The sequence below is a fragment of the Musca autumnalis genome, unplaced genomic scaffold (genome assembly GCF_047663935.1).
Source record: "Musca autumnalis isolate F117 unplaced genomic scaffold, ASM4766393v1 scaffold_4, whole genome shotgun sequence".
In the NCBI taxonomy this organism is placed as follows: domain Eukaryota; kingdom Metazoa; phylum Arthropoda; class Insecta; order Diptera; family Muscidae; genus Musca; species Musca autumnalis.
Genome location: NW_027411977.1, coordinates 183,422,990 through 183,544,885, shown reverse-complemented (window position 1 = coordinate 183,544,885; position 121,896 = coordinate 183,422,990). Strand labels below are relative to the sequence as shown.

At 36.0% G+C, this 121,896-nt stretch overlaps 9 protein-coding genes across 9 annotated transcripts in view; 4 read left to right on the top strand and 5 right to left on the bottom strand.

Annotated features, from left to right (window-relative positions):
* Positions 1–1,448: 1,448 nt before the first annotated feature.
* Positions 1,449–16,366, bottom strand: Glg1 (Golgi apparatus protein 1). The gene is made up of 6 exons (XM_073986298.1): positions 14,283–16,366; positions 4,151–4,666; positions 3,644–4,012; positions 3,207–3,576; positions 2,397–2,503; positions 1,449–2,315 (listed from the first exon to the last, which is right to left on the bottom strand). Exons 1-6 carry the CDS (start codon positions 16,116–16,118, stop codon positions 2,145–2,147), a joined length of 3,369 nt encoding a protein of 1,122 aa, XP_073842399.1. The 5' UTR covers positions 16,119–16,366; the 3' UTR covers positions 1,449–2,144.
* A 9,925-nt stretch (positions 16,367–26,291) lies between these two features.
* On the bottom strand, positions 26,292–29,266 carry Est-Q (Esterase Q). The gene is made up of 8 exons (XM_073981506.1): positions 28,993–29,266; positions 28,658–28,928; positions 28,088–28,240; positions 27,492–28,007; positions 27,287–27,422; positions 26,912–27,102; positions 26,527–26,848; positions 26,292–26,458 (listed from the first exon to the last, which is right to left on the bottom strand). Exons 2-8 carry the CDS (start codon positions 28,913–28,915, stop codon positions 26,331–26,333), a joined length of 1,704 nt encoding a protein of 567 aa, XP_073837607.1. The 5' UTR covers positions 28,916–28,928; positions 28,993–29,266; the 3' UTR covers positions 26,292–26,330.
* Positions 29,267–36,456: 7,190 nt separating this feature from the next.
* Positions 36,457–40,441, bottom strand: LOC141401935 (uncharacterized). The gene is made up of 3 exons (XM_073982505.1): positions 40,168–40,441; positions 39,897–40,108; positions 36,457–36,568 (listed from the first exon to the last, which is right to left on the bottom strand). The coding sequence occupies exons 1-3, from the start codon at positions 40,206–40,208 to the stop codon at positions 36,501–36,503; spliced, it is 321 nt and encodes a 106-aa protein (XP_073838606.1). The 5' UTR covers positions 40,209–40,441; the 3' UTR covers positions 36,457–36,500.
* A 9,222-nt stretch (positions 40,442–49,663) lies between these two features.
* On the bottom strand, positions 49,664–51,269 carry CSN4 (COP9 signalosome subunit 4). Its single transcript, XM_073987305.1, has 2 exons — positions 50,547–51,269; positions 49,664–50,484 (listed from the first exon to the last, which is right to left on the bottom strand). The coding sequence occupies exons 1-2, from the start codon at positions 51,105–51,107 to the stop codon at positions 49,819–49,821; spliced, it is 1,227 nt and encodes a 408-aa protein (XP_073843406.1). The 5' UTR covers positions 51,108–51,269; the 3' UTR covers positions 49,664–49,818.
* Positions 51,270–53,854: 2,585 nt separating this feature from the next.
* On the top strand, positions 53,855–59,272 carry elgi (E3 ubiquitin-protein ligase NRDP1 elgi). Its single transcript, XM_073980470.1, has 5 exons — positions 53,855–54,311; positions 55,985–56,127; positions 56,217–56,661; positions 56,761–56,926; positions 58,232–59,272. Exons 1-5 carry the CDS (start codon positions 54,222–54,224, stop codon positions 58,333–58,335), a joined length of 948 nt encoding a protein of 315 aa, XP_073836571.1. The 5' UTR covers positions 53,855–54,221; the 3' UTR covers positions 58,336–59,272.
* A 23,112-nt stretch (positions 59,273–82,384) lies between these two features.
* On the top strand, positions 82,385–83,264 carry LOC141401429 (uncharacterized). Its single transcript, XM_073981669.1, has 2 exons — positions 82,385–82,615; positions 82,673–83,264. Exons 1-2 carry the CDS (start codon positions 82,507–82,509, stop codon positions 83,161–83,163), a joined length of 600 nt encoding a protein of 199 aa, XP_073837770.1. The 5' UTR covers positions 82,385–82,506; the 3' UTR covers positions 83,164–83,264.
* A 14,133-nt stretch (positions 83,265–97,397) lies between these two features.
* Positions 97,398–104,818, bottom strand: Brr2 (U5 small nuclear ribonucleoprotein l(3)72Ab). The gene is made up of 8 exons (XM_073982504.1): positions 104,562–104,818; positions 103,984–104,441; positions 103,688–103,922; positions 98,874–103,620; positions 98,634–98,808; positions 98,116–98,398; positions 97,816–98,058; positions 97,398–97,747 (listed from the first exon to the last, which is right to left on the bottom strand). The coding sequence occupies exons 1-8, from the start codon at positions 104,604–104,606 to the stop codon at positions 97,505–97,507; spliced, it is 6,429 nt and encodes a 2,142-aa protein (XP_073838605.1). The 5' UTR covers positions 104,607–104,818; the 3' UTR covers positions 97,398–97,504.
* Positions 104,819–108,518: 3,700 nt separating this feature from the next.
* LOC141402421 (uncharacterized) lies at positions 108,519–110,208 on the top strand. The gene is made up of 4 exons (XM_073983644.1): positions 108,519–109,083; positions 109,260–109,340; positions 109,437–109,516; positions 109,608–110,208. The coding sequence occupies exons 1-3, from the start codon at positions 108,658–108,660 to the stop codon at positions 109,476–109,478; spliced, it is 549 nt and encodes a 182-aa protein (XP_073839745.1). The 5' UTR covers positions 108,519–108,657; the 3' UTR covers positions 109,479–109,516; positions 109,608–110,208.
* A 7,099-nt stretch (positions 110,209–117,307) lies between these two features.
* The window catches only part of Mpcp2 (Mitochondrial phosphate carrier protein 2), a 4,919-nt gene continuing 330 nt past the window's right edge, over positions 117,308–121,896 (top strand). Inside the window, exons 1-4 of the mRNA XM_073982503.1 lie at positions 117,308–117,450; positions 117,834–118,247; positions 120,765–121,105; positions 121,173–121,896. The exon at positions 121,173–121,896 is cut by the window's right edge and continues 330 nt beyond it. Coding sequence (XP_073838604.1) covers positions 117,870–118,247; positions 120,765–121,105; positions 121,173–121,524 — 1,071 coding nt within the window. The 5' untranslated portion in view covers positions 117,308–117,450; positions 117,834–117,869 and the 3' untranslated portion in view covers positions 121,525–121,896. The remainder of the gene's footprint in view (positions 117,451–117,833; positions 118,248–120,764; positions 121,106–121,172) is intronic.

Genomic DNA, 121,896 nt, shown 5'->3' with positions numbered 1-121,896 from the left:
AAACAACATTTTGTTGTGATCTCTGCTTTCTGCAAACAACACTACTTATGCTTGTCTTCTTTGCGATGCAAAGACAGCATAAAAACAGTAGTGGGTATATGATTTTGATTATTCTGACTCAATTGTGCGGTAAACAGATTTAGGAGGATACAGAAAATTTCTCGTTCTGTTTAATTTTCTGGTCACTCTTATTGACCTGTTTATTGATACAGAGTCAGCGGTTAAGAGAACTGATGAGGAAGTTTGGCTGCTTCCGAAACTATAGTATTCTCTGCCTCCGCTCGTAGTAATCAATTTCAAAACCCACTGTTAAACATTTTGTTTCTTCAAATTTTGAAGCAACAAAGTATGGACTTTAGCTGAAATAAATACACAACAAGTATTATTTTGCAGTCCAACAATACAAAGCCAACAACGAAAAATTAAATATTAATATATTAATTCTCCCTTAAATTTTCTCTTTTCCTATTTTGCTCACCATTGATCTAGAGTTTATCGCTCATACCTCTCTCTCTCTACATATCTTAAAGATCTCTCCTGACGTAGGAAGCCTTCCCATAGATAGTGGCAGGGACACTCACGGCGGTTACACCCAAGTAGGTAATGCATCGACATCTTATTGTGTTGATGTACCGATAAAATCTTCGTATCCTCATAAATATGGTCCAGTGGTGTCAGAGGGCACATTGTTGTAGTATCCAGGGCGACAGGTTTGATAATTTTTACAATACGTAACGCTAACTTTTTTGTATCACACTGAGTCGAAAAGATCGGACCCTTCCTTTGAATGGGTTCAAATGCTGATGAAAAGATTCGATCTTTCACGACTGCCCTTGCATTGGTTCAAATGCTAATGAAAAGATCGGATCTTTCACGATTTTGTTCGAACCAATACAAAAGATGCCATGAAATCACGTCATTGCCTAAAACCCAGCCAGTATCTTGGGGTAGCTAGTGGTCGGAATCCGGGCGCCATCGACCAATATGATCAAGCGGATTTAGTGGCGGATTAAAGAACTGCACTAAGTCAGCTATATATACATTTAACCTATCACATATATCATCGACGATAGGACCAAGACCGTACAATCATCCGCATACGTTACGATCTCAATGCCATCTGGTGGGGGCGGAATACAGTGACCTGGACATTTTATCCACACATATAATCGATTACCCAACGTTTCAAACTTGACCGGACTAAGATGAAATCGGCCTGTACGATTCAACTTAGCTTGCATCCTTACCTCTTCGGATCAGTCAGCGAAACTTCGCTAAACGTGACTGAGGTTCTATCTTCCTATCTGGGCGCCGTGGGATTGGTTGATTTTGAATTTGTTTGAGATGACAGTACTTTCTTGAATAGCAGAAATCTTTCCTGGCATACCTTTTATTTTTCCAAAGAAATAATATTTACCCCGATTGCAAATGAAATGACAACTTATATCTGTGTTACACTTTAAGCCTTAGAAACATTTTCATTTTTATTTCACTAAATATATTTTATATCTTATAAAAAATAGTTTTTTTTTTGTTTGTTTTTAGTTTACATACAAAAAGTGTATTCTTCATAGCAAGTTGATTATTTTACACAACTAAGAAAATATAATTCGGGTTGGGTGGTATTATTCTGTGTGCGGGATTCATTGTTGTTAAACAATAAAATTTATAAAACTATGACATTGCCATTGAAGAGTTTTTTTTTATATAAAGTGGTTTTGCTGCCTAGAAAGTCTACCTATGTATGTGTTTTTGGAATAAAATTTACGATTTTTACTTAATTCTAAATATTTTTGTTTATTTATGAAATCGTAATAACAATTCCCCCACTATAATTGATTTTCCTAATATTATTCTAAGAAATTTAATGCACGTATATTTATTTAATAAAAAAAAAATAGAAACAAGCAAACAAACAGATTCGAAATCCGGGTATAAAAACAAAATGGAATAAAATCATTAAAACTTAAAAATGGAATTTAACCATGTTACTAAAAGGTCGAAAATACTTTTTGTTCTTAAATTAGGTATGTTAGTTTTTGTTTTTGTATGGAATCACTAGATACTGATATTATAAAAAAAATATATATGTGTTTTGGTAGAACGTTTTAAGTCACTGAAAATTTAGATTTACTTAATAAATATTATTTATTTTTGGTGTTCATTGCACGTTTGGTGACTCGGCCAAAGAAAATACCCATCATAAAGACCATACCCACAGCAGTCATTAGTATAACAATAAAGAATTTCTTTGCTGGTGAAGTAACAACTTGATTAACTAATTGCTCCATATTTTCTGGTGGTTGAACTAATACCTATGGGGGTTAGTTGTAAACAAATATGAAAGAAGGTTATGTTATTTTTAATATACTTAACATGTTTTTCAAAATGCATACCGTATCAGCATTGCGGAACATTTCAATCCGTCTTTGCAATTTTAAACGACAGTCTTCTTCCATTGCCTTTGAATGATCTTGCAAAATTGTTTGCAAACATTTTAGTTCTGAAAGAAATATTAGGCTGTGGTTATAGAGTATATAGGGGCGATTTAGGTTGTAACTATTTTATGTTTTATCTTCAGTCGTGCCCACATCTGAATGCTCGTTTCGTGTCTCCAGTCATTAGAGGCACTATCTACCCTTGAAAATATCCCTACATTGTTTTGGATGTAATTTTTTTGGTTTGTTCCAGAACTGCAAGAATCTACTAATTTTTACTATTTTTTCGACATCGTAAAGGAAAAATTGTTATCATCCCAGCAAAATAAATTGGAAGCAGTGCAATGTAGAGTACTTCTATCACGGCATGTTTTGATGCAGTTCAAACGGATTCATGAAAAAGGCACTCCATTCCTTACATTTTAACCGCTTTTGGATGCAATCCAAAGAATCACATCCATTTGCAGTTAAAATGCAGTGCCAAGGGTCAGTTAAAATGCAGTGCCAAAGGGTTAGTTAAAATGCAGTGCTTTGGAGTGCATCTTTCAGTAGTCACGCTCTTGTAAAAATCATGAGTGAAAATGCATAATTGGATGCACTTCCAGATTACTTGTACATATAATTTAACTGCATCTTTGGAGGCAAACATTTTGCTGGGATAGCAAAAATTTGTAGACTCTTGCAGGTTCTGGAACACGCATTTTATGTAAGAGATACTGTAGTTCCGAACACACACACAGATCCATGAAAAAGGTAACTAATACTTACTTCTTCCATTTCCTTTCTTCACATTGGAACAATAACGCAATAAATCATCTGTGCACGCTTCTTCTAAAATAGGATCCACATGTATATCAGCTTTGGCTTCTGCAATTAGAGTGGCCACTTCTAGGCGACAATCGCGATTAACAATTTTTTGATTAAGAAAGGCAGTTTTCAGGCACTCCTCAACCATGCCATGTTCTTTGACATAATTTTCAGGATTGCAAAGGACGGCGATTTCGTGTTTACAAAATGTTTGCAACAATGGGTTTAGTTTATAATTAAGAGCCTGCTCTTGTAAAATTTTCACCATTTCCTGAGAACATTCTTCATCTAATAGAGATCGGCGAAATTTGTCTTTGAGACATTGAACAACCTGGAAACAAATAAAATAAAAGGTGATAAAAAAATCACTTAAATTTCGACATTATCTAATTATTTACCTTTCCATTTAATTCTTCATTGGGCTGGGCATTGGCAACTATGTCAGAACAATAACGATCTATATTTTTACCACAGTGCTGTTGTAACGAAGGATTAAATCGAAAATCTGTGTTCTGTTCAATCATGCGATTTACAACCACCAAATGACAACGGGGATCAAATGAGGGATCATCTTTGTAGACTTTCAAACAGTCGAGTAAATGCATTGGATCTTCTTTGGAACAATATTTATAGGTCATTTCTTTGCAAGTATTTACCAAGGTGAAGTCGGTCTCACTGTCACCAAGTTCTGACTTTTTGACCAGGAAAATGGCATGATGACAATCGCTACCCAATCTGGGAGTATTTATTGTCAAACATTCCAAAGCCTGTGAAAGATAAATACAGATAAGAAAATAAATGTTAAACAGTTTGTTAAAACCTCCTTAGGAAAATAATGATATGATTTGTGAAAGGACGTTGTGAATGGTCATGAATTAACATTAACTTGGATTCTTATTATTCACCTGTCCCGGGCCCTTTTTGTCCGAACAAAATTGTTCCATTTCTTTTTTGCAAGCTTTCGCCAATTTTGGATCTAATTCCAGAGATTCTCGTTGCTGATATAGTTGGGCTTTGACTTGTTGACGACATTCTTTGGGTATGCGTGGTCGTTGACCACGTATCGTATCGTTACGCATCACCTCACTTAAGCAGGCGACAACATCATTTTTGGTGGTACTTCCTGAACAAAAACGAACAACGTGGGGACGGCATGCTTCTTTAAATTTATATGTAAAATGATAATTTTTCAGCGAAATAATTTGAAAATGTTCTATAGCTGCACGACATTTGAGATCTTGCCTAAGATCGGCATCATTTTTGTGCGAAATTAAGCAGTCCATCATGTCACCACGATCTTTTTTGCCACTTTTTAATATATGATCACAATGCGTTTTCATAGCCTCTGTGCATACAGACATAATTACGGGATTTAGCTCAACGTGGGCTGCTTCCTCCACGGTATATGATGTAACAGCATCCTGGAAAAAGAGAAAAAAAAAACGCTTATTGAAACGGTACTCAGTTTTGGTTTCTAAAATCTGATATGTAGAATTTTCTCGGATCGGTTTGAATGCAGAAATTATGCACGAATATATTTGTGTTGTTACAACAACAACATTTGAAGTTATGAATAATTCGGCAATCCCACGGCCGCGGGTACTTTCGTAGCGGATTGACCCGAAACCATAGTGTTTCGACTGTCAATCCAGTTTCTATACCGCCGCTACAATAACATGAATAATTCGACAGTTTTAAGGGGTTACCTCTACTTGTCACTTTCAAAAATTCGAAAAAATATTATTGGCTTATTTTGAAGTACAGGTAGTTTAGAGTATGCCGCAAAAAAATTTCAACACGATCGGAGCAAAATTGCCTGAGATATGAGCATTGGAAGGGAACAATTTATTGTGGTTTGTATGTAGCGTGGAAACTTGAAACGTGTGTTTCTCGAATGGCATTTTTGATGTCGGTGCCAACGATAGTTCGAAAACGAATCAACCGATCTTCATATAGTTTCGTGAGCTTATTATATACATAATTAAAAATTTTTTGCCCGAATTTTGGACAAAAATCTGTCAACTTTTTGGTTAAAATTAGAAATGTTGACTTTGGCAGCTCACAATTTTTTTTAAATCGATTTTTTAAAGTTCTGTTTCGCTTAAGATTATTAGGTTCTTAAATCGTCCACAAAAATATACGAAGATCGGTCCATTCGTTTTCGAGCTATCGTTGGCACCGCAAAACGCTTTTATAAAAAAGGGTTTCGCAGGTCGCCATTTCCCACAAGACTAAGCAATGTTTTTCAACAACAAAAATTCCAGAAATAGTTCAAGATGTGCTCTTCCAGGTACAAAAAATATCTACATAAAAATATTGATAGTTTCTTTGAAAAAATTCATGAAAAAAGATTTTTTTCCTGCCCAGCTAGGGGTAACCCCTTAATATATTAAAATTCAAAAGTATTTAAAAAATCTATTAAACCTATTAAAATGAATATGTTATGTTCTTACGGAGGTGGTCGATTGAATGAAAGACGATGTTTAAACATAACAATCAATTCATTTATTGAATAAAACTTTAGGTTGTTTTATGAGTTGAAATAAAGTATTAATTATGAAGAACAATGAAATATGACAAAATATGTACAGATGAGATGTCTATTAATTGGTGGTTGCGAAGTAACTAACTGACTGTGTACTGACAATGAGTGGAGAGAGATAATAAATTAAAACTACTGATGCATGCAACACTGCTATGATGCTGCCAGATTGTTGCATTTTATGTGGTAGTACTAGGGTTACCCTAATATCTCCCCTTTTAAGTTTGAACCGGGCTTCTGGATATTACTTCAACTGGCTGTCTTCTCTGTGTGATCCTTCTTGGTTGATAGTTGATGATGGGTGAACTTGGTGGAGTAATGAAATCTTCACTTGACTGTTGTGATGCTGTATAATCCGTAGGAGGCAATTGAATGTTGAAGTCTTGAAGTAATATATCAAGAGGTAATGCGTTGTCTGATGATGGAGGAACCTCATCTGCTAATCTTGTTCGAAGTTGATCTGCATGAGCCTTGATTAACTTTTTGCGACTTCCGACCCATATTGCTGTGTCGTAAGTGACTGTACCTGTTCTGTTGATTATTTCTCCAGGAACCCATTCTGATTTGTTGTGACGGAACTCTTTTGCATATACTAAATCTCCTGGCTTGAACGATTTAGGCTTAGTTCCGTGTTTGGCATTATACTGATTTTCCATTTTCTCGTTTCTTTCCAGAGCTGATGTTGAAGGCTTTCTAAGAGCGTCGAATATGGTTCTCATTTTGCGTCCTAGAAATGCTTCTGCAGGTGATGAACCATTTGGTGAATTTACATTTGGCATAGATCTGTATACTTCTTGAAACTTGCAAAGTATTTCCGGTATCGTTCCTTCCCCTTCCATTTTTTTGAGTGATCTTTTGAAAGTGTCAACAAACCTTTCGGCTTGTCCGTTTGAGCTGGGATGAAAACGAACTGTGCGTGTATGTTGAATGGCTCTTTCCTTGCACCATTGCTCAAAATTGTTAGAACAGAACTGTGTTCCGTTGTCTGACACGAGCTGCTCCGGGTTTCCGAATTGTGAAACGTATTCGTTCATTAATTTGATTGTAGACGTAGCTGTGATTGACGATGTTTGATAAATGACTGGATACTTTGAGTATGCATCCACTATTAAGAGATAGTAAAATCCTTTAATTGGACCAGCGTAGTCGATGTGAACTCGTTCTAGCGGTCTTGTTGTTAATGGCCATGATGATAAGTCTGTCTTGACTGGATTTTTACATACTAATTGACAATTTTGACATCTTTTGACGTAGTCTTCAATATCTTTGTCTATGTTGGGCCAATAGACATAACTCCTTGCGAGCGTTTTGCATTTTTCAATTGCGAAATGTCCACGATGAAGTTGTGTTAAAATTTTCTTCCTGAATTTTTGTGGAATGATTATTCTTGAATTTAAAAGTAGACATCCGTCAACCTGTGATAATTCATCCTTATGTTTGAAATAAGGTGCTACTTGTTGGTCCACTTGATTTTGTTTTTCAGGCCATCCTTTTTCCATGTATGATAAAATTTTCTGAAAAATTGTATCAGATTTTGTTTCTTCTGCAATCATAGCATTTGTTACTGGAAATTTTGATATTGATTCATTTAAATCTTTTTGTATGTCCTGCTCAAAGTTGATTGATGCTATTATGAAATCATCTGAAGGCTTCTCATGAGATTTTATAAGCCTTGAGAGAACATCGGCATGTCCGAAGTCTTGAGTGTTCGTATACTTGATGTCAAAATCATAACCAAGTAGAATTAGCGCCCATCTTTGAAGTCTATTCGCTGTATAAACAGGTATGCCTTTTTTAGACCCAAATATGGCTAATAATGGTTTATGGTCTGTATGAAGTGTGAATTTTCGACCAAGTATCATACGGTGAAATTTTTGTACTGCAAAAATTAAAGCGAGACCTTCCTTTTCAATTTGACTATAATTTCTCTCTGCAGGAGTCAATGACCTTGAAATATGATGAATTGCTTTCATACTTCCATTTGGAAATGTATGATATATAACAGCACCAATACCATGACTTGATGCGTCAGCTGCTATATGGACTGGTAAGTTTGGATCATAGTGTGTGAGCAAGAGATCTGATGAAAGAATACTTTTGAATTTATCTAGTGCTGCCTGGCACTCGGTTGTCCATTTGAAATGAGCTTCCTTCTTTAAAAGATCATCAAGAGGCTTTCTCAGATATCTCATATTAGGAACATATTTTCCATAATGATTAATTGAACCTAATAAAGATCTTACCTCGGATATATTTTCAGGCACTTTGAGCTGTTGAACTGCTTTGATTTTTTCTGGATCTGGACGTATTCCTGTTTTATCAATTATTTGTCCCAAATAAATAATTGAGCTTTGAAAGAACGCACATTTTTCAAATTTTAGACGAAATCCGAATTCTTGAATACGTTGCAGTAATGTTTGTAAGGATTGCTTATGCTGTTCAATGTCTGGACTGGCAATCATAATATCATCGATATATGCCTTAACGCCATCTATACCTGTGCATAGTTGATCCATTATTCGTTGAAATGCACCTGGTGCACATTTCACTCCTGGGGGTAATCTGTTGAATTTGAACAATCCCTTGTGGGTGTTGACTGTTAACAACTCCTTACTGTCGTCATCTACTTCTGTTTGTAGGTAGGCGTCTGATAGATCCAAATGGGTAAAAACTGTGCAGTTGTGACATTCTGCAAAAATCTCTTCTGGTGTAGGCAACGGATATTGATTAGGTTCTATGGCATTGTTTAGACCTGTTGAATAGTCTCCGCAAATTCTTACTTTTCCATTGCGTTTACTTACGACTATAGGTGCTGCCCACTTTGATGTGTCCACTGGAGTTATTATACCTAAATTTTCAAGACGTTGCAGTTCGGTTTCTATTTCACTGCGTGCTGCGTATGGAACTGGTCTTTTTGGTATAAAAACTTCTTTTGAGTTTGGAAGTACCTTGATGTTTACTTTTGTTTTGGTACATAAACCCATTGAACTGTTGTCAAAAACTTCTTTGAATGATGATTTTATTTTTGATATTTCATCGTTGAAATTTATTTGATGACACCATGCTGTAATTGGAATGTTCCAAAGATTAAATTTCTCAATCCAATCTATGCCCATTACATTTAGTGATTCCACGTCTGAAATATAGCATTCCACTATTTCACATTTATCTCCTATTGAGACTTCTGTTGAACATTTAGCTAGAAATTTCATCTCCTCAGCATTTGCAGCATTGGCGGTCTCTGTTGTTGGGGTTGTTTCAGGTTTTCCTATGCGTTTCCAAGTTGACTCAGAAATTATGCTTATGTCGGAGGCTGTATCCACTTGTAATTTCACTTGTTTTGAATTAATACTCACTGTGACATATTTTCTTAATTCCTTGAAGTGTACTTGCTTTGTTGACAATATAGTTTTTGTATTGAATTTTGATTTATTCTTGTTGAAATTCTGATGAGTCACACTGTTCTTCTTAGAATTTTGGTCGTGATTGGTTTTGCTCTGTTGAGGTTTGTTGTTGTTGTGTTTTGATTTTCTCTGCCTGTGCATGCTGTTGCAAAAACCATCTTTGTGACCAATCTGTTGACACTTGGTACACTTGTGCTTGGAGTAGGGGCAATGTTTTGCATAATGCATATCTCCACAATACCAACATGCTGTTTTTGGTATCTTTTGTTTTTGTTGAGGCTTACCAATTTTGTTGCACTGTTTTTGGCTTCCCTCAATTAGTGCTGTGTCACTTTTCAAATCCAAAATGCTTTGTGTTTCATCAACTAGCTTTTCTAGGTTGACTACTTCCTTACTTTCATTAAGATGCCTTAATAAACGGATTCTGATGTCACTGTCTTGTGATGATTTAAGACCAAGTATGAAAATTAAACACTTGAACTGGTCTGTAGTTAAGTCATCCAGTTTAAAAAGTTCACACTGAAGATTGACACGACTGGCGTATTCTTTAAAATCTTCATTTTCCATCTTTGTGATTTGGAGACACTTGTATCGTAGACTTACTTGTGTTTCTGTTCTGCCAAATAGTCTTGTAAGATGTTTGATTGTGTCTGCCAATGAAAGTTCTTGAGGTTGTTTTGGTAACACGAAATTCTTGAATCGTTCATGAATGTGATTGGACATTTTTCTCCACAAAAGTCCTACTTTGTCTGCATCGTCCAGTGCACTTGCTTCCCTTTCGAAGATGTGTTTGAAACGATTGTACCACGATTCAAATAATAAACCACTGTCAGGCTCATAGTGAAAATCCGTCATGGAATTAGCTAAAGATTCCATGAGGTGGGCTTTTGCCACTGATGATTCACCTGGAATTGATGATGAAACTGTGTTTGCACCTTGTTGTCCAGCGATGATTTGTGTGAGTTTGTTGAGCAAATCCTGTTGATTCGCAAGTATTTGTAAAATATTCGCTTGTTCCGACATGTCTAGATTGTTCTAGTGTCTGTGTGTTATCAGCCGTTACAATTTTGTTAGAGACGCTGCCGTTGTATGTCTGTATGTGTGCGCTGCAAAAATGATGAAATTCCCAACGTTGTAGTGGTGTGTGTGTTGAGCTGAAAAAATTTCTGTATATGTGAGACTGCAAACTGTTGTTTGTGTGAGCGTTGATCGCTGAAGATTTCTTGAAAATTCTTGTTAGAATATTCCTGATGAACTTGCGCCTGTGCGTTTTTATGTTTTCCTTGAAAATCTTCCTGCCACAACTTTTATTGTGTGCGATGTCTTGATCTTATTACGCAGCCTTGTTGAAACTTATATTTGTTCCAAAATCCTCGTCGCCAAATTGTTAGCGAGAATGATACATCTTTGTTCCAAAATCCTCGTCGCCAAATTGTTATGTTCTTACGGAGGTGGTCGATTGAATGAAAGACGATGTTTAAACATAACAATCAATTCATTTATTGAATAAAACTTTAGGTTGTTTTATGAGTTGAAATAAAGTATTAATTATGAAGAACAATGAAATATGACAAAATATGTACAGATGAGATGTCTATTAATTGGTGGTTGCGAAGTAACTAACTGACTGTGTACTGACAATGAGTGGAGAGAGATAATAAATTAAAACTACTGATGCATGCAACACTGCTATGATGCTGCCAGATTGTTGCATTTTATGTGGTAGTACTAGGGTTACCCTAATAGAATATTATGCACATCCATACACATTTCCATACTACATATACACTCATACCTCGATTTGCGTTAATAATTGGTTCCGACAAACTTCAACGCAATGCGAAACAACGCAAATCGAAACATATGGTTCCACGTGTTTGTGTGAAGAATTTGTTAATTGGTTTCAAAATTGTTTTTAGAAGAGTAAATTTTGCACTAAAAATTCAAGCGAATGTACTTGACCAAAAATCATGAAATTAAAAAATGTCGTGTAGCGTTACATAAAGCTATTTTAAAGGGTTTTTAGTTTATTTTATATGAAATATTGACACAAATTATATAATTTCAATAGAGAGAGTTTACAATATTATAGATATAAATTTGAAATTTGAAACAGAGTAAAATGCAGCATAATGCATTATAATACGTTTAGTATAGTCCCCATACAAAAGTTCCGCCTGAAAGTTTTTAACCAAATTCTCCAACAGAATTGACGCAATAACTAAAAAATCTTTCAAATAAATATTACACATGTAGGTTTACGTTTTGGTGTATCCCAGAATTTTTAACCACAGTAGCTCTTAATTGGCATTTTCGCTTCTATTTCAAAGATTTACAATATTTCTTATTCTTCAAAGTACATAGTCCCTTTAAAAAAGTTTTGTGTTATTTTTGCCTTATTAAACTATCAATTGGACACATTTTACCTTGAGGACTGATGCTGATAAGAAGATCTATCTAAAAAAGCTATTAATGTTATTTATATACCATTAATTAATTGGAATAAATAACTCGGATCCCCGAGTGCAGATTAGATTTTGTAGCGAACATTTCCAATCAAACGTTGCCAGAAAATAATATTCTTTTATGTCATAAAAACACGAAAACTTTACTATTTTACCAGAAGATATAGTAGTAAAGAGTAGTAAAAATTTGTAGATTATTGAAGGTTCTGGAATAGGCATTTAGAACAGAAAACATTTTTATCAGGAGTCGTGCGATACCAACTACGATTCATATGCTCCGGATTCTGTACGCAGTACTGTTTGAGACTACGAAACCCACATTCAGGCTCGGCAAAATTTTGGCTAAGTTCTGACAAATTAGGTTAAGTCGGAAAAACTCCATCTGATATCCCAATGGTTGTTCCGCCTTATTTCTACCTTAATTATACGATTAGATGTTTATGAACTCGATGACATTTAAAACATTCCAAGGACTATGATCAAAGACTATGCACTTCAAGTAAAAAAGAATCAGTCTTAAAAGTATAGACTTTAATCTATAGACAGATCGAATACGGGCTTCATAACCAATATCTCTGTCCTAAAAATTGTGTAGTCAGGGAGTTTCAGAATTTCGTTGTCTTTTTAGGACGTATACACTTTCCGACAAAAATATCGAAACATTTGGGTATAAAACTTCACGATTGTGAGCGTTGCGAATAAATGTTTATGTTGTGATCATAAATTTGACTTCGATAAGAGCGCAAAAGTTTTGCACTTTTGTGGAGAAGATACCTGCAAGAATGGTCCATTTTGGAAGTGGACCTAACTTTTGTCAATCCGTCATTTTAGTTGGTCATGGTAAGGTTTAGAGCTTTTGAACCGTTATCGACTAACCCACGAAAAATAGAATATCGCTGTAAACAAGACCGCAAGGAGTAGCATTGGCAAACATGTACAATGTATTCTCAAACTGCCCTTAATTGCACTTATTTTGAAATTTTGTGAAGGAAGTATCCGAAGATGTTGTCCCATATAGACTCTCTTGGTACTTGATATACATATGTACGTCCTGAAGTAATTTTAGGATGTTCAAAGTTTCGGTGAAATCGGATATTGAAATTTTGTATGGGAGGTAACGGAAGGAGTGAAGCGATATAATCCATATTCGAACTTAATCTATGTCTCGAAGAAATCGATTTGGACCTTCGACAAAGGTAGACTTGTGAGAAAAAAGGAGTGGACCGATATGACTTAAAGTTTGGTTGATCCGTTCGAGAGTTATCATGCGCTTGAGCCAGACAGACGGAAGAATTGGGCTAAATCGACACCAAATTATTTGAAGCGGATTTTGTCGAAACATATGAGAATTCAAAGGCCATTATTTCGATGAGGTACATTTTTATCGTTAGCCTAAAGCCCGAAATTACAGCAGATTTTAATACCATTTAACCAATGATTGAGCATTAATTTTGTTTGCGGTTGTTTTCAGCTACAACTTTGTTAATGATAGGAAAAATGCAGGTGGGTATGCTACTTAAGCAGACATTAGCACTTTATGACGCACAACAATACATTTTTCTCCATAAAATAAATAATAAAAAATTAAGGCAGTAAAACAATTTTGTTATTGGTTTTAGAGATATGCTCCACGGAAAACATTTGATATATCATACATTTCGTCCAGTAAACATGTCATTTCATGCACTTTCAATCCGCACAATACTAAACACGTATTTTTTTTAATACAGAATGGGTTTAAAGCCTCAAGACCTTTATATTTATTATAGAATTCCTCGACCCTTTATTATTTGATAATGAAATTACATGAGAAAAAGAAGTAATACAGATTTCACTGGAAGTTTTCTCAAAAAGAGTATTCAAACAAAAATTTTTATATATTTCTTAGACAACTTGTTCATAAAGTAAATTTTTAGTACATGGCATGCAGAACAATCTAAGTTTTCATTTGAAAATTCCAAAATTAAAAAATTATTTTAGTGAAAAAAAGTAATAATTTCTTAAAGTTGCTCAAAAAATTTTAGTCGACCAAAACATTTCGGGGGGGGGGGGGGGGCCCGGGCCCCCAGTGCCCTCCCCCCCCCCTGCGTACGTCCCTGGACGCTAGTGATTGTCCCTCTAATGCGTGTTCCGAGGCAATGTAAAATAAAAAAATATTTTCTAATTGTTTTATCGTGTGACGTTAAGAACCCATGAATGTCCTCTTCACGATAGTCAAAGCCAAATATATTATTTGTTATATAACGCAAATCGAATCTGTAACGCAAATCGAAACAAAATCTGTAATTTGTTTGTTAACGCAAATCGAAACAACGCAAATCGAGGCAACGCAAATCGAGGTATTAGTGTAAAACGAGAAATTAATAAAGCATACCAAAGTACATAGTATATATGTATGTATGTGCATGTGTGCAAACAAGTATTTTAGTCGTCTGTGGTCCAATATAAAACCTTTGAAACAATTTTAGCATAGTTGGCAATAAAATTGATGATAAGAATTATTTTAAAGGCAAAAATCTGATCTACTCAATCAACCTTCTAAACGTTTGTAATTTCTTCTTTATCACATGTAAACAATCCCCTTTCTGTATAACAAGATCGCTTGTAAAAAAAATCAACAACTTACCTTACAGGATTTTTGTAATTTTTCCAAATTATTTTGTAAGCAATCCATTTCTGCACCCTTTTCCGTATGATCAAAACAATAGTACGATAGATCATCAATACAGGCGTCCTCTACCTCCGGTATTAAATCGACCGAAACGGCGCGTTGTCGCATAACACGTTTAACTTCTTTAAAACAAGCCGGACGCAACGCATTCTCTTCATCGTCACTGTATGCCATACGATGCAGACAGGGTAATATTAGTGGTCCTCGCTCGGGATCCATTTGTATATCTGTCACATCATCCCATTGTTTTTTGGCATGACAATATTTTATGGCATCATCGTGGCAATGTTTATACAATTGTGGATCCAATTTGAAATCTCTAGCTACAAAATATTGTATTAGCAACAAAGAATGTTCACAATCTGGTGTCATAGCCGGTGTTCCCAGTTGTTCCATTAGGCATGACATAACCCGGGCATTACCGCCATCAGTGTCGCGACAAGCCACATCTACCACGGGTTTGCAATTACGTCGCAGCACAGGATCCACACGCCAATCTTCACCCACATCTGAAATCTTGATTAGTGTCTCCAGGGATCTTTGACACTGTGATGTGATGCGTCTATCTTTCCGCCGTTTACGAGCATGTTCCATTAGACAGTGAATAATTTCACCTCCCGTTCCTTGACCCATTCCAATGTTTGACAATTTATCTACATTTGCACAGAATTTTGGTATATCATCTGCACAATCACTTAAAATTTCTGGCGACAACTGACCATCGGACATCAACATGCGCCTATGATCATCAATTTCAAGGCGACATTCAGGTGAAATTTTTGTACCATTCTTCTCCACCGTTTCTAGACAAAGCAAAATTTGAGCCAAACGCACTTGCTTGTCTTCGGAGACACCACGCCGGCAATGATGCTGCTTAATATCATCTTTACATGCCTTAGCCAAACCATGCGAAACTCGATAGTCCTTAGCAATTTCACGATCTCTTTGGCTAATTTGATCGGCACATCGTGTAGTCATGCCTGGATTACTTTTATTTTTAACCAAACATTTAAATGCTCCAGGTGTCCGAGGGACTTCATCGGGACACAAATGCTTGAGGTCTTCCGAGCAAATGTCAAAGAATCTCAAATCCTCGTTTTGTTGTTCAATGCGGGCAACCGCCGCCTTACATGGTTGACCCAGAACATCAGCACCTGTCTGTAGCAGGCACTCGGCAGTCTCAAGTTGTGATATGGCTCTATGTTCAATATTCAAACGACCACATTCCAACTGTTGCAGTTCCATGGAACAACTATTGAAGAAATCTCCCAAATTTTCATAATCCGGAAATAACATGGCACTAACCCTCTTTATGAACGAACGACATTTATTGCCATGTTCCATTAGCTGGGCCCGATCCTTAATACAGGACCACATATCAACAGCATTAATACATGATTCCACCTTATCCCTTTCCTTCATGCACATCTTCTGCAGCAGATTATCTTCTATCCATTTGTTGTTAAGCAATTCTTTAGTTTCATGCCATACAGCATCTTGACACTTATCGGATAGGCCCTCCAGTTGACTAGATGTAAATGTGGCTACGCATTCTAAGATCGAAAGGTTATCAGTCGATTTAATGTGCGTGCACAACGTTTTCAGATCTTCACAGTCACGATTGTCAATAAGGGTGTGATCCCTTATAGCTGAGTTGGCATTTTCCAAAACAGCTCTTATTTGTCGTTGGGAATGCCGTCTCTCTTCCTTTAGATGGTGTTGCTGTTGTACTGTTGCTTCACATATTATTATGCCGGTAAATAATAGCGTTAATATCGCTTTATATAACATGTTTTCCAAATTAAAATGAAACAATAAACATTTGTTGCTTTTGTTGTCTAGTCAAGAACTGTGATTTATTATCAAAATTCGATATAAATTTGAAATACTTTGTATTTTATTATTCTATTTCTGACGTGCTGTGGGTGATTTTCGATGCAAGAACTAAACTGCAACTGACAGGCAGGGATGTCAACTGTTCCGAGGTAAAAATCGCTACAGAAAAGTTGTGTTAAAAACCACCACAAATCGCTACTGACCATGGTACAAATACACAGGTAGCCGCATCGGCATTTGTTGGCAACATAAGATGTCAAAATTTGACATCAATTCAATGCAGTTGACACATTATGTTACCATCAGCTGGCATGATAATGCTACCTGTATTATTGTACCATGCTACTGACTAACCCCTGTTTACACATGCACATGGTACAATAATACAGGTAGCATTATCATGCCAGCTGATGGTAACATAATGTGTCAACTGCATTGAATTGATGTCAAATTTTGACATCTTATGTTGCCAACAATTGCCGATGCGGCTACCTGTGTGTTTGTACCATGCACATGCAACTGACCATGGTACAATTACTTAGGTAGATGCATCAGCGAATTACTACAAAAAAGCAACTTTTTTGTCCACACTATAGTGATTTCACTGAAGAAATTTCATGAAATTACGCGTCTCTAGATCGACTTCCATAGTAGAGTAAAATCATAAAATTGCTGTAGTGGGGAATTCGATTTAAGAACGCCTAATTTCATGAAATTTGTTAATGAAATTCACGCTAGTGTGGACCGGGACTACATCGATTTGCGTTGTTTCGATTTGCGTTTAGAAAAAATATAATAGATTTCTTCGATTTGCGCTACTGATTCGATTTGCGTTATTAATAACTAATATTTTTGTGAAAAAGTTATTCAAGTTATTATGTAGAAACATGTGTTGCGACTTGCGTTGTTTCGCTTTGTGTCGGAACCAATTATTAACGCAAATCGAGGTATGAGAGTATTGTCAGTTGCTTTGTATTCGTGCATGAAACTAGGGATTCTTAAATCGATTTCCCCACTACTGCAATTTCATAAAATTACTCTAGTATGGAACTCGATTTAAGAACCCCTAGTTTCATGCACGAATACAAAGCAACTGACAATACGGAAGTCGGCCAACCGTGGTAACGTGGTTTTATTGTCGGCTGGGGTAAGTTCAGTCGCGTCCAGGGTCTCCATAAGGACCCACTAAACTTTACGAAATGAGAAGACTAGTATTCTCCCTTTCCTGGGGGCTAAATCGGGGATTTATTGAATAAATACTAATTTACAATCTACTTGTGTTTAAATGCGATAAGAGTGAATTCAATGGGTATATATTTAGATTAATAGTTGGCGTAAGATTATGCAGACTCGCTGGGATTTGTCAGCTGAGGAGCTCGTGTTGAGTTACCGGCTTCTTCTACGAGGGAAACGGGGTTGTTTGTGTTCGGGTCAGAATGCTCGGGAATACGATGTATTCTGTGTTCGGCTGTAGATGATCGGGAAGACGATGAATTCGGTATTCGGCTGCAGATGATCGGGAAGACAATGAATTCGGTATTCGGCTCAGATGATCGGGAAGACAATGAATTCGGTGTTCGGCTGCAGATGATCGGGAAGACGATGAATTCGGTGTTCGGCTGCAGATGATCGGGAAAACAATGAATTCGGTGTTCGCCTGCAGATGATCGGGAAAACAATGAATTCGGTGTTCGGCTACAGATGTTCGGGAAGACGATTTCTACCATACGCTACTGGTTTCTAACCACGGAACAGTTGACCGGAAGGCCCAGTGGAACAGCTGACCCGAAGGCCCTGTGGAACTGCTGACCCGAAGGCCCAGTGGATCAGCTGACCCGAAGGCCCTGTGGAACTACTGACCACAGCCACCACAACTTAATGGGTAGCCCTCAAAAAGTATTCCCAACACTTTAGCACCGAAGTGTAAGTTGGCGGATTTAGAACAGTCTTTTGTTCCAACCCGTGTAGCTAACCCCCTGCAGTAGTAAGCTCGCCCTTCTCAAGCAATTCTGGAATACTTTAGTATGCTGGAGTACAGAGTGAATGATAATTATTCGCAGTGTGCGTCGGCGAAATTACACTGGAATTGAATTCTCCGTTGCGTTACATGTTAATACCCAACAGGTAGACAAATGTAACGTAGTGGCGCTGCCTATTGAATGGCTGTTCAGTATGTCTGCAGTGTATTGGGTGGTAGCCGGTATTGTGTTGTTGCACTACGTATGTACGTCACGTTAAGGTAGAATTAGACGTGACATAGCCATAACGCCATAAGGCCATATCGATCAGCTGATTGAACCAAAGCTATGGAAATCAATGTATTCAATTAGTAGTAACTTAACATAATGCCATAGCCATAACCACAAGAAACCAATTGGGTTTTGGTTTTCTATGGTTATGGCGTTATGGCTATGTCACGTCTAATTCTACCTTTACACTGACAATACGGAAGTCGGCTGTTCTATGCGATTCTCTCCACCTTCGTATTTACACACTCGCAGCAAATACGGGCACTTTTATCTCCGTTTTGATGTTTATTCGTAAATTATAGTACGTTTACATTTAAACGGATTTAATAAAACCGCATTTAATAATAAAACACTGGCTTTCAAATGTTATGCTTGGTTTATATTTACGAAATCCACTCGATTTCAACTGTCAAATCCAAAGGTTAAACGTCAAATGAAATCCAGATGAGATTTCATTTGACGTTTGAGCTATGGAATTGACAGTTGAAATCGAGTGGATTTCGTAAATGTAAACTTAGCATTAATTCAATTGCGTATACGCCATATAAATCTTCATAAAAATGTTAACACACGGCAAAAAGCTTAAACATGGTACGATAACGTATAAGGTAGGCCACAGCTAACAGCTGATTACATTTTTTTCTTGTTATAGCCTATTCTGTCATTTTTTACTGTTGTTGACATTATACAATTATAAAGGTAGATGTATTGGTGAATTGTTCCAACAAAAAACTGCTTTACACTTCCGTTACACAAGCCAGTGAATTGGTGCCAATTGAGTACATGTATTATTGGTTGGTTGGTTTACGTGGTGGCTACACTTTATAGCCTCAATTAGTATGTAAGGAATACCGTTTTGAAAACCACACCACTCGTTCAAGGATTGTTATTTCGTAGTATTAAATTTATAGTTAAATCCAGCCTGATGAGTTGAGAAATCGTAGAAGGTCTCCCGGACCTACTTCGGCTATCTCGGCGATATTATGAAGGAACGGCTGTCCTATAGCTTTAAGTCGTCGTTGCATTAGTGCAGGGCAGGAACAGAGGAGGTGCTCAACAGTTTCCTCCTCTTCTTCATCTCCGCAGCTGCGACAGTGGTCGTTGTGTGGTATATTTAAGCGCATTGCGTGGTTACCGATAGCCCAGTGACCGGTTAACACTGCAATAAGTCTTGCCAAGTTCCGTCGATTTTGGCTGATTAGGAACTTTGTGCGTTTGGCGTTGTATTGAGGCCATGTAGATTTTGATATTCGGCATGTTTACGTTTTGTCCCATCTACTCTCAGCCAATGATAGATAGTATTTGAAGATATCCCCTTTAACTACTCCCATTGGTGTTGCGACTGACGCCTTTGGGAGTTCGTTAGAGGCGGATCCTGCTCTGGCTAGTTCGTCCGCTTTTTCGTTCCCATCCAGTCCCTTATGGCCTGGGATCCAGGTGAGAGTTACTTTTGACAGACGCCCTAGTTTAGCAAGTTCTTCTTTACAATCTTTCACTAGCTTCGATGTGGCAGAGTTTAATTTTATTGCAAGGAGTGCCGCTTGACTGTCGACAAAAATTCCTATCGAGTTTGGTGTGTGGAGTTGTAAGAGAATAAAACAAGCTTCCTTTATGGCCAGTATCTCCGCCTGAAAAACACTGCAGTCGTCAGGTAGCTTTATGGATGTAGATATATTTGCATCATATGAGAAGACACCAGAACCGACTCCACATTTCATCTTGGAACCATCTGTGTATACATTGATGTCATGACCTGTCATTGGTGATCCATTATTCCATTCTTTCGTGCTTGGAAATTTGACTTCAAAAGGCTGATCAAAAGTCATTGTAGGAGCGCAGTAATCAGCAGTAGTTGCTATTTCTTTTGGTAGTTTGTGAAGTACGCACGCATGTCCGTAGGCTCTATCGCTCCAAATTCCTAGAGCCCGCAGCCTTGCCGCATTACATGTTGCAGTTGCTTTGATGTGTATGTCTATTGGCAGAATGTGCATCATAACATTGAGGGCTTCAGCCGGACAAGTCCGAATTGCCCCCGTCACCCCGATGCATGCTGATCTTTGTATGCTATATAGTTTTTTCTGCGTAGTTTTCTTTTCCACTGCTGGCCACCATACTAGTGCTCCATATGTGAGAATTGGTCTTATTATACTGGTGTACATCCATAACACCATTTTAGGTTTAAGGCCCCAACGGCTCCCAAACATTTTGCGACACGTGTAGTATGCATCGGTTGCTTTGTGAGCACGATGTTCCATGTTACGTTTCCATGATAGCTTTGAGTCTAGGATGACGCCTAGGTACTTGGCGTGATCTGATAGGGGTATTTCTTGACCTCTTAGTCGTGGTAGATTAGGTGTTGAATATTTGGTCTTTGTGGTGAATAGTACCATCTCAGTTTTCCCTGGATTCACACCCAGTCCACAGCTTGTGGCCCAAGTATCTAGTGATTTCAGGGCCCCGTTCATGATGTCACTTATCACGGATGGGAACAAACCAGAGACGAGTATTACCACATCGTCCGCATAAGCAACCATCTTAATCCCCATATGGTCAAGTTTGATAAGGATTTCGTTAATGACAAGGAGCCAAAGCAGTGGGGATATAACTCCTCCCTGTGGAGTTCCTCTGTTTACGTGCTTTGACAGCGTACTGTTTCCTAGTGAGGCGGTAATAACTCTACTTTGCAGCATGGTGGTTATCCAGCTACTGATGAATGATTCCACGCCAAAGTTATCTAGAGCTTGTTTTATTGCTGTTGTACTGACATTATTGAAGGCACCTTCTATATCAAGAAAAGCAGCCAAGGTGTATTGTTTATGTTCTAAGGATTTTTCGATAGTCCTAACGACTTCGTGTAGGGCTGTATCTGTCGAGCGTCCCTTTATGTAGGCGTGTTGACTGGAAGATATGTTGTTTGAGTTATCCATCTTTTCTCGAATATGCACGTCGATGAGTCTTTCGAGCGTCTTAAGTAGAAATGATGAAAGGCTTATGGGTCTGAAGTCTTTAGCATTTTCATGACTACGTTCTCCTGCTTTGGGTATGAATACAACTTTGACCTGTCTCCAACTCGCAGCAACGTAGTTAAGGGATATACATCTACTATAAATGTACACTAGCCAAGGGTTTATTATGGTCTCCGTACTTTGCAGCATTTTTGGTATGATACCATCTGGCCCCGGAGATTTGTAGGGAGAGAAGCTGTTAATAGCCCATGTAACTTTACTCGGACTTATTATCTTATTGACTTCAGTATCGTTTATGTCTGTATTAGTATTGGATTGCACTTCGCTGGTTCTATCAGAGCAGCCAGGGAAATGCGTCGTAAGCAGAATTTCAAGAGATTCGGCTGAGTTATCAGACCATGTGCCGTTGTTTCTCTTTATATATGTGGGATTCGAGTGTCCTTTTGCCATAACTTTGCTTAGTCTGGCTGTATCTTTGGTGCTGTCTAGTGCTCCGCAAAATTCAATCCATGATTGCTTTTTCGCTCTGGCTATGGCCTTTTTGTACTCCTTTAGCTTATCCTTGTATGGCTGCCAGGATCCGCTTTGGTAGCTGTCGTTGAAAGCTTTCCGTGACTGTTTACGCAGTTTAGAGAGCTCGGATGTCCACCATGGTGGATAGTGCTTTTTCGAGCGCGTCCTAGGACATGATACTTTAAAAGCTGTATCTAGAGATTTCTCCAAAATAGATACAGCTTTATCTATACCCGCCGTAGTATCGCTTTTGTGTGGCATGCTGGGTAATATGTCCCGCAAAACCCTATAGAACTTCTCCCAGTTCGTTCTTTTCGGGTTGCGAAAGCATTTAATTGATGTTGCTTTTTCTGATATATTGAAAAGTATCCAATTGTGATCTGAGAACGATTTTTTATCGGATACTATCCAGTTAGCTATTTCTAGATGACGTTTATCGGATACCAGTGTGAGGTCAATGACCTCCTGCCACCCACTAAAGTTATCCGAGCTTGGAAATACAAAAGTTGGGTTAGTACCTCTATTACATATGGTAAGATTGTTAGTATTAATGAAGTCTAGAACTGACTCACCTCTGTCGTTCGTTTCTGTGCTGCCCCATAGGGAATGCCTTGCGTTTGCATCGCAGCCAATGATAATGGTGTTGAGTGGATGTATGGCCTCAATGGCGCTCCAGACCTCGCTTGGTGGGGCTTCTCTTGAGTGGGCCATGTAGCATGAGGCAATAAAGAACTGCTTGCCATTGTCCAGTTCCACTTTTGCAACGGTGAAGTCCGCTGTACTATACTCTGGACATAAAAATGCGTTTATTTTATTTTTAACAATTAGACATGATCTAGGCTTACCGTTATCCTTCATGTATAATGTTTTATATCCTCTGCTATTAAGACCCTTTACTTCGTTTTCGTAAACGTAGGGTTCTTGGATGATGCCTATGTCAAGATCCTCCTCTACTAGAAGGATCCGCAGGTTATCTGAAGCGACTCTATAGTGCTTCAGATTGATCTGCACGACCTTGATCATCATCTTATTGTGGGGATGATGTTGATGGACCCTCTAGCTGCATATTATCTAGCAGCTTTCCGGCATCGTCGATGTCATCTGCATCGTCTTCTCCGTTCGGGCCATGCGATCTTAGTATCTTTACTTTGGCTTCCCTCACGCCAAAGAACAGTTTGTTGCCGAGTCTCTCTAGTGCCTCCACTCCGGCCTCTGTTATAGAGAGAACCAAACTCATGCTGTTATTATTCGGGGGTTCAGTGGCGATTACGGACCAGTCGTCCATTGGAGCATCCTTGTTCATCCTCGCCAGACCTTGTAGTAGTTTCGGGCCGTCACAATCTATCTTGGGTAGCCAAACTCTGGCACGAGGTCTTATTGGGATTTCTTGGGCTGGGATCAACCGCAGGCTGATGTCTTCCCATGCACCGCTGATCTTAGCCATGCATTTTTCCAAGAATCCCTTTGAGAACTCGTCCATGCATTTGATTACCCTGTAGCCACGATGAACCTCGCTTGAGTCGAAATGAGGCACGGGAGAATCTTCGTTTGTGAAAACATGTTCCATAACTTGTTCTGACAATTTAGTTTCTACCATGCCCCATTCCGCAGTGGTGATAGGGGACAGCTTTCCCTTCTTGTCGTTAGCCACGGCAACCATCAGGTCATCCTTAACGACTTCATTGAAGGGACGTTTTGTTGTTGAAGAGGCAGTAGCGTTGTGTTTTTTTCCTCTTGGCGGGCTTATTGTCCTCAGTCCGGGAGCGCTCACGTTTGGAGGAAGTTGGGCGATCGTCGTTTCTAGAGGTTTTGGCTTCCTCGTATTCCTCGACGATTTTAGTGTATTTTATTTTGTCCAGCTCATCCCGTTCGTGGACCGTACCATTTGCAGCATTCTTGGCGATCTTGCCGAGAATGAATTTTGCCTTCTGGTATAGTTCCTTTCGAACGTCGGCTGGACTTTTCTTATTGGTTTGTGTAGTTTTACCATCCTCAGAGACGGTCAGAGTTGCTGTTTTTGTGGTTGTCTGATGAAGTGTGTCAGAACCGACAACACTTAGTTGGCTAGCTACCAGCTCCTGGCTGGATGCTAAAAGGTCATCCTCGGAAGAGTTGCCAGACTGCAACCGAGGAGTTTTGTTTTTATTTTCTAATGTATTTTTCTCCATATGTTGTTCCCACGAGTGTGCCGTAAGGGGATGGACCATCGTACGCAGTGACGGCTTGCGCAGACTAGGCTACTAATAAGTACAACTCGACCCGTGCCCTGGCGCCGGGGGGAAATTGCTAGCGACCAGACTTCTTTAGACACTTGTCGGCCATTCAGATCCTCAGCACAACTCCCACTACCTTGATCTTAAAAGTGTATATATATGTCACTCGTCCCAAAGGTGATCTGTGGAGCAAAATCAGTTCACCTCCTGGGCTCGTGACAATTCCCTCCTCCTTTTGCAACCGGGCTTGGGACCGTCTTTTGCGGAGTTTATTATACTCGAAAATGCCGAAAAAGTGTTCGACTGGCATGCAGTTTTCTTGTGTGTTTACACATGCCAGTGCAAGTTCAATTTCAAAATTATTTTAAGCCGCATTAACACGCAAAATTGCATTATATTTTAGATTTAAAACACAATTCACAACATATTTTATTACCTTTTATTTTATTTCGTTTTAAAATGATTGTTTTCAATCATAAACATAATGAATCTGGTATTGCCGCCTTTTCAATATTGTATAATCCCAGAGGGGAAATTATATATCAACCTATATTTGAATGAAAAACATCAAAATTGTGTCTTTACAAACCACTAATATATTGCAGCTACCAAGACGTATTATTTGTGTTTCCTAATCTTTTTGAAAATATGCATTAAATCTTTGCATTCTTAAAAGAAACAAAAATGTACATGGATTAAAGAATAGTCTCGGCAACTCTTTTTTCATTTTCGACATATCACTGGCAGCCAGATCAAAATTTTGCTGGCATGAAAAATCTAGTGCCATTGGAGTCGACAATTCAAAAAATGTAATTGTGGTAGTAAAAAATTGTGTATGTATTGAATTTTTCGAACTGTCACTGGCAGGTGTAAAGGTTGGGTTAACAGTATATCCATGGTACATGAGTATATCTTAAAACTGAAAACAAGGACAAGAAATTTTATTCCCGTAGCTAAATAAAATTTTTAATTTTTTTAATATTCAGTATTTGCTGTCTTCTCTTTCATTGCAGTGGCATCTCTTGTCCATCGTTTCAAATTCGCCTACAAATTTAGAAACAAAAATCAAAATGCCTACCAGAAAGTCTGTATATCAAAAAGTTATTTTGGCAGGTCTCTCTCGTTAATTTTGAAAATAGAAAAATTAAAAAATTTACTGAATACACCAAAATTATGAGATGAAATGGAGAACATGAATGAAAATAATATCATTTAATATTAAATATATATCTGAAAGAAGAACAAACATTTTTTTAAGTTCATATCAATTAATTTTACTCGTCTTTTGGCTGCAACTTCCTTTAAAATCAGTAAGTATGAAAATATGAATCATGTTGCTATGAATTTTGTACCATGTCGTATGAACGGGTTAATTGGTGTACGTAATTATGAGAGCGAACAACGTGATTCACATGGTGGTATGAACATGGCATTAGTTGTTGTAATTCATGCATATACCTTAGTCTGTGTTTAGACACACAAATTTCTCGGGAAAGTAAATTGAGTTTTTGGGAGAGAGCGGAGAAGAAAGAGCTCCTCAATACTCTTTGCTACCGCCTATTGCCTAAAAACTGAATTTACTTTCCCGATAAATTAGTGTGTCTAAACACGGACTTATATAAATTTGCCTGTATTATACCATGGCTATAAAGCAAGCGACATTTTTTACGTCAAATAACCCAGCTCTAACGGCATTTTACACTTGCTTTGGGAGTTTACGTTATTTATTTGACAGATATTGTATGAAACTGACAACTTAAATCATGGATGTTTTATAAAACACGTTAAATGTAAAATTCGTTTTATGCTTAGTTTACATTTACGAAATCCACTCGAATTCAACTGTCAAATCCATAGGTTAAACGTCAAATGAAATCCAGATGAGATTTGAAATCGAGTGGATTTCGTAAATGTAAACTTAGCATTAGACTGATGTTGTCCATTTTGATTCTGTTTTTAATCATATTTCATATTAACAGATTAACAGCCTGTTTCTGTATGTCGGAAGAAGAATGTGGGCGAAAGAAACACTTGCAAACTCTTGTGTTTTTCTCAAACTTGTTTTTTGTTTTGAAGCAAAAGCAAAGGTAAAATTATTTCGAAAAATAAAGTTCGGGCGTGTTTCATTCGCACACATTATTCTTTCGACATACAGAAACTGGCTGTAAATGCATAGAAATAACAAAATTACAATTATAAGCAACACAATGCTGTAATATTACTTTATTAAAATTCAATATTAGGCCTATTTAATTTGTAATTTTCTGGATCATCTATTGTAGATGTCAACTCTTTCAGGACATCATTATCAGTGGTTACACCATTATTTATGTGGAAGTAAGGACCATCCTCAGCTAAAATAAAGAATAATACAATAATACTTATAGCCAAAATATCTTATGACGTAATTAGGTAAACTTACTTGACATTGGTAGAATTTCCACGCTATCATCTCTAAGACTTGGCTTACCACTTATGGCAAACGATGTCCAAAGTTGGACCATATTTTTAGCAACTTCAGTATCAGCTTCATTTAGTTTGTGTGTTGAAAACAAGTAAATATTATCGTTGGAGTGGTGAACACCACCCTCAAAGGGATAATGATCATTACCGAACTCATAGCCAAAGCGTGTATTTTCACCATCATAATCGAAACTATACAAGTAAACCGGAGCAAGACCCTTTTCAAACATGCGACTTGCTAAAGTTATAACTGGAGATTTCATGGAAACAATATTTGTCAACTGAAATGTTTAAACGGGATTAGTACGGTTTTCAATATTGCTCAGATAAATTGGTATGCTTACATCAAAATACGCGGGTAAAGCTTTTTTGTGGTCTGTACTGTAAAGCAGATCATTGGAGAATAACATTTTATATAATAAATTATTCGCGAGGCCAGTATTATCCTTTGCCATATTCATAATTGTATTGGCAAATTGTCGCACGGTAATATAACTGAAATTACCTATGGCTGCCTTAACGCCATCATAGACAGCTGTAATATGATTATAATATGGATTATGTTAGTGAGCTATATTCATGTAGTAAAAGTATTAAATAAGTTGGTAATAATAGAATTTGTTACTGGAGGGTCATATAACCTTAGACTACGTTTGCATTAGCTCTAATTATTATCACAATCCATCTCCATAAATGAAAATGGTGTTTTTTATACTTACAAGCCAGTACAAAGGATCCATCGTGTTTGGTAAAACCTGTCATTAATGGTATTGATCTATTTAATTCAGCAATCAGTTCTACAGGTTCACGAGGCAAGATACCATAAAAATCGCCAATGATTGGAGCAAACGACTCCTAATTTTAAAAAGATACGAAATATTAAATTGGCTGGCATAAAACTCAACATAGAACATACATACATACCTCTTCGGTAACTTCTAAAATCTTCGGTACTGCTACATTACGCAAACACACATACAATAGATCCATATTATCACATGTCTTACATCCAACTGCCCGGCAAATACGTTCAGCTTGTTCCAAGGGATTGCGTGTAATGGCCCATGAAGAAAATATCGAACCCGATTGTTGTATTGATCGTTGAAAATATGCCGATGGAGTACGGGGACTAAATAATAGCGATCCAGACATAGTGGTGCCAGCACTTTGACCAAATATTGTTACCTGTTTGGGATCGCCACCAAACAAATGTACGTAATCTTGTACCCATTGTAGAGCAACATACAAATCACTAATGGGAGCATTTCCCGGCATATTTTCACTTCGTGTCGTTAGCCAACCTAAAGCTCCAACACGGTAATTGGGTACAACTAAAACAATATCTTTTTCGAGCAGATAATTCGGAGGATGATCAATATTTGAACCGTTATAAAAACCACCACCGTAAATGTAAAACATGACAGGTTTTTGGGCTGTCATCTGAGGAAGAAAAAGCGAGAAGGTGTGTTTAAGTTTAAATACATAAATAATTTAAACATAGCGTTAACGTTAATTATTACATTTTTCGTATAAACATTGAGGTTTAGACAATCCTCCAAATCCTGACTAAGTTCAGTTTCACTTAGTTCTCGAATTGTTGTTATAACTGGGCATCGACGTCCATGAGTTGTGGCATCCAGAATGTGTCTCCAGGGGAGTTTTTTAACAGCATGCTGAAATTAGGACAAAGATTCAAAAACTAAATAGTGATGATTACTTCCTCAACGTAGTATCTTAAAAAATCAAATTTTTGGAGAAGAGATAAAAACGGCATTTTTTTGATTCATCGGTGTTCGGGTACTAGTTTAAATGCAATTATTAGGGAATTATATTTACTCAATTTTCTAATAATTGCATTTAAACTTTTACCCGAACTCCGATGTATCAAAATATGAATCGTTGTTTATCTCTCCTGATTTTTTTTAAGATACAATGTTGAGGAAGTAATACATCAATATTTATGGGAATTTAACAGTAAACGTTTTGAAAACGGTTTAAAACTACTTGCAGCATTTGTGGGTCATGTTTAGAGGAAAATTATTTATTGGGAACATAGGTTCAGCTACTTAAATAAAATTTAAATATTTTACCTTAAATCTTAAATCTCTGCTGGGCGACTCAGCATATGGTATACCCAAAAATCGCATAAATGTCTGATTTGTCCATGACGTTGTTCCATAATCACCCAAAATTGTACCTTGACCCGGCAAATCTACAGTTATAGATTTCTGTGTCGATGGCGACGATGACGAGCCATGAAAAGTGGATACTGCCACTACCGCAACTAAGCAAAACACCACAATTCTCATAGCGAGCCGACCAACTATTTTCAATAAACTGAAAACCATTGATCTCTTTATTCTTAAATGCGGAAAAATAAACAATAATTTTATTGAAAATGAACAATGATGTGCGAAATATTTACGCCTGCTACTCTCTTCAAATGCTAAGAGTTTGCTCTTTGATAAGACCCAAAACAGTATACCCAACATTTAAATCAAATAAAGAGGTTTGGCAAGTGTTTGACTATTAGCAACAATTTGTTGTGGCAACAGATAAGCAGTCAGTCAGTCATAACAAGCAATCTTTATGGCGGAGAAATAATGTTTTTATTTGATTATAACGAATTGGATCTTACAGAATCAAATATTAAATTAAATTTATGATGATAAAATGGAATCTGTTCAATAACAGTCTCTACCCTTTGCCTTGAGAAGTTTTCATTGGAATAGTGACTTTGTTCTTCCCTCATATACTAGCAGGCTAAAACTGATTCGATTACCCACATTAAAAAGCAGACGCATAATAATTAACACTATTTTTGTATTAAAGATTTTAAATGGTGATATACCTTCAGACTTCAAATTAAATGTTCCTATTAGATCTAGTAGAAGACTATCAACTCTTATATACTGACTTTCATCTGTAGCTGGTATTCAATGATTACTTAGCATCCACCATTATCCGAATCATGGTGCGTACACAATCCCTACGTTCAAAGGGAGGTCGCCCTCTCGGTCGGTCGGTAGGGGTGGGAATGAGTGGCGTTGGGAACGTTCGAAAAAAAAGAAAAAAATTTGGAATATTTATTCATAAAATTATGTAATTCTCTCTATATAAAGAATTTGAGCCGATGCGCAGTGGATCCACCCATTGGCCAAAAATAAAAAAAAAAAATGATTGTCAAAATTTTGGTACAACATCTGGCAATTCTGACAGCTATGACATGGACCTTTTCAAAAATATATTAGTTTTTGTTTCACTCTAACGCGATCTTTTTAAGAATAGCTTCAATAATAGGAACATAACATTTGACTAATATTTTTTGTTGTGAGTACAACCTATATTTTAAGTGCAAGTAAATATATTCAAAATGTCGCGAAACTAATACGTATAGCAAAATATTGTAGATTGTGAAGGAGGTAATAGCTTAATTTTCATTAAAAAATAATGCTTTATCGTGTTGTGGAATTCTAGTTAGCTGCATATTTTCTTAGTGTATTTTGTAATGCCAATTCGATCATATACTTAAATTTTACCTAAGGTTTTAGTCATGATGCCCACTAGTGCCCACCTCGGGAATAATTTTGAAAAGTAGGTCATGGGTTTAAGATTATTCAGTATTAAAATCATCTGCTATCTAGTGCCAGACTATAAATGGGGGGTCGTTGACTAAAGCTGCCCTATAGAATATGGTTTCTATGGATATATTAGCGTATAACTCTGTTACCTGACCACGTACATTAACATAATTGGCATCAGTGGCAAGACGAAAAAATCTTCTTCCAAATTTGTCTTACGTTGGCGGTACGTGCCTTCAGGAAGAACGCTAAATACAATTCTTCACCATTCCGAGAAAATTTGGCCAATTGTAATGAAATAAAGCTTATTTGCTTATTCCCTTGAACCTTTTTATCGAAAGTTTAACACTCTGCATTCAAGATTCAAGGTACTTCATATACAAAGACAAAGTTTATGAACAGCAAAAGGGAATGCCTATGGGGTCGCCGATTTCACCAATTGTAGCGGACATTGTAATGGAAGAACTTCTCAATGAAACAATGGAAACATTAAAGGAAAATCCAAGATTATTAACGAAATACCTTGATGATATTTTCTGTATTATTAAGAAAGAACAGGTGGAAAATACATTAGCAGCTTTAAATAACTTCAACAAGCAAATCAAATTCACAATAGTATGTGAAGCCAACAAACAGTTGCCATACCTAGACGCAGTAGTACAGAGACATGGAAAACGTCTTCTTGTAGATTGGTATCAAAAACCTACGTCCTCGGGAAGAATCATTAATTTTAACTCAAAACATCCTAGAAGAATAAGGATAAATACGGCGACAAACTTTATAAACAGAGTTTTCAATATTAGTGATCATGAATTTCATGCCAATAATGAGAAAAAGATTCGGAAAATTCTACAAATGAATGACTAATAAAACAATCAACTAATAAAACTGTAGGTGCATACTTTACAATGTTTGTACTTGTAAACTTACATCACCTTTTCTTTGAATTTTAAATTGACAGAATAATACTTTTTTCATTTTGAAATTATAATTTTCAGTTCTTGTACTTCATTCGAACCAAATATACGTTTTGTTACTTTTTATAAATGTGCCTTTGTTTCAATTAAAAAATACATAAACCTCGCACATTAATTGGTGACCTCGCGTTTTAAATCGTTGAATACAAAAACCAAATACAAAACTAGTGTAACAATGCCCTCGGAAAATTCGGATCAATTAGCAGATGGTCGGAATGAAAATTCTCAAGCCCGTAATGTTGCTGCTTCCAGTGTCCACAAGCTGCCTCCATTCTGGAAAGAAAATCCAAAACTATGGTTTATGCAGGTTGAAGCTATTTTTGCAATTTCTGGTATCACTCGCGATGAGACCAAATTCCAATATGTTGTAGCAAATATCGATTCAAATTTTCTTCCTCACATTTGTGATATTTTGGAATCCCCTCCTGCTGATGGTAGATTTGTTGCCGTTAAAAATCGCCTTATGGAAACATTTTCCAAATCTCAGGAATCAAAACTCCGCAGACTGCTGAAAAATCAAGAATTAGGAGACCAAAAGCCATCGCATTTGCTGCAAATTATGAAAAATCTTGCTTCTGGTCAATTAAATGACGCTGTTCTCAAGACACTCTTTTTGGAACAACTTCCAGAAGATGTTCGGTCTATTTTAACAATAAGTCAAGTAAGTGATTTGCCTTCGTTAGCTCTGCAAGCAGATAAGATCATGAGTCTACGTTCGCCACAACTTTATGAAGTATCTGCTGCAGCTGGCAATATTGATCTGACCAAAATATCCCGTCAAATTGAAGCTTTAGAAAAGAAGTTCAACAACTTTTCTAGAAACCGCTCTCAGGCTCGTTCAGACACAGGTAATAACAGCAAGTCGCGTAACAGAAGTAAGTCACGACGCAGAGACTGGTGTTGGTACCATAATCGGTTTGCTGAAAAGGCAACAAAATGCGTGTCTCCATGCTCTTTCTCAAAAAACTAGAGGACCACTCGGAAGTTGCGACAATTCCAGATTACAGTGGTATCTCGTGTCGCCTTTTTGTTAAAGATAAGCTTTCCGACAGAGATTTTTTAATTGACACCGGAGCCGATGTGTCTGTAATTCCTCCCAGCTTCAAGACTTCAAAAACGTCAGACTGTGGTATTAAAATTTTTGCTGCAAATGGTTCTTCAATTCGTACTTTCGGTCAGAAAATTATGCATTTAGATTTCGGATTACGCAGAAATTTTTCTTGGACCTTTATTATAGCAGATGTTACAAAACCCATTATTGGTTCTGATTTTTTAAAACATTTTCATCTTCTTCCTGATCTTAAGCGTAAAGCATTGATTGATGGCAAAACTGATCTGCAAGTTTCAGCGAAAATTTCTAAATCTCCGTCACTAGGCATAACAACTTTGGTGAAAAATGAATCTGTTTACAACAAATTGTTAATGAAGTATCCAGATGTCTATCAAGCCTCCACTCTTCCTGGAATTAAAACTGAACATGGAATATATCATCATATTGAAACGACTGGACCACCCGTACATGCAAAACCACGGCGCTTAGATCAAAATCGTTTCAAAATTGCCAAAAAAGATTTTGAGTATATGCTCGAACATGGGATTATTAGATCATCAAGTAGTAATTGGTCGAACCCTCTTCATATGGTTTCCAAGAAAAATGGTGAGTGGAGATGTGTTGGAGATTACCGATTTTTAAATAAAATTACGGTACCTGATCGTTATCCAATACCTTTTATCACTGATGCCAACATTAACTTAGCCGGTAGCTGCATATTTTCAAAGTTGGATTTGGCGCGCGCGTTCTATCAAATACCTGTATTTCCTGACGACGTACCAAAAACTGCTATAGCTACTCCATTTGGTTTATACGAATTTGTCAAAATGCCGTTTGGATTGCGAAATGCCGCCCAAAGTTTCCAACGTTTAATGGATGAAGTACTACGTGGTTTACCTTTTGTATTTGTCTACATTGATGATGTCCTTATATTTTCAAAATCGCCTGCTGAACATTTGGAGCATCTGAAGATTGTTTTTGAGAGGTTTCAGAAATATGGCATTGTCGTCAATCAAGGTAAATGTTCTTTCGGTAATAGTGAAATCGATTTCCTTGGTTTCCGAATATCATCAACTGGAATGCAACCCATTCGAAGCAAAGTTGATGAAATTTTAAGTATCCCTAAGCCTTCGACTATAAAGGACTTACGACGCTTTCTCGGAATGGTAAACTTTTATAGGAGATTTTTACCTAATGCAGCGACAGAACAAGCCCCACTAAACCAACTTCTCAAGAATGTAGTGAAAAATGATAAACGACCTGTTATTTGGACTAAAGAAGCGGAAAAATCATTTTTGCAATGTAAGTCAAGCTTATCAAATGCAGTGTTGTTATTTCATCCCGTTAGTGATGCAGAATTATCTATTAAAGTAGATGCATCAGATTTTGCTTTAGGTGCTGTTTTGGAACAACGAATAAATGGTGAGTTACAACCATTATCTTTCTTTACCAAGAAGCTAAGCAAAACTCAGCAACGCTATAGTACTTACGACCGAGAACTATTAGCGATTTATGAAGCTGTTAAGTATTTTCGGGACTACGTAGAAGGCCGTTCGTTTTCAATCTATACTGATCACAAGCCACTAATTTACGCTTTTTCTCAAAAGCCAGAAAAAGCAAGCCCTCGTCAACTACGACAATTAAACTTTATTGGCCAATTTTCAACGGATTTGAGGTACATTAAGGGTAATGAAAACATCGTTGCAGATACACTCTCCCGTGTAGAATCATTATCATTATTGGATTTTGAAGAACTTTCAAAACTTCAACAAAGCGATCAAGAACTTCAAGATTTGTTAAAATCCGAAACATCAATGAATTTACAACTCATTACAATTCCTGCCTCAAATACGAAGATATTTTGTGACGTCTCTCAAGCTAATAATCCAAGACCATATGTTCCAGTTCAATTGCGAAAATCAATATTCTATGGTTTACACAATTTATCTCATCCTGGTTCAAGATCTTCCGTAAAACTTGTCACTGAGCGTTATTGCTGGCCTTTCATGAAAAGAGATTGTGTACAGTGGACGAAATCTTGTCAGTATTGTCAACGATCAAAAATAACTCGCCATACAAAATGTCCTATCGGGACATTTCCGTTATCATCGCGACGTTTTGCTGATGTGCACTTAGATATAGTTGGCCCATTTCCACTATCAGATGGTCATCGCTATATTCTTACCTGCATTGATCGATTTACCCGATGGATGGAAGCAATACCAATGCCGAATATTACAGCGGAAACTGTGTCCCAAAGTTTCTTAAATGGCTGGGTATCTCGTTTTGGTCCACCAGATATTGTTCACACAGAGAGAGGACGTCAGTTCACATCGAATACTTTTCGGAATCTATTAAAGTTGTTAGGAACTCGATTAAAACATTCGACTTCTTATCATCCACAATCGAACGGATTAGTTGAACGTCTTCACAGAACTCTTAAATCCGCATTGATATGCCACAACAAAACGCAATGGACAAGGTCTTTGCCTTTAGTATTGCTAGGGTTAAGAACTTCGGTAAAAGATGCAATTAATTGCTCTCCAGCTGAAATGGTATATGGCGAAACACTTCATGTTCCTGGTCAAATATTCACCGAAAGTAATGCCGTTTTAGATTCAGATGATTTTCTGTTACATCTTCAAACATTAATGTCTGGAATTAAACCCATAACAACTTCAAATAAGAGCAGTTCAAATATATTTATCAACAAGGAATTGAATGTATGTTCCCATGTGTGGATAAGAAGTGATCATGTACTTAAACCTCTTGAGCAAAAATTTCATGGACCTTACAAAGTGATCAAAAGATTTCCAAAATATTTTACCCTTCAAATCGGAAGCAAGACAGATAACATCACAATTGATCGACTTAAACCAGCATTTACAGAAATTGAACATTTAGAAATTGATTTAAGTCAACAGATGACCCCTATTAAATCGAAAGAGAAATCTGTATCGTTTTCACTAGGAAGGGGGTAATGTAGGTGCATACTTTACAATGTTTGTACTTGTAAACTTACATCACCTTTTCTTTGAATTTTAAATTGACAGAATAATACTTTTTTCATTTTGAAATTATAATTTTCAGTTCTTGTACTTCATTCGAACCAAATATACGTTTTGTTACTTTTTATAAATGTGCCTTTGTTTCAATTAAAAAATACATAAACCTCGCACAAAACAATCAAAAACAAAAAAGGCTGACAAAATAGAAAGAGAGGCAAAAACATACAAAAGAGCCACATATTTACATGGATTTTCAGAACGGTTTTCCAGGTCCAATTTGTACAACAAAGAACAGTACCAAATAGCTTTAAAAAGTACTAACACAAACAATAAGTTTTTCAGCAACACAAATCAAAAATATCAAACGATGAAAAACAACCAACAAAATCAACAACAACAAAATCTAAATTAAAAACCAGACTCAGTGGCCACAAGTCTGATCAAAAGGCCAAAAACAAACCACTTGAACAAAAAACTGCTTTGGCAGCACATTGTTCCAAAACAGGGCACACTCCAAATTTTAAGGAGGTCAAAATCTTGACTCAGGAGGACAATTATAAACGTCGATATATATTGGAAATGCTCCATATAATAAATACTCCCACAGAAAAAAGAATAAACTATAAGTCAGACACAGAACACTGTGCACAAATTTATCGAAACGTCATCCAAAAACATCAGAAAAATGAGAAAAACTTCAGTTCAACACCGCCAGTGACATAGGATGAAAGTTGTTGTTAGTTGAATAAAAACCAAAAATGTAAATATTAGCTTCGTTCCAGTACTTTTTCAGTGGCAAAAATAGCAGAAGAGAGAACTGCCGAATTTGCTCTCAGAACACATACTTTTTCAAAAAGTACAGGAACGGAAAATATAGTAATGTTCATAAGTATGTCAAGAACGAAAAATGGCAAACGTCACATGAAAAATAAAAAAATGTATGTTTGTATGTTTGCAATGAATAGTAATTTCAAATCAAATGATGCAAGTCATTTGCTGGTCATTTTCAATAAATTTTCCAAATTTTGAAACGCCCTTGGGACAACAAAAGTCATAAGAAATTATATTTTTACAAAAGCATCAAACACAACATCATCCCCTTCGACCAATTTGGCTTAGGCTAATCAATATACATATGTACATATCTACATATTATGTGGAAAATAAAAAACATGATAATAATTCCTTAAAAGATTTATTGTTCGGGTACTTATTTAATCACTTCATTATGTTTTTGGTCCACAATAATATCGACTGACCTATGTATGTATGTAGGTTAGGTTTGGGGATGTGTAGTCAATATATATGTATATTGACTACGCCACTCGGAGACCTTTCGGTCCATTGTGATCATCCATAAAGAAAAAAGGAGGTTCAGAATTACCTGAAAAGAGAAGAGAAAAGAGAGAAGAATAAAGAAAAAAGGGGGGTGTGGTTTGGAGAGTAGTAATAAATGAATTATTAATAAGAAAGAATGAAGATATAATAAAGACAGAGAGGGTGGTTTATTTGGCGATGGTGGAAAAAACTGTCAGAGAAGTAGTTACGCTTATGGGTCGCGCCGTCCCAGCCACTTCAGATTTTTGATGATGTTGTTTATGATTGTTGGTTCCATGTTTGAGTAGAAGGTTAAGCTTGGAGGAAAGCGTATTCCTGTTAATCTATACCGCTTTCGAGTTAACATCGGGCAACGACATAAAATATGCTCGATCGTCTCCGTTTCCTCCTCATCTTCACAGAGCCTACAATAGTCCACGCCATCATCCTGCCATTTGCCGATAAAAGCTCGGATGTTGCAATGGCCGGTAATGACTCCCGTCAATACCCTGATTTCTGACTTACTCAAACTTAAAAGCGAAGTTGTTCTCTTTGTTGAAAGATTCGGCCAAATGGCCCTTGACACGTTGCACCTTGGTTCATTATGCCATAGTTCCTTGGCTTGTTCTTCAAAGAACGTCTCCACCTTCCGAAAAACGTGACATATGGGTGGTTTAATAGAAACAGTGATAGCTTGACTTGTTGATTGAGATCCGTGTCTTGCCAGTTCATCTGCCTTCTCGTTTCCCACAATGTCACAGTGTCCCGGTACCCAGCAGAGTCGGACAGCGTTAGTTAGGTTCGCCAAGGCAGTTCTACACTCAAGAACGGCCTCAGACTTGATATTGGGGGATTTGATGGCTTTAAGAGCCGGCTGACTATCAACGAAGATAGTCACCGGTTCAAAGATTTCAGCATCCAGACTTTTTATCAACTCTGCGGCCATTTTGATCGCGAAGATTTCTGCTTGGAAAACGCTACAGTCGCTGTTCAACCTATATGAGTATTCGAGGCAAAGCTTTTCGCAGTAGACGCCAGCTCCGGTACCTTCTTCCATCTTGGAACCGTCTGTATAGAAAGCCAGACCGTCCAGAGGAGGGTTACTACGGATCCAGTCATCTCTACTAGGGATAACGACCTCAAAATCATCAAATCTATGGATTGGTGATAAGTAGTCGCTGAATTTCCCCTGCTGATTTAAGCTAAGGTTTGGCCCTAGCTCTCGAAGAATGCATGCATGACCATAGGTGCTGTCACGCCAACGATTCAATTCATGTAGCCTTAGGGCACTACGTGCTGCTTGACCTTTGATGCTAAGTCTCGTGGGCAAGAGGTTTAGCATCGCGTTCAGAGCTGCTTGTGGTGTACTTCTAAAAGCTCCAGTTATCAGGATCGAGGCTGCCATTTGCACCTTGTCTATGCTGCCCGAGTTCGATTTATGTCGAAGCGCATGCCACCAGACAAGACATCCATAGGATAGGATGGGTCTCACCACAGTATTATACAACCAGTGTATAATAGCTGGATTTAAACCCCAACTTTTCCCAATCGAATTCTTACATGAATAGAGTGCGATCATACCTCTCTTCGTCCGTTCCTCGACGTTCCTTTTCCATCTCAGTTGAGAATCCAGGATTGTACCTAGGTATTTGGCCTCAGGAGATAGATGCAACTGCACTCCATCCAATGTTGGTGGTATGCAGTCGCCAAGCTTACGCTTTCTGGTGAACAATACCAGTTCTGTTTTCGTTGGATTTACACCAAGGCCATTTGTGGTGGCCCAACGAGACAGCTTTGATAAGGCTCCTTGCATAAGCTCCGAAATTGTGGACAAGAATTTGCCAGTTATTAGTAAAACTACATCATCCGCCTATGCGACAACCTTGATGCCCTGATTGTCGAATTCCGCCAAAATATTGTTTATCACAAGTAGCCACAGCAGCGGTGAGAGTACACCTCCCTGGGGAGTACCTCTAGTTACTGTCTTCCTTGTTGTCAACTCCCCAATGCTGGAATTTATGATCCTGCTCTCCAGCATTCTCTTTATCCAGCAGATCAGGGTTTCCGGGGTGTTGACCGATCTAAGCGAGAGATGAATGGATTCAAGTTTTACGTTGTTAAAGGCTCCTTCTATATCCAGGAAAGCGCCAAGGTAAAGTTTGAATTCTCCATATTTCTCTCAATGAAACCCACGACCTCATGAAGAGCAGTTTCGACAGATTTACCTTTCATGTAGGCATGCTGCGAGTTGCTCAGCGAGGCAGTGTCTACAAAGCTCCTGATCTCCAGATCGATCAGTCGTTCGAGTGCCCTGAGGAGAAAGGAGGATAGACTAATAGGTCTGTAGTCTTTCGGTGCAGAGTGACTGGCTTTCCCCGCTTTGGGGATGTAAGTTACCTTTACCTCTTTCCACAGATCTGGTACGCAGGAAAGAAACAAACAGGCCCTAAAGATCTCCTCCAGAATTTGGTATATCTGCGGTGCAGCAAAATGAAGCATCGCAGGAATTACTCCATCTGGACCAGGTGACTTATAGGGTTTGAATGTACTTACTGCCCACTTTATTTTGTTTCTGCTTACAACCTTATCAATGAGGCTCTCGTCCACTGACTCTTGGACTTGGAAGTTGTCACATTCAATGTGAAGGTTACTGGCATCCGTGCAGTCAGGGAAGTGGGTCTCAGCTAGAAGGTTTAGAGTCTCAAGACCTGAGTCTGTCCACGTGCCGTCCGGTTTTTTGACACTACCGATGGATTTGGGGTCCTTCGAGAGTATCTTACGAAATCTGGTAGCGTCGTTTACCCCTTCTACAGACTCACAGAAACAAACCCGTGACTTCTTTTTGGCGCGCTTGATTTCACTCTTGTATTTGGTGAAACTCGCTTTATACGATTCCCAGTCACTGTCAAGTTTCGTCGAGTGCACCTTGTTGTACAACTTTTTGGTGTTTTTCCGCAGTTCGCCAAGATCCTTGTTCCACCACACCGGTTGGGATTTCTTCCCGGGATAAGTTAATGGACAGGCATCCTTATGGCAGCGAAGAAGGATTTCTGTTAGGTTGGACACCTTACTGTTAAGCTCAGCAACTGTTTCTATCCTTCCGGGGAGTGTCAGTTGATGGTTCGTCAGATCAGTGAACCTTCCCCAGTCCGTCCTTCTCGGGTTCCTATAAGGATTTTGGCGGACTCCGTCGAAAGAGATTTCAAAGTATATCCTCATATGATCCGAAAAGGAGCATTTGTTGGATACCCTCCAGTTCTTGACGACAGAATCATCTAAATTAGACAGGGTTAGATCAATGACCTCCTCCCTGTCTCTAATTTTAAAGGTGGGATCGTTTCCTATATTACATATTCTTAGATTGTAAGATAATATAAAATTGAAAATCGACTCACCTCTAGTGTTTGTGTCTTTGCTGCCCCAGTGAAAATGGTGGGCGTTGGCGTCACATCCAAGGATAACGTTACAAACGCCCAGGTTCTCCTTCAGCAGCCTGTGTACCCCCTGATTTGGTGGATCAGGGTCCTCATACGGCATGTAGATTGAGGACAGGAGAGTGGCCTTCTCCCTGCCGTTCTCCAGTCGCACCGTGCACATGTCTCCATTACTGTAATTAGATAGAATGATTAGATTGAGGTTCTTCCTACCTACCACACAGGTCCTCACCTTGTCCCCTTCGGACGATGCAAAGACCTCGAAGTTGGCATTGTTCAGTCCAGAGACCTTATTTTTATATATATAAGGTTCCTGGACTAGAACAATGTCTACCTCTGAGTTCGTGAGGGACAGGAGTAGTTCGGCGGCAGCTGCTTTACAATGATGCAGATTAATCTGCAAAATGCGTAGCACCTGCCGCCTGCCTACTCCTACTGATTTCCGCGAGGTGGACTCAGTCGGAACCGAACCCATCCTGAACCGAAGTTCAGTTTTCCCTCACGAATCTTAAGGTACTCCTCTCCTGAGGAGTCTACCGCCATATTGATGTCCATCCCTCCATTCTCCTTACAAGGGGTGAGACTCATTACAGTCCAGTCCTTAGTAAGGAGACCTGGGTTCTGGAGCTCCAGCGTCCTCAGCAAAAGTTCCTTATCCACGGTAGGTGGGGGAACCCATGCTGGGAATACCTTCCTGGACGGAATCTCCGTTATAGACACCGCAGCAATTTTTGCCCCCTCCCAAAGTTCATCAAAGCCATTAACTGTCTTCTTAAAGTACTCTTGCGAGCTCCTGTTGAGACATTTAATGACTTTAACTCCCTTGTGAAGGAAGGCGCCACCAAACTGACGGTCACCCTGGTTCGCCTCAGTGGACACAATGGCTAAACGAAGCCGAGTCTCGAAGAGCAACCAGTGACTTTCGCTGATTTTCCCGAAGGGGTCAGCTCGGTCGATGATTGCAACTAGGAGCTCGTCATCGTTTGCCACCGTGGCCGTTTTGGCGTAGGGTTTCCTACGTCCTCGCTCACGTGCCTTGGTAACAGCTTTTCCTGAGGAGGTGGACGCCTTCTCAGTACTGGTGCTGCTTCCCTTGGCTTTGTGAGCAAGGACACCAGCATAGGAGTTCGCCGTGTTGACCGTCTGAGAGATCATCGTCTTCTTTGGCGAAGGCTGTGGGCCTTCTGAAGAGCGAACTCGCTTCACAGTCTTTGACTGCGAGGACTTGTTCGTCTTCTCCGAAGTCGATGGTGTCCCAGTCGATCCACCCGTCGTTACCCCCGAGTGGCTTGCGCAGGTCTTAGACACCTTCTGTTCGTCCGCTTTACCCTCATTAGTTGGGGTAGGATCCGGATTTGGGACAGTCACCTTCTCCAGTTGACTACTCTTACGAGAATCATTTGGAGTCGGATTATGCCCCTTATCCTTTTCCAGTCCCTTCTGTCTCGGGTTCGGCTTCGGAACAGCTTTAGGTTCCACCTTGCTGTCAGAAGCAGCAGGCTTCACCTCCACCTTTTTGCTTGTCGCCGCAGTCTCTACTGAGTCTTTGGCTGAAGCTGAAGCAGGGTTCGGGAGAAAGATTTTGTCCACCAGGAGCTCGCATCTGGGTGCATTTGGATAGATTCTTTCGAATTTCCGCATGTACTTGAGCTTGCTCTTGATGAACATGATCTCTCTCCTAGTATGCGAGCTCGCGTCCCTTCCCACGAACTTGCGCAGATACGAAGCTGCACGCTTGTAGTGCCTCGTATCTGAAGCCTCTTTGGCGGAAATTGCGACTGCGTCGGTGTCCGTCGATGAGGTTTCCTTGGATTCCCCAACCCAGGCCGGAGACTCAGAGTCAGTGGCAATTGTTGGAGCTTCCGTTGATTCCCCCTCGATGGTCATCGACCTAGAGTCAGTGGCTGTTGATGGATCATCTCTAGATTCTCCATCAACATCCATTGACTTCGTGGCAATCTGCCTTCGAAGCTTAGTATCGGCTGGTGCCGATACAGGACCAGACTGGTTGCGACTTGTCTGTGGTTGCGAACCCAGGTTCACAACCTCTTCGACCACATCACCGTCAGTGGACATGTCGTCATCAGACCTTCTTGTTGACTCAGCTGGGATCACCGTAATGTCCAGTTCGTCGTCAGTGAGGGTGAGATTGTTGAGCATGTCCTCTGGTGATATGGTCGGAACAAGTCTCTCCAGTTGGTCAAGGAGTTCCCTACTCTGTCTCTCCAGACTGTCCCCAATCACTTTGAGATGTAGGTCGTCCCCGCCCAAAACTTCGGTCCTGTCAGCCGTGGACTGATTAACACCAGTTTTGGCTAAAGCATTATCCTTTTGAAAAACCGGTCCGTCAACAATATTTCGGGTTGTATATACTGCACTTGTAGCAGTTACGGCTGTAGGTGCCAAGGCATCCACACCTGAGACAGCCGGATCACAATCGCTTGATCTCGACGGTACGTGGCTTGTGATCTCACCAACGCTTACCGCCGGTACTGGGTTATTAACTCCCTGCACCGTAACTTTACTCCTTTTACGTCTTTTACCCATCTTAGTTGATTTATTTAAGGGAACTACCCCGATCCAATTTTGGTCCACGGGGGGTTTGAAAGAGAAACAAACCCCCAGGGTTTCTGAGATATGTGGAGACAGTAAACACCTTCAGTTTCCCTCGGGCGCTGCCGACCCCGCATATCTCAGAAACCCCCTTCCCATCCGCCACCCGGGAAGACGCGCCCAGTAGAAGATTGGCAAACTCCCGTGGGTATGTATGTATGTATATCAAGCAAATAAAATAGAATCAGCTAGTCTTATCCTTTCCATTCTGTGGTGTTGAGGGAAGGTAACATATGGCTTTTGGGGAAAACAAATTTTGGGATTTCGTATGCCTAGCATTTGTTCCACCGAGGATATTCTTCGGTGGAACAAATGCTGAATATCCTCGGTGGAACAAATGCTAGGCATACGAAATCCCAAAATTTGTTTTCCCCAAAAGCCATATGTTACCTTCCCTCAACACCACAGAATGGAAAGGATAAGACCTGTACAGAAGATGATTCCATCTGCGAAATTTGATAACTCCCTGTACCAACTTGCGATGCCATTCATGCATTGGCCATTGCAGTAGTCGATCTGTAAGATTGAAATTGTTAAATATTCCTTTGACAAATTTCCAATTTATACACAACCAAATTTGTGTAGTAGAAAATAGTAGAAGAGAAAGCCATTTGGAGCTATTTTTGTTTAAAGAGAACAGCAAATTTTGCCAGTTTTTGTAGTACAGGAACTCATTTTTATCAAAAAATTGTAAAACTAGTACTAAATAGTACTATTTTGCAGGTTTTGGAACACAGCTAATGTTTTGTAATTTTGTTATTAATTTATATAATTAATATTCTTGTTTTATGTTAATCAAAAAAGATCCCTGATGATGGTCGTCGAAGACGTCCGAAATATTGGAAATAAACAAAGTAAATAAAAGCAAATAGAATTTTTTTTTTATTGAAAAGTGGACCTAAAGCCGAACAAAAAGTACAAAAATAATAGAAATTTTGTTTACTTTCCGATGACATAAAGAAATGTTGAATTATTTCTTTTAAAACTAGTGAAATTTGCGAATTTTTTAGAAGAGTGCTTTTTTGCTAGTATTCTGCACCATTTTCCAATAGTCGGCATCACATGTTCCAATAGTCGGCTTCTTGTATTTTAGTATATAAATGTTCGTTTTTAGGCATATGATAACTCTTTCTTCATTTTGGCTGGGGAGCGTTATTTTTTTGTAGTTGTTTTGCGCACACACATATGTATATTTAATTAAATACTTATTATTATTATTATTATTATTTTTATTATTATTGTTATTATTATTATTATTATTATTATTATTATTATTATTATTATTATTATTATTATTATTATTATTATTATTATTATTATTATTATTATTATTATTATTATTATTATTATTATTATTATTATTATTATTATTATTATTATTATTATTATTATTATTATTATTATTATTATTATTATAAGATTTGAATTGTAATATTTTAAGATACATTTCCTGATTCGAAGAAGACATTTGTAGTTTTTTGCATGTTGTGACATTAATAGGCCAAATGGCTTCTTTGCAACATATTAGCAAAAATAAATAAATAAAAGCATACTTTTACACAAATATTACATATTTTAACCGATACTGCTTTTAAAAAGTAAATAAAATAACGATTTTGTAAGCATTTGGAATTCATTTAAAGTTTTTCGTTTTAGAATTGTTTTTAAGTTAAACTAAATTATTTGAAAGGTCAATAGTATCTACAGTATTACTTCATATTCCAAATAATTGTGCATCATAAAAGTAGGAAATTGTAAATATATTGCTTAAATAAATTAGTTGGTGTTATAGTCGGCAACTGTTACCCAATTGCTGACATGCTGGCATGCTACAAATGTACGCACTTCAAACCTTGCCTTTAAAGTATTTATGCCTTTAAAGTATATATTTAACTTTTTTCTGCAATTTTGAGCTAAAAATAATGGACAAATCGCGTCTTTTTCACCCCATGTCGACTTCTGGCAAACTTTTCATTTTGTTGTCCCTAAAGGCCTGCGTACATAAGCTGCCTCGCCTGCTTACCTTGCTTGCTTCTGATAAAAGAATAAAAAAAGAAAAGGGCAACCCAGTTGCTCGGCCTTCTTTATTCTTTTATTTTTATTGTGTCAGAAATGAAGTAGGAAAGCAAGGCAACCAGGCGAGGCAGCTTATGTACGCAGGCCTTAAGGCCATGTTTATATTAGGCCATGTTTATATTATAGCCTTTTGCAGGGTTAATCTTCTTTATAAGGATTTATTTGAAATATAAGCAATGGAATTGACATTTGAAACCCAGTGGGTTTGTTAAATCCGGGTATATATAATCGTACTATTAAGTCGGCATCGGCAAAAATGCCAGAGTTAAAATATTTTTTAATAATTTAATAATAATCTCAAGATTATCAGCTGAAATCATAAGTAAAGACATCAGATATATGAAAAATAAGAATATCGTTCCAGCATTTACGTTTTTCCGCATGAAAGACTTCAACAAACCGTTCTAAAAGCCCTCATACATATGTCAAAAATTACGCTGTAACTATATATGAGAGATTTACCAAAAATATGGACCAAAATTGGTAAACTATTAACTAGTCACATTTCAAAAAGGTAATTTTATTCATAGTTAGTTAAAATTTATTGTTTTTAAGTCTGGAGTGTTAAAATTTGTTAAAATACTGCGTTTTCGCGTCCAATTGGATGATTTTAGTTTCTGTAATTTTTTCCCACATATTGGGTAAATACCTGGGTATTTACCCATTTGTACCCAATTTACCCATTTTAATGGGTATTTACCATTTGGGTATTTACCCATTTCCCATCTCTAGTTGAGAATTCTAGTGAAATTCCGATATAATAAATAATTGACCTGTTCCCGTACTTTATAAAGTGGTAAAAGTCGTAAAAGTTGTAAAAGTCGTAAACGATTATCATATATATTTGAAAATGTTTGCCTTTTTAGGCGAAGATCATTTTTTTTTTTTTTAAGATTAATTTTTTAATTTTTTTTTAATCGAGCTTTATGATCTATTATGCAAGTGAAAAAGGAAAGCCGACGATTCGAACCCACACACCCACCACTATGTGACATGCATGTTTCGTCTTCGGTAAAGACTCTTCAGACATATCGGATGTGGAGCGGCTTCGATGTCCTCGAACTTTTCTTCTTTCAAATGCATTTTTGTTTTGTATTTTACAACAACAATGAGGATTTTCCCATTTAGTTGTGCTTTCATGACAAACGCTTAGCGCTGCCTTTGAAAGTTATGAGTTTTAGTTCTGAACGCTAACAGGCCGTGACAACACTTTTTTCCTGTGTTTTTCAAGGACGTGGGTTCAAACCCCAGCCGGGCTCAGCTGATTTTATTTATTTGAAAATGTTTGCCTTTTTAGGCGAAGATCATTTTTTTTTTTTTTTTTTTTTTTTTTTAAGATTAATTTTTTAATTTTTTTTTTTTTAATCGAGCTTTATGATCTATTATGCAAGTGAAAAAGGAAAGCCGACGATTCGAACCCACACACCCACCACTATGTGACATGCATGTTTCGTCTTCGGTAAAGACTCTTCAGACATATCGGATGTGGAGCGGCTTCGATGTCCTCGAACTTTTCTTCTTTCAAATGCATTTTTGTTTTGTATTTTACAACAACAATGAGGATTTTCCCATTTAGTTGTGCTTTCATGACAAACGCTTAGCGCTGCCTTTGAAAGTTATGAGTTTTAGTTCTGAACGCTAACACGCCGTGACAACACTTTTCTTCCTGTGTTTTTCAAGGACGTGGGTTCAAACCCCAGCCGGGCTCAGCTGATTTTATTTATTTGAAAATGTTTGCCTTTTTAGGCGAAGATCATTTTTTTTTTTTTAAGATTAATTTTTTAATTTTTTTTTTTTAATCGAGCTTTATGATCTATTATGCAAGTGAAAAAGGAAAGCCGACGATTCGAACCCACACACCCACCACTATGTGACATGCATGTTTCGTCTTCGGTAAAGACTCTTCAGACATATCGGATGTGGAGCGGCTTCGATGTCCTCGAACTTTTCTTCTTTCAAATGCATTTTTGTTTTGTATTTTACAACAACAATGAGGATTTTCCCATTTAGTTGTGCTTTCATGACAAACGCTTAGCGCTGCCTTTGAAAGTTATGAGTTTTAGTTCTGAACGCTAACACGCCGTGACAACACTTTTTTCCTGTGTTTTTCAAGGACGTGGGTTCAAACCCCAGCCGGGCTCAGCTGATTTTATTTATTTGAAAATGTTTGCCTTTTTAGGCGAAGATCATTTTTTTTTTTTTTTTTTTTAAGATTAATTTTTTAATTTTTTTTTTTTAATCGAGCTTTATGATCTATTATGCAAGTGAAAAAGGAAAGCCGACGATTCGAACCCACACACCCACCACTATGTGACATGCATGTTTCGTCTTCGGTAAAGACTCTTCAGACATATCGGATGTGGAGCGGCTTCGATGTCCTCGAACTTTTCTTCTTTCAAATGCATTTTTGTTTTGTATTTTACAACAACAATGAGGATTTTCCCATTTAGTTGTGCTTTCATGACAAACGCTTAGCGCTGCCTTTGAAAGTTATGAGTTTTAGTTCTGAACGCTAACACGCCGTGACAACACTTTTTTCCTGTGTTTTTCAAGGACGTGGGTTCAAACCCCAGCCGGGCTCAGCTGATTTTATTTATTTGAAAATGTTTGCCTTTTTAGGCGAAGATCATTTTTTTTTTTTAAGATTAATTTTTTAATTTTTTTTTTAATCGAGCTTTATGATCTATTATGCAAGTGAAAAAGGAAAGCCGACGATTCGAACCCACACACCCACCACTATGTGACATGCATGTTTCGTCTTCGGTAAAGACTCTTCAGACATTTTTGTTTTGTATTTTACAACAACAATGAGGATTTTCCCATTTAGTTGTGCTTTCATGACAAACGCTTAGCGCTGCCTTTGAAAGTTATGAGTTTTAGTTCTGAACGCTAACACGCCGTGACAACACTTTTTTCCTGTGTTTTTCAAGGACGTGGGTTCAAACCCCAGCCGGGCTCAGCTGATTTTATTTATTTGAAAATGTTTGCCTTTTTAGGCGAAGATCATTTTTTTTTTTTATTTTTTTTTAAGATTAATTTTTTAATTTTTTTTTAATCGAGCTTTATGATCTATTATGCAAGTGAAAAAGGAAAGCCGACGATTCGAACCCACACACCCACCACTATGTGACATGCATGTTTCGTCTTCGGTAAAGACTCTTCAGACATATCGGATGTGGAGCGGCTTCGATGTCCTCGAACTTTTCTTCTTTCAAATGCATTTTTGTTTTGTATTTTACAACAACAATGAGGATTTTCCCATTTAGTTGTGCTTTCATGACAAACGCTTAGCGCTGCCTTTGAAAGTTATGAGTTTTAGTTCTGAACGCTAACACGCCGTGACAACACTTTTTTCCTGTGTTTTTCAAGGACGTGGGTTCAAATAGATCATAAAGCTCGATTAAAAAAAAAAATTAAAAAATTAATCTTAAAAAAAATAAAAAAAAAAAATGATCTTTTAGGCGAAGGCAAACATTTTCAAATAAATAAAATCAGCTGAGCCCGGCTGGGGTTTGAACCCACGTCCTTGAAAAACACAGGAAAAAAGTGTTGTCACGGCGTGTTAGCGTTCAGAACTAAAACTCATAACTTTCAAAGGCAGCGCTAAGCGTTTGTCATGAAAGCACAACTAAATGGGAAAATCCTCATTGTTGTTGTAAAATACAAAACAAAAATGCATTTGAAAGAAGAAAAGTTCGAGGACATCGAAGCCGCTCCACATCCGATATGTCTGAAGAGTCTTTACCGAAGACGAAACATGCATGTCACATAGTGGTGGGTGTGTGGGTTCGAATCGTCGGCTTTCCTTTTTCACTTGCATAATAGATCATAAAGCTCGATTAAAAAAAAATTAAAAAAAAAAAAAAAAAAAATTAAAAGATTATCATATAAATTTTGTGTACGGGAACGCAAAATGTGTAAAAGTGGTAAAAATTGTAAAAACTTTTTAGTTCTGGAAAGGAACCAACGGTATTTTCGTGCCATTTATCGATATTTTCCGAAAAATGTATACTGTACCAAGGTCAAAACTACCTGAAGAAGCGTTTAAATACTTTTGCAATGTACTAGAGATTTCTTAATTATTGTTTTGGGTACAATTTTTATCTTAGTGTTGGAAGGAAAATTTCAATGGTTTGAAACTTCAAGTCTAAATAGGGAGGCTCGATTTTCACCTTAGACATATGCTGTAGTAGACTTTTTATCTCAGTGCAATCAGAATCAGAAACGCGATGCCCCCTTTAAGGTTTTTTTCCTTCCATACAAATCGTCCAATATATATATATATATATATGTAGATAAGATGAAGTAGACGACCGGTCTTCGGCAGGGATTTGGCTAGACGTTCTTCCTCAAACAGGAAGAGGAAGTTGAGAGTACCAGCGACCTTCAGAAATGTCCAAACAAAGAGAACTATGCCGTAGTTCATAAAAGGACCATAACAAATTTCAACAGAACCTTATATTTGCGAAGAGCCTGGCAATACCATCGGAAAAGTTTTTTCATATGAAAAGTTTCGACGAAACCACGCACTCCATGGTGATTCCGCTGAGCCCTCGACATCTCATCTTCCTAAATTTTTCAAAATAATAAGATTGCAAAAGGTCTTTGTCCGTACCCCAGTCAACCAAACCTTCTTACTGTCATTGCTTCGTCAATGGGGTTTATTCTGAACGAAAATTCCCCTCGAGTTTTCTCATTGGAAAGACAAAACCCACGGGGATTTTTCGTTCATAATATCACCAAATATCTGTTTGGGTTTCGTAAGCTCCGGTATGATCAGGTATAAACGGGATATATATACTCAGTCCGTAGGACTTGGCAGAAACCATGTCATTCTGTGACGACTAGCGATAATAGTGCGAAGACTGCCACTTGACGGAATGAAGCCTCAGCAATGAAGGTCAGTCTAACCCAAAGCGATATTTAATGCTGATCTGAGGAGAGTAGTGATTATTGAGAAGGTATCAGTAACTGAAATTTGTTGCTGTTGATTGTAAAAGAAATTAATTTAAATATGTTTATTAAAAATTATTAAATACTTTAGAATATTTGAAATTTATTAAAGAAATTAAAGTAGATATAACAAATGTTAGAAAAAAATAATTTAAATAATAAAGAGCATTTATTTTCTTCTCTCTTTTATGTTAGGTTTTGTAGCCAGCTTACATTCACATAATGTGTTAATGTATATATTTTATGAATTAACCTCATCTAGAGTGTGTGCCATCCAATCCGGTTCCGCTGCAGCAATTTTCTCAATGATTGAATTGACTTGATAGCACAACGATTGGATTTGACGATCCCATAATGGTAGGACTTCGCGTTTTTCGAAATGAACAATACCACTGATTTGATCAATGTGACCATTCATACGACCCTCTGTTATCATTTGTGAGGCAATATTTTCAGCCTTTGATGCGGGAATTTCAAGGAGAGCTCCCAACTCAACGAATGTTATGTTATTATATAGTTTACTTGCTGACAATAGATTATGTTCGAAGACGGCTCGATCTAAAATCGATGAGCCATCAACAGTGGCAGCTTTTTGATGTGGTTGTAATAATGCTTCAAATTCTTGGAGTTCCGAACGACGTATAATACGATCTAAATACATTTTTTCCAAAATAGAATAGGCAGGTAATTGTTGACAACGTTCATCTTTAAAGAGAGTGGCTAGCATGCGAGAACGCTGCTGTCCTGCCGAAGCCAATACTGTACAAATGAGAGCCTTTTTCAAGGCAGTCATACGTTCGCCTTCGTCAACAATGGCACGGTAGGACAGTTCGTTGTAACGTTGGGCAGCTTCAATAAACTTGCGACGATAATCAAGAACACGGGCATAACACACCTTGTACATGACCTGCAGAAGACATTAACTTAGTTATTCAATATCAAAGTTTTATCTACTACAAAGAATTTTACCTGCAACTCTTCGCTATGAGTCTCGGCCTGATACAAAGAAGCTCGGTTAATGAAAAACTCCGCCTGTGCTGAATCATTTTCTTCCAGAAAGAGACGTGCAATTTTCAAATAAGTTTCCAATTTATAGTCAACTGTATACTGTTTCTGACCCGTCTCCAATGGTATACCAACCAAAACATTGGCAGCATCACGCCATTGATGGTTACGTTCATAAATATCAGCTAAATGCTGACGAATACCAGCAACTTGTTCTTCAAAGGAGATTACGCGAGGTTGTACCTTATCCAAGGTAAAGTGGGACACAACTTTTGAAACATCATCGGGTAGTTTACTTAACTGTATACCAACATCGTTGAGTATCTGGCGTGATATGACCAGGCTCACATGTTCATTAACAATTGCTTCCACAAATAGCTTCAGGGTATCAATCAAATCATTGCCGGTATTGGTCAGAACCATTTCGAGCAATTGACGGTACCGGTCAGTCTGCTCTTTGTGGGTACCTGAAAAATTGACCAACAACATCAGTTGGCTGCGTAAATTGCTGGCGCTTATAACCATGATGAATTCTAGAAGTTTATTCGACACTGAATTGAAATATATGCAAAATTGGCAAAAAATTCAAAAATTAATATTTTTATATTTCCTTGCTGCAGGGATTTCCAGATCGATTTCGCAATCAAGTAAACAATGCAGCAGGGACTTCCAGATTGATTTCGTCTAATAAATACAGTGTTGATAACTTGCGAAATGAAAAATCTCCAGAATGGAAAGTTGGTAAAGAGGTTTTCATAGTACATTTATGCCCCGGTTACACTTAACCGGATTGACCCAGTGGGTTTGAATTTCAGTTGTCAATTCCACATCCCCCTGCCACACGATAAAATAAATTTCATGAAAATATGCGTCCTTAGATCGAGATCCATGCAAGAGTCATGTTATGAAATTGCTGTAGTAAGGGAACTCGATCTAAGGGCTTATCTTTCCTTTAGGGTGCACCTGGAGGATAAATTTGGCATTTTCACCACAGGTAGCGGTCCTGATTCCAACTTTTGTCCCGAAAGTGTATACTTCCCGAGATATAGGCCTCGAAAGTTCGGCAAAAACCCCAACTAGGCCAACTAGAACTTAAGTTAAACGCATTTACTAAACTCAAATCTTGTTATTACAGGTAACTCAATTCTTGTTATTACAGTAGTGCGATTCTCTAACCCATTTTTGAGTTACCGACAATCGTCGGTAAAATTAAAATGCTTCTACCGATTTTTGTCGGTAACTCAAAAAATGTGTTAGAGAATCGCACTACAGGTAAGTACTACCCCCCGAGCACACCGGCTTCTTAGAAAAAATTTACAATTTAAAAGAAATTATGATCCCACTCCAGAGATTTGCACCTGTCAATAGGAAAAAAGTCTTAAATCCCCGGCCGAATGCCCGCTACTTAAAGCAACAATTTAAAAATACCTATGTATTTCTCGGGAAGTGTGGAGTTTCCCCACACATATTGTATACTGGTGTGTTCAGGGGAACAAGACTTACCTGTAATAACAAAATTCTTAATGATTCGAGTTTAGTATATATGTATGTTTAACTTAAGGCGAAGTAAAGGTCTGTGTACATAAGCTACCTTGCCTGCTTATGGGTACTTTACACGATATGTTTTTTACATATGAGCTGTCACTTTGCGTATACATTTTGTATATAAAAAGTGACAACCCATATGTAAAATACATATCGTGTAAAGTACCCATTACCTTGCTTGCTTCTGATAAAAGAATAAAAGAGAAAAGGGCAACCCAGTTCGAAATTTACTCGGCCTTTATTCTTTTATTTTTATTATGTCAGAAATGAAGCAGGAAAGCAAGGCAATCAGGCAAGGCAGCTTATGTACGCAGGCCTTAAGGGTTTTTGTGGAACCTTCGAGGCCTATATCTCGGGAAGTTATGCAACGTTGGAATCAGTGCCGAAAGAACTACCAGTGGTGAAAATGAAGAATTTTGCACCCTAAAGGAAAGGAGTTCCGATCAAAGAACGCCTATAAAATGGGAAAGTTTTTTGTGCAAGTTTCACAGTGTGGCATAAGACATAGCGCAAACGTCCTCATGAAGTGGGTTAAATCCTCATGAAGTGGGTTAACCCGACAAAAAACTCTAGTGTAACCGTACTATTAGATCATGTTGAAATCTGAATTGGTGATGGGAAGGCAATCGAAAAAGGCTTCTTGGTTGATTGTACTAAATGAAAAGCGGAGGAAGTTAACTCAGTTGTGGTCGCATTTAACACACATAAGGCAATGTTTATATTATAGCCTTTTGCAGGGTTAACCTTCTTAATTAGGATTTACTTGACGTATACGTAAAGGAATTGACATTTGAAACCCAGTGGGTTTGTTAACTCCGCTTATATATAAAAGTACTATAAAGCCACTGGCCTTTTAAACGCCACCAAAATAGATATAGGTAAGTCGAACTTCGGTTAATAGAATAATCGACTTTCTGAAATCAAAGTCCTATGAAAATTTTCATTAACATGAAAATGAGTTTATAGGTAAGAGGTGTGAAGGGGGTGAAACTCAGTACACAAGGTTCTGACTCTGGGTCTATTTCCAGTTCCAGAAAAATGGCTGCTTCGATGAAATATAGACACAGATCCACTGGAGTTAGTTGAAAAGGTTCTGTAATCTGAAATTATTCTTTGTATTTAATTTCGTAACTCTCAAACCAATGGAATGCAAGGAATATGTCAAAATTTTCATTTGATTTCATATACGTGTGTGGATGTCAATGACATTTCAGAAGAAGAAAATGACAAAGAGTTTTCAATGAAAATTTTCATAGTCTTGCATAAGACAAAAGTCTAAAAATCGTAGTCGATTTTTGTCTGGAGTTCCCTCCAGGAACACAGCTAAACTTCTTAATATTCTTGTTTAAGGCAAAAGCCTAAAAATTTGCATGTGCGTTCAAAAAAACAAAATACATGTAATTTGTTTTTGTGTTTTTAAACGCACACGCAAAGTTATAGGTTTTGGCCTTACACAAATAGTAAATATATTTTATTTATTCTGGGATATTTTAGCCCGCCTCTTGTAAAACTTGGTTTAGACAATACGATGATTATGATCATTATCTCGATTTAGTTGACAGATATTGTATGAACATGGCAACTTAAATTCACTGAATTTGCTAAACCTTTGTACGTTTGTTCGGAATAAAGTTGAAAATGCGGCCAAGGTTTGAGGATTTGACGTAATATGTAAACGTACTATAAGCCTATTCATCTACCTTTATTATTGTGCCATGTTTTCGTACAACAATAAAAAGTCGATTGGTTCGAAAATCGTCTTAAGTGTCCCTATCTTGAAGAAGAAAATTTGTATTTGTCCGCAAACATTTCGTGAAAAAAGGAAAATTACAAACAAAATAAAACCGATGAAGTGTCTTGTGTGAATAGAAAATTATTATAGAATTACAAAGAAAAAGTAAAATTAATTGTGAAAATTGAAAGCCTTTGCCGGCCAACGGGGCCTTAATCTTTGTTTTGCGGACGACGATTATTTGTATCTATTGTTGTTGGTGGTGCCTTTGAACACAGCAACAACATTCTTCTTCTCTACTCATTACCTTACCATAACATAATTAACGAACTAGCAGATACAACAAGAAAATAAAGAAAGCAATGGGTTATGACCTACATCGTTTCCAGGGCGAGGTCGATGAGGAATTAACATGTCCAATATGTTCTGGTGTGTTGGAGGAACCATTACAGGTTCGTATTAACATGTATTTTTGGCTTAAATGTCGTTTAGGGGCACCTCTCGGATCGGGCTGAAGTTTTTACAGTAGATAGCCCTTGGCATCCTGAATACAACGATATATAATTTTCCGGGGGGAAGTCCATACTTCCCGAGATATGGGTCTTGACATTTCGGAAATTTCGTACTCTCACACCTTTAGGTTGTTTAGGGGCACCTCTCGGATCGGGCTGAAATTTTTACAGTAGATAGCCCTTGGCATCCTGAATACAACGATACATAATTTTCCGGGGGGAAGTCCATACTTCCCGAGATATGGGTCTTGACATTTCGGAAATTTCGTACTTTCACACCTTAAGGTTGTTTAGGGGCACCTCTCGGATCGGGCTGAAATTTTTACAGTAGATAGCCCTAGGCATCCTAATTACAACGATATATAATTTTCCGGGGGGAAGTCCATACTTCCCGAGATATGGGTCTTGACATTTTACAATTCTAACGTGGGCAATATGGGCATCGTTTTAAAGCTTATGGAGAGTACTTTTATGCACGCGTTTTGATCGCGTAGCCCACTTTTGACCCTGTCCATAGGAGAAAGTCTTAAATCCCCGGCCGAAGGCCGGCTACTTAAGAACACTTTCAATTTAAAAGAGAGTTTTGACCGCGTAGCCCACTTTTGACCCTGTCCATAGGAGAAAGTCTTAAATCCCCGGCCGAAGGCCGGCTACTTAAGAACACTTTCAATTTATAAGAGAGTTTTGATCGCGTAGCCCACTTTTGACCCTGTCCATAGGAGAAAGTCTTAAATCCCCGGCCGAAGGCCGGCTACTTAAGAACACTTTCAATTTAAAAGAGAGTTTTGATCGCGTAGCCCACTTTTGACCCTGTCCATAGGAGAAAGTCTTAAATCCCCGGCCGAAGGCCGGCTACTTAAGAACACTTTCAATTTAAAAGAGAGTTTTGATCGCGTAGCCCACTTTTGACCCTGTCCATAGGAGAAAGTCTTAAATCCCCGGCCGAAGGCCGGCTACTTAAGAACACTTTCAATTTAAAAGAGAGTTTTGATCGCGTAGCCCACTTTTGGCCCGGTCCATAGGAGAAAGAAAAGGCGGCATTGGAAAGTACTCTTCGTGAGCTTTAAAACGAGTCCCATATTGCATAGGTTTTAAAAATAATGGTGATAAAAGTAAAAAAGTCAAGACCCATATCTCGGGAAGTATGGACTTCCCCCCGGAAAATTATATATCGTTGTATTCATGATGCCTAGGGCTATCTACTGTAAAAATTTCAGCCCGATCCGAGAGGTGCCCCTAAACAACCTAAAGGTGTGAAAGTACGAAATTTCCGAAATGTCAAGACCCATATCTCGGGAAGTATGGACTTCCCCCCGGAAAATTATATATCGTTGTATTCAGGATGCCAAGGGCTATCTACTGTAAAAATTTCAGCCCGATCCGATAGGTGCCCCTAAACAACCTAAAGGTGTGAAAGTACGAAATTTCCGAAATGTCAAGACCCATATCTCGGGAAGTATGGACTTCCCCCCGGAAAATTATATATCGTTGGAATCAGGGTCCCAAGGGCTACCTATGGTAAAAATTTCGGACCGATCCCAGAGGTGCCCCTAAACGACACTTGTTCCGTATTTTTAACCATATAATATAATATAATATTTTACTACTTATAGGCGGCAATGTGTGAACATGCATTTTGTCGTGGATGCATAAATGAATGGCTCTCCCGACAGCCAACATGTCCTGTTGATCGCAATTCTTTGACCACGGCTAATCTAAGAGCGGTTCCAAGAATATTAAGAAATCTTCTAGCAAGGTAAGTTAATTGCCCAAAGTTTTCAGGCTAAGATTTATTACTGGATAAACATATTTCTTCCTTTCATATCATATCCCCTCATCTTTCAGACTATCTATAACCTGTGATAATGCTGCACACGGTTGCACATTGGTACTCAAACTTGATGCTCTGAATGCTCATTTGGAAGAATGTGAACATAATCCCAAAAAACCATTACCATGTGAAAAAGGATGTGGGATTGTTATTCCAAAAGACGAGCTCAAGGATCACAATTGTGTACGTGAACTGCGTGCCATGATATTGACACAACAACAAAAAATGGTAGAGTTTAAGGCAGAAATATCAGATCAAAACTTAACCATTAATGAGCTGAAGCGTGAAGTACAACTATTTAAAGATTTTATGCGTGCTATGCGTGTTTCCAATCCAGCTGTACGTGCTATAGCCGATCAGATGGAACGTGATGAAGTTATTCGTTGGAGTAGTACATTGGCACGGGCACGAGTAACACGTTGGGGTGGTATGATTTCAACACCAGATGATGCTCTACAGGTAAGAAAACAAACCCAAAATATGAAAAATCTTTAATAAGAATTAAATGTGAATTGGAAATACTAACAATTGGTGTTATTCTCTGTAATCTTGTTTCAGATGATGATTAAACGGGCTTTGTCAGAATCTGGCTGCCCTCCACACATATTAGATAATTTGATGGAAAATTGCCATGAACGACGTTGGCCTCGTGGTTTGAGTTCTCTAGAGACTAGACAAAATAACCGCCGTATATATGATAATTATATTTGTCGACGGGTACCAGGTAAATACAAAATTATTTTATTTAATAACACTTTGGGAGAACGTCAGATCTTGTACTCGAATTTCTCCGTTACTATTATGTGGTAAAACTTTCAAGTCGATCGGAATAAAATTGACTGAGATATGAGTTTTGGAAGGGAAGTGATTTGTATGTAACATGAAAATTAATAACGTGTTTTTCTCGAAATGACATTTTGAAAACGGTGCCAACTCTATCTTAAAAACTAATAAACCGATTGTCATACAATTTTGTGGGCTTATCAAGGACATCAAAAACTAGTCCTCCATCGACCGATTTTATTTTTAAAAATTATTTTGCAAAATTGAAATTTTGACTTTTTGGTTCCACCGTTTCCCTAAAACCTAATAATTTTTAAAAAATCGATCGATGAAGGACTAGATATTTATGTTCTTAATAAGCATACAAAAATATATGACGTTCGGTTTATTAGTTTTTGAGCTAGAGTTGGCACCGCAAAACGCTTCAATAAAAACATGGTTTGGTAGATGGTCAATTGCCACAAAACTACGTAATATTTTTCAACAAGAAAAATTCAGAAAGAAGATTAAAATGTCCTCTTTCAAGTGAAAAAAAACATCTACTAAAAATTTGTCATATTTTTCTTGGAAAAAAATCATGAATAAAAAATAATTCAAAAAAATTATGTTACAACGTTTTTTTGTATAAATGCACTAAAAACTAGAAAATAATTTTTCGCTTAGTCTCAATCATGATACAATAAGAAGGTAGCATTATCAGCCCAGCTGATGGTAACAAAATGTGTCAATTGCATTGAATTTATGTTACCAAAAACGGCAGTTGCTGCTACCTTCTTATTGTATCATGGTTTCAATATGTATATTCTTCTTCATGATGGAGTCTCTCAAATAAAACGCTTGCCATTTAACTTGTCACCATTTTTAACTTTTAACTTAGCCTAATTACGACATTCGATTCGATCGAGTATTTACTCGTGAATGAAAAAATCGAACTATGAAAACCGATGTGTTCTTCAAAAGAACATTATGAGGGGAGATAATAAAAAATGTGTTTATTTTAAAACAAAAACTAAAAAACAAAATTGTGCTAGTAAACTGTACAAAATGGTTTTAGTGGTACAAAATGGTAAAACTTTTTGACATTGTTGTAACAATTGTTAATGCATCTACCTTAGTAAATGTACGGTTGGTGACGCGAATAGGATTTTTCCATTCACGAGCAAAAACTCGATCGAATCGAATGTCGTAATTAGGCCCCAGTATTTTGTTTTAAAATAAAATGTTTTTAATTTTTTTTTAATTTTAGGTAAACAAGCTGTTTTAGTTCTAAGTTGTGATAATGCCCACATGTCCGAAGATGTTATGGTCGAGCCTGGCCTTGTTATGATATTTGCTCACGGTGTAGAATAAACACTAATTTAAAGAATTAATTTTATGAATTTGTGAAACGAAATGTTATACATCGTCGTTGATACGCTTCTGATTAACTACTACCTTACTATAATTACTATAAAATTTCCATTACTACTGGATATGATGATCTTAGTGAAATCGTAATACAAATATTACAATAATTAATGTTAATAATATTTCGAATTATAGAAACGTTCATTCGCTGCAAACAATCTTCATTCATTTGTTCACGATTCTCACGTATCCATGACTATTTGCTTTCATTACTATATTTTAGTACATATACCATTTTATTTGGAATTTGGCCTTAAATAAAATTTAATGTGTGATTTTTGCTTGTTTTATAGTTTATATTGTTATTGTCGTCTATAATTTCTATTTCTCATTAGTGTTAATTAAAGTTCTCTCGCCTAAGACAAAATTAGTTCAGTTTTAAATATTTTAAGTTTATTACTTTTTCGTTTAACTTGTATAATGATTCCAGCACCATAAAAGTGGGGTGCTTTTTGTGCGAATTTTTTTGCATTATAAATAATTTGTTACATATACTACTATATAAATTTATGTTTAAGATTCTCAATTGTAACTGCGTTGTTTTTTGTTTATTCGTATATTCGTATAACTAGCGAATTAGTTATTCTAATCACAATTTTCATTTCACTTCTTTTTTTTTTGTTTCATTCATCAACATCATGTGCATACTACTTTTACTATTACTTTTAGTTGGCAGTTTTTCCTATTAGTATTAGTATGCTATTCGTCAGTCATCAATCATGCGTATTGCGTAAAATAAAAAAAAGCAAAATTTGTATAATTTAATTTTCAAAATGTGTATGTGTATTCAAGTTTGTTAAAAACTAAACTTAAAATAATAATGATTGTCCTTGATGAAAAAAAAGAAAATTAAATAAATAAGAGAAAATATGATAATAAATATGTTAGTGGTTAATTTTTTTGGTTAATTAGTCCCTAGTTCATCACTTTTGGAAGCCATAATTTGTGATGTCATCTTCAACTTGGTCTTTCGTGGTGGTTCGTATTCGTATGAAACATGTGCAGCAGTATAACTTTTTTAATCAACAAAACAGATAGATAACAAGAATCCAGCACCAGACCTACAACCTCATATAAACAAATTCAACAAAATCTTGCAATTTACCCAAAAAAATTCGGGCATGTTCTGGCATTCACCTCTGCACCTCACGTGTATCGAACACACCTAAAGCTGTTCTGCAACACACTTTACACCTAGTTGGGGTGTATTCCTCACACTGTAATTTTGATGGCGAGAGCTGAGTGAATCCTTATTTTTTAAAGAAACTAATTGCAATTTTCTACAAAAAACTGCATAGGACTAAAATTTAATGTGTTTTCTATTAGCATTTAAAGAAATATTTAATTTTCTTAACAAAATATGATTTAAAAATGTATTTTTTTCTTAAAGTACCAAATTCAACATGTACGAGCTCTTGTAGAAGTTCGTTTCTTTGTTTACGTATGTTTCGTTGTCATAAAGAAATATAAAAAAATCAATTTTCGTCTTTTATTTCACAGTTTTTAATTTAGTTTTGTCAGCGTTCGACTTTTTCTTCTGTTTTTCATCCATTTTTTTCTTCATTGTGAAATAATCGTCAAACAAAAGTCGAAAAATCAGTACTACCATTTTTTACCTGCACAAATTTTGCTGGTATCCTGTGGTAGAAGAGGAAGGCGGTCGGTGTCATGCTTAGGTGTTCCATACGCCATTTGCCTGATTCGAGAAAAACTCAAGTTAATGTTTAAGGCCATACAGGATAAAAATGGTGCAATAATCCAATACTTTAAGAGCTCAGTTCTACTTAACTAAACTCATAGAATATATCAGTGGTTTATTTTAGTTAGATATCTGTGATATTTTGGAAGTTATGGCCAATTTTTATAATTGCAAAAAGTTGCTGAATTGTTCCATGGAATCTTTTTTTCGTGTTTTTGGTAGTTTGTGTCACATGAAACACGTTTTGTCACATTTCAACCAAAACACTTTTTATCAATCGTGTTCCACCTCCCTTATATGAAGTGCTACGGCGGAGTTGAAAAATCAGGACTTTAAATCAAACATTTATTTTTCTCATATAAATATAATAGGACCATTCTTATAGGTTTTCTTAACATTAATTTAAGATATTGCCTCCACTTATCACTATTTTTTTGTGGTAAAAATTTCGATCGGACAAAACGGATTGATTTTTTGCATTTCTAAGGTAACATAAAACATTTAAACACGTCTTTCTTATAATACCATTATTGTAGTCGGTGTCCACACAAGCTTCAAGTCGAATGAATGTTTTTGCGTATATTTTTGTGGAATTACATAAAAATTTCGTCTTTAAACTAGGGATGTTTTGTTTAAACGATTGATAAATTTTCGTTTTCATATAACAATATACAGCCCTATTCTGAACGCATGGGAAATGGGAATTTTTTCCCATTCCCACATTTTCGTATTCTGAATAAAATTTTGTGGGAGTTTTTTTTCCCATTTCCCATCTCCCCTCATTCTGAATGAAGTTCGAATTTTGTGTCTTTTTGTGGGAAAAATCTCCCCAGCAAACAGTGTGGGAGTTTGAAAAAAATTTCATATTTTTATGAAATTTCATATTTTAAAACATCTACACGACAAAATTATTGCAAATATTTATAATCGCCACGTGTTTGCTTAATAAAAGCATACAAAATGTACTGTAAAATATGCCATTAGTAGTTTTCATATTCTTATATGATACAAAAACCTGCAAGAATCTAACATGTTTTACACCGATAAAAAATTGTCCTTTATGTTATCGAACAAAACAAAAAAAAAAGTAGTAAAAATTAGTAGATTTTTGCAGTCCTGGAACAGACCATATGGATTGAAATACGAGAAAAAGAGTCATGGTTGATTCTGTTAACGCAGCATAGCAAGTAAAAACAAATCAATTTTAAAAGAATTTTTGGCAATAATTATTAAAATATATTGGGAAATAACCATAATACATACAATCTGTACAACTTGTATTCATTTTCGTAATATAATCTTCCGGTTTTTTAAATCAGACGACTAACGTTCTATTGAAAACGTGTTAGTCTCCTCAACGACACGACAACTATCACACAAACGTACATACATACATGCTAAATTATTGCAATGCTATTCCATTTTCCGAAATGCCTTTTCTTGAATAGGATCGTTATTTTTGAACGTAGAAGCTTGAAATTTTGCAAGGGCATGTGCTTTAGTTTTAGGTTCAATCAAAAACGTATTTTATTTATTTATTTTTTTGAGATACGTTTTCTGAAATATGTAATAATCGAGAAAAATATCCGAATTTTTCTTTTTGATTTTTTTTAAAAATATGCAAAATACGAGTTCTAGCGATCATTAGGAATAAGTAAAACTAGCGATATACGCGTTAAACCCCTAACTAAAATTATTCCGAATCAACATACAATTTTTAAATTAGTTGCAAACTTAAAAAGTTCCTATTACTTTATACACAAAACTTATGTTTGCCTACTAATTAAAAAAATGCTTACACCAATTCGCAAATTCTGAAGAAAATGTGCTTATTAGAACAACACCACACATCATTGACTCCATTCACTTAAAAAATCCATAAATCAATGCACGGTTGTTGAATTAAGTGAGTTGTGCTTTGCTAATCTAATTCAAAAACCGCGAATTCAATGCAAATAGCCATTTTGTATTACAAAACAAAATTACATCCCCCCAAAATTATGCTATAATAATTTGGTGTAACTGATTTCGAATTTCGAAATTCCAGCTCCCATCATTTGCTGTTCCCACGTCGTTGAGAATATGGAAAACGTGGGAATGGGAAATTTCGCTCCCATGGGAAACAGTTCCCATGGGAATGTTCAGAATAGGGCTGATAATAAGTGTGTCTGCGTACTCGATAATTTGTAATAATTATTACAAATTATTACAGAATGTTGTCTTTTTACACAAATGTTCAGTAAAAGAGAATGAATTGAGAAACTTGTTTTGAAACTTTTATTACTGAGAACTTATAATTTTTACTGAAGGAATTTTGTTCAGTAACATTTTGTAGCTTTAGGCAGTTGTCAAAAGTTTAAAATATTCAAATATCATAATCGTAAATATTAATCAAATAGAAAATTTTTACTGAATGTTGTCTTTTTACTTTTTTAATTTTTTCCTTCGAAAGAGTATAAAATGCTTTACTCTCTAAAAAGAAGTTACTGAGTAATATTTACTGAAAAAGTACAAGGACAAACCTAATATTCAAAAATATTTGGATTTAGAAACTATTATTCTTCAGTTTTTAAACCAAGTCCTTTAAAACATTATTCGTAACTTGGCAAAAATGGACAATTTTTTGTTCCAAACGCCATCATTTTTGGTGCGGAACAATTCGTTTTTGTCTCTTTTTGTTCCATACGCCAAACGACATGGACATGGAACTAAAAAGTTCAAAGTTGTTTTGTTCCATACGCCAGGCTTTATGGATATGGAACAAAACGACACGATTTTTTGGGTCACAAAGCGGATATGGAACATACTGGCATCTGAATATCTCAGAAACTATAAGAGATAGAGAAAAACCGACCAAAAAATCAGAAAGAGCGTGGTTCAAAACCTTGTAAGGTACCTTTATCTCAAAATGTCAAAAATGGCTTATGGAACAATTAAGCATGACACCGACGATATGTGCTCTCTCTCCTCTCTCTCACTCTCTTAAAGATTGCTGCCAGTTTTACCACTTTTTGGGGTTAAGGAACGCTTTGCAGGTTAAAAATGGTAACCTCAGGTAAGTAAAGGAACACAGCTAAAGTTTGAAAGCTGTAATAAAGCTTTCCAAAGTTCTTTCGTGAAATATGAAAGATCTTTTCACGTGAAATACAGAACATCAATTGCTTTCACAGGTGAAGTGCATGTGTAATGTGAAATGGATACACGGTGAATTCTAGAACATGTCCGATTGTGCAATTGAGTGAAAATGCCGCGCAGTTTCCGTAAGGGCGACACCTAGAAAAAACAAGCACATTAAAATTTCTCTGTCTATACATTTATTCGCATGGTGCAAGAAAGAAGGTGATAGAATGGTGGTACAGTGGCATTGTAATATTGTAGATCTACAACTGTTTACAATACCAAAACAACAAAATACATGAAAGTTTAATTTTCCACAGGTTTCTTAATTTACTCGACCTAAAAGTATTGTTAACATACTATGTACTTTTACAAGGGTGTAGAACAGCTGATGGTTTTGTTGTCCTTTTGTTGTGAGTTTTATTTTATATCGGAGTTTTGTTTTGTGGTAGAAAAATGGGAAAAAGAAAAAGAATGAAGGCAAAGAAAAAACAAATTTTTATGAAAAAATACTCACAAAAAAGACGTTCACATATAGTACATTAACCACAATGAGTGAATACCGCTAATAATACCAACTGATGTCTTCATTTGCTGTCAAAACATATTTTCAATCAAAAATAACAAATATTTCTTTTCTATAAAGAATATCTGTGTACAACATCTTTATTTAAGCTTCGAGAAGAATATTTTACCGTTTTCATCTATCTTTTGTGGATATTTCGCGCAAAAAATTTTTGTCAGCAAATGAAGACTACGACTTGAATTCACCGGAATTCGCCTTTCGGATCACCTTATTAAATTAGCCTTGAACAGTTCTGTGTTGTATATGAACGAGTGAGAATACCACAGATACTATAGGTGTAACAGGCTTGTGTGAATTACTTCTAAGGAAAATTTCATAAAAAATAAAAATGTTCATAAAAAATAAAAAAATCTATAGTTTATAAATTAATTTATAAAATATTTGTAAATAAATAAATAAAAATGTTCCCCAATTTTTTCATTTAGGGGATGTATATATTTCAATGGCATGAACAGTTACCACTGAACGCAGCAATTTGAATGTTATTCTGGTTTCAGTGAGTGGAATATACGAGGGCTACTAGAAAAGTTTCCGGCATAATGAAAATGCTAATATTTATCATCAAAAATAGTTTTATTATATTCCAAAGTATTCTACCGTAGGGATACGTTAAACCGATTTCGGTTAATCGGTTATTAGCCGTAAAATCTCTAAAAATCGTAGTCGACTATTAGTTGTGTCTTTTTACTTTTTCAGTAATAATTATTTAGTAACTTCTTTTCAGAGAGTAAGGGAGATTTTGCTCTTTGATACGAAAAGAGAAAAAAAGTAAAAAGACAGCATTTAGTAAACTTAAGCAAGATAACAGTTGATAACCAAAACAATAACATTGGCGCCAATGCATGAAAGAAAAACTAACTCCAAAGCAATGAAAAAGTTCTTCAATTTTAAGCAAAATAAATAAAAAATAATCAATATATTAATAAAACAGTCAATAAATATAGCTGAATCGTAATATTTATAGTATTTTTCCACAAAAATCAGGTAAACATTGAGCAGCTGACCATTAGCAGATGATTAAAAAACAGCTGATCGAACTTGCTAAATGTTGCTGGGAAAAATTCTTTCAGCAACTTTTAGCAATTTCTCAGCAAACAACTGTCAAAATTGTTCTCTCACTTCGCTCTCTTTTACTGAACATTTGTGTAAAAAGACAGCATTTAGTAACATTTCGTAATAATTATTACAAATTATCACGTAAAAAGACACACCTATTGACTGTGCGAAAACCGTATAACCGATTACTATTATTCGTAGTCGACCATTAGTCGTAGTCTATTATTATTCGTAGTCGACTATTAATCGTGGATGACTATTAGGCTATGTTTATATTGTAGCCTTTTGCAGGTTAACCTTCTTAATGAGGATTTATTTGACGTATACGGAAAGGAATTGACATTTGAAATCCAGTGGGTTTGTTAAATCCGGTTATACATATATAAACGTACTATTAGTCGTAGTTGACAATTGGGTGTGCTAAAACCGCGTAATGGACGGTACTTTTTTGTACATACATATGTACATCACAGATTGCATCAACGAAAATGGTCGATTATATTCGATTATGATCGGTTTTCCGCTGTTAACGAATAATCGAAACTCGACTTTTAGTACACTCGCAAATAATCGACTAACGGAAAATCGAGTTTTAACTTTTTACGAAAACCGTATAATCGAAAAGCAGATTATTGCATTTTACTGCGTATCCATATTCTCCAGCTTGATTTACACACTTTTTCGCGCGCTCAAACCAATTGTTGAAGCGCTTTTTGTGGTTATTTTAACCCATATATGACCAATGTCCTGGCACGCTGATCAAGAATATATGTATACATTTTATATGATTTTAAATTACTATTTTTTATTTGTTACATTCGCTCTTGTGCGGCACTCTGGTGGAGAGTCCATCTAACTCAGGGGAGCTGCTCTCAAGGCGGTTCCAACCCTGAAACGATCAGCCTAAGGGAATGCACAATAAAACGGGGAGAACACAAAGACATACACAAAACAATTAACACAATTTGTTTATTCGTATCGGGTAAGTGACCAATAGTCGGCACTTTAAGGGTTTGCCTAACTTAAGTCCTTCGCCATTCCGAGCAAATTTGGCCAATTGCAATGAAATAAAGCTTATTTGCTTCGAAATTTAGTTTACTTTCGGATGACATAAAGAAATGTTGAATTATTTCTTTTAAAACTTGTGAAATTTGAAAAAGTAAATAAAATAAAGATTTTGTTAACATTTGGAATTCATTTAAAATTGTTCGTTTTAGATTTGTTTTTAACATAAACTAAATTATTTGAAAGGTCAATAGTATCTACAGTATTAGTTCATAGGTATTCCAAATAATTGTGCATCATAAAAGTAGAAAATTGTAAATATATTTCTTAAATAAATTAGTTGGTGATATTGTCGGCAATTATTACCCAATTGCCGGCATGCCACAAATGTACGCACTTCAAACCATGCCTAATATTGCCTATAATCACTAAAAACTCATTATTTTAATCAATTTATTTTTATTAATTACACTTTGTTGTATTTATTTAAAATTTTTGTACTATTTTGAGATAAAATAATGGACAAATCGTTTGTTTTTGACCCCATGCCGACTTCTGGCAAACTTTATATTTTGTTGTCCCTAAAGTCGGCATCGGAAAAAATGCCAGAATTAAAATAATTTATTTTTCTAAAGTGTTATTTTGACTATTCTCTACCAACACAACCAAAACTTTTGTTAAATTTTGTTTAATTTTAATATAAATACAGACATTATTATGTTGACGTCTGAAGTCATTTTTTCTTAAGAGACATGCATTTTCGGTTGTGGTGAAAAACACTCACTACCGAAAAGTTAAATTCCGATATAATAAATGGCATTTTACACAGAGTTAGCTGACAATATTGTTGAAACATTTCTAAGATCATTTTCATATTTTGTTATAGTAATTATGAGTTATTTGAATTCAAATACGAAAGGTGCCGACTACTTGTACATGCACCGACTACTGGAGCACTTACCCTAACTAGCGAATTAGTTATTCTAATCGCAATTTTCATTTCACTTATTTTTTTTTCATTCATCAACATCATTTGCATACTACTTTTAGTTGACAGTTTTATGTATGTATGCTATTCGTCAGACATCAATCATGCTTATTGCATAAACTAAAAAAAGCAAGTTAAATAAAACACTGTAAAAACAAAATTTGTATGTGTATTCAAGTTTGTTAAAAACTAAACTTAAAATAATGATTGTCCTTGATGAAAAAAGTAATTAAATAAGAGAAAATATGATAATAAATATGTTAGTGGTTTATTTGTATACCCTATACTACCCATGTGGGGAGGGTGTTATCAGGCATATCCGATTGGGCAAACAAATTATGTATGTGGGATAAAAGACAATGTTTTATTCTAATGTGAATATCTCCGATTCTATTACGAGTATTCCAAAAGCAAAGCCTGGTAATGAAAGTGGTAAACTGGTTGGCGCAGGTGGACAAACAACGGAGATATCGCAAAAGTCGCTAAAACAACCCAAGTTTTCATTTTTGGGATTTCAATTGTAATAACGAATATCATAGCTTTGATTGGGGGACCTTCCAAAAGCAAAGCATGCCTATGGAAGTAGAAAATATCACCTTTACAACGATGCAAAGTAGGTTAACGTAGGTGGTCACACGAGGGAGATATCGCAATAGTCGGTAATACATCGCAATTTTTTCGTAATCGCGCTACAGGTTATAATTTTCACCGGATCGTCAAACCCCTTGTTGAGTATACATATTAAGAATTGACATTTACCCTGTGTTAGCTCAGAAAAAACTATGTTTTGTGTTTTTGGATTCTGTATATTTGAACAACTAATAAATAACGAATATACAAAAAACAAAATATAGTAAATGCACAAAAGGACCATAAAAACGAGGGGTTCTTAAAATAAGGGACAAAAAGGACACTGAAGGAAGCGAGTTAGAAGTTTGAAATGTTCTACGAAAATAATTCGATTTGCCTGAAGACATGCCATCTCAAAAAATAAACTAATACAATAGTTAACAAAGATATAACGCTAATTTCAGATGCCTTGCAGGGTCTTCAGCAGGCAGAAACTTCATCACGCCATAACTCGGAAGCAGAGATGGTCTGTTTAACAATTTTTTGGGTTTTCTACGGTCGTAAAGTTGTAAACGTCACATATCTGTATGAAACGTATAAAAACTCGTTTTCGTCATAATTTAAATTATTGTTACGCATTTATTACCTCTACTATATGGGTTATTTGGTGTTATATTTGCACATTTTAATTATATTTTACACTTTTTATACCCTCATAATGGTTTTAGACCCCAAGTATGTTTGGACGAAATCCGTTTTAGACAATTTGGAGTTGATCCGTCACTCTGTATGTCTGTCTGTCTGGCTGAAGTGTACGATAACTCTTGAACGGATCAACCGATTCGGTCCAAAATTTGGCTTCTTCCTGCACCTCCCCCACAAAATTTCGAAAATATTCGGAAAATTTGTGCGCACGATAACTCTTGAAGGGAGTAACAGATTTGGTTCATGCTTTGCACATCATGAAATTTCTACCAGTCTTATATGAGGTTCCAATATAGAATCAATTCCTAAGATCTACTTCCAAAATGGAGTATGTCGATCCATTCCTTCAGATACCTCCTCCACATTATTAGCGAGCTTTAGTTCGTACGCCCAAAAGGGCCACAATATGTCAATTATTGGGGAAAAGGATTTTAGTTGATGAAGGTTTAAACTCGCACAGGTTGAGTGTATATCTCTGTCGGCAAAGCCGACTGATACTTTTTTCACTTGGTAGTAAATATTTTGTTGTCAGTTGTTTTTGTCAGTTGCAATTTATTGTAGTGGTTGTACAAAAAATTTAATATGAAATTAAATTTGTAAAATAATTCCCACCCGTTGTTATAAATGTATTGTGTCCTATACATGTGAATATTCAAATTAGCAAATATATAATTGAATATATATTACAAGAATATTCAAAAAGTTTGAAATTTAACGATTCCATTTTCGTTCAACGCCTTAAACGATACAGCCCAATTCAAACTCCATCTGTCATATCATGTGAACTTTACATTACAGAAATATGAAATGTTAATATTTCAAGGAATAAAATACACTTTCAATGGAAGCAAAATCAATTAAATTAATATCCTTTAAATTTGCTGCTTTTTTGTTGAAATAAAATAAGATCTCAAGAAAATCTAAAATGTTATTGAATTGGATTAAAAACAAATATTGTTGAAATTATAACCCCCATTATTAAAAGTCTTCTTTTGTTAGAGTTTGGATTTACCGAACAGATTTATAGCGTTCCAGTTAACTTAAAGCTAAAATTGATGATTGAATTCCAAGGGGGAGCTTCCTGGCATTAACTTTCAATGTAAAAATTATATTTTTAATGCCTCCAAATTGGTTTAATTTGCGTTTTCAAATTCATCAGATAGTAAAAGAACACATCGTCACCATAAATGCCCGAAGACGTAACCGACATGAAAATCGAAATTCGTTTTTTGACGTAATCTGATACATAAAGCTAAAATACATGCTATGGCTAAATTTCAAGCTTCTACGTTCAAAAACAACGGCCCTATTCAAGAAATGGCATTTAGGAAAATGGGATAAAATTGCAGATTTTGTTGTGATGGAGGATCTCAAAACTAAGCAACTCAGCGGTTTTGGTTTCACTACTTATTCCCCTTCGTATATGATCGATAATGTCCCATATACTCGCCTTCATAAGATTAATATTCCATAAAACAGTTTTAATTTTATAACGTTTTTTGCTTCTCCTATAAAGTTTTGGTTTTGTGGGTTACGTCTTCGGGCATTTATGGTGACGACATATAATAATGGCCCTAAATGTTTTAATTCTGTCGTAAACCTATGGTTTTTGGTAGGTTTACGACGTTTCTGACGTATGTATTATACATCGGAAATGTATGTTATATACGTCACAGTTTCCGACAGGCCATCTCTGCTCGGCTCGAATCACGGCGGATCTGTCCTTCGGAATTCTTAATATACTCCCCAAGGGCTTTCATCCCCAAAAGGAATTATCTATGCCTCAAAATTTCGGTTCACAGTGTAATTAGTCAAGGAGAATTGGTTTGACCGCATACCTATAGATTTTCTTGAATATCTGCCCTATATGATTTATTGGTACTTTCAAGATTTTGGCGCAACGTAGTTTAATAGGTTTGCTATTGCTATTTCACCCTTAAGGTAGAAACACAATGAAATACGCCGCTTTTTCACGCTCAGTTTTATGTAAAAGACTAAAGGCCAAGTACTACCTAATTGAAATGAATTATGCAGCATTTGAATTAGGTAGTACTTGCCCTTTAATCTTTTACATGAAGCTGAGAGTGAAAAAGCGGCGTATTTCATTCTGTTCACACTTTTAATACACTCCACATCAGTAGAATAGAACACCTAAATTTCTGTTAATGTTGGCTTATTTATCCCGAAGCGAATGAATCTACGTTTTTAATTTTGTAGGGATTTAAAGTGGATAATGTTCCATATCTAACACAGGAAAATTTATTGGTTTGTTCCAGTACTACACATTTCTACACATTTTTACTCCGATAACCGATTTTTCCTTTATGTTATCGAAAAAAATAGTAAAAATGTGTAGAAATGTGCAGTACTGGAACAGACCATATGTTTCTAGTTCTTCGCGAAATGATTTTCTGATCATTTTTCCGATAGTACTATGAAAAATAGGCATTTATTTTTGGTCATCAGGATAGAACAGTCACTTTATTTTCGCGAATTTTTGAGATATTAACACCGAATTTTCTTTCAGTTTATAAAGCAAGGCTTTCTAATCATTTTTCACCAAAGAAAACCTATAAATTCTTCCGCGAACACTGAAATAACAGCGTTAAAGGGTTTAAATTGACAGATATTGGAAACATCTCGGAATGTCAATAAGAGTCGCGCAGTTATGTCATATTTCTTCACAATAAGATAGTATATGACACAGACAACCTTGATGGATACAGTCGAGTGCTTCGGATGCTGATAAGATGGAATATTTACAAAATAATTATGAAAAACGTCAAAATTTCTTATAAAAACCTTGATGTTTTGTTCAATAAAATGGGTTTTCCGCGAACATGTCTGCCATTTAATGGTTTGGAAAAATGCTCCAGATTTAGAGGAAAATAATCTGATATGAAAATAAGCGCTATTTTAATACACTGAGGGAAATTTTAGCACATTTTCAAATTGAACACACCCTTTGGATTTTGAATTTTATACGTGTTCTTATTTCGGTGTCCGCGACTGTTCTGAACAGTGTTATGCTCCAATATAAACGGACCAGGTTATGCTCTCCATACCGGATTTTACGAATTAGTATTTTTTATATGAACTCGCATATGTAAAAGGCCCGTTTTCGCGGGAAAACACAGTCATGCAAATTGAGGTTTTAGGTTTCACATGTTGCTCTTAAAAAGTACTAAAGTTTTCCTCAGTGTATTAAAATAGCTGTTGTTTTCATATCAGATTATCTTCCTCCAAATCTGGAGCATATATCCAAACCTTTGAACGGCAGACTTTTCGCGAAAAAAGCATGTTATTGAATAAAACATCAAGGTTTTTATAAGAAATTTTGACGTTTTTCATAATTATTTTGAAAAAATTCCATCTTATCAGCATCCGAAGCACTCGATTGTATCCATCGAGGTTGTGTCATATACTATCTTATTTTGAAGAAATATGACATAACTGCGCTACCCTATTGACATTCCGAGATGTTTCCAATATCTGTCAATTTAAACCCTTTAACGCTGTTATTTCAGTGTCCACGGAATAATTTATAGGTTTTCTTTGGTGAAAAATGATTAGAAAGCCTTGCTTTATCAACTGAAAGAAAATTCAGTGTTAATATCTCAAAAATTCGCGAAAATAAAGTGACTGTTCTATCCTGATGACCAAAAATAAATGCCTATTTTTCATAGTACTATCGGAAAATAGATCAGAAAATCATTTCGCGAGGAGCTAAAAACATATTTTTTATGTGTTTGATACGGAACATCATAGACTTTACATCCCCACAAGATTGAAAACGCAGATTCATTCGTTTTGGGATAAATAAGTTAACATTAACAAAAATATAGGTGTTCTATTCTACTGACGTGGAGTGTATTGTTCCAAAAAGATAACTAATGATTCAAATATAAATATAAGGAATAGGTATTTTATTTCTGTTTGTTCTATGTTACGTCTATACGCCATGAATTTGATTTTCCATAGTCCCGGGTTCCCGGGAATGAGAAATTTGCATTCCCTATTTCCCGGGAATGAAAAAAGTCGATAATTCCCAAACTCTATCGGTAATACATTAATTTTTTTTTATTTTTTAATTACACTACAGGTTGCAATTTTGATTGGATCGTCACGAAATTTTATGGTTAGCGAGGGTCGTAGAGAGGAAGAAGCCTATTGAGTTTGGCGATGGCAGATAATATTCAGGGTCGGAATGGCAAATAACTTATATGGATAAAAATTCAAAGTTTTATTCTTATACCAAGATAGTCTAATATATCACATTTCCAATCTTTGATTTTAATTGTAATGCCGAAAATCTCAGCTTTGCACCCACGTAGCCAGGGGGCATCTCTGACTTTTTTATTATTTTGATTTAGTTAGTCCTAAGTCGTTTGGTATAAAAGTCGGGTTGGCTGATAACTTTAGTATTGCCCTAAAAATGTTTGACAGTGAAAAGCTTATGCACAGGGTAGTGGTGTAGGGTATTACATAGGCAGGCCCTTCCCGACTATAGCCTTTTCTCACTTGTTCGTTTTGGAGAATTAATCTTCAGACTTCTCCAATGTTGGATGCCATGATTTGTGGATGTCATTTTCAACTTGGTCTTCTCATCAGATCCTTTTTTAGAAAATTTAAAAAGATAGTATTGTGTACATAGACAATTTTGTATTTTGTTCATTAGTCCGTTCAAATAAATCCACAGACAACGTTCTTAACTATCAACGTTTTTTAACTTATACACCTTCCAATTACCATCATAGAAATGTTTCATGTTTCATTCAACATTTATGTTTTTCGTCGGAATTATTAAAAATAATCTATATTAATAAAAGAGTAGAGTGACTGATTCACTGACTGACTGATTGATTCATCAACGCCCAGACGAAACGGCTGAAGCTAGAATCTTGAAATTTTGGGTGTGGATCACTCTTGGTCCGAAGGGGTCAGATAAGGCTGGGTTTTTGGAAATTCGAACTGGAAGGGTACGAAAAGTACTAAAATGTACTGAATATGGTACCGTTTGTATTTGGCGAACCGCTAGAGCTAGAACTTTGAAATTTGGAATGAAGGTCACTGATGGAGTGTAGGAAAGATGTGCTAAAGGGTTTTTAGAAATTCGAACTATTAGTGTACGAAAAGTACTAAAGTGTACTAAATTTGGTGCCAATTCGTATTTTGTGAACGGATAAAGGTTAAAGGTTGAAATTTGGTGTGAGAATCAAGGTTAAAAGGTACGGTTGACATAAGGAGGTGGTTTAGGGAAAGTGCACCCATGTGTACGAAAAGTACTAAATGGTACTAAATTTGGTACAATTATGATTTGGGCAAACGGATAGAGCTGCAACCCTGAAATTTTGAATTAAGGCTACTGTTGGAGAGTGGAATGGACTAAGGCTATTGTTGGAGAGTAAAATGGATGTAGTTTTACAAATTCGTACCTATGGGTACAAAAAGTACAAAATGGTACTAAATTTGGTACAATTTGGATTTAGGTTGAACAGATAGACCTGGAATCCTGAAATTTTGAATTAAGGCTGCTGTTAGAGAGTAGAATGGAAGTAGTTTTGAAAATTCGTACTTATGGGTACGACAAGTACTAAACGGTACTAAATTTGGTACAATTTGGATTCAGGTTGAACGGATAGAGCTGGAATCCTGAAATTTTGAATTGAGGCTACAGTTGGAGGGTAGAATGGAAGTAGTTTTGAAAATTCGTACTTATGGGTACGAAAAGTATTAAATGGTACTAAATTTGGTACAATTATGATTTGGGCGAACGTATAGAGCTGGAATCCTGAAATTTCGAACTAAGGTTACTGTTGACGAGTGAATGGAAGCAGTTTTGAAAATTCGTACTTATGGGTACGAAAAGTACTAAATGGTACTAAATTTGGTACAATTGTGATTTGGGCGAATGGATAGAGCTGGAATCCTGAAATTTTGAACTAAGGCTACTGTTGGAGAGTAAAATGGATGTAGTTTTACAAATTCGTACCTATGGGTACGAAAAGTACTAAATGGTACTAAATTTGGTACAATTTGCATTTAAGTAGAACGGATAGACCTGGAATCCTGAATTTTTGAATTAATTCTGCTGTTAGAGAGTAGAATGGAAGTAGTTTAGAAAATTCGTACTTATGGGTACGACAAGTACTAAATGGTAATAAATGTGGTACAGTGGCTATTTGGCGGAACGGATAGAGCTGGAATCCTGGAATTTGGTAAGACTACGGTTGGAGTGTAGGATTGAGATAGTTTTTGAAATTCGTACTTATGGGCACGAAATATACCCAATGGTACAATTTGAATTTGAGTGCACCGACAGCGCTGGAATCCTGTTTTTTGGAATTAAGGTTACTGGTGAAGTGAAGGATTGAGGTAGTTGTAGAAAATCGTACTTATGGGTACGAAGAGTACTTAATGGTACTCAATTTGTTGTTTGGTGTAGGGACAGTGCTGGAATCTGTATTTTTTGGATTTAGTGTGAGTATTGGTGTGCAATGCTGGTCTCGCTGTTGACATGTAAGGGTGAGATACGGCTTATTTTTTGAAAATCGAACTAAAGCGGTACGAACAGTACTAAAATAGCAATAATTATTGATTAAAATTGGTATAAGTACAATAAAATTCAGGGTTCGCCATTTCCATGTTATATATTGTTTATTTGTTTTATATATCCTTTCCGCATACGAAGTAGCGGGCACTTTGCTAGTAAAAATATAAAGCTCAAATAAATCTTCACAATTTCTAAATCAGTTATAAATTTAGTCATCATCAAAATATCAATGTTTATACTATTTTTTTAATTTTAAAATATAAAAATTTTGATTCAAGATAAACACAATATTAGTTTTCTTTTTATATAATCCCTTTCACGACTCTTCTAAATCGAAATCCCTAATTGTAATATCTTGACTTAATATTCTAAAGAGATTACTCTCATTTCCGGTTCCACCTAGCTCTCTCTCTCTCTCTTCGCCTATCTCTTTAATGGGTGGCAATCATCTGTTATGGAACTTCTGATCGCAGTGCTCACACATGTCAATATGAATAATTTCGATTTTTTTAGGAAACAAGTTCCAGGTATTGATGCAATAAATAACACCTACCACCAAATATGAGAAAACAAGTTTGCAAGCAATACCAGGGTTTTTTCTTTTAATTTCTTGTCTCCTACATGGTTTTCTTTTATACACTATGGATCAAAAGTTTTACTTACACCCAATGACGGGATGATTTTGTTTATAATACATAATAATAGTTGGTCATTAAATGCATTAACTCCGTACCTTCTTTTGTTGGTTTCAAGCTGTTTTTATTCCTTCCGTGTTAGAGGGTACAATAACAATACTCCATATTATAATTATAATATACGTACACAATGTGCATAATAGGGACCAAACATTGACAACGATCGCACTATGGCCACGGATTGGAAAAATAGTAGCGATACGATACGGATTGGCAAAATAATGCAAAAAAAAAATAACAATAGTGTTCTCGCCGAGGTTGTCATTACCATCACACTTCCTGCACCAAGCTCCATCGAAATGAATGAATATAGATTTAAAATACCCACTCTCTAATGCTATGTTTACATTTACGAAATCCACCCGATTTCATCTGTCAAATCCATAGGTTAAACGTCAAATGAAATCCATTGGATTTCAGATGAGATTTCATTTGACAGATGAAATCGAGTGGATTTCGTAAATGTAAACTTAGCATAAGTGCGAATTGTATATTCGGAAAGATTAACCCACTTTTACAGAGAATTTTTTATTTACCAGCAAAAAGTAAAGACCAATAACAGCCCAGCTAACATTTTTTCCGAGTTCTTTCAAAATTCGGCCCAAGTTGCCAATTCTGTACCACGTTTTTGTTACTGACAGAAACCGGTAAAATTAAAATGTTTCGGTAATTAACGAAATTTATCGGTAAATTAACAATTAACAACCAAAATAAAGTTGTCGCTAAGTCCGACCGATAACAATAGTCTTTGCCGGTACTTTTCATTCATAATTTTGCGTTTTAATTTTACCGATTTTTGTCTGTAAGCCAAAAATACGTTACAGAATGTATGGACGTAACACCCAAATAGCGGAATGTTTTGTCGAGGAAAATTCGAAAGGAACATTGGAGTTTCCAGATGAGTTCGTTTAGAATCGAAGGAGAATCCTTGGGAAATTATAAGGGAAATTTAGATTTTCGTGACAATTTCGGACACAACTCCGAAGAAACATTGTAAAAATAGAACTATTTTCGTAGATATTTTACGATATTTTGAAAATGTTCCTTACCACAACCCTTTCGGATCTCATGAAAGGTGAGACCAATTCGTTGACAGGTTAGTCGGATAACTGCCACTAGTTGGCAGCTAAAAACACTAAAGATAAGTGCGAAATTCGCTTTGCTGTCCCAAAATGCGTGCAAAACTTGTTTTGGTAGCTGAGCCAAAATTACTGTATATGATTCATAACAGAGACGTACGCAAGAGGGCCATGGGGCCCGGGCCCCCACCGAAGTGATAATTTTTCATGCAATTTTTTAACATTCTTCCTCATAAATGTTCGTAAGGAAGCGGAGAGAAAGTACTGGAGTAGAATTTGTCTTGATCATATGTTATTCAGATTCTAAACGTGTTGGTTTGTTGAAGATTGCGAAACATTATTGAAGGTATATTGAAAACGTTCCCGGGCATAAATGAATATGCGCCTTTAAAAATCCTCCAAAAACGAAGTCAACATTTGCGATAATTATGCCAAATTAAAATTTGTACAATCCCAAGTGCAATTAACATTTTATAATTTGGGAAAAAGGAAATTTGACCTTGAAGATGTAGTTTGGTGGTTTTTATGAGTTCAGAATTAGTTCTTTAAGCGAGAGCTACAATTTTGCCTCCGAGAGCAAATTAAAATTCTTAGCGGTTTAGGAAATAATATGAGCCTGGCAAAATGATCCCTTTTGACAACAAGGCCTCAGACCTTTGAGGACCCGTAACCGCGAAAGTGGAAGTTATGGGGAAAACGTCAGGACTCGTGTGTTCTTATTTTTGGTCTTCTATCATTTTTTATACCCTCAGCCTTTAGGCTAAGGAGGTTATATACACTTTGATACGATGAAAATGTGCCTCATCGAAATAATGGTTTTAGAACCCAAGTATGTTTGGACGAAATGTGTTTCAGACAATTTGGAGTCGATCTAGCCATGTCCGTCCGTCTGTCTGTCTGTCCTGCTGGCTGGAGCGCACGATAACTCTCGAACGGATGAACGGATTCGGTTCAAATTTTGGCTTTAGTAATATTTTGCCCAAACTTAGTTTAAGTTCGAAGATGAGCTACATCGGTCCACTCCTTCCTGTACCTCCCCCACATAAGTTCGAAAATGTTCGGAAAGTTTGTGCGCACGATAACTCTTGAAGGGACTTACCGATTTGGTCCATACTTTGTCTAGCGTAAACTTTCTACCAGAGTAATATGAGGTTACAATATGGTCTCAATAGGTCCACACCTTCGGGTACCTCCCACACAAAATTTCGGAAAAGTTCAGTTTAGGGCCATCTCTCGAATCGCTTTGATTTTTGTTTTAGCAACTTGTATTCACTGCACTCCATACGACGGTACAAGTTTCATCAGGGGCAAGTCCATACTTCCTGAGAAAATAGCATGAAAGTTGCAAAAAAAAACCCTATGACACCCTGTGAGGTGGTTGGAGCGCAAGATAACTCTCGAACGGATCTGCCGATTCGGTCCAAAATATGGGGCAAGTCCATACTTCTTGAGCAAACAGCCCGAAGAGTGTAAAAACCTCCTATGACACCATATGTTGTGACTGGAGATCCACTCCCATAACGGTCAATGTCGATCCATTCCTTTTGGTATCTCCTCCGCAAAACTTTTGATCTTTAATCCTAATCAACATTTTTGTCGGTTCAAACGCCCAAATTTTTTAAAACCCCCTAAATACATACGTATTTTGGGAAAAAAATTGTTTCAATATACACATGCTGTGGGTATACCTCTGTCGGCAAAGCCGACTGATACTTTTTTACTTGTTTTAATTTTATTCGTGTCGCACAATGATATAGAATAAAATGCTTTTGGTCTGTTCCAGAACTGCAAGAATCTACTAATTTTTACTATTTTTTCCGATAACATAAAGGAAAAAATGTTATCGTAGTAAAAAGTAGTAGCTTCGTGCAGGTTCTGGAACAGAGCATTTGTTTTCTTTGAAGAATTTCATGTAAATATTTATTAAAAAATAAATTACAAAGCTCGGATATGGACATTTCGGGAAGTGTTGCTTTACATAAAAGATATTAACATATATTTTTTTGAAAAAAATTGCAGGATATTTTCAAAGGATTTTTAGTATTTAATTTTTCAAGGACATTTTTGATGTCCTCTTTAATATGACGCCAACCCCAACATCGTGCGATGAGTACAAGTATTTAAAATATTTTTTGGAAGAATTTTGTCCTTTGAAATTTGAATGTCCTTTAAAAGGTCAACAGGGTGAGAAAATTAAAAAACTTAAGTGCCATTTTACTCCATTTTTTCCCAATAGTTTCAGACGTATGTATATAGTCCCGTTCATGTGTAATTTTGGCTGTCGGATGTTGTTATAATTTAGACTTTGAAGCTACAAAAGAACTTCTTATCCTTTTTACACACACAGTAAAATTATTTACTGATGTGAATTCAGATTGAACGGTCAAATATCCGTCATTCTAAGAACGCATTGCATTTAAGAAGTAAAAGTTCAATGAGACAGAAGCCACTAACAGCGAAACTAGTCACATAAATTGGTGGTTATGTGGGTTCGAATCGTCGGCTTTCCCTTTTCACTTGCAATAAAATTTTCGGCATTTAAGCTCAACTCCAACGAGAATATTAATAAAAATTAACATTAACAGGCAAAATTTAAACAAAAAATACTTTAAATTCAAAGATGTAAATTTTAAAAGACGTTTTAGACTATTATTCTACAATAATTAGACTTATTGGAACTTTCAAAACCATTCTTCACATATTTTGATGTTATGGAGTTGTTCCTTTAACAAATTGTCTTTCCGCCGCTTCAACTTTAGGGAGAAAGTTAAAAAACTCACCGGGAATTTTCGTTCAGAATAACCCCAATTATTTGGAAGGTTACTTTGCCTTGTTTAATGGTACACCAGCCTTCCTCCACATGAATCGTCAGCGTATAATAGTTTTAGATACCACATATTTTAAGTCAATGTTCTTTATTCATTTTTAATTAATTTCTCGTAGGAAATCGAGCTTTATGATCAATAATGCATCTGAAAAAAGAAAGCCGACGACTCGAACCCACACACCCACCACAATGTGGCATGACATGTTTCGGCTTTGGTAATGAAGGCTCCTCAGACATATCGGATGTGGGACGGCTTCGCTATTATCTAACTTTTACTCTTTCAAATACAATTGGTTTTTTTTACAATTCTGAATGTTTTGTTCAGTAATTGTATGGTTTTCATGACAAACGCTTCTTAGCGTAGTCTTTGAAAGTTATGAGTTTGGCTCTGAACACTAACACGCCGTGACAACACTTTTTTCCTCGTGTTTTTCAAGGACGTGGGTTCAAACCAGAGTTCGAAAATAAACGGTACACTAACATAGTGTACCGCTCCGAGTACAGTATCACTAAAATATTTTTAGCGTTAGTGTTCCGGAACACAAACACTAAAAAATATTTTAGTGATACTGTTCCGGAGCACAACGATAAACGTAGTGTACCACATTTTGGTACACTAAAAACGTTGGGTACCGCAGTCGGAACACTAAAAATCGTAGTGCTCCGCAGTCGGAACACTAAAAATCGTAGTGCTCCGCAGCCGGAACACTAAAAATCGTAGTGCTCCACAGTCGGAACACTAAAAATCGTAGTGTTCCGCAGTCGGAGCACTAAAAATTCGTTGTGTACCACATGTTGGAACACTAAAAAATAACGTAATGATAATGTGCCACACACGAGTTTATTATGATTTGCGAGGAAAATTAAATATTTATAATTTTTGAGATAAGTACAAATTAAGACATAAAAACTCAGATACACCTCTTAAATCCACGTATGTATACATATTAATTAATAATGTTGGGAACTTAAGTAGAAAATATGAAAAACATCGATTCGGTTGTTGTACAATGGCGCACTAAAAATTGTAGTGTTCTGACTGTGGATACATAAAAAATACCACACAGGAGTTTATTATGATTTGTGAGGAAAATTAAATATTTTATATTTATATTATAATTTTTTTAATAAATACAAATTAAGAAATAAAATATAATAGAACACGTGAAAAACGCCTGATTTGATTTTTGGACATGGATCAATAAAAATTGTAGTGTTCGGCTGCGGAGCACTAAAAATCGTAGTGTTCCGACTGCCGGATCACTAAAAATCGTAGTGTTCCGACTGCCGGATCACTAAAAATCGTAGTCTTCCGGCTGCCGGATCACTAAAAATTTTAGTGTTCCGACTGCCGGATCACTAAAAATTTTAGTGTTCCGACTGCCGGATCTCTAAAAATCGAAACAATGGAACAATAAAAATCGTAGTGTACGGCTGCGGAGCACTAAAAATTGTAGTGTTCCGACCGCCGGATATCTAAAAATCGAAACAATGGAACAATAAAAATCGTAGTGTTCGGCTGCGGAGCACTAAAATCTTAGTATTCCGACTGCCGGATCACTAAAAATCGTAGTGTTCCAACTGCCGGATCACTAAAAATTTTAGTGCTCCGACAGTCGGAACACTACGATTTTTAGTGTTCCGCAGACGAACACTACGATTTTTAGTGCTCCATTGTCCAAAAACCAAATCAGATGTTTTTCACATTTTCTTTTAATTTTTATTTATTAAAAAAATATATATAAAATATTTAATTTCCTCAGAAATCATAATAAATTCATGTATGGTTCATTACCTTATAGTTTCAAAACGTGGTACAAAACGATTTTTAGTGCTCCGGCACGACGATCTTTGTGCTTCATTCCACAAAAACTAAATATTGTTTTTTCATAATTTTGACCAAATTTCGCAATGTATTTAACTAATTTAAACATGAATGTAACAGTTTATCTTAATTTTTATTTGATCAAATTTAACCAAATATTTAATTTTCCTAAGAAAACATAATACTTTTATTATTTTTAGTGTTCCAACACGTGGTGCACTATGATTTTTAGTGATCCGGCAGTCGGAACACTAAAATTGTTAGTGCTCCGCAGCCGGAGCACTAAAATTTTTAGTGCTCCGCAGTCGGAGCACTACGATTTTTAGTGCTCCGGCAGTCGGAACACTAAAATTTTTAGTGCTCCGCAGTCGGAACACTACGATTTTTAGTCCTCCGCAGTCGGAGCACTGCGATTTTTAGTGCTCCGGCATGCGGTACACTACGATTATCGTTGTGTTCCGGTACAGTATCACTAAAATATTTTTTAGTGTTTGTGTTCCGGAGCGGTACACTATCGTAGTGTACCTATCCACCTTGGTACGGTACAGAACGGTACAGTACGATACCATAGTGTTTATTTTCGAACACTGGTTCAAACCCCAGCATGGCTCAGCCGATTTTATTTATTTGAAATTTTTGTCATTTTATTCGATGATAATTTTTAGTTTTAATTTTTAATTAATTTCTCGTAGGAAATCGAGCTTTATGATCAATAATGCATCTGAAAAAGGAAAGCCGACGACTCGAACCCACACACCCATGGGATGTGGGACGGCTTCGCTGTCATCTAACTTTTACTCTTTCATGTTTCGACAAGTCTTCTTATTTATTAACATACAACGCATATTTACAGTATATTTGTCCCACACTGTATACAAGGAAGTACAAATACATTTGATGTTGCCTAAGGAGTGTGCAGTGAATGATGTGATGATCGATTGTTCGTATGTTTTTTTTCTGTGGCAAAATGCATGAATTTACTCAAACTAGCATCTCCCTCACACCAAAACTCTGTATGTTCTAGTTTATAAAGTTAAAAATAAAATTCCCCCCAAAAAAATCTGAACTTTCAAGTTCACTTTATTGTGTTTTCTGGTTGATGGTGTTTTCTAAAGGAGGGGGTCTCTTTAAGACGGCTTTCTTGTGGAACAAATGAAGTGAGCGAGCAAACGATTGTGTAAAGAGTGTGGGCCAAAGGTAAAGAAGACGTGAGAAAAAAGTGAGAGTGTTTTGTATCTATAAGATACAACAACTATTGTTGTTTACCCATAAGTTGTTGTCTTTCGCGTTGGTTTCAGTATCGTTTTGGAGCTGCTTGTGTAAAGATCATTCATTTGTAAATACTCTCTACCTCTCGAATATCGAACGGATTGGCTGGCAACAACTGTCTACATTTGTAAATTGGCACAATGAAGTGTTTTATTGTTTTATTGATATTCGTTGCAATTAATCGGATTGCGGCAGAGGGAGATGATTCGAATATTGCCAATCAACACAATATCCAGACCCAATCATTGCGTAAGTATAAATCACTTTTAAATTTTGAAAATTTTTAACCCTTGAATTTTGTTTTAGCCGGCAATATAGCTGTCGATGAGGTTGTGGTTGAGTCATCGTTGTACATCAAACCCAAACCTCGTCCTCAATTGAGACGCACGCGCAGTGCCATTTTTCCGGAATTTAATAGTTATTTAGTACCGTTAAATTTCCATCGTCGAGTTAAACGTCAATTTCATCAATCACAAGCCATATCTAATGCAGCTGCAAACCAAAACTTCGCATCACAATTTGGCGTACAAAATTCTGCTGCCAATGCTCAAGCCCAGGCATTTAACGCTCAAGGACCATCTGGTTCGTTTGGTGCCTCAGCAGCCGGTACCGGTACCCAAGCGTTGAGCTTGAATCGTTTTGGTGCCCAAAATTCTGCCGCTGCTTCTCATAGCTTAAATTTCAATCTACCTAATGGGCAAAAAATTAATTTTGCATCTACCAATAGTTTTGCTAATGGACCAGCTGGAAATACTGCCAACAGTCGAGGTAGTGCGGTATCTGTTAATAAAATATAAGCAAGTGGGCCAACAATACTTAATTACAAAACATTTATTCATAATTTGTGACGACATTTTGGTAATTTTTCATAATAAACAATGGTAAATTTTAATATTAACTCCAGATGGGGAATGTGTTGTTGAAAGATCTATGTTATGTTGAACATTTTATATTCTGAAATTTAATTAATTCATATAAAACAGAAACGGTGCTAAATAAATTCATTATTCATCCATAACCAGTTTGTTCTTCAAAAATACAATTAAAACATCATCAATTTAAAATACAGTTTTGGAATATAATAGACAAACTAGAGCAATAGAATGAATAGAAAGTTGGAAGATTTTTGAGTTAACTAGGGTCATTGTACTTTGGAAGCTGTCAAGATTAGTTATATGGTCTCAAGAAAAATAAATGAGCCACAGCATATTGCCGGACGGAGAAGTAATTAGTTTATAAATATGATTTGAAGAATGGGAAGGTGAAATGCAAAATACTAGAGTTGTCCTACACCCTGGAACAATAATAATAACTCGACTTCCGTCAAAAAAAAGTTGTTCCTTCTTCTGATGAGAGAAGTCTCCCTTGTCCATTCAAAGATGTTTGTGGGAACATATGTGTTATTTATAGGAGATGTTTTTAATGCCTTTCAAGTACTTCTAGGATGGTTTCAGATTAATTCATTGTAATGTTAAATAGGAGATTATGTAAATGAAACGGAAGTGCTTGACAACTTTTAAAAATTAATGAAAAGGTTATACATTTGAAAAAAAAATATTGTAACTCTTATAATAAATTAGAGTTTGGAGTCATGGTAGAACAATTAAGGGTACCAGCAATATACAGCTGACTGAACTGGGTTGTGATGTTAGTGTCAAATTCCATACGACATTTTAGGGCCAAACCTATAACTCTGCGTGTTGCGTGTGCGTTCAAAAATACAAAAACAAAATACATGTATTTCAAAAAATAGGTTTGGCCCTAATATATTTATTTCTGTTTCGATGTACATTAGTATCGGGTCACACTAAGAGTAATTTCACTGAAATTTTGACATGAAAGTAAAATAAAATGTAAAATAAAACGATCTGTTTGTTTCATATGAATATTGCAACAAGGCAAAATTGCAGAACACATGAAACCGTGTACACAAGTTTCTTGAAATTATGCATTTTTTCATGTCAAAATTTCATTGAAATTACTCTAGTGTAGCCCGGGTGACCCGGGGATATATATTTTTTGAGGAACAAATATATCATTCCGTAAAAACTATTTCCCAGAAAGACTTCTTCATATCAATGATATGTAACCTCCGCCAAGTCCGGACGACGAGCCGCATAGAAGCGGTACAACGTTTGTTAATATGTGAGGTTTTTTGTTAAATTTGAAAAAAATAAAGCCCTAATAAACATGTGCTTCTTTGATTTCAAAAACAAAATACTGAACCAGCTTCTACTTTTTCAGTGAATTACCAGCGACCCCAAACATTTTTGCAAGAATTCTACTTTATGTGAGAAATTATGCATTTAGTGGAATGATGTGGAAACATTCAAATTGAAAATGTAAAGAATTTTCATTTACGTTTTCCAAAATATACAATCAAATGTGAAAAATTGTTAGTTTTTTAAATTCAAATAATTTATAGTCATTTCCTTATTTTGTTTACATGTACCTTTGACAATAACATATAAAAACAAATTTCTATGTAGCAGCAATACACAGCTGACTGAACTGGGTTGTAACGTTAGTGTCAAATTTCATATGACATTTTATACATTTATTTCTATTTCGATGTACATTAGGGACATATATTTTTTGAGAAAAAAAATATAGGATTCGGAAAAAAAACATTTCCCAGAAAGACTTCTTCATATCAATGATATGTAACCTCCTCCAAGTTCGAACGATAAGCCGCACAGTAAATCCCCGCTTGTAGAGGCGATACAACGTTTGTTAATATGTGAGGTATTTTGTTAAAATTTAAAAAAATAAAGCCCTAATAAACATGTGCTTCTTTGATTTCTAAAACATAACATTGAAACAGCTTCTCCTTTTTCTATGAATTTCCAGCGACCCCAAACTTTTCTGCAAGAATTCTACTTTCTGCGAGAATTTATGCATTTAGTGGAATGATGTGGAAACATAAAAATTGAAAATGTAACGAATTTTCATTCATGTTTTCCAAAATATTGAACCAAATGTGAAAAATTATTAGTTTTTTAAATTCTAATAATTTATAGACATTTCCTTGTTTTGTTTACAAATACAACTGGCAGTAACGTTACAAACAAAAACAAATTCCTTTGTGGTTGTTGTTCGAGTTGTATTTGTTGTAGTATTAACTTTACCTTGTATTTGTTCTACCATGGTATTTGTTGTTGAGTTGTATTTGTTGTAGTATTAACTTTACCTTATATTTGTTCTACCATGGTTCGGAGTTATGATTCTCATCGCCTGCTTACCTAGCTTGCTTCTGATAAAATAATAAAAAAGAAAAGGGCAACCCAGTTCGAAATTTGCTAGGCCTTCTTTATTCTTTTATTTTTATTATGTCAGAAATGAAGCAGGAAAGCAAGGCAACCAGGCGAGGCAGCTTATGTACCCAGGCCTTTAAACGGACGGAACGGCACACGTACAAAAGTATAAATATATGGGCTGAAAGTGGGCACTATCAGCCATCATTATGTGAAAACGGAACTTTGTTCCATGCTGTTCCCTAAAAGTTCTAGTCCACTAAAATTTAAATTTCACTAAAAATTAGTAACTAAAAATTAGTAAATACGTCACTTCATGTAAACGCTACGATAATTTATTGGAACGGTTCTTAAAGACAACAATCCTACCTACCTAACAAAGAAACAGCGAAAGCAATAGGTCTGTACGATAACCCAAAAGTTTGTACAAATTTGCACAAACTTTTACAAAATGCTGTTCGGTAACAAACTTGTAAAGTAAAAGAGAGCGAATTTGGAGACAATAGTGAGAGAATTTTGGAGAGCTTTGGAGAGTTTTGTTTACAAGTTTTTGCAAGGAAAATTTTTCTTGTAAGAACTTGCGAGTTTGATCAGCAGATTTAAATTCGAATGTTTTGTGGCGTACTTCTTGGCAAAAACATAAACAAACGTTTGGTTATTAAAATAAATAGAAATAAAGAAGGGAAAAATTATTAAATAAATTATGGAAAACGATAATGTAAAGAAAATAACTTATTCTGTAGTTTGTGGTGACTAATATTTTATTATTTATTTATTTAATCTTTTCCGCCAACTTCTTCTTCGAATCACCTAACTTTTTGCAAGTTTTTTTCAAATTGCTGTTCGATAACAATCTGCAAATTTTTAGCTTCGAGAGAGTAAAATTGGTGGAGAGACGTTACTGAAAACTTGCTGAGTACTTGCAAGTACTTTTCACTTGCAAAGTTATCGTACAGACCTAATATCTGTTATGCCTTGTTCATACTGACGGTTATTCGTTGTTCGAACCAAAATTACGAATAAATTACTTCATTTGCCATACAAAATTTTGAGAGCGAACAACGATTTTTGTACATTGTTCAATTTAAATTACTCTCCGAACGACGATAAATTATTTCCCATGTGTAACAAATGGGAGTATTTATCGAAATAAATTAATTTTGACAGGCAAAATACAAAATTTAAAAATGTATTAAAAACACAAACATTTTTAGAAAAGCTGCCAAGCATAATTGAAAAGTGAGCGGTTTGATAACACTGCTCAACAAAATTGAAGAAGTTGAATGTTTCAACCGAAGTTGTTGTTGTTTCTAAATGAAATCGGCGAGCTATTTTCAAATCTGGTCACGGTTTTTCTCCATCAGCTCTTGTTCTTGAGATATAGCTCAAAATCGGTTTTTACGAGTTTTACCCAGAATTTCGTTATTTTAGTATACAACAAATATTTTTTGCGGGTTTTTCGACACTAATATATTAAGAAGATATTATACGCTCGAAACAAAATGATTTTTGAAATAATTATTGCGAATATGTATCAAAAAATAAAGAAAACATACGATGAATCTTGTAAAAATTGCATATTTTGAGTACTTTAAGCTGTAATAACGTCATCGGGGGAAGTCATAGGTGCTTCATATGGCATTCCGGATATGCTCAGGGTGTCTACTATATAGTCCTGTATTCAAATATATAATATAAAGTTCATAGCGCCCACGATTCGCCCATAACCTAAAAATAGTCAAAAGAGTGACCCTGCAAGCAAAAACTATCGCGGAAGTGACTTAGGCGTGTCGCCCAGGGCGATGAAAACAGTCGCGGCGATAGTCGCAGAAGTCACCCTGAAGTGACCACCGTTGTGAAGAAATGAACCACGCCGGCGTGTCGTCTTGGAAGTCACTCCAGCGACACTTCTAGAAGATCATTTCCGCGATAGTTCTAGAAATTAAAAAAAATATATATTTTTTATTTTTTTCTATTTATTTTTATTTAATTTTTTTTTTATTTTTGTTTATTTTTTTTCATTTTTTAATTTTTATATTTTTTGTTTTTATTTTTTTTTTATTTTGCTTCTCTTTTAGAGAAATTATTCTTTGCAATTTCGGCCTACATTAATTTTGTCATTTTAAAAATGTGATGATTTGTTGCCCGACTTGGGAAGCGAACCCGCTGCACCACCGCCTAATGCAATCATCAGATAGAAAATGTTCTATATTTGTTCAAATGTGTTGAATCATTAAATAAATGTAAACAATCGCCTTGGGAGTCACTCAGAAGTCACTCCGAAGTGTCGACATACGCGATAAAACGTAATCACAACAGGGCTATAGAAATTGTTTGTGTAATTCACCAACGATCTTCCTTGGCGTGTCTCCGGAGTGACCTCTTAGGCGAGAAAGTGCGAAACTCACTTCCAATTGCTGGCAGGGATGTTTTGAATGGTGCTGTGTACTTGAGAAGATTTGGATGCGACTGTATGGTTGTGTGCACATACAAATGATGATGATGTATGGTAGAAGTGTGATGTGTTGATGGTAATATTCTAGATGTTGCTGTAAGCCTGCAGATGATGGTGCAAGGTTGTTGGCGATAATATAGTGAGCTATGTGGGAGGAGATGGTGGATTAAGCTGGAGAGATGGGAAGGAGGAAAGGAGAAAGTAATGAGACAAAAGAGAAAAAATAAGAAGAATGAGTAATTGTAAGGGAAAGTAAACAGATTGTTTTAAGAAGAGAGAGAGGTTATTATTCTGACCCGCCCCAGAGCCACTTTAGACTCTTGCAGTAAGCCACCAGGATAGTAGGGTCAATAGAGGAAAAGTAAGATAGAGAGTCAATCACATGTAGACCAAATAGTCTATGTCTTTTGACCATAAGTCTAGGGCATGTACACAAAAGGTGCTCGATTGTCTCCGTTTCCTCCTCATCCTCGCATAACCTACAGTACTCAATGTTGTTATCATCCCACTTACAAAGATCTTATTCTACAGTGGCCAGTTATGACCCCTGTAGCTATTCTGATTTTCGACTTGCAAAGTGAGAGAAGGGACGCAGTTATACGCCCTGAGATTGCCGGCCAGATTGACTTCGACACCTTGCAACCAGGTGCGTCTTACCAAATTCTTACGGTTTTCTCTGCATAGAACTGGCTGAGTTTGCCGAGGAAATAGCAGAGCGGTGGCCTGACAAAGTCCTCTACCGTAAGGTCAGAGGACTGGGAACCACGCCTTGCTAATTCGTCAACAATCTCGTTTCCTTCAACATTGCAGTGTCCTGGCACCCAACAAAGGTTAACGCTTAAAATACATGTTTTTAAGGTGGACCTACAATTTTGAACGATCCTAGATTTGATAGTAAATGACCCAAGCGCCTTAAGGGCAGCCTGACTATCTACGTAGACTGTGACTGTCCTACCTACTTGATCCGTCAGTCCTACTACCAATTCTAAGGCCTTCAATACTGCGAAGACTTCCGCTTGAAAAACACTGCAATTTGTATTAAGCTTATATGAACGCCTAATGTTCAGCTCCTCACAGTACACCCCCGCTCCAGTACCTTTAGCCATATTTAAACCATCAGTAAAGATGGAGAGGCTATCGGGTAGTGGCCTGCCATGCTCACCTTCGCTGCGTCGAAATCCAGCGAAGGCGAAATGTAGTTAGTTACACTCCCTACGTCACTGAGTCCGATCAGACCGCTAAGCTGGTGTAAAATACTAGCATGTCCAGACCCAGAGGATCGCCAGAGATTAAGCTCCTTGAACCTCAAGGCACTACGGGATGCTAGATACTGAAGAGAAATGTCCAGAGGCTGGATGTTCAGTATTGCACTCAGTGCTGCTTGAGGGGTGCTCCTCACTGCTCCTGTAATAAGAACTGAAGCAGATCTTTGCACAGTAGCTAACCTGGACAAATTGGACTTGCTGTTCAGGGCCTGCCACCAAACAAGACACCCATAGGTCAAAATAAAGCAAACATGGTCAAAACATTGTAAATGTTTCTGAAAACTATTTTCAAAGAAAAGTGCAAACAAATTTGTTCTATGCCCTGATTTTACCTCTATCAGGACAACGCCGTTAAAAACTACTAGGCTGGCTAATACAGGACAAATTATGTAAAATCTATACGGGTTTTTGTGCAAATCTCTTGCTATTGGTCTCCAAAACAATATCCCGTCAAAATATGCAAAGTTTGTTTGCTATTTATAAAAAACGGTCAAAAATAAGAACTAACTACTATTTGTGGGTGACAATAAATGCATTGCAAAAATTACCAAATCTACGGTTTTTTGGAGATTCATTGGAACAGTAAAATTTAAGGCTCGGCATGTTACACTCTATGGATCTCCAATTTTTATTAAATCTTGATTTTTCGTTGGAGGACTTTTTTCGAGTTTTTTTTCTTAAACTCGATACAAATAATTTATAAGGGTAGATATCAAGAGTGTGGCCCGAGGTATTTATCAACTAGTACAACTTATACAAATAAGATTAATATGTCATGATCTAGCTTTTGGAATGGTGGTATTTAATCGTGTTTGAGCTTTTTGGACCCGTTTTACCGACTTTCAGAATAATGACTGTTAAATATTTCCTAATGATGTCAGTGGGGATGTCTTCCAATCATTATTATGTCCGTGAACCCGATTTTGCATACTTTTTTGCTTGGTAAAAAATATATAGTACCCAAATATTCGGTATTCCGGCTTTTCTAGAAGGTGTATAATTTCCATATTTGATGGGTTTTATTAGATTTGGCACACTTTTTGGGATTTATTATGATAGCAGATTATAATATCTATCCATTTAGTAAAAATGAAGTGATTCCAATAATATTGAGAGAGGAAATAGGGCGGAGGGTCTATTTTCCCTATAGTGACCAGAGGTATTTTGATGTTTTCAAAGCCAAAATCGGACTGTTTTGCATTGACCGATTATCCGACAATTCATATTGAGTCAGTTATTCAATCTTTGCATACTTGTCTGCGGCCGATTCGTCATAAAAATGCTTAATAACTACAAAAAATTGCAAAAATAATTAGTTTTATAATACTGATTTCCCCGTTGCAATACATTTATTGCCACCCTCAAATAGTAGTAAATTCTTATTTTTTTCCGTATTTTTATAAATCACAAATAAACATATTTTAATAGAATATTGTTTTGGGGACCAATACTAAGAGATTGGCCCACAAACCGTATAGTTTTTACATAATTTGTTGCCATAAACGAACAATTAATATGATTTTTTTTACAATTTTGGCCTTTGCAATACATTTGTTGTCAAACTGTATATATCATTAAATTGTTTATACGTTCTCTGGACATAACCCTTAGTGATTTTTCATCTTGACATCTATTCTTCTTTTCCATGTAATATACATTTCTTCACTTTCAAACTCCCCCTAGAGAATGAACACAATGGACCATAAGGTCTCCGAGTGAAGTGGCTGTCCAATATGACAGCTATGCGTCCTTTAACCTAACCTAGTGATTTTTCATAGTCATTTTTTGGAAAATAACTTCAAAAACTAGAAATTACTACACCTTTTTCAGATATAATTCGAAACATTTTAGTTGTAATTCGTAACATTTTATTTGTAATTCGAGAATTATATTTGTAATTCGTAACATTTCATTTGTAATTCGAATTTATTCCATTTGTAATTCGAATTATTCCATTTGTAATTTGAATTATTCCATTTGTAGTTCGAATTATTTCATTTGTAATTATAACTATTCCATTTGTAATTCGAATTATTTCATTTTTCCCCCCATTCCTTTTGCTCTTCTCTTTCAGTTAGTTCCATCAGTTGTCTCTCTCTCTTTTATTATTGAATAAAAAATGTCATAGTGTCAATTGGATTAATTTTTAATTTGCAAAACGTGCCGATTGCAAATTTGTTTCAAATAGTTCTAATCTACATCAAGAAAGCCGAAAACAATTTATTTGTCCTTTGGGAGGGTTTGGGGATATGGACTAAGTGAACGAGTATGAGTGTGGGTATACATATAAAGGTTGGTACTAAATTGAACTATGGAACGCAAAAAGAACGAAATTGCCCAACTCTAGTGAATGACATGGCTGCAGCTTTAAAATCTAAAATTACATCGCCGACTTTCAAAATTCTTTGGATGGTGTCATTGCTTCTTTTCGTGAGGAGTTCTTTCTTGGGCGGTCTACGCAAAGTTAGTGAGGATGTGAAAATATGCGAAGAAAAAAATTACATCTAATATGCCAATCGTCTATGTCCAGCATTAACGCACTTCAAAGAAGAATTAAAGCGACACAATCTATATAAATCAAGCAGATTTGCAGCACTGCTGCTACTTTGCCGGTGGTCAATCCATATTGTTGAAATTTAACTCGGTGCACTTGAGGGATACTCTTAAGGCCAACTATCGTCGGGGTCTACCGATAAAACTGGATGCCGTTTCAGGCTAATGTGTGTTTGTAGTAAGCTTAGAAATCTGGGAGCCTGTAGTTAATGTCGTCTTTCTCAATGGTAACGAACGTGTCTTAAGATGGATGATTCCGTTCTACCAATCCTGGTGTATGTGAATCCCTATTTATTGAAATTATTATTGTTAGTAGGAAAGTTCTATTTGGTGTGGTTTATTTGCCACATGACAACATTTCCAGCTTTGAGAAGGCCCATGGAGGTATTCTGTGGCGGTACGAATCCCTTATTGCAGTCGGCGACTTCAACTGCAACTGATTTGAATTTTCGAAATCGAATGAAATGAGGAACACGTGTCTCCGTCTTGGTCTATCTATTAATCACAACTCCCTGCCTTCACATTTCAATATGACCACTAACACTGTTTCCTGGATTGATTATGTCGCTTATAGTCAGTCGTCCTCTATTATTTTTACTGACCAAGTTCAATGTCCTGCTATTTCACATCATTCTTTAATTTTTGGTGCCATCAATATGAGCACCAATCTCACAGAGCACTTGGTCGAGCTAATATGAATCGGGGTGCACTCATTGATATGAGAGAAGTCTCCCCTATCCCGCCTGGGATGTTTGTGGAACAATTATTATTATATTATTAGTGAGAAGAAATAAAACTGTGTACTTGGAATTTCATAAATATCTGCTTGTGCTAGCAACTTTCTTGGAGTTCCTTTTAAAATACATGCTCTGTTCCAGAACCTGCAATAAGCTACTATTTTTTACTACGATAACATTTTTTCCTTTATGTTATCAAAAAAATAGTAAAACTTTAGTAGATTCTTGCAGTACGGGAACATACCATATTGTTACGAATGTAACTGATAGATTTATGTTAAATTAGTTTAATTTCCGTTAATTTAAAAATTTGAATTGTAACGTAAAGTTTTATTACGCAGTTACTTTGTTTAAGCAACAACAACTACCATGTAGAATTATCTTCATCATTCTAGTTCTTTACATGTTACTAATGTGCCTCTGTTTCCATTTGTTTTGCCATAATCGTTCAATTATCGCCCAGTATTTGTTTTTGTTGTACTTTACTTTGTCCATTACGTCATGTCTGTATTCTGTGTTTGTATCCCGTATATGTGTGTTGTTGTTGTTCGCTAGGTGCGAGTGTGCGTCTGTGTGTTTGTAGTTAGTTGGCTTCTCGATGTTGCCAGATGCATGCTCTAGATACTTCCAAACGACAAATGTGGGCATATAAATATGAGTTGCCGGGCAAACAGTGAGCAGTTGTGAATTTTATACCGAAGTGTAAACATCGACTAGTAAAGAACTAAAGTAATGTTTGGTTTACATTCGGCGTCTTTTCGTGATTTCGAAGGCGTTTCGTGATTTCGCGCGAAATCATGCAAAATTTATCATGATTTCGCATACAAAAATGAAATCATCTTATTTCGTGATTTCAGCGAAATCAACATCGAAATCACAGTACACATGATATACAACCTTGCTTTTGCCTAAAAAAGTACCAAAAGTTGCAACACTTTTCACGTATCACAATAAACAAGGTAGATGTGCGAATTGCTGAAACAAAATATGTTAATATCAAAATTTGTAAACAACGTGAAAAAATATTAAATTACATTGTTACAATGCTATTTTTCATTGTGTTCCCGTACTTTTTTCATCTACCTTGATTATTGTGATATGCTTGAAATCAACAAAAAAATAAGTGTAAACACCGGGGTGTATTTCAGGATTTCGTGAAATACTGTGGATTTTAGAGCGCAAGTGTAAACTTGGCATAAAGCTGTGTACTTAGCTATAACAGTCAGCTCCGAATAAGTGTAATAAAGTAAATAAAGCATTGTAGAAACGTAATCTAAAACGAACCCTGTTTTATTTGGTACAAATCGTATCGGGGAATAAAACAACGTCTACACGGAGATTAGTTAAATCTAATTCCGTAACAATATGTTAGAGGACGTGTTATATCATTTCTTTATAAATCTGTCTTTTTGGACCTACCTGGCGTTCTAGGAGATAGACTTCCTTTTCCAGATCTACTATACAAAAGATCATTTATTGCTCTGTGCGTTTGTGGAACGAACTTACCATTGAGCTACGTCAATTTTCTTTTTCCCGAAGAGTATTTCGTAACAAGCCGAACTGTAGTGAGTTCGACAGACATACGTATGTATATGTATGTTAATGATGATGCTGCAGAGCAGATTATTTTTTAGTCCGGTGAAAATAGACATTGAAATAGCAAAAATTCCCACAAAGCTGAATTTTGGTGGAGAGCTAGGGTTTGCCATTAGAAGCAATGTCCTAAAAGACCCCATCGATCCCGTGTGTGCAAAAAAAATTATTCGGGGTCAAAGGTCAAAATTTAAGGGTTTTTAGGTTTTCCGATTTATTTTTTGAAAACGGTTGATCTAATCAAAAAGTGACTAAAGTAAATATTGTAGACAGAAAAATTATCTACAAGTTTGACCCTTATAATTTTTTTCTTAGAAGGAACCATTCTTGAGATATAGCTGTTCTAACAAACACATGATTTTTATGCACTTATAAGGGAAATATGCACATATTCAGACGAACCGGCTAAAATAAGCGAAGTAATCGGGTCTGTCCCCCAAAAAAAATATTTTTTCTTGAAGAGCGAAATTATCTTCTAAAAAAAAATTGCAACAAAATCGGAGTAGTAGAGTTATTCAATGTTAGAGTAATTTTATGCAAAAATAGCGCATTTAACCCACATGTATAATCGAAAGCCCAACGGGAACGACCCCAACGAAAACTCTCCGATTTTTTTCAAGTTTTGTCCGAAGGTAGGGTTTGTTGCGCTGATTACGGAAATGTATAATTTTCAACGGTTGCGGATCCGGTTCGCCGGTTATTAGACCCGAAAGGCCAAATTTAAAAACCGGGTTAGACCCGGTTCTACTGAACCGATTACTGCAAAGTGGATATCGTTTGAAAGCTTAGGGAAGTATCTAACACATAGTGTCGTTACTTTAACCGGTTCGCCTCACAATGTACTTACGCGGCTAATTTTTTATTTGACCTTTAGATCGCGATATCTCGAAAATGGTAAGTCTTTTTTAAGAATCATGAAGACTAGTCTTGTAGACAATTATTGAATCTACAACTTTTACTTTAGCGGGCTTTTGCTAAGTATTACCGTTTTTGAGAAAAATTAAAAAAACTGAATAATGCCTCCAAAAATGACCTTTGACCCCGAATAACTTGTTTTGCACACATGGGATCGATGGGGACTTTTAGGACGTTGCTTCTAATGGCCAGCCCTAGCTCTCCACCAAAATTCAGCTTTGTGGGAATTTTTGCTATTTCCCCCTTATACGCATGTCTATTTTGACCGGACTATTTGCTCTGGCATTGGTTTGATAATTTTTGAACCACCAGCAATAGATGCAATTTGTATATGTATTTATTTACTTATGTATAGCTGGGAAGCCTATACTAAATTTTGTTAGTGTTTTTTTTTTTTTATTAAAAATTTTTAATTACTTAATTTTTGAAATATAATAGCTTTAAGATTTTTTGTTATTTAGAATGTGATTTTGTAGTAGTTTTGCGTATTGCGATGCTCATTAGCTTAACAGCTTTAATCGCAATGAATGAATAAAAAAATAAATATTAAGAAAATTAAATTAAGAAACTTCCTAGAGTAGTTTATGTTAAGTTGTTTTGTGTAATTAACGGCCTATTGATATGCTTTGTTACGAAATGAAATAAATTAAATTAAATTAAAAAAATTAAATAAATAAAAAAACCATTGTAATATTGGGTGAACATTTTGCAATTTTTTGACGTAGTTTATATTGTGGAAACGTTAAAGGATGACTTCAAAGTAAGTTACAGATCAACAGCAATACCCCCACTTTTAAAAGTGTGCGCTGCGTTGAGATTTTTTGCGGAGGGAAGTTACCAAATGTCCCATGACAATGATTACAACAATTGCATTGCTCAATCTACATTGTCGAACATATTGAAGGAAGTTGTCCACTTGATAGAGGACAAATTGTGCCAAAATTGGATCGTTTCGAAATTTTCGGAGGAGGAAAAAAGTCAAAACAAAAATCATTTTTTTTTTCAAAAACGAAATTCCCTGGTGTTGTCAGCGGTATACATAGATGGAACCCATGTGCACATTGGATTTGCACTCAATTTATCAATTAATATTTCAAGCTGTTGTTTTATTGTTATTTTCACCATATTTTTGATACACAAAATTAATTAATCATGCAAATAATCAACAATTGTTAAGAAAATTTTTTTTTCTTTCAATTTTACTTCTTTCTTCTTCGAAACTATTCACTGCAACTGAAAATAACTGGTTGCGAAAGCTTATTGCTATTAGCTATTTCCATTCAAAATTCGAGAAAAAATTGCCATACTTAATCGTTTCTATGACATCTTTCTTAAGTATTTCGGATGTTCGTCCGACTTTTTATTCATGTAAAATGTTTAATTAAATTATCGTTATTTTTACATTTTTGTACAGCAGAGGCACTCTAAAAGAAGAAAACAAAAAGATTGGTGGTATTTTGCTTTAAAAATCCTTAAATACCACAAATATATAGTGCATTTAGGTGTACGAATACGAACCTTGCCACCCACACAGGCGCCATCTATACCTAAATGACGGAATAAATTAAAAATTTATTTTCTTATTTTTAAATATTTCTTCGTTGTAGTAATCCCCATCAATTGTATCATATTTGCATATAAAATATGGAATTAATAACGATTTTATTCATTTTTGAAGTTTGTACAATATATAAGTACATGAAATAAATTGCTCTGTTCCAGAACCTGCAAGAAGCTACTATTTTTTACTACGATGACATTTTTTCCTTTATGTTATCGTAAAAAATAGTAGATTCTTGCAGTACTGGAACAGAGCAAATAATAAATGGTCTATTCCAGTAATTTTACTATTTTTTCGATAACATAAAGGAAAAAATGTTATCGTAGTAAAAAGTAGTAGCTTCTTGCAGGTTCTGGAACAGAGCAAATAACAACAATAATCGATTTTTTTCGATAAATATTTATTGTAAAAAAAATTCAATTCACCGTGCGGCAAAACCAAACCAAAAATACACCCTTTCAACACAAGAAGCGCCATCTATTGTTTTTCAGTTGTCACCTCATTATCTATGGTGTATGTCTATGATATAAGCAGAGAATACAGGGCGACTTTTAGGCACAACGAAATAACATTCAATTTGGAAACTTTAGCGTCACCCCATGTATCCAGATAAGACAGATTTTTTAAAACTTAATTAGATAACTAAAATAAAAATATTGGCTGCAATTTAATATTGTAAAATAAGTTAATAAAATTAATTTGTTTATATTTATTTTCTTTATTATGCAGAAATTGCTACAAAAAAGAACATCAAATGTTATATTTACTCCTCCCAAAGAACTATACACTACTAAAAACCTTAAATTTAATCCGATTCGCTTTCACTTTCCGATTGGAAATCGCCAACATCAATGGCAAATTTGTATTCTTGATCGCAGCCCAAATATGAGTCACTCATATAGTATAATGTGTATTCATGACGACCGGGGCTGGGTGCAACAAAATCAAGTTTAACTTTAGCCTTTTGTTGCAATGTAAGACGTTTGATTGATAGCAAGGAATTTGTCTTTGGATCACCAATAACGACCCACCAACCTTCTTCGCGTTTCTAAAAATAAAAGATAACAATTTGATTAATAAAAGCTGTTGTTTAAAACATGGAATGCAATAATTTACCTGAGGGAAGAAGGGAGCAATAACAGGGCCGGTTACTTCATCTTCTCTCTCCAATTGCACCACAACATTAACCGTTGAGCCGGAGTTAATGTGTTCCTTATCCACAACCTCGAAATTCATTTCAATGTTTGGATAACGATTACAGAATCGAGCCACATCTGCCATTTGGGCATCGCTCAATTGCAAAAGACGTGAACGATCTTCATCTTCCAGTTCCATAATGTCGAAAACTGTTTCGATTTTCTGAAAAGAAACACGATTTAATTTCATTACGATCATTTCACGGTGGGACAAACTTACATTTTCTGTGCATCGTTTGATAATGTCAGCATTGAAGTGCGGCAATTGTTTGAGATAAGAATCTTTACTCCACATGGCTTGTGTTACCATTTGGGCCAATTCCATAGCAGCCACGGCAGGTGAAAGCCAACCATTTGAACTGAGCACATCTACACAGGCCTGGATTAAACGCACAGCCTTTCCTAAAATTAGTTCAGTATCTCCCTGTAACTCGGGCCCCAGTTGAAGACGACAAAGATGAGCCTGCAGCAATAGATTGGTCTTTATGTGGGGATCATTGAATCTACAAAAGAAAAGTAAACTATTTATTAACAAATCTAAATCAAATGTAAGACCTAGTTCGGACGAGCCAATGATGTCATATGTACCCAGACAAAGAGACGTAATAACACTGCCTGAACGCAGAAGGTGAATGACGTAAGGAAAACGACAAATATGACATACATTAGCGTTTGGATGAAAAATTACAGCACATATGACTTAGATGGCTCGTGTGAACTATGCCTAAACTGGCTTACTTGGGAGCTGTTTCATTGGGTCCAGTCAATTTGTTTGGTAAGCGCTGGGACAATGTGCGCAGTATATTCTCTTCGTGGTGTCTTACAACAATATCTTCATATTCAGCGGCCGAAGATATGATCTCCAAAAGACCTCTGACCTTTGTCTTGCTGTTTAGAGATAAACTGAAAAGTTCTGCAAAAAAAATAACAATTTAGCACATCATATCGCAAACCTCCTTGTATTTTTCTAACACTTACCTATTGTCGAATAGTTGATATAGTAGTAGGCAGCAATCATGCCCAAATTCAATGGCAAAGTGTCCATATCATCCTCAATGCTAATACATTTCGATTGTTCCAAATCGGACAATGTGTTCTCCACCAATTCCGATAGATGATCGGACAAATGACGATGTGTTACTCCCTGCAAATTGTAGTAGTTGGGATTTTGTGTAAGACGTCTATAGAGGAAGGTCCAGGTTAAGTAATCCACTGCATCCTGTTTATTCTCAATTGTTTTGGTAACCACCTCGGCATTAAAGTGATCATGCAAACGATGATCCAAATGACTTTCAATGGGCAATGGCTCATTGAGCAGTTTTTTAAAGAAATCCTTTTTCGATGATTGACACATGAGCACACATTTAGCATCGGCATCTTCAATTGGCCTATTGGCCCGACCAATCATTTGCAAAACATCGGTTATGGGATAATCCTCATAGGAGTGATTTTTACCATTGTAATATTGGGTATCCATGATTATGACCAAATGCGCCGATATACTCATACCCCAGCATAGATCTTTGGCAACAACGGCCACCTGGACAGCTCCAGAGTCAAAAAGTTGTTCCACCAAACGATGATCTGAAGCTGTTAGACCTTCATGAAGATAAGCCACACCTTGCGACAATGTTTCCTTTAGGGTTTTGTCGGTCATACGATCCAAGAAGGGTTTTATATCTTCCTCCTCGGCATGGAAGAAGCGATTTGGTTGCAAGTCCGAAGCACTGTATGTTAGAATATCAATGGCTGTTAGACGAGCCTGTTTGCGTGAAGATACAAAAACCAAAACTGGTTTATGGGGACTGTATTTCAAAATCGCATTATACACCGGTTTGGACATTGATGCAATCCTGGTGGCATTGTGGGTAATATTAAAACCCTGGATATGCAATTCCAGTGGTATGGGACGCACACTTGGATGGAAATTAAAAGTGGCATTGGTATTACAACCCAACCACTGGGCCACATCTCTGGCATCCGCCAACGAGGAGGATAAAGCCACAATACGAATTTGCTTTTCAATTTGTGATGAAATATAACGCATTCTTGAGCAGACCACCTCCAAAACAGGACCATCTTCACCACCCACCAATTGCAGTTCATCAACAATGAACAGCTGTATGTTTTGTACATTTTTACGCTGCTTCCACCTACGCGACAGTACATCCCATTTATCTGCTGTGGTAATGATCAACTGGCCCTTGGCTAATAGCTTCAAATCAGTACCAGTTTCTCCTGTCAGTTTTACCACCTTCAAACCCAAGTTTGCAAATTTTGTATGCCAATCGGCAAACACTAAATCTGCCAAATCTTCCTTGGACACCAAATAGACACAACGACCATCAGCTTGCTGGGAAAACAAACGCATAATGGCAAATTCAGCAATGGTCATTTTACCCGATCCAGTGGGAGCTCCAACAAAGACATTATCATCACTATTATAGACCGCATTGAAAACTTGTGTCTGTATGGGATTGAATTGGGGATATTTTTCACGATAGAATTCTTCAAATTTGGGATTACGTAAAGCCGAAATAGGTAATGGTTGCAGATCCAAAAGTTCCGTGGGTGGCATATTCTTCTCGGGCAATATCAAATGCCTAAAGGACACCGGCAATTGTGTCTCTGAACCAATCCAACGATCCGATACAATTCTCAAAAAGTACTGCGGTGGCAGAGGTTCGAAAACGGGTACAAAGAATTTCAATTGATGTTCGTCTTGACAATATTTCTCTTTGAGCAGGAAGAATTCATGATGTAGAATTATTTCCGAATCAACATCCTCTACCAAAATCCAAAAACCCTCCGACATGCCATGGACCTTTTCATCCCACTGAAAATCTGGGGTTATTGTTAGTTCCACTCTCAGTGTGGAGCGTGTGATGGGTTGTATGTGGGTAGATAACTCCAGTTTGGGGAATTGATGAACAAACTTGTGTATGGTCTTACCCAGTTTTGGCACCCTTATCAATTCACCGATTTCATGAGGTTCCAAATCGTATAAACGCTCCCAAGGGAAATTTTTCTTCTCCAATTTTTTGGCAATTTCGTCGGGCATTTTCTTAAATTGCCTCAATGGAGTCATCGACTGCCACATTCTGCGATCAATCATTTTACACAAGGTCAAAGTCTTGTCGGCCAACTGAGCCCATCCTCGATGCAAGACAATTTCAAATATGGCCCTCATAAGACGTGAAGCTGATTGGGTAATAAACACCATATCCGACATTAGGGCAAAACCTTCCAATTTCAGTTGCGAGATATAAGCCTGTAGCAATACATTAACCTTGGCGCTATGCTCCTCCATGGATTCCTTAATGGGTATGGGAACACGTTCCATCAGCTTTTGCAACTCCAACTTTTCCTCCTCTCTTACAGCGATATGTTTAAATTCCGAAGACAAAGAAAACACACGGAATAATTCAATCTCCGATAGGGTTTGTTTCAGCAACTGGTTATAGGTCATCATGGTTTCATGGGTACAGTAATAATGTGAAGCAATTCTTCCCAGAGCAGTAACTTGGAATTGACCAGATTTTCGATCATATTTAACCAAACCACTGCGATCCAAATGCAAAGCCGCTGTGTGTATCAAATCAGCACGCCTCTGCTCCAACAAGGGATCATCTTTTAAGGCGTCATGACCAATACCATATAGGATAGGGTTTCGCAGCATGCGTATGTAGAGATATGTATAACCCAACCAATTGACAGCATCCTTGACATTTTGCACAGTACCCAAGACAATTTCAGCATTTAACATATCCGGCAATTTCGAAACAAATTGTGACTCAATTGGCAATTGTTGATTCAGCAGGGACAAATAGAACTGCAGCTCACTATGATTGGTAATCAAAATACCCTCACCTTTTGTATCGTATTGTGGACGACCGGCACGACCCAACATCTGCAATACATCCAAGGCTGACAACTCAACCCATCTTCCCTTTTCGGGATTATACACTTGGGTACCTTTAATGATAACTGTGTGAGCGGGCAAATTGACACCCCAAGCCAATGTGGCAGTGGAAACCAACACTTGTATATGACGATCGGCAAACAAATCTTCCACCAATGTACGATCCACTCTAGACATACCAGCATGATGTATGGCAAATCCGTAGGGTAGCAATTCCTTGAGTTCAGTATTTTTAACTTGTTCTGCTTCAGTTCTCAATACCTCCATACTGGCAGATCCTTCCCTTAAGAAGCTGCCCAAGGTATCCTTTTCCAAACACATATCTCTTACGGCCCGAGCCGTTTTTCCAGTTTCTTTACGCGAATGGACAAACACCAACACTTGGTTACGTCCCGCATGTTCCATTGTCTTTTCATAGACGATTTCATTCATAACTTGGAATCGTTTTAATGCCTTCTTCTCCGTAACACCAATATACTGCTGTTCCAATGCTACTGGACGATAGCTGTTATCGAAATAGAAAAGTCCTTTATCAGGTTTAACACGCAAAAATGTTGACACATCCTGATAATTAGGCAGTGTAGCAGACAAACCCACCAAACGTACATCCTCCTGGGTCACTTCAATATTGCGTATAGTACGAGCCACCAATGCCTCCAATACTGGTCCACGTTCATCATGCAACAAGTGGATTTCATCAATAATTACCAAACGGACCAGAGACGTGAATGTCTTTTCGCCACCCTTTCGTGTAATAATATCCCACTTTTCAGGTGTACAAACAATAACTTGGGTTGCGGCAATTTGTTCTCTTGTCAATTGATGATCTCCAGTTAATTCCGATACAGTTAAATTGTATGATGCCAAACGTCGACCAAAATTACCGACCATTTCTTGTACCAAAGATTTCATGGGGGCCACATAAATAATTTTGAAATCATCAGCATTGATCGTACCATCTTCATTAATGTGTTTACCAATTTCTCGCATCATACACAACAAAGCCACATTGGTTTTACCCGCACCTGTGGGAGCACAAAGCAACATATTTTCGTCTGATTCCAAAGCAGCTTTCCACAAACGTGACTGGATACGATTGAGAGACTTGAAACCATCAAAGACGGGTTGTACGTATTTCGGCAACTTATCAATGGGCTGCAATTCTTCCTTATCTTCAAAGGGAACCTGTTTCAATGCAGGAACATGCACTTCCTCATAGCCTTTGCGTTGTTTACGGAAAGAACCATCAGGCAATTGACAACGTTTATTGGCCATAAAATGTGAGCCCTGCGTAAAGGCCAACTCTTCCAATTCCAAAACTTGTCTTTGGCCAGCAACCTGTCCAGCTGTACCCTGACCGCCATCATCCATTTGTGATTTATCCATTTTACTCGTTCTCGCATTGTTGCCATAGCCATCCTCATCTTCTGTTTTACCAGTGTCTAATTGTACCAAAATCTTCGCCAACTTTGGATCATTGCGCATTTTTTCACGTATACGTTGCCTTTCACTGTCAGTTTGAGCAGAGGCTAGCATGGTGCAGTACAATATCATTTGGCGATTAAGTTTCAACTGTTTTATGAAATCAAAACAGTCATAACCCAATAGCAAGACTAGTTGATTTTCACAATCTCTTTCATCAGCAGCATCCTTAAGAATACGCAAGACATCGGCTGACTTGCTTTGCGAAACCATAGCATCTTTATAATATTTACTTAAGCAGCGTTGAAGCCAATAAGCGTCGATATCAAGAGGATGTAAGCCTCGCTCCTTTTTTACATTCACAGATTCTTCGGCCAGCAGCTGAAATAAAGAGAAAGCACAAATTAGAACCTATTACAAAACATTAACTCGCACAATATATTCTTACATTTTCTGCATGCAAGGTGTGATCAATTTTCGCCTCTTCTCCCTCCTCCTGGCCATCTTCGTCACGAATTTCTCCATACATATCGTTGTCACTTTCCTCTTCGGATTCTTCGAATTGTACATTGATACCATATGTCTCATCAATTTGTTCTTCATTGATGTTGGCCGTCAAAGCATTGACAGCATCAGAGCCAAAATCTGTTATCTTTTTGCCCAAGTTTACGAGCAGAGCGAACCTAAAAAATAAGTGCTCCATTAATATCCATGTGGTAGGCAAAAGCTTCCTTTCCAACTTACCTTTCTTCTGTAACGGAACCCAACAGCCCGTCAATTTCCTTCTTACGTTCTCTATCTTTCAGTTTATCATTTTTTAATACAGCCAAAATTTCATCGGCTGCACCACAAAGTATATCGCGGGGCTGATCTCCCAGAGCTTCCTGAATGAAACTCAACAGCACTTCATATGTTTGTCGTGTTTCTTGAGTCTTTGGCCGATAAACAATACCAACCATTTCATCAATACCCTCCGACAATAGAGTTGCGCCTTTCATGCGCTCAAAATCATATTGTGCTTCATCGCGCTTTTGTCTTTTAGCCTTGCGCTCTTCTGTCTTCTCGGGCTTGGAACGTTGATAGCGATCGCCCATACGAGTTCCTTCCAATTTGCCCACCAATGACACAACTTCTCCGGTTGCCTCATCACGACGAGGTCGTTCAATTAAACGTACATCAGCTTGCAATACCAAATTTGAATTCTAAACGAAAATAAAGGTGGGAATATATGTAAGTGAAATAAATAACAACAATGCAAACGTTTATTGGGGAAACCACGCTAATGCGACAACATGAGTTTCTCCAAAAGGTTTTATACATACCGCTTTGTATTCATATTGCAGCTGTCGTGCCGCAGCATCAGCCATGATTGTTTGTGTATATTATTATAATTTTATACAAAATAATTAAACTTTTATAATCAATTTTAATGCTTTATCGTGTTTTAAAATATTTTTCCGATAATACACACAAAATAATAACGCCGCAAACACGAATGGCGTGTAAGGGAGAAACAATAAAAATGCTTCTTCTTAGACAAATGAAACTCACTTGCTATGATAACAATTAACAAACAGCTGAGAGTAGGGTTGCCCATTCCTATTAATATTGCATTATGTTGTGTAGAGTTGTTAAAATCTAGTTCATTTGAACGACGTAGTTCACTATATAGTACATAAGCTGCCTCGCCTGCTTTCCTGCTTCATTTCTGACATAATAAAAATAAATGAATAAAGAATAAAAGGACAACCTAGTTTGAAAGTGGCTCGACCTTCTTTATTCTTTTATCAGAAGAAAGCAAGGCAAGCATACGAGGCAGCTTTTGTACCCAGGCCTTAACAGATTCCGATTGTGCTCAGATTTTGGCAAACTTAAGCTGAAAACACATCCAACGTTTGGGTAAAGTTTTGTGTCGTTTTGGCCGTTTTTACGCTGTTGGGCATGATGCCGAAAAATTGAAATTCATTTGAAATATATGCCGGCAAACAGATCAACGCTGGACTTTGGTGTCGGCGTCGCCGTGTTGTTGTTATTTTTTTTTTTTTCTCAACGCCCAAGACAAAACTTTGCTCAAACGTTGGATGTGTTTTCAGCTTTAAAACCTAACAAAACTAAACAATGTCGCCCCTTTGAGTTAAAACCACCTTAATGTTAACATATAACTGGGGCTCAATTCTGTTTCTATGAAAATGTGAAATGAAAACTTTTATAAAGGGGAAAGCTGTCAAATTAAAAAAATTATAAAGGAAATATTTTTCATTTCAAATTTTCATAGAACAAGAATCCAGCCCCTTGATTAGTTAATTCAGTGGATTTAAATTCTTAAATCCGTTGTGTTTACGTCAAATAAATCCTCATAAAGGCGGTTAACCCATCAGTAGTGGGATTCTGTAACTCATTTTTCCTGTTACCGACAAAAATCGGTAAAATTAAACCGCAAAATTGTGACTAAAACCATAAAGAAAAGTTGGCATCACTGTTTGTGTCGGTAGAGGCTAGCGACTACTTTTTATTCATCGTTAACTTACCGAAAAATTTCGTTAATTATCGAAATTATAAGCATTTTAATTTTACCGACAATTATCGATAACAGCAAAAATTAGTTACAGAATCCCACTACAGAAAGCTCTGACATATACATGACATTTCAATGTTCGAGAATTTTGCATTCCCTTACACCGATACCTAAATACGCCCGTACACACAAAGTGATTTTTAATAGGTCTGTACGATAACTCAAAAGTTTGTACAAATTTGTACAAACTTTTACAAAATGCTGTTCGATAACAAACTTGTTCAGTGAAAGAACACTGGGAGGTGTTGCAAGTACTCGCAAGAACTTGCAAATACTTTTTACTTGCTAAGTTATCGAACAGACCTAATATAATATATAGTATGTTCCCAGCCATGGTAGAACAAGAAAAGGTAGCAGCAATACCCAGCTGACTGAACTGGGTTGTAGTGTTAGTGTCAAATTCCATACGACATTTTATGTATTTATTTCTATGTTCGATGTATATTACGGATATATATTTTTGAAGAACAAATTTATTCATCATAAAAAAAACTATTTCCCATAAAGACGGCTTCATTTCATTGACATGTAACCTCCTACAGGTCCGAACGACATGTCGCACACTAAAACACCGCTTATAGAGGCGGTACAATATTTGTTAATATGTGTGGTGTTTTGTTAAACTTGAAAATAATAAAACCCTAATAAAAATGTGCTTTTTTGTTTTCAAAAGCAAACGATTGAAGCAGCTTCTCTTTTTTCAATGAATTACCAGCGACCCCAAACATTTTAGCAAGAATTCTACTTTCTGCGAGAAGTTATGCATTTAGTGGAATGATATGGAAACATTCAAATTGAAAATCTAACGAGTTTTCATTCATGTTTTCCAAAATATTCAACCAAATGTGAAAAATTATTAGTTTTTTAAATTCCAATAATTTATAGACATTTCCTTGTTTTGTTTACAAATACAACTGACAGTAACGTTACAAACGAAAACAAATTCCTTTGTGGTTGTTGTTCGAGTTGTATTTGTTGTAGTATTAACTTTACCTTGTATTTGTTCTGCCATGGTTCCCAGCAAAACATTTTGGAAGTTGTGCATGTGGAGTTATGATTTCACAACATCCCTCGATGCAGTCCGCACGAAGTTATGAATAATGCACTCCGTTGGATACAATTTATAAGCAGTTGCTTTAGAGATCCCTACAAAAAAAGAGTGTATACATTTCTAAGAATTTGTTATAAAATAAAGAAATAAAAATTTATGTTGCGAATATTTTTGCGGTAATTCACGAGACGGAAATTTTTAATGGAGTGGAGTACAGTTGGAGTCCATGTCGAAAGGTAAACTAGTGATGGGAAGTCAACATAAAAAACCTTTAGGATGATAAAACAAAATTAGAGAACGGAGAAAGAAAACTCAAATGTGATTGAATTTAATGGAAACTTTTTTTAATTTGTGTTTATATAATAAAGTTCTTTGTTTAATTTTTTACACAAATAGTAAATGCATTTTATTTATTCTGGGATATTTCGCAATGGCTTGCATTTTTATTGCATGTTTAGACTGACTAAAAGTGCAATCCGAAGAGTGCCTTTAAATTCAAACCAAAACACACATCAAAAGCTGTGATTTGGATCGCAAATGGAGTGCATCCTAGCTGTGTGCTGTGGAAGCAAAATGGAGTGCATCCTACCTGCGCGCTCCCTTGTAAAATTCGTAAGTGAATTCATAGGAAAAGATGTACTCCAACGGCGAATGTACTGTACACTTGTAGTGATTCAGCTGCATCCGCGGATGCAAATTTTTTGTGGTAGGAAGGTGAGTATTTTTGTACGTCACATGGTTTGTTATGCTTGGTTTACATTTACGAAATCCACTCGATTTCTACTGTAAATTCCTTTGCGTATACGTCAAATAAAAGCTCATCTGAAATCCGTAAACACAAACACAAAAAAACAAAAAGGAGCGGAAAAATAGAAAAAATTTAAATAAAAACAAATTGGATGTATGTAATTTAATATAAATTGTAAACAACATATTTAATATCAATTTGTCAATTTTTAATTTTCAAGCAATTCTTTTGCAAATTCGCGTATGTATACGTAAACAAAGATCAGCTGACTGGCATTTTATATCATTTTAGACTAGTCTAAAGGGTTGTTTACACCATCTATCAATGTCGTATGAGATGCCAAATTTTCTACCTGCGAATGTTGTACACATAGTGTAAACACTATGAACATTTTCATCTATCAAAATGATTTGGCAACTCATATGTAAATGTTTCATTTAGGGAGCGCTCTATTTGATACGGCATTCTCGTATGTAAACATAAATTTATCAGCTGTTTTCTGACATTCTCAAACAAAAAATGAAAAACAAAATCTTTTAAAAAAGAAAATGGAAAGGTATGTGTATTTAAATATTCAGTAAAGTAAATAAATGGCGCTTATAATGTTATTTTCAGATCGATTGGTCGAAAGAAGCAGTCTTTGAAATGATTGTTTGGTGGCAAAAACATGAATGCCTCTATAACTCCAAACACCAATTCTACCAATTCAGTTTCCTTCAACCAAAATTAAAATTTGCGCAAAATTGCAACACAACAATAAACGTATGCTCTGTTCCTTTACGTACCTGAGGTTACCATTTCTTAGTCTTATGCTACACGGTGAAACTTGCACTAAAAACTTTCCTATCTTTTAGAAGAGGGAATAGAAAAGCAAGGGGTCGGGTACGTCATTGCAAATGTTTCGAAATTGTTTTGTTTCTATTCGTAGAGCGAAGTTGGCTGTATATTGGTTTTCTCATTTATTTTGATTATCTTTTCGGCGCTGTTTGCTTGTTTTTTTATTCTTATAAACGAAGCGTTTAAAAGTAAACAAATTGTATTGGAATGTTCAGTGCCCCGAATTTAAGCCAAAAAAAGACAAAAGTCAGTGAAAAAATGAATAAAATGGCAATTAATTGGTCACGAGATACTGTGGAGCGCCTAATTATTTGTGTTCAACAACACCCTTGCTTGTATAATGTTCGGTCCCCCGAATATGTGGACCGTATTAAGAAGGCTCACACCTGGACACAAATAGTGGATGAGCTATTGGCTTTGGATAGCTGTCTGAACGCAGAGGAAGTTAAGCGCAAATGGCGAAATCTGCGGGTGCAGTTCATGCACGAGGAACGACTTGTTGCAATGTCTAAGAAAAGTGGTGCCGGAGCAGGAGATATTTACATCCCAAGGCTATGGTGCTATTCACAAATGTGCTTCCTCAAAAACTATACTGAAATGAGAACATCAAAGGACAACGTTACCAATACAGAGGTACACATGTAGTTAACAATGGTCAGTTCGGTCTGCTGAACTGCAAGAATCTACTTTTTTATCTATTTTTTTCGATATAAATGAAAAATTGTTATCGTAGTAAAAACTTTTTGATGGAACTGAAATCAAGCGTGCAGATTCTAATTTTTAACATTGTTCTTAATTTTACTTTTTAGAGCACAATGTCACAAAATATAACGACTGACTATGAAGAGGATCTCAACAACAATCAGGAGATACACAAACAAGAACCAAAGGTAAAAATTATTCTTATTACTATTATACTATAAAAGTACGCGTACCGCACATTTATTCTTCTAATTTTATTTATTTACTTTATTTTTATTTTTCAGACCACAATACCACAAATTATAAAGATTGACTTGGATCATTAGCACAATTACACCCAGGAGCCACCAAAAAAAAACCTAAGGTAAGAAGTATTATTACTATTAATGTAAAATTAAATTATTAATTATTCGTTCTGTCCGTTCACATATTTTGTATGTATATCCTCTTTTAAGAATCCAATAAATGGCTTCCGTAATGACCTGGATGGTATAAAAAAAGTTCTGCGTGAGAAGAAAGAACAAAAATTCGCATGGTTGGGAAATTTAGTTGCAACCCAGATGGAACAAATTAGTCCCGACCAGCAGAATGATGCTGCCTGGGAAGTTCAGTGCCTAATGAGGAATCTGACAAAGAAGAAAGCCGCAACCACCACTACACAATCTACAAATGAGTTATTGAACGTCTCGATAGAGAGAGTTTACAATCAAGACGATTATTTAACTGAATAGGATATTTTAAATCCCATTTATTTTTTGTGATATTATTTTGTTTAGAAGATATGATTAAATCCATGATCTCTATACCACTGTATGAATGTTACTAAAGTGGAATTGCAATATAATATGTATATCAGAAGTCAATTTAATTTTTATTTTCATTATATGTACATTCCATTTACATACTTAATTTCCAACATTACTTTTTAAACTATCATAAGTTGTTCAAAGATATTTTGTTAATCAAAAATATTTGAAATTCCATCGACCACGCATTCTCAAATCTAAAGAAGAATAACACATACTAACATAAATAAACTTATCAAGCATTGCTTGTAATAAGTGGACGCTTGAAATAATTATATGAATATGTATATTAAAAGTTCTGGAACAGAACCAACTGATTCTGAAATAGTTTTATTATTAAATGAATGAGACTGAATAGTTTTATTATTTAATGAATTATTTTTAACAATTATTATTTTTTAGTAAATAAAAATAAAATACTTATCTTATATAAAATAAAATGTTTGTATCCCACAACAGGAGGATCTTCAATGATGAATTCAGCAACATCCTTGCGATCATCGAAGAGTACTGCTACCAAACTTTTACCACAACCATGTCTGACGGTCGTGGTAAGTAAATACGTTAACACCAAACTATAGTAGTTTGATACAGTTTATACATATGGTCACCTGAAATGCCCAAAGACGTAACACTCAAAGTAACCCTTGGAGGGTTACGTCTTTGGGCATTTCAGGTGACGATATGTAGATACGGGCCGACTTCCGTATCGTCAGATGTTTTTCAAATGACTGAAGTATTGTATTTAATTATTTCAATATATACAGGCTGAGGGTATATCTCTGTCGGCAAAGCCGAATGATACTTTTTTACTTGTTTTTTTTTTTTAATTTTTATTGAAAGGATTTGTTAATTTTTATTTAGTTTCTTTTTCTTTAGGATAACAAACAAAATATAGTGGAAAAAAGCAAATACATATTTCATTTAAATTTCGAAATTTAATTCATATTATGGATCATACGATGTATGTATTACTTTTATAACAGCGTGTACTATTAACATAGTCATATCCAGTCTAATTTGCCTTCATTGTTGAAGTATTGCATAAAACTTTGTCTAATAGCCTCGGCTTCACCTCTGCGTGGGTTGTACATAGTGCTCGAACTGTTATCATTTTGTGGAATGCCTGGTAATGGTTGATTTATATTCAATTTGTACGCTTCATCATGTTGAAGTAGGAAATTATGCAAAGTGAGGCAAGCTAATGTTACCAATTCAACTTTCTCCACACTTAGATGTATCGGTGACAGAAGTATTCTGAATCTGTTAGCTAACATACCGAACGCATGCTCGACAACGTGTCTTGCTCGGGAGAGACGAGCGTTATAAATTTGCTTCTCCTTTGAATTGGAATGATATGGGTAGGGCTTCATCAAGTGCGTTTGAAGCGGGAACGCATCGTCTCCAACAACAACGTACGGCAGACGGCGACCATTGCCGACCAAAACATCAGGCGGGATCTCCTTCGCTTCTTTAAGAATGGTGCTTAAACGGCTTCGAAGAAAGATTCCAGCATCATTATTTCTGCCGTTGCTCCCAACGTCAACAAAAATAAAACGACAGTTGGCATCAACCAATGCCATCAAAACAATGCTGTTGGTTCCCTTATAATTGTGATAGTAAGCTCCTTCACTGCGTGGTGCTCGAAAGGTAATATGCTTGCCGTCTATAGCGCCAAGGCAGTTGGGAAATTGCCATTTAATGGAAAACTCCCTACCTATAGCCTCCCACTCTAAATGGTCGCTTGGAAACTAGGAGAAAGATATATCGTAATATATACATGTATATGTATCTATAGCAATAGTGAACAAGAAGAGAGAATTTGTATGGTGATTCGTATGAAAACTTAAAGGAGAGTGCTCATCTTGTTCATCTATGATCTATAGGGAATTGTACAATACCTTTAAATACGATGATTTTAATTTTCTCCAGATTGCCTCACATACTATTGGTACAAATTTAGAAATTGAAGCCCTTGATAGCCTGGTTTGGTAGTTTAAGCTTTGAAAACTTTCCCCTGTAATAATGTAATATTTTAGTAACTAGATGTTCTAAAATTGAACATACATACCTGTGGCCAAAAATCTCAACGTCAATGCCAACTTTTCAGCCGGCCGAATCGCTTGTCTCATCACTGTATCGCATCTAGTAATATCCTGTTCCACCAGGTTCAATATATACGTAAATTGCACCTTGGACATTCTTAAATAATTTCTATACGACCATTCGTCGTTTAACAAAAGTTCTTTTGTTAAAAACGAAAAGGATCCACGTTCTTCTCTGGCCTCCCTCCAAGTTTTTGTCCAACATTTTCTTGTGTTGGTGGGCAAGTATGTGGCTTTTTGGCACAAATCTGTCAAACCTTACAAAATTAAAATTTATGATTAGATGTAGTTTGTCAAATTATTAGATGTATTTCTGGTAATAAATTTTTCATTTCTGCGACTCCACAACCGACAAAGTAACGTCTACCCAGTCAAACAGATCAGTTTTTGCCTCAATTACGTTTTTGATAAGGATTGGAGACACCTGCCCATCATGCAGTACACACTCCCACTACCAGCATTCCAAGATCTATACACTAATCGACTACAAACAAGTGCCAGAAACTCCTCTGTCCTAATCAGGCTACATTCTCAGTTGGAAATAAGTTTTTTCACTTGTTGATCCTATTGTTTGTTAACAATCAAGGATCAGACACCACTAGTTACTGAAATTTATATAAATAAAATACTTTACCTAATATTATGTCCTCATTTATGTTGTTTTCAATAGCTTCTTCAATTAAATCCACAATGCTTCTTATAATTGTGTACTTTTCATCCACATCCATTTTAATTTATATTTTTGCCGCGTCAGATTCAATTTTGATAACATTAAATAAATTATTCATCAAAGAATGACAATGTAAGGCAAAATATAAGAAAAACAAATCGTTCGTTTCATATGATAGTTTCTGCGTGTAGATGGTTGTGAAAGTTCAAAAGAGAATTGAAGAAAAAGTTTTTAGTGCAAGTTTCACCGTGTGGCATAAGACTTACCATTTTTAATCTGCCAAGCGTTCCTTTACATTAAAAAGCACGCAATTTATATGGGAGCAATTCCCCACTTTTACCATTTTTTGCCACTGTTACCATTTTTAAAAGTAAAGGAACAGATCAGTAAATAATGACAAAAACAGCTGTTTTTATATTTTTAGGTTATGTCATACGAAAATAACACTTGCAGGTATGAACGCACAAATTGAAAGTTGTATGGATGACATCAATTTTGACAAACATAGAGAATGTCGAATGGGTGAAAGAAATGGCAGCTCATATGACATTGATAGATGGTGTAAACAGCCCTTAAACAACTAGGATTTGAAAGTTGGATTTAGAGATCGAGTCGATTTAAAATGACTAGTCTAAACGGGCTATTAGCCTCATAGCCCGTTTAGACTATACCCTTGTACGATGATTAAGGGCATTATCTGGATTTAAGTGCAAAATCCACCCAAATCCACCCTGATTTACGATACAAAATTAAATCAACTCAAAACTTGGATTTGTTTTAAATCAAATGTTAAATCGAAATATTTTGATATACAAAACTGCTTTTTGCTCCTAAAAATGCAACTATTACAGTCTGTACCAATATTTGCAACTATGTTCATGTGTCGTTTATTTACTAGGGTTATGACTTTATGACCTTTTTTCTCAAAAATGATTTCCTGTAGCAAGAGTGAATGAACTTTTGCCTATTAATGCCAAAAATAACGTTCATTCCATTTAATTATTAAAAAAGGTCACGCACAAACCACTTTGACATTTTTTTTTTGGAAAATCCTATGAAATTAAAAAAAAAAGTTTGCTACAAATTTTTTTCCTGTTGCACGAATAAATGACATTTTGCCTATTAATGATTAAAGTAATTTTTATTCCATTTAAATATTGAAAAACGACCCTCACAAACCACTTTCAATTTATGTGGCTTTCAATTATTTACATTTTTCAAATAACTGTAAACACTAACTAGGCGATTACAACAGACAGTTTGTCTTCAAATACAACTCTGATTTACTAACACATTCATACATTTGTCCTTTGTCTCTCAGCTGTCCATCAGTTTTTCACAGACAGCCGGGTTGACAAATTTTCGACATTTTTGTGAAAAAAGAATATGTACAAAACAAAATACGTGAACGGAAAACAAAAAGAAATCGGTGATTTTTATTCATAATTTTACAACTGTTTTCGCAGTTGTCTGGACGCCTACGTCACACAGCAAGTTGTGGGATTTTGACAATCAATACATGAAGTCAACTGTCCTGTCATTTGTAAACACAGGGTAATAGAAAAAATATGAAATAAAAATAAAATGGATGTAGCTTTAATTTAATATAAATTGTAAACAACATATTTAATAGCAATTTGTCAGATTATTTTTTGCAGTCCATTCCATTTTTAATTTTCAAGCAATTCTTTTGCAAAGATCAGCTGACTGACATCAGGATTTAAAAGTTGATTTTAGAAATCGAGTCGATTTAAAATGAATAGTCTAAACGGGCTATTAACCTTCTTAATGAGGAAATATTTGACGTATAATCAAAATAATTGGCATTTGAAACCCAGTGGGTATGTTAAATCAGTTTATATGAAAACGTGCTATCTGTGTATAGACTAATAGTACTGTTACGAATGTAACTGATAGGTTTAAGTTAATTTAGTTTAATTTCCGTTAATTTAAAAATTTGAATTGTAACGTAACGTTTTATTACGCAGTTATTTTATTTAAGCAACAACAACTACCATGTAGAACTCTCTTCATCATTCTAGTCGTTACATTACCTTTTGTTAATGTTCTTTTGTTTGTTTTGCCATAATCATGTAATTATCGTTTAGTTTGTTACTTCTTTTCTTGCATTTATTTGTTGTTGTAATTACGTCATTGATCATCCCCCATGTATGTGAGTATGGTTGTTCGGTTAAGGGTTGTTTACACCATCTATCAATGTCGTATGAGATGTCAAATTTTTTACCTGCGAATGTTGTACACATATGGCCTGTTCCCGTACTTTATAAAGTGGTAAAAGTCGTAAAAGTGGCAAAAGTCGTAAACGATTTTCATACAAATTTTGTGTACGGGAACGCAAAATGTGTAAAAGTGGTAAAACTTGTAAAAACTTTTTAGTTCTGGAACAGAGCTATAGTGTGACCACTATGAAAATTTTCATCTATCAAAATGATTTGGCAACTCATATGTAAATTTTTCATTTAGAGAGCGCTCTATTTGATAGGGCATTCTTGTATGTAAACATAAATTTATCAGATGTTTTCTGGCATTCTCAAAAAAAAAAAAATGAAAAACAAAATCTTTTAAAAAAGAAAATGGAAAAATATTTGTATTTAAATATTTAGAAAAGTAAACAAAGGGTGTTTATAATGTAATTTTCAGACCGATTGGTCGAAAGAAGCAGTCTTGGAAATGATTGCTTTGTGGCAAAAACATAAATGCCTCTATAACCCCAAAAACCTATTCTACCACAACAAACATGCTAGATATTCATTTTCCTTCAACCAAAATAAAAATTTGCGCAAATTTGCAACTCAACAATAAATGTAAACAATGACAAAAACAGCTGTTTTTATATTTATAGGTTATGTCATACGAAAATAACACTGTATGAACGCACAAATTGAAAGTTGTATAGATGACGTCAATTTTGACAAACATAGAGAATGTCGAATGGGTGAAAGAAATGACAGCTCATATGACATTGATATATGGTGTAAACAGCCCTTTAGTGCGAATGTGCGTCTGTGTGTTCGCTGCACAGATTCCAGATGTTGCCATATGTGTTCTGGAGGACTCTAGAACAGGGAGACTTTGGGGTATAAAATACCGGGGAAATGGCAATGACGGAGTAGTTGTGTTTTAAGCGTTGAACTGAACAGTAGTGGGATTCTGTAACTCATTTTTCCTGTTACCGACAAAAATCGGTAAAATTAAACCGCAAAATTGTGACTAAAACCATAAAGAAAAGTTGGCATCACTGTTTGTGTCGGTAGAGGCTAGCGACTACTTTTTATTCATCGTTAACTTACCGAAAAATTTCGTTAATTATCGAAATTATAAGCATTTTAATTTTACCGACAATTATCGATAACAGCAAAAATTAGTTACAGAATCCCACTACAGATCGGTTAAAGAATTGCTGCGTGCTAACTAGAGACTTGCTGTGTGCTTAGTAATTAAAGTCGGTTCTGAATAAGTGTAATAAAGCAAATCTAAAACGAACCCTGTTTTATTTGGTACAAATCGTATCGGGGAATAAAACAACGTCTACTCGGACATTAGTTAAATCTAATTCCGTAACAGTACGTTTATATATAACGGGATTTAACAAACCAACCGTTGTTTACACTTATTTTTTTGTTGATTTCAAACATATCACAATAATAAAGATAGATGCACACGTGCAGCTGATCAAATATGAATTTTCAAAACAAGTTTTCACAAATTTAATTTATCAGTAAAAATATGCGAAAATATGTTATCGTTGAAGCATCGTTATTAGAAATTTTGATTGATTCCAGAACTGCAAGAATCAACAATTTTTTACTATTTTTTTAGATAACATAAAAAGAACTATTGTTATCGTAGTAAAAAACTGTAGATTCTTGCGGGTTCTGGAACATGCATAAAGTTGTGTTCCAGAACACTACTTGCACTACTTTTCCCCCGTTTTGTATTAGAAATGCATTGCCGTACTAAACTTTGCCCTCCTCTTTAAACTAAAATGGAGCAGAATAACATTTTCTGCTATACAAATTTGGCCGTGTAGAAACTGGCAGCTTGTTTGCTGGCATCTGATTGGCTTTTCAGATCACGCACTGTTTGGACATATTTTTTTCAATTCAATTGAATTTATTTTCATAAATGGAAGCCTAGAGCGGTTCCAAAAGCTACACAAATTTGTATAAGAAAGTATTTTTTTTTGCTAATTTTACCATGAAAAAAGTACAGGAACACTATGAAAACTTAACATTGTAACAAAATAATTTATTTTTTACTTTGTTTACAAATTTTGATATTAAAAATTTTGTTGCAGCAATTCGTCATCTACCTTGTTTATTGTGATACGCGAAAAGTGTTGCAACTTTTCGTAGTTTTTTAGGCAAAAACCGGATTGGTATATCATGAGTACTGTGATTTCGATGTTGATTTCGTTGAAATCACGAAATGACATTATTTCATTTTTGTACGCGCGAAATCACGAAACGAAGCCCAATGTAAACCAAGCATAAAAGACGTTTTAATCAAATGGAAATGATAACGGGAAGGGAAGTATTCATTCATTCTGAAATGAAAGTCCGAAAACATATGTCGACGCAAAACTATGACGGCGTTAAAAATTAATATTCCGGCTCCGTAGTCTACTGCGTTCGGCTTCATTACTCGTTCTCTGGAACTTTGTATCTCAAACCTTGTCGTGGCTGGCTGGAAATTTGTAAGTGCAAAAATTCAAAAAAGATATTTAATTTATTGCATAATAAATTAATAAATACTATGTAATGTGGTGGAAAAATAAAGTGCAATAATAAGACAATAACAAAATACAAATGTAGCGTCTAAAATTTGAATTTTCTCCACAATCATGGAGTTGTGCAAAAAATATGAGATTTGTGTGAGGAGAAAATTTTCTTTCCACGTTATGTAACCTAAAAATATCATGTGCAAAAACAAAAATTTGCCACTGTCTACGGGACGACGAAAAATGACTCAAATTTTTTAATGGGTGGCATTGAACTTGAATTGTGTTTTAATTTAAACTGATGTCACTTTAAAAAATAATAATTTTTAATACATATTTCTTTTTAAATTTGTTTGCAGTTTGCTTAACGGTTTATCGAGTCAAAGAAAACAAAGATGTTCGCCTCACTTTTGGAAGCTGCCAAAAACTCACCCCTGCGCACCCCCTTCACCAAGGTGCAATGCGACACTCCAGCCCAGGGTTCCGGCCCAGTTGTTGGCCGTCAAATTCAAGCTGCTGCCACTCCCGACAATGGTGATTCCTGCGAATTCGGTTCCATGAAATACTTCGCCTTGTGCAGTATTGGTGGTGTTCTGTCCTGTGGTACTACTCATACCTTTGTTGTGCCCTTGGATTTGGTTAAGTGCCGCTTGCAAGTCGATCAAGCTAAATACAAGAATTTGTTCCATGGATTCAAGGTCACCGTAGCTGAAGAGGGTATGCGTGGTTTGGCCAAGGGCTGGGCTCCCACTTTGTACGGTTACTCTGCTCAGGTAAGTTGGAAAAAAAGTAAAAGGAAGAAATTTTACTTTTTTTGAAATTTTATATAATAAAAAATCCATATGGGAATAGGATAAAGAAATAAGTAATGTAATGTTATACAAACATATTATGTAATGTGGTAGGAGGAATTGTAATACAATTTAAAAGAAAATCAATATGTGATACATTTCTGTATCTATTCACAATGAAGGTACAATCTTTTCATTCCTTTGTTGCCATCACCATCAACACTTGCGGTTCCATGTTATCTGTTACTATACCATTTTTTAAGAATTTGTTGATATATATTATCACGTGAAATGTATCCACCATTATTAATACAATAATGTGTGATTGATTGACCATATTGCCATTTATAATAAATGTATGCGAGTAATTATGTCTGTGGTGTTAAAAAATGTTTATCAGACCGGTTTCAAATACAATATCAGTGTACCACATAAAAATATTTTATTTAAATATTTGATTAGCACAGAACATTTTCGAAAAAGATAAGGTCGATAAAATGAAAAATATTGAATATAAAAAATATTAGCTTTGTTTAAAATATGCCAAAGTATTTTCCAGATCAATTTTTTTGCAACAAGGCTGAATAAATTGTCATACGCATCTTTTTATAATTTTATTACCCTAGAAGACACTGGCACGCAACCCAATGATTCTCTAACCCTGATTTAAATTATTATAAAAAAAGTTCAATCGAAACATTGTTGAACAAATTTGCTAACCAAAGCCTCAAAGCTGGATGAGACACAACAATTCTCTTTTTATACCCTCAGCCTTTAGGCTAAAAGAGGGTATATACACTTTGATACGACCAAAATTGTGCCTAATCGAAATAATGGGTTTTAGACACCAAGTATGTTTGGAAGAAATCCGTTTCAGACCATTTAGAGTTGATTTAGGCGTGTCCGTCCGCCTCTTGAATGGATCAACCGATTAGTTTCTAATTTTGGGTATCGTAATATTTTCTCCCAACTTAGTTTAAGTTCAAATATAGGTCATATCGGTCCACTTCTTCCGGTACCTTCTCCACCAAAGTTCAAAAATATTCGCTAAAGTGGTACGCACGTTAACTCACAAATTAAGTAAATTGTTCATAATTTTGCATATGGTAATATTCAGGGAAATCATGAATATTTCTCTCGGGATTTTTCTGAGAATTTGACCCAAAAACTCAAAAAAACCCTTTACCCTTTTCTTTAGGTCCGAAGCTGAGGATATATCTCTGTCGGCACAGCTGACTGAAACTTTCTTACTTGTTTTAAAAAGAATTTATTGGAAATGACTTTCAGAAAGGCATTTTTAGACCCTTTGTTTATCTTGGCATGTCTGTATAAACAACACTGCCGACCATGGCTTGACAATGATGACATAACAAATTCATTATAACCATAACACTCCAAAATATTATCTTATCTGAAAAATTTATTTATAAATATTTCACTTGACGTATGAAATGAATTGTGTCTACTCCAAGATTATATGAGATTGAAATCTTCTATGTATCCATGCGAATTAAGGGAGAGCAAAAAGTCGCGATTTCTATATCTTGACAAGTTTTTTAAATTTCGTTTCATATTGAAAATAAGATGAGTATGTTTCTTCTCAAACCAATGTTTGAAATGCATTAATTTGAATTTATTGCGTCGATTTGGTAAACAAAACATAAGTATTTATATAATAGGTCGGTTACTTGGTACATTATCGATGGACGCAATTGGAAAAAAGCCAACATACTCTATATATTTCACATTATTGTTGTTTACAGAATATACGACCTTGTTTTTAATACATTATCTAATTATGCCATATATGTGGGTTTTTTCATGTTATAAAAACAACTTGGCCTTTATACATTAGAATGTTCGCACGAAATTTTAGGTACTAATAATATGGATCTAGAAATAGGTAGCATAGTATTTTATAATGATTTTTGTAATATTTTTCGATATGACAAAGGACATTTCTATTGCGACATTTCTATATGTAGTCTTTTAACTTTAATTCTCTACAGTGATTTGAGATTAATTTTCACCACTCAGCGTAAGTTGTTTAACAATTTTATTGCCTTCATAATAAAATAATTGTAGTTTTGCTAGCCATTAATGACGTCGGAATAATTTTTTCATAACCGAGTTTGGAATAGAGTTTTAGGCGAACATACTATTGCCAAGTTCAGTTATAAAAAGATTATTCAGGGGGCCAAAGTAATCATGTTTGATTGAAAATAATTTTTTTTCTTGGCTCACTAAGATGTCATTATAAAACTTTTTTCATTTCAAAATTATGTACCACAAAAGAAATATTAAAACAAGTAGTGCTTTTTGCGCAAAATCCAGTTATGTATTCCAAAAAATAATAATTCTTAAATTACTCTTTATTTATATTTCGATTCCAAAAATATATTCTTTTGGTTTGCTTTAGTACCATAAACATATTTCCCATACACCAATTTTCTTGTATAAATACAGCTAACATTTTCCGTTTTTGTTTTTCTTACTTAGGGTCTCTGCAAATTCGGCTTCTACGAAGTCTTCAAAGTATACTATGCCAACCTTTTGGGCGAAGAAAATGCCTACTTGTACCGTACCTGGTTGTATTTGGCTGCCTCTGCCTCAGCTGAATTCTTTGCTGATATTGCTTTGTCTCCATTCGAAGCTGCCAAGGTTAAGATTCAAACCTCTCCTGGCTTTGCCTCTACTATGCGCGCTGCCATGCCCAGAATCATGAAGGAAGAAGGTATTGCCGGTTTCTACAAGGGTTTGGTTCCATTGTGGATGAGACAAATCCCATACACCATGATGAAGTTCGCTTGCTTCGAAAAGACCGTTGAGTTGTTGTACAAGTAAGTTAAAAATTGCGTCTTTTTCTTACCACCTATGTAACTAATTCCAATTTCCTTCTACTTTCAGACACGTTGTACCCAAGCCACGTGCTGAATGCTCCAAGGGCGAACAATTGGTTGTTACATTCGCTGCCGGTTATATTGCTGGTGTCTTCTGTGCCATTGTATCTCACCCAGCTGATGTTGTCGTTTCCAAATTGAATCAAGCTAAGGGCTCCACCGCTCTCCAAGTCGCCAAATCCTTGGGCTTCATGGGTATGTGGAACGGTTTGACTCCACGTATCATTATGATCGGTACATTGACTGCCTTGCAATGGTTCATCTATGATGGTGTCAAGGTTGCTTTGGCTTTGCCCCGTCCCCCTCCACCAGAGATGCCAGCTTCCCTCAAGGCCAAACTTGAAGGCAAATCCCAATAAACACATGCATTAGCAGCAGCTGTGCGGCAGTAGTTTAGGAGCAGTTAATAAGCTATTTCAATTCACCTCTTCTAATTAAGTTAAAACTCATCAGAAACTCAAACGGAACACATAAATTATTCTACTCTAAAGCAAACTATAGAACAATTGAAATACACAGATCACAAGACAAAGTCATCAGTCAATATATTAACCGGCCTTTAAGCAGTCATCATCGGGGTTCTGTGATCTATCGAGTAACGCCAGTCTTCGTAAAACGTCAGGGGCATTAGTAAATTTTTAGTACGAATTTTACGACAAATCTAATCAGAACAAAATGAGCAGTTAGTGGCATTTATTTAAATTGTATCAAAACGATTCATTCCACATATT

Coding starts and splice junctions, on each gene's coding strand:
- Glg1 (XM_073986298.1), bottom strand. CDS start 16,118: ATGTTATATAAAGCGATATTAACGCTATTATTTACCGGCATAATAATA. Junction 4,667..14,282: donor AATTACAAAAATCCTGTAAG/GTAAGTTGTTGA, acceptor CTCTTTTTCCAG/GATGCTGTTACATCATATAC. Junction 3,577..3,643: donor ATGAAGAATTAAATGGAAAG/GTAAATAATTAG, acceptor ATTTGTTTCCAG/GTTGTTCAATGTCTCAAAGA.
- Est-Q (XM_073981506.1), bottom strand. CDS start 28,915: ATGGTTTTCAGTTTATTGAAAATAGTTGGTCGGCTCGCTATGAGAATT. Junction 28,008..28,087: donor TCAATGTTTATACGAAAAAT/GTAATAATTAAC, acceptor TTTCTTCCTCAG/ATGACAGCCCAAAAACCTGT. Junction 26,849..26,911: donor CTTTACCCGCGTATTTTGAT/GTAAGCATACCA, acceptor TAAACATTTCAG/TTGACAAATATTGTTTCCAT.
- LOC141401935 (XM_073982505.1), bottom strand. CDS start 40,208: ATGCCAACTTCGAGGTCTTTGCATCGTCCGAAGGGGACAAG. Junction 40,109..40,167: donor CATCGTCCGAAGGGGACAAG/GTGAGGACCTGT, acceptor ATCTAATTACAG/TAATGGAGACATGTGCACGG. Junction 36,569..39,896: donor CAAAGACACAAACACTAGAG/GTGAGTCGATTT, acceptor TTCTCTTTTCAG/GTAATTCTGAACCTCCTTTT.
- CSN4 (XM_073987305.1), bottom strand. CDS start 51,107: ATGGTTATAAGCGCCAGCAATTTACGCAGCCAACTGATGTTGTTGGTC. Junction 50,485..50,546: donor CTCATAGCGAAGAGTTGCAG/GTAAAATTCTTT, acceptor TGTCTTCTGCAG/GTCATGTACAAGGTGTGTTA.
- elgi (XM_073980470.1), top strand. CDS start 54,222: ATGGGTTATGACCTACATCGTTTCCAGGGCGAGGTCGATGAGGAATTA. Junction 54,312..55,984: donor TGTTGGAGGAACCATTACAG/GTTCGTATTAAC, acceptor TACTACTTATAG/GCGGCAATGTGTGAACATGC. Junction 56,927..58,231: donor TATTTGTCGACGGGTACCAG/GTAAATACAAAA, acceptor TTTTAATTTTAG/GTAAACAAGCTGTTTTAGTT.
- LOC141401429 (XM_073981669.1), top strand. CDS start 82,507: ATGAAGTGTTTTATTGTTTTATTGATATTCGTTGCAATTAATCGGATT. Junction 82,616..82,672: donor TATCCAGACCCAATCATTGC/GTAAGTATAAAT, acceptor ATTTTGTTTTAG/CCGGCAATATAGCTGTCGAT.
- Brr2 (XM_073982504.1), bottom strand. CDS start 104,606: ATGGCTGATGCTGCGGCACGACAGCTGCAATATGAATACAAAGCG. Junction 104,442..104,561: donor TGCAATATGAATACAAAGCG/GTATGTATAAAA, acceptor ATTTTCGTTTAG/AATTCAAATTTGGTATTGCA. Junction 98,809..98,873: donor TATCAACTATTCGACAATAG/GTAAGTGTTAGA, acceptor TTTTTTTTGCAG/AACTTTTCAGTTTATCTCTA.
- LOC141402421 (XM_073983644.1), top strand. CDS start 108,658: ATGTTCAGTGCCCCGAATTTAAGCCAAAAAAAGACAAAAGTCAGTGAA. Junction 109,084..109,259: donor ACAACGTTACCAATACAGAG/GTACACATGTAG, acceptor TTTACTTTTTAG/AGCACAATGTCACAAAATAT. Junction 109,341..109,436: donor TACACAAACAAGAACCAAAG/GTAAAAATTATT, acceptor TTTATTTTTCAG/ACCACAATACCACAAATTAT.